General features: G+C 40.1%; 2 protein-coding genes and 1 long non-coding RNA gene across 5 annotated transcripts; 1 reads left to right on the plus strand and 2 right to left on the minus strand.

Annotated features, from left to right (window-relative positions):
- Positions 1–13303: 13303 nt before the first annotated feature.
- calcrla (calcitonin receptor-like a) lies at positions 13304–42779 on the minus strand. The gene is made up of 13 exons (XM_082509264.1): positions 42586–42779; positions 26761–26869; positions 26079–26232; positions 25832–25942; positions 24962–25074; positions 24420–24511; positions 24188–24314; positions 23878–24031; positions 23730–23790; positions 23519–23585; positions 22299–22517; positions 21641–21682; positions 13304–17424 (listed from the first exon to the last, which is right to left on the minus strand). The coding sequence occupies exons 2-13, from the start codon at positions 26833–26835 to the stop codon at positions 17203–17205; spliced, it is 1437 nt and encodes a 478-aa protein (XP_082365390.1). The 5' UTR covers positions 26836–26869; positions 42586–42779; the 3' UTR covers positions 13304–17202.
- Positions 42780–44489: 1710 nt separating this feature from the next.
- Positions 44490–96780, minus strand: tfpia (tissue factor pathway inhibitor a). 3 transcript variants are annotated; one of them, XM_082509390.1, is made up of 7 exons: positions 96615–96780; positions 74831–75034; positions 53666–53842; positions 51151–51204; positions 50185–50244; positions 46898–47065; positions 44490–46501 (listed from the first exon to the last, which is right to left on the minus strand). In XM_082509390.1, the coding sequence occupies exons 1-7, from the start codon at positions 96691–96693 to the stop codon at positions 46413–46415; spliced, it is 831 nt and encodes a 276-aa protein (XP_082365516.1). In that variant the 5' UTR covers positions 96694–96780; the 3' UTR covers positions 44490–46412. The 3 variants fall into 3 exon arrangements, with proteins under 3 accessions (XP_082365516.1, XP_082365515.1, XP_082365517.1); XM_082509389.1 differs by having other exon boundaries at positions 50185–50259; positions 96615–96778; XM_082509391.1 differs by lacking the exon at positions 50185–50244.
- Positions 67975–71516, plus strand: LOC309691607. The gene is made up of 3 exons (XR_014272068.1): positions 67975–68108; positions 70572–70695; positions 71481–71516. It is a non-coding gene; the product is annotated as an uncharacterized lncRNA (long non-coding RNA).
- Positions 96781–144179: the final 47399 nt, after the last annotated feature.

Below are 144179 nucleotides of genomic sequence, written 5' to 3' on the forward strand. Positions count from 1 at the left end.
ATGTCCTGCACCATATCACATACATGCACTCCATGCTCTGATTCTGATTATGTTGCTTGTAGTGGCTAAACGCTCCCTCTTTTGCTTCAACAACATGTTGTAGGAGCAACACAGCATCCTGTTGTTCACCTACTTAGTACTGCTTTGTGACAATAAACCACACCCTCCCACATGCATCTTATCAAACCACTTGCCATCTGCCTCTTTTGACTTTGCCTCTGTCTGTTTACCGGAAGTTATTTGCATACATGCATAAATGCGTATATGTGTGCTATATCTTCTTCATTAGTCTTTTTCTTAGTATGCCAGTAGTTATGCTTAGATCAAAGCTGCTTCATTCTGACTGGGTGTAATTACAGATCAGTAACAAACATCATCTAAGATCCAGAGCTTGAGATTGTGTTGATAACATTTTGAGGAGTAGTAAATTATCCTCTTTTCATACGCTCAGGGGTCGTTGTCCCAGTCCCCTGTGGCAGTCGTGCATGAAAAATGCACGTCCTCCTGTTCAAAAATTCAAAAATCAATCCGGACTTGATTTTTTATTTAGCAGCTACAGCTCTTGGATTACTCAATCAAAAAGCAAAATGAAGTGGTCAGACTCTCTTTCTGCACATAGGCATTTGGTGTGTATGAGCAGTGAGTAGGGGTGGCTGGACTATTCTAGAAACCCATTAAAACCTGTGTGTAAGTACTTGAAATCGTGGGTGGGCAGAATTGTATCTCTCTCGCTCTCTCTCTCTCTCTTTTTTTTTAAAAATGCATCATTTCGAGAGCAAATTATATTTTATCCCTGAGTTGACTGTCACTTGAAGTGTGCTCGCAGGTCATGTTAGTCATTGTTATGATGAGTCATTCATGCAGCAGTGCTGGAACTATCTGGACGAGACGAGAACACTGCGTCAGATACTCAGATACAGAGTTTTTGTCTATGAACGCTACAGTTTTTTTTTCTTTTTTAATGCCATCATTACATCATTACATCCTTACCTAACATTCAGCAGCCCTGAAACAACAAAGTGGACTTTACTTTGGGTTGATTCTATTATAATATACCTTTTAGATGCAGAATTTTCTTTTAGAATGCATCTTTTCTTATCTAGGCAAACATAAAAAGGAAGCAATAACTCGATTTTTAAAACAGAACAGTCTTCTACTAAATAATCAGCTGTAGATGTATTTATTTCTTTCAGTCACAGATCTTGATAAATGTGTTATATAATGAAGCTTCGTCCTGATATAAACTGATGTCCCAGAGAAGAAAGATCACTCGGGGATAAAAGCTATTCTGGCAGTGACTTGTAAGAAAGTAATCTCGAAATAAATAACTCTCCATACAAGCTTATAATGTGTTAGATTTATTTGTGCTATACTTTAAGTTTGTTAAAATATCCCTCGATGACATGTTTTAGGACCTAGAAGGACACTTTTTTAAATAACAGTTTGAGTCTAATATTTTTCCATAAATTCGAGCTTTAAGAAAACTTTCCTTTGTAAATATACATTATTTCTTCAGAGTGCAGCCAATTCTCTGTTAAATCTTACAGACAAAGTGTACTAGCACAAATTCAAATATTTAGCTGAATCCAAGGGCGAGCACACACTGTATTCTTTTTAAAATATAATTTTATATAGCAGGTCAGAAAGTGAAAGCTTTCCAGCAATGACCCATCCTCCCTAATCTGAAGCAGCCGCAGAGACACCTCGTTACCTTTGACATTGGTTATGATTGATTTGTTTTAATTTACCACTTGGTATGGCTCCACTGTTTGTGGTTCGTTTTCAGCAATGCAAGACCTGCATATTGTTGCTTCTTCCTGCTTTTCTTGTCTGTAGTTTAGAGAGCATTACAACACTGTAAATGCATCACAAGGATTATGAGGAACAGTTGAGTGATGTAGAAACAGACCTTTCTTTTCAAGCACAAATATCATTGTGCACAGTGAAGATCAAACATCCACGTAACATCCAAGTCATGGACTCTGAAACAAAAGAGACAAGATTTAATCTGCTTGTTTAAATCAGACTGCAGCAATAAGAGCTCAACATTGCTGAGTGTTCATTTTATTTGACCAGCTGCACACGCGCGCTTCAACCTCGATAATCTGATCAATCAACTGGATTCAGCGCGTACAATTCATTCTTATTCTGTGCTTGTGACTAGTGCAAATGTCCACAAATACGCCTCGTTAACCTCTGTTATTTATGAGGTTTTTGTTCATTTATTTCATTATTGGCAGGCATCTGATGCAAAATCCCGGCAGCAGTTATATAATGGCGTCAACATTAAATAGAATTTCTTTAATTACATCCTGTTATGGGCAAAGGGTACGGGAATGACAAGACATTTGGTAAACAATCCATCCTGTGTTTATAGGAAAGTCTTATCTGTGGATGTGCAGGAGATTAATCAGAAGGAAATCTGGAGCATTTTTTTTAAGCACAAGCAAACAGACAAATCACCAGAACTCGATGCCTTTCCGAGATTATAAGTGTAAATATGACATTCTAATTCTAAAACAATCAAACCATGTTATCAAAATGCTTTTGTCACTATTTCACTTCCATTTTCAGGGAGCAACAATAATTTAACCATAAAACTAATTATTATCCACAAGGCACCAGCTACATTTGGGATTTGTGGATTTTGTATTTCCACCAGTAGTTCTCAGGCACATAACAGTAACATAAAATCACCTCAGCCTCATGTTTACTTAAATAAAAACCTCTCACAACTGTAACGGGCTTTTATCCTGCCTGATAAAATGCCAGCAACAGCTGCCAAGAGAGCTCGATGAAGTCTAATAAGATGTGGTCGCCCTCCCAATGAACCTAGACATGCCTTTATCTGCACCTTGTCAAGTGTGGACAATTGCACCACTGGAGACTCTTGCGCTGCCACTAGAAGTCTAGTAGGAGCTGCAGAGAGGTCTGACACACTTCATTCAAACGAGGGCTTTTTATCTAATTTGGTGATTTTTTAAAAAAAAACAGTCTGTGTTCAGAAGAGTATTTACGCACTATTCCAGAAATAATTCCCGTCTTTATTAATAAGCATTTATATACACCTCACATGCATGACAATTCAGGCGTACCTGCAGCAGAGTGCTGGATTCTTGTAGAAAATACAGAAGAAGAAAAGCAATAACAAGAGGGAAACCAGAGATTTGCCTGCTTGGAGTGGTTACGGCAATGTTAGGAGGAAATGGTGTTAGAAAACAGACTGGGAGTAGACAGAAAGCAAATACATATTACTGGGGAAATTATCCAGCGCCAGGGGAAGCCAGCAATAAGAAGAGAGCACCCGACAGGATAGATAAAATCTCAGTAGGGATATGAGCCTAGCCTTAATGTTTTGGTGTCGTTTGGGGACTGACGAGACCTAATGACACGAAGAACATCATGACTGCATGACAAATTTTAAGATTACAGATTACAACACAATCCTCGAATACTCGCAGCAAAATTGGGAGACCGACAGGAGTATTAAAATGTAGTAGTGTAGATGTATGGGATAAAGAAGTAAACAAATAAATCTAAATTTAAAAAGAAATGCATGTGTGGATGAACCCTGAACAGCTCGCAAAAAGAAAGAATGCATTTTTTTTTAATGATTTTTATTTTATCACTAAGGCAATAATACCTCTGCAAAAGAGCGACACTATGAATGTCTCCATGTGAAATACAGCTTGCCATTCCAACAGCAGTTCATCACCCTAACCTAGTGTATTTAGATGACCTGTCCTTAAACTGGGTCATGCATAACCAACTGCACAGTCTGCTGCTGGGTAAGGTGATCTCTAATGCCATGCCAGTGCTGTTTGGAATTCTTCTTTGCAGTATGCCACCAGTGCTGGTTGTTTTCTTGTGCTCTTGCCGGGAGCCAGATAAAGAACCTCTGCAGGCAGTGAAATCCCCTCTCTAGTTAAATCCACTGTCGGCTCCTGTGAAATTGAAAATCCCCTTGAATTCTCTGTAATCTTTGATTATTTCTGGCACATGTGCAAATTATTATCGGACACTTTGTAGACAGGATATAAAAATCCTGAAGCCTCCGTGCTTTAATTTAACAAAAGAAAATTACACACTAATAAAATGTAGCTTATCACTGAATTTCCTTTCATTTGGATTTTTGTATTACAGAAGAAATTTGAGTAAAATAATCCTGTTACCCCCATATTTATGGTTACAGTAAATTACATTTAGAATAAGGCAATAAGAGAATGTGAGATGCATAAAACAATTTCTCCAGGTCCCATTAGCCAGCCCTTAGAGATCAAGTAAATGCTCAATGCATTCTGCTGCCTCCATGAAGACTGGAGCACAACAACAATCTGATCTTGCATTTATTGATTGTTCATAATTGAACACAACCCGTGTCCCTTACTAAAGTGCACACACAGCAGTTTAGTACCAACGTGTCAAATCACCACAACAACAACAATTTAATTGCTGAATGAGGTCTTGCTAACTCTGACACTGCGCAGTGCTGTTGATGGATACACATTTAGAAGCATTTTGTTCCTGTATTGTTTAAAAATATCTTGATGTATATAAAGTCTAATTAATATTGAATTTTTTAATGATTTATTGTAATTTACTGAAGATTTTTTGTATAGATTTCTACAATTTCATATAAAATAGATCTGAAGTTTTGGGTATGTTTGATTTGATGTAATTTATCCCGTCAACATTTATCATATGTTTCAGTTTTAAATCTGTTATGATTGCCAAAGTCTTACATAGTCTTATATTTGTTTGGTAATTATTAATGAACTCAAAGTATGTATCATCTACAAAAGCAGTAAGCCATGGTTACAGTAATTAATTACAAAAAGGAAATTATATTAAAATATTTTAAACATATATTAAAATGGTTATAATTATAAAAAGGCCATTTTACAACCCATACAGTGCAGAAGACCTGCTTACCATAAGCAAGAAAATGAATTTAGCAGGAAATGAACTTGAGGTTAAGATAAGTGTGATTATGGTTTGGTTTCCTTGGTGTGTTTTCTCCCCACCAAACATCACTCAACATAAGTTTGTTGGAGAAACGTAATTATCTTCATGTCTACAAGATAAGAAAATATATGTCCTAAAAGGCAATGTTTTTTTTCTCCTGCACAATTGTCGGAAGACTTGTGGGCTCTCTGTAGTGACCAGCCTGTACAGACATTTCCTCGTGTGATAGAAGAGCTACCATTCTGCAGTCTGTCTTGTTAGCAGATTTCCCGAACAATTGGCTCCACAAACAAGCCACCTCTTCCCCTTTTCTCAGCTTAATTGAGAGGAACTGTGTAAATTGTTGAACATTCCAGCATGGCTTGGTAAATGACTTTGCCTTGACAAAACTTTGTTTTGTCTTCACACAAGAGCAACAAACTACCTGATTGTTAAATAAATACCATTATCACAGATATTTAATTTTTGTGCATTACCACATTAACGTCTGCTAATTTCTACATTTCAGGTATTTGGCTGGTATTTTTGATGAAAAGACATTTGACACAATATAAAACGGGGGGTGCAGATTTGGCATGATGTGGGGAAGCTGACAACAGGGAAAAAACAAGGTCTGCTGAGCATAGAAGGAGCGCAAAGTTAAAACTAGAAATCATTAATCAGTAAGAGAAGATGGCCTTGACATCGCTAACAGAAAGTTCAACAGAGCAATGCAGAGTGGAGTGAGTTGCAGGACTGGGTAATATATACTGCAGCTTGTCGAGTGTTTTATTGAGATCAAGTGTGCCAGCCAAGGAACTGAAACAGGGAGGTGGAAACAATGGAGAAAGAGGGAGAAAAAAGTCTTTGTGCTTACACATTCCTATAATTTAGAATTGTGCGCTTGCTAAATTGCAGCTTTGTGCAGCACGAGACCATGGTTCACATGTCACTGGTGCTTTTTGCATTTTGGATTTCGCTCTCACTTGCTGGATACCTTTTACTGACTTCATTAGGTTTAGGAAAAGATCTTGGGTTAGGTTAAACCCCTATACTTTAGCTCTCTTCCAAAGCAAATGAAGACTTAGGAGTTCCAACTCATCGGGGCAGAGAGACACCTTCAGTACACCTTGAGCAGCTTTAACAGAATGACACTCTGGAAATGAGAATGAGCTGGTGGGACTATGATAAGTCGGAAGATTTAAAGAAAATCCATCTTATTGATACATCACATTTGAATGCAATAGGCCACCTAACCAACAAGTGTGGCTGTGTTTAACAGTATTTATTCGTATTTAACACAACTTCTAACCTTTAACAATAATTTGCATATCACCAGTTTAAGATCTTGAATTATTTCAGTTTGTAAATGTGAACTTGTTTTTGCATCAAACAAACAAAAGAGATCTGCAGAAGATCTTCCACCGGAGGACCAACTGGAACAAGTCCCAATGGTGTTAGTGTCAGCTGGACTGCTGATCTGTTCTGGGTTCCATGCGACAGATTTAGCAAGGAGTTAAATCCATAAACCTCGGGTGTCAAATCCAAGGGCAGAGGAAGTGTGATCATTACAGTACACTCTGAGTGTATTTTTGTTGCTATGGGCACAAATGCAAAACTGGCATGAACTGCAAATCTGCAAAGCGTGCATTTTTTCAGGACTGAATTGAAGACAGAATTACAGTACTTTTGAGTATGGATGTTTGGTAATATATGCATACAGAACTGCATTCGTTCATGACGAAAATATTCTGTAACACACGCCAACAATGCTCACATAGAAAGACACACGGCTCTAATTTCCCACATGCAAAAACTCTGTCACAGCTTATCCTTCCATTCTCACTTTCTGCAGTGTCCATGCCACTGTTATGATACACCTGTCATTACGCTTCCCATCGTCAGCTGCCAAGCGTCTTTCTGGCTGATGTGCATTAGGACTTCCTGGAAGCTCTACACGCTGGATTTAGACTCACAGACAGAGCATCAGCTAATATGGCTGAAAGCTGCTGACAGAAACTTCTCTTAAACAAAAAGTGTGTACGCTGAGTTGAACACGCTTATCCACAAATAATCGAGATACTTTCTGTTTTTGGGTCAAATTAGCCTCTGACATTTCTATGTAGTTGCAACACAATATTTTGTCTGCAATGGTACAAGTTTGAATAAAACCGCATGCATACAATACAATAATACAGTATGCTCTGCTGGTACTTTATATTAATTTTTTTAGTATATTATTTGTTAAGCTCTAGCTCTGCTGTTTCATCCCATCACTGTACTGTAGTACTATAGTATTTCTTTGTTTGTTTCTTGTGCTTCTGATACTTTAATTTGTGCAAGTTCATTGCCAGTTTTCACCTCAACTTAATTTGAATTTAATATGAATGAAACAGCAACAATTTTTTGAATGTTGAAACCTGAAATAGCTGACTCTAAAGATAAACCAATAGATGTGTGGTGGCACCAACTATTATACAATATAGTTATTTCTCAGTTGATATTTAACTCCTCTCACTCTAACTCACTGACATTAATTATGTCTCTCAAACATTTCCTCCCCTTATACCGTCACAATGTCACGGTGTCCTTGCACACCAAAGTACCCCCTTTGAGTGTTTCCCAAGGAATGTGGAGGCTTGATGAACCCCTCATGTCACATGGCCAGAGAGAGAAGCGACCCCAAGATTCTCAGATATCTGCACCTGTCTATACCGTGAAGCAAAGTAGCCCCAACATGTACGCTGCAGGATATAAAGAGAAGCCTGGGGAGATAATCACAGCACAAGGGAGGAGTGCATGAAGGAAGGGGGTGGGGGGTCAGACAGAGTCAGGCTCAATTTCCTGGTATATTATAGTGCTAAAGTAATAAGTCAGATTTCCCAGATAGTGTCCTATTAAAACCAATTTGACTAGCCACAGGAGGATAAACTCATTTATTAAATACAGTAGGATGAATATTTCCCAACGTGAACTTAAAATGAACCGCAGACTGACTTATCGTTTGAAGCACTAGACAGAATATTTGATCACAATAGCTTTAAGCTAATGTAGCATGCCCATGCCATCATAATAAAATGCTAGAATGCTAAAATGCTGTCAAACACAATACTCACCCTGCCTACCATCTCAGTTTTGCACAAGTGTCTAATAGGAAACAAGTCTACCTGAACCCTGTTTAATGCAAATCTATTCACATTTTAGTCTTCAACAAAGTGACCAATCACCCACACGACTAACATGGCTAAAAGAAATGGTTTAGAATTAATTAGCAAGAATGTAAAGCAGCTAAAATTAGCATGTTGGCATGTTACTGAACTGCTCAATCCAGGAGTCCGAAGTGCAGCTAAGCCTTTAATTGCCTCACTCAGACCATCCTTGAGGCATATTAATTGCTACACTGATGAAATGAAGGTCAAAGATTGACAAACCGAGTAACTGTTTTAAATGCTGCTACTGTACTGATGAACATTTCAGTCTTTATATAGGAAACGGTCTCTTGGGGTTAAAAACTCCATGCATTTATTCCATCATATATCTAAAGGCACGAGTTTCCCATGATTGCTAAAAATATATGGTCACATCATCTGTTTCAATGTGTATTATCTAACCCCATGTCAGACATAAAACGTTCAGATTTGGCTATATGGGATCCCTGTGAAAGCCCCAGAGGGAAGCTGAAGAAAAGGATGTTTAGGCTGTGTCTCTGATCCTCCTTCCCAGGATAAGTGAGTCAAATGACTCCTCCTATAGAGGAATGCATGAATATACGGATGCATGGAAAATTACAAAAGCGATGGATGGATTAAAGGTGAAGCCACAAAACAAAACTAATACAGTTTGTCTTTATTTCTCTTCTTTATTTTTATCTGCATTCCTAAAAGAGTAAATCAAACGAAAGTGTTCTTATTAAAAAATTGTCCTTTCTTTGACATTGATGAATCTCCCTGCATCTCCGTATAAATATTTGAGGAACAATGCAGATCGTGTTGATATATGGTAGGTGTGGGAGTTATCCGTGCTTCTATGACACAGACTCACCCTACACTCAGCCTACATTCTTTAAAATCTCGCCTGTGTGACCTGCAAATATTAAATTGTGAGTTCCCCCTAACGTAAACAAACTTCTTTGGCCTCTTTCCAGTGTCTCTTCTGCTGTGTGTATATACAGCAGCTATCAGTATCAGTCAGGGTAAATGTTTCCATTAAGCCAAAGACCTCCTGTTGTTCCCATTTCCTCTGCTGTCATGAAGGGGTGCATGTTGGGGGGCGATTAGATAGTGACGAGCGCACACATCGGCGCCCCTCCACATCCTTTGCAGTTTTGTCAGTGATGTGCAGTTTCGGGGTGTGGACTGTATTGTTGTGGTGAAATGAATGAAGAGGGTAACTGGTTTTCCTTAATGGGAAGCTCATGTTGTTGCCATTCTTGCTATGCAAAGCCGAAGTACATTTTGGTGTAATGAGGCAACGGCTGTTTCAAAATGAAATTCTCACTCATTTTATGGTTTCAGTTCAGTTTAAACCAAAAGCGTGACAGTGTCATTTTGGTGCAGCGGTGACAGTTATGTATGATGTTGGTGCTGAGTAGGTAGCATATGGTGGATCTTTCAGCTAGCAAAAGCTGTCTTGTGAAAAGAAAGGTTATTGGAGCAGCAACCGGCAAAAGTTGCCAAGAACACCAATAATGTCTAGTTTTTTAATGTAAAGGAGCAGTAAGAGCACATCTAATTTAAAAACAACCCTTTGCTAACAACATCATTTGTTGTTCAGCTATATCCTATTGAGCTTGTTACAGACTGAATCTGGACTATTTACATTCATCCACTGATTTCAGAATTTACTCCATTTAACAGCCATTCATTTCATTCAGTAAACTTAAACTGAAAGCGAGCCTTTATTGTGGCTGATGACAGGTCTCAACACAAAGCAGAAACACCGTGACTAAACTGAACCTAAACTAAACTGGGAAACAGATACTGATAAACTAAGGAGACTCAGAAAACCATGACGATGATTGTACAGACTGGCCGTGAGGACATGGAGGGTAGGAACACAGACGACATGACACAGACCGTATGAAACACAGAGACTAAATACACATGAGGGATGATCAGGGGAAGTGGCCACACATGGGAGCACAGCTGACACACATGAACCTAACGACAGGACGGGAGAAGTGAAACTGAATACACTGACATTGAATACAGACTTTCAAAGTAAAACAGGAAACATGGAGATTAGACATGACATGAACTAAACACAACCACGCAGACATGACGCATGAACCAGGGAGACTTAGTACAGGGGGAGATGACATAAACAACTAAGGAACAAAGGACTAAACAGCAATCTCAAAATAAACTAGATGAGCTAAACTAGGGCACAAATTAATACAAAAGATACATAAAACTCAAACACTGGGTCACTCGACCCAGGACCATGACAGTGCAATAACAAGTTTGTACCTACAAACTTCTTGACATCTGTTACGTGTGCTCAGTGGGAACCTTCTCTCATCTGTGAAGTAAATGAGGTGCCAGCAGTGGACCTGCCAGTTTTAATGTTCTCTGGGAAAAGCAAATCACGCTGCACTGTGCTGAGCTTTGAACACAGGTCCCAAGGAAGGACCTCATGTCACCCTGATGGAGGCTGATTCTGACAGTTTGTTCTGAAACACAAAGGAACAGATGCAAGTCCTGTTTGCCGGGTTGATGCTCATCCATGGCCCTGGTTTATCTCCTCTACTGCATGTATAGATGTATCATTTTAGAGGAACTGGAGTACCAGTGCTATCTCAATGAGCTGCAGGTACCATCTCATGCTAGTATTTGTCTCATACATTAGTAGAAAGTAAAAATAGGAAACAATTAGTCAGGATAAGGAGTGAGCAGGCTACCAACTGCAAAACCATTTCTTTTGATCTTTTCGTTTCCTCTCCAGTGGACAGACATGTTGGTACCTGTTTCTTTTGCACCAAAGGATGTCAAATTGATTCACAATGACTAGTGCTGCCTAACTGGACAGCTTGACATCCCCTGAAGTTTAACAGACTTGTTCCCTAATTTTATTTTTGTTATTTATGCTTTGAGCCATTTATATGAAATATAGCTCATTTGGGCGAAGGTGCAGAAGAAAGTACACAATGTCAAAAAGAAAATAAAAAAAAAACACAACTCCCTGTTGTGCACTGTGTGGAGTGTACAGCTGTACCACAGCTTTTGAGGCTAAGTGCAGGTGACAGGAACCTAAAGCAGTCTCTCCCCCTTTTTTCAGCCAGTAGTGTACATAGTTACTTATTCAGGTCACGTAAGAGGGATACAAGCCAGAAGCAGCAAAGAAAAAGACATGAAATGTCTGCTGACATATAACTACAGGAATTGTGTTTCTTAACAATTCGTCACCACTGAGGGAAAATTATATTTTTAAAACTTTTGCCCAGTTGGCATGTTGTGGCTTTGAGCGAACCTGTCTTGCCACATGCTGAGCCAGATAAGGGTCATAAAAAATTCCATATGTCAGCTTGGGCTGTTGTAAGCAGTGGGGCAGTAAATGTGTGGTGCCGGGAGTCTTAATTGGACAAAGCAGGATGCATACTGTAGAAGGCTGGATTTTCTTTACCTTTATAGTGTTTTACAGTTTTGTACTCATTTGAGTAGACAACTTTGTTTAGCAGAATTTAATGCTTAAAAGTATAGTGTGCTGCTAAAGTGCACACTCTCAGTAGCATCAATATAATCTCTCATAGTCTCATAAATAATATTATACTGCTAAATATTCCATTAAGACCTTGCTTATTTGAAATATTTATGAACATTATACCAAGAACAGCATTAGTAGCATTAGGGTTGTATTCAGTGTTAAGCCCTACATTGTCTCGATTTGCATGAACATTAATTCCAAATTAAAGAGTAAATTCACTGAGACGTGGTTTGTCAATGGAGCTTATACACATAAAAACATGCTAAGGTTATGGATGGCTGATGTTTGTAATACATAATCAAGGTAAATATCTGTTAAAAAACTCATATTTTCATATTTTAAAGTATGTATTGCTCAGTTTTCCTAGTCAGTGTTTAAACAGATCAGAGCAACCCATGCTACTGTCATTATACTGATGGTACCGCAGCTTCCAGCTGGATTGACCATCAGCCAGCAGCCATGGACCAAAATCTGTGAGGAAACCTACGCTTAGTTCAGTCGGTGCCATGAAGAATTAAGACAGTTCTAAATGCATAAGACATGACAGGTTATAGATTTGTGAAAAACGTATCAAACTATCAAAGTGCGGGACCATGAATCATTTTTCACTCTATAAAATTCAACTTGTCTGTGCAATGTTAATAAAAAAAAATATATTATTGCACCTCATGGTCTTTCTGTACTTTGCAACACTTTCAAGTTTTGTGCACTTAGTCACCTGTTAATATGTTGCTCATAAACTAGGTTAAATTAAGTAATTTGTATTAATATGGTGTTAGTCATAATCTCCCATTATCACATGATTTTTTTAATAGACTCTTCAGAAATTACCCAACGCTTAAGGGATTCGGGAACGGAACAACATAAAAAAAAATGAAGCTTGTTTGTTCGCTTTTACGGTTTCAGTGGGGACTCTTTGGCAACATAGCAGATGTTTCTCATTACAACAGCCCCCACTACAGAGTCCCAGACGTGTCAAATCAACTACACAATTCAGTTACACTGTGTTCTTTTGGGATGTTTCACTTCAACACAAAACTCATAAATCAAGTATATAGTAGATGGGACAAGTGAGAATGATATGAAATGTTACACCGAAGTATTAAATTGAATAGATTTGCTTGAATGGCTGTAGAATGATGCAGGCGAGAGTTTGCAACCTGAACAGGACTTTTTATGGACATTGTACTGCAGTTTGATGCAGGTCTTTAGCTTGGGTATCTTTTGCTAATCATACAGTCAAATTAAGGAAACTGGTGGTTAGAGACTGTGGCACAACCATAATTATTGTTACTGTTGCCTTTGAGAGACAGTGACTAGTCTACAACCACTTGCAGTCAGTTGCTATCTTTGAAGCAACCTCAGTGCATAAAGTCAGTCTGCTTAGTTTGTCATATCTGTTGCCATCTCACAGAAATTCACTGTTTACATTCAGAGTCCAGCCAGAACCTCAACGATTTTAAACAGAAGTTCAGAAATTCCTCCACAAATTCTGATGCAGTTGCTGCAGGACAGCAATTTAACTATTGCAAAGACATTGCAATGTATACTAATATAGTATATTGTGTATCTACATACTGTATTAGTATGTAGATACACACAAGATAGCGACATTGTCTATCTTCTATAATTCAGTGAAATAATAAAAAAAGAGACATTGTACGTAAATATATGTGTATATACGTTCTTCACATCCAGAGAATAAAACAAAACCATTTACATTCAAACAGCAGTGTGAAGTCAATGTGTCAAGACTACCAAAGTTAGATACAGTACAGTATAAACAAAACCTACAGACATAGTCCTCAATACTTTTGTCATACTTTACAACATTTTACCAAGTGTCATCAGGGACATCACAAATCCTTTGGAGAGTCATATGAAAACATTTCACACATAAATACACAACTTAAATGATACACAAGATTTACTACATTTACCAAAAGCCTATGGCGTTTCCACAAATCTGAAATTACTTTCATCAATGATTATGAGGCATTACTACACAATAAATGACTATTTATGGATACTTTATAGCTTTCCCATTGTACATGAATCACGTGCTGCAAAGCAATACAGCGTCAACCATACATGCAGATTGTATTGTTTATGTTTAAATGAAGAAACTGTCCTGCAGATATGATATGATAAAACTACAAACTGTATGTTGGATATTAAAGCCTGATCTCACATAGAATCAATACAGAATGAAAACTGAGAACATATGACGCAAACTGATTGGTTTTGCCTCAAACATTAACCACTTACTAATAATGTTTCTTAAAAATATGCCAATTCATTGTTTAGTGTAGAAATAAGTGCTTTAAGTCACAGCTGTATTAAAGACTGACAATGGAAACATACAACAGTTATCATACATAAATGAATAGCCAGCAATGTAAATGTATTGACCTTTTCATTGGTGGTTATTTCAGATATCCATGAGATTTTTCACAAATGAATCTTATGAAAGAGTTACTACCATTAAAAAAAATAAAACACAGACAGTGGTTGAATGCTTTCATGAGTATACTGTACTCATTTATACTGTATATATAAATCATGCATACGCACACTCACACTTGTCCCCTTTGCAGAAATGTTAGATTTATAAAATATTTACATTGACTGATAGTGACGTGTGTTCCCAGCATTATGGAAAATGTGTTAAAATGATTTACAGTGAAGAGAAAAAAGACAAATAAAAAAAAGAAACAAAAGTTCAAAGAAGGTTCTGTGATGTGAATGAGAACACACATTTCTCAGTAAATGCTTTCAAACTGTTTTATCAGTACACATTTTTACAATTTTTAGTGTTTTGTGGTGTAAAATGTGACAAGTTTATCATGTACACTTCTTAATAAGGCTGTGTGCAGACTAGCATTAGCACTGTGCTAAAGCAGAGGGCTCTTTCCAAAAAATAAAATCATATACCTTAACCCTTAATGTCTTCTTTATACCTCACTCTCGGGGAATAAGATACTTTTAGCCTTTAAATAAATTCCAAAAAGAAGAGTAAATTGTGCGTTTTCATCCCTGGTCACAAAATATTGACATTCTATCAGATGTCACTGGTGTCCCATACATAAATAATAGTAGTAAATAGTAAAACTACCAGGCATAGGAAGGGACCATGGTTTGTAAATTCATAACCCTGCATGTATAAAAAATGCTCTAAACCAGTGTGGTTAAATACAACACCAAGAGCTCCTCTACAAGTGTCAATATGTGATGATTTGGGGACAAGAGACCCCTTAAACTAGGTGTGTTGTAGTACCACAAGCTTGTAAGTATTGGAGACTCCAGAGGCTTTGACAAAATATCAGTATTTCATCCCTGGGAATAAGAGTAGGCTAAATTAATGCATGCATTTTTATCCACTAATCACTATAAAGATTTGGTTCACTGAGGTAAGAAGGGTTTTGCCCCAGGTAGGATTCATATCAAAGTAACTGAGAAAGCACCAGTCAGACCTAAAACAAACAGGCAGTGGAAGTTTTGGAGATTTGTATAATTTGCTCATGCATGAAAATAAGGAACGCTATTCCCTGACACTTCACACAGATCTAATGCTTCTCCTCTTTTGCCATTTTTAGTTTCTTCAGTGTAGCAGGACAGGTTAGTGGACAATAATGTTGCTTGCTTCATTTTGCATCACGATTTTGCCTGCTTCTATTGCACTTTCCATTTTTTATGTGCAAACTGATTATAAGATCACTAAACTCAAACGTTCATACTGGCCTTAAGATATTGTTTCGTAGCATGACTATCCTGTAAAAAGACGGGGACAAAATGCAAAAGTAATCCCACCTATATCAGGATTTAGCGGCCTGAAGTTTCTTACAAATCGGTAAGCTTTTTAGTACAGATAGTACACTTGCTAACATTAAGATACAGATTCAGTTTAGGTAGAAAAGAATAATGTGTACTGGCTTCAAAGAAGATGGAAGTGAATCTACCGTAATTTCTAACGGTTGCACTATAAAGAAACAGAAACATGGCTTTGTTCATTACACAAGAGGAATTAAATCTTTCTCCTCTTTCATGCGAACATTAATAATTGTGGTCTTCTTCAATTTGATTTAATTTTCTTCCTACTACGGTACTGGAAAAAGCAGCACGTCATCCAATTAACTTCCTGTATTCTGTCTGAAAACTGAGTACTGTTGACATCTTAATTATTTTTAAATGCTTTATGAGGGGTAAGGATAAAGACAGCAGTAAAAGTAAATGTGATGTGTGCTTAAAGGAGCCAAGTCTTTAAATAAATGCTGCATTTCATTTGCCTTGGAAGTTGCACATCAGAGTGGGGTGTGATGTCACTCCTGAGCCGGGTGCGTCCTAGCGGCGTTCTGCTCCTTCGCAAGGTAGAGCCATTCACGCATGACTAGCAATATAGCGCTTTGCTTATTTTATAAGCTGGAAAACACCACTGCTGCATGTTCACACACAAAACGTGGTCAATGCTCTGAATATGGCGTATTCAGCAATATAAGCTTTACAGATTACATGCACTGCTATACTGGATTGTAAAATCGTTGTTGGTGGGAATTCTCCAACCTTCCGAATTGGAAGTCAGATTTGAGGGGGGTGTTCCAGTTAAAAAACCAAAAACAAACTTTTGGTTGGGAAAATTCCAAGTTCAAATGAAACACACCATTGGCTGTCAACATTCAAATGTGGCTTCTCTTTGATAATATTCTGTAAACATTGCAACCATGTGGCCTAACTGATGCACACGTTAGTAAGGATCACTTGAGCAGGTGCAAACATCTTGACTAGAAATGAAGAGCGTGAGCTAGTGGTGCGAACCAAAATCGCCTGCATGAACTGCACACACAGGAACAAACACTGAAACAAAGAAAAGTTTTCTGTGCTGCTGGCAAGTTATATCAGTATTTAATTTTGAAAATAAAAAAACCAAACATGTAACATATAAACCTTTCATAAATACTGTATGATATTTAATCCATTTTCATTTAATAAACAAGAATATGTTGATAAATTAAGTTTAACATGTGAAAGATACAGATATGTTTAATACTTCAATATGCACATGTTAGACGTCCTATCTGATTCATTATTGATAATGAAAAAAATAAATGAGGCAGGCAAGATTTCTTGGTTTGGCACTAACTGTGTCAAAAGAATTTACAGTGTAACCAAAGGCCTTTTGTGCACAACATGAACCCGGGAGGATAATCAAGCAGTCAGTAATTATTGATTTAAAAATGATTTAGTCAGGCTGAAAGATCTGAAAGCATCGTAGTCCAAGTAAAGCAGTTCAGATGCAAATTGTAGACAAAGCACAGCGCAGGAGTAGCTGTATCAAGCTCACCGTACAGTACAGTTAAAGGACCTGTGTTGGTGTGGATAAGAAGTCATAATTTCCTTCAGATGCATGACAGCCCGGATGGACAATCCTTTTTCCCCCTCACTCGTTTTCCTCTATGTATCTATGGGAAGTGGCCAGTTTTCCTGGATGGCGAGCTCCAAGCATGTGGCAGATTTTAAGGGTGATGGTGGGATGGACAGAGTCTGAGAGCACTGTTTGTGTCAGGCGAAGGGGCTGTCTGACTTGAGTATGGAGGCATCTGAGTCGTGGCAGCCTTTGCCGTTCATGTGTTCCGAGTGACCGTCGATGCTGTAGCAGCCCTGTACCTCAGTGATGGAGGAAGCTGTGTAGGAAGCTGAGCGCAGGGCATCCGAGTGGTTTCCTATGCTGCTGCCAAACTGGATATGATACTGGTTCCAGTGCCGCCTCAGAACAGCTTGGACCTGACCAGAGGGATCATATATCAGATATTAGCTGACAGGAAAGCTTTCAAAGGTGATATAAAGCCTGAGAGTTCAAGTGATAAGCCCAAAGTAATTTTGCATAAGATGGCAGAACAAAATACAAAAATAAATATTTAGATGTTTTTGGGGTTTTTTGCTTCGGTTTTTGGTTTATTTTTTGGCACCAGCTTCTCCATGCACATCTGTGAAAAGTCTAGGGTGACTTTCTGACAATTACACTTTTGTAAAATCTTAGCACAACATTGGTAAACAACAGTTAACAGAATTCTTTTACCCTTCAAGGGCCGGTATCCTGAAACATTTACAGCAGTGTCCCTGCTGCAACACACCTGAATAAAATTTGTAGGTCATTAGCAAGACTTTACTGTTTGCCAAGGTGGCAACCCCCAACCCTACTCAAGTATATTTTAATAAAAGTGTAAGTTTAAAAAAATAATAATTCTAAAACTACTTTTATTGCACAGTGTTCATTCACTCTTAAGCTGCTGTAACACAAATCAGATGGCTGAATTGCCACATCAGCCTATAGTCAAGTTCTATAGAGGTAAGGAACTACTAAATTTTATTCAGGTGTGTTGCAGCACGGACACGTGTAAAGATGTCAGGACACCGGACCTCGAGGACTGGCATTCGACAGCTGTGCTTTAGACAGAGCCAAAGTTAAGGTGAAGTTTTTGTCTTAATGTTTATATAGGCTAAAAGCTTTCTAGCTCCAATTGTGTAAGCATGAAACAACTGATTATCACATAGTCAGTGAAATAGTTTACTCAAAGACAATTAATTGATAAAGCGGTATAAGAAATTCATTGATGAATTTCTTAAATATGAAGATGATGATTGTATATTATCCGAAACTTGAAAAGTTGAAGCAGTGGTAGAAATAAAAATTGGTAAGCATTTTCACATTTTCTGATACTCGGGAAAGAAAATAGGAAAATATTCCCCTGCAAAGGACTGCATTTCTTCTTTTATCTGTGCTGATATGAAACCTTTAAAATGACTCATAGACATGATAACACCACTAAACAATGGACGTTGGATAGACGTTCAGATAATGTCTATATTGGGTCCATTGGTCCATGACCGATTCTGGACATCTATTCTGGATGTCCAAACAAGGTCCACAGTTTTGGCATCTAACCATGACCCAGCCTGGACGTTAATATGATGTTCAACATTTGAACTTTAGACTGGGTAATATTTTTGGAGGTCATGTGGATGTCTATGATAGGTGCAGGAAATTTACATGATTAATAAATTTATTATTTTTTTTATTTACAAATATCAAAATTGTTGTTATCAACATGATACATATAAATATATGGATTACTTGATTACATGATTTATTGTCTCTCTTTTTTTTTGTTTTGCTTGTTATTTTTAAAGTTCCAGTTTTGCTTTAACTGTTTTATTTATTTTAATTAATTAATTATTTTAATTAACTTATTTGTTTGTACTATAAATATTCCATACATGGAAGTCATACGGACATCAACACAAGTATAATGGATGTAGACAAAAGACGTCGCTTGTTGTTACAAAACAACCCCTTCAGCGGACCAAAATTATACGTCCAAAAATGACTTCTAAAAGACGTCACTTTTCGCAGTGGGATATGCCTCTTATCACCTTAATCTATGAGAGAAAGCACATCTGTTTATTTCCCACATTTTAAATGTGATCTTAAAATGACTTCATCCTTTGGGATGTGATAGTCTCAGGAGCATTGTTGGTAAGCAACCAAGAAACAGCAGAGACATGGCTAGCCTAGCTTAAAGCTAGAAGTACCAAGTAACACAAGGGCTTTAGATGCTTTAGTTTTTGCTGGACGAACAACGGCAGGGCATCATGGAAATTTTTTTGCACAACTGTAATAAATTTGAGGGCAATTTGAGAGTCTACCTAACTCTAAAATAGTGTGCTGTTATGCTAACCACAGCATAATATTGATGTCTTCATTTTTTGGATGGTAATTCACTACTTGAGACTATTTGAACAACGTTTCTAGTAGACAATGGCAGATGCAGTAAGCATGTACTGAGGTTGGGGTTTGGCCAAGGCCTTAGGGACTTGGGCGAGGCAGATCTCAGTGCACTAATGAGAGGTGAAAGAATTGAAAAAGAGGGAGGAAGAGAGGGTACGAAAAGGAGAACAAACGGCTTGTGGGTTAGTAGGGCACATATATACACAGAGAACCAGGGGAGGGGTGCTTCTGTTTTCTAGTTCTTCATTAGATTCTTGTGACACAGAGACACTTTATTAGGGACATCAATTCAACTGTTATTTTGTAAAAATGCCTTATTAGTCAAACATATGGCAGCAACAGCATGTAGGCATTCAGACTGACAATCTGCTGAAGGGTCATGGTTGTTGGTGCCAGACGGGCTGCAACCTACACAACCATCTCTAGAGTTTACAGAGAATGGTCCAAAAAGAGAAAATATTGACTGAGCAGGTGTTCTCTTGGAGAAAAGGCCTTGTTGACTTCAGATGTCAGAGGACAATGACCAGACTGCTTTCAGCTGATGGCAACAGTCACTCAAATAGCCATTCATTACAGCTAAGGGATGCAGTACAGTATCTCTAAACGCAAATACTCCGAAACTTGAGGCAGATGGAGTGCAGCAGCACACGACCAGTTTTGGTAGCTAAGAACAGGAAACTGACTATGTTTCACACAGGCTCACAAAAATCAGACAATGGAAGATTGAAAAAGATTGAATAGCATCAATTTCTGCTGCAGCATTCGGATGGTAAGGTCAGAAATTGGTGTAAACAACATGAAAGCATGCAAACAATTCAGGCTGGTGGTGGTGGTCTGAGATATGGAGTGAGATATGCTTTCTTGTCACATTTTGGGCCCCTTGGTGCTAATTTTACAGCCAGACTGTTGTTGCTGATTATCCCCATCCCTCTATTGCCACAGTGTACCGCCTCCTAATGCCTGCTTCTAGCAAAGTAAACATGAGTTCACTGTACTGAAATGGCCTCCACATTGACCAAATCTATGTCTAACAGAGCACCTCTCGGATGTGGCAGGACATGTCACATCATGGATGTGCAGCAACAAGTCTGCAGCAGCTGTGTGATGGTTCCAGCACACTGGTGTATCTATTTCATGAATAGTTGAGGCACTCCTGAAAGCAAAACCTGGAACATGCATGATCCATTTCTTCACATAGCATTGTTTATCTTTCACTGTAAATTCTCTCTGAAGCTCTCTTTGAGAAAAACGTGTTTTGATTAAAGTGTCGTTCTATTGTGCCTTACTGAGTCAGTGTTTCTGAGTACAGAAATAACAATGCCACTTTTTCTTTGAGCGTATAATGAGCACAGGGTTAGGACACACTATGACAGTAAAATCACAAGATAAATATCAAAGGGAAGTTACTTAGTGGATCTTGTAAACCATTCACTTCAAGTCAAGTTCTCTGCAGACCAATTGCCTGCAAAATTGACAGTAATCAGCATGTAGCTCATGGCTGCTTGCTAGCAGCATAATTTTCAGTCTGTGGAGAGCAATGCTGGAGAAGTAGTCCGACTTTTGTCTTTACCTAACAGCTGTAAGCACAAGCTGATTTTATTTTAAAATGTTTATTGAAAAATTGCTTCTCTGCTGTAATTGACCTTCCTTTAATCTACTGTAAGCTCCATTTTTTAGGTATAACCACAGGGAAAGCAAGTAGAAACAATGCATTTGCAAGGATCCAGAATCATAGGTGTTGATTTATTTTTACCATTTATTACTAAATGCCCAAAGATGATGTCAGCTACTTTAGTAATTCGCTGACCTGGACTGAAGTTTCTTGGGTTGTAGAAAATGAAAGGTAACATTCCTAAACTTTTGCATCACCAGCATTTTCTTTTTTTTTGGTCTGACAAAAAAGTAAGACCTTTGAACAAAGGTGTACTTTGGACAGCCCATTCCAAGAGTTTTTAATTTAACATGCTAGATTATTCTCTAGGGTATCTTTGCTGTAATTTCATTCAGTGTAATCAAGCTGGTAGCCTGAAATGTTATGACTACATATTAGTTTCCCCAACATTGGAAGAGTAGCACCAGGGCAATGACCCTGTCAACGCATGACCCTTCTCAACCATGAGGTCAGCACAAGTGTGGGATAGGGTGTGTACACGTGTTGAAATATCTAAAAAAAAAAAAAAAGAATAATAAAAGGGCATAACCCTGTCTTACTTCTCCATTGAAAAAGCAGAAGATGGTGGCCACAAGCAGACCCTGGAATGAAAAAAAAAAACACATTAAAAGAGAGATGACATACAGCTTACTAATTGGTCTCAGGAAAGTCATTTGTAGACAACATCTTAGGGTCTAAAGTGCTGTGAAGCAGGGAAACTTAAGAGGTCAAAGTGAATACATTTTGAAAGCTGATTCAGGCTGTTACTCAAGACATTTTCCCTGCACTGCGCACACTGGGACAGCTCAAGATGATCAGATAACGCTTCATCAACATCCAACGGATTTCAGTCTCTTTCAACTCAAATAATTTGTGCCTTACTTCCTGCTGTTCTTGCCTGGGCTAGACAAACAAAGTCTTTTCTCTGGCTAATGAGAATGTTTGACTCTTGTTAAAAGCTAGAAAACAATGAGGTTAATGTCCATTTAACAAATGATTTTATTAAAATACATGTCTCAAGCACCGAAGGAGACAAAGCAATCAATTTTCATAATAAAATAAATATGCATGATAGAATGACAACAGAACTACACAAACAGAACAGTTAAAGACTGCCGTAGATGCCACAGGCAGTCGGCTTTCTATGCTTTATATGAATGTGTAGAAATGACGAGAATCCCCTCAAACCTTCACACTGATTAATAACCGCTGTCTCACCTGGTAATGCATGAGTATGTGCATGATGTAGTCATATATTTCCGAAGAGACCCGTCCCTCTGGCTTGTAGGGAAGCAGGACGTACTGAATTCCAAGCAGAGGGACCAGGATGAGCGTGGCTCTCACGGCTTTCATGTACAGACTTGATTCTGCTTGATGGGTCACCTTCAGTTTGGTGATGAGAACTCGCACGATGTTGAGTAGAAAGAACAAATTAACCTAAAGGGGGAAGTCATATATAAATCAGCATTACAGTCTAGTATTTTGATAGGATGTGAAAACAAGCAATGCCTCAAGTATAAGAGCATAAAGAGCAGTATGGCAATTTCTTATAAGAGGTGAAAATCTTTATTGGTGACATGCTTGTTAGACACTGTTTACTTGCTGTAGGTTATACTTTTTTGTCCTCCTCTTGAGGAGTTTCCTCAGATTTTTTTAAGGGCACAATGCACATCATGCCGATTCCTCTGAAAATAGTCTGGTACAAGGACTGGACTGAAAATGTTGAAAGACGTTCAGCCCGGAGAACTATTGCTTAAGACCACTTCTAAAATATTACAAGTACTTCTAGTTCATTGGAAGCAAATGATAAAGAAATCAAAACTTTTGCACAGTACTGTATTTGAATTATTAAGAGACTACAAAGCTTCTTTTAGGCATCATTTCTTTAAACACGTCAATCCTAACAAGACAAGTGTTAACAAAAAAATCAAAGAGGAATGTTTGCTTTTTCTAATAAGCCGAGAAAGTCTTCAGTTCCGTTACTGCAGTATTATAAGACACCGAGTCTACTTCTGATACACGGTAAAGTTAGGAAACCTACACATAACATTTTAAAGGATGTTGGAGGCTGAACATTTAGTACAGACTGTCCTAAGGGACCAGCGTTCTCTGAAGCATGCTCCAATGTGCTGATTAGGTGAATTCCTAGAAAACAACATAAGCTTGGGGACCAGTGGGTGGATTCTCAAAGGGGAAGATGCATTGATTTCACAAGACAAACACACTTATGCATGTTCTGAGACTGTCCTGCTCACAGGACCCCCCACAGAGTCCACTCAGAGGAGGACAAAAGCAGCTTATTGTACTCTTTGCGCAACAAACAGTGTGGCAAGAGAAACATGAAACAAATCAGCTGGTTTATTCTAGTAAATAGATATATAGTGAATTACTTGTTGAAACTGATTGGAGTTAGGAAAGAAAAGAAGTAGTATTCTTACCAAAAGAGCAGCACAGATGGGGCCGTGGATGATGTAGAGCAGTGATGTTTTTGAGCTAATCCAGCAGCTGCAGAGGAGAGCAGTACAAAAAAGGTTTACACAACAGTAACGTTGCATCACATAACAGCAAATCTATCACAGCAATCTGTGGGTTTCCTTAAAAAAATATTATACAGGAGAACTTCTTGCACAAGCATTGGCGTTAACTCACTTGTCGTTGTAGTAGTAGCTCCGAGCGACGGCATGTATGGTGGCTGGGATAAGAGGAAAGCCTGCAAAACAAAGTGAGCAAGTTAGGTAAAGAAAGACCCTTCAGTTAGAAAAATGTAGTGATTAGCTGACTGATATCCTCTTCTTACCCCATCCTAGGAGATAGTACCACATCAGATGCTGCTTCTCAGCAAACACTGCCACCACGATGAGAGTGTGCAAATATATCCCCTCACACAGCATCCAGAAGTAATTACAGCCAAACAGGTACAGGTGAATAAACTGGGACACTTTACAGCTTGTCTGAGGAAGGAAAAGACATAATAAATGTGGATTTATAGCAATTGATTTATGTTTAATATTAAACTAGAATGACCGGTGTAATGGTGCACATTAAACTAATAGAGACATTTGTGAGGCTACAGTCAAGTGAATCAATACAAATAATAAGAAACTGACTGGATTCCTCTGCACGAGCTCCTGGTTGTTGGCCACTGCAGTCAGCAAAATGATGGTGATCACAGAGTTCAGAACAAAAGAGAAGAAGAGGTTCTTATGAAGGGTGATCCTTTGACAGCTCAAACTCCTGGAAAAACAGAAAACTGAAGTTATGCCACAACGCTTTTATGTTATGCACAGACTGAGAAGCATCCGTCTATGGAAGTCGCGCATATAAAAGAAGTTGACTCACTTGAAATGGAAAAAAATTGCTAGGGAGATGAGGAGGGAAGTCAGAGACAGCCCATGTCCTATGAGGGCAAGGTAGAAAAGGTTCATTGCAGTCTGAAAAGAAACAACAGATGGAAATTAGGTTATCAGGCTGTAATCTCATTATCTTTCTCCAAATGGCTACTTGACTAAGCATCAACATACATCTCAGCATTTGCACTGAAAGGCTCTTGAAAATGTTCCATTTGTCTTTTAATATTTATAATTTCAAGCTGATGGGTTTTTTTATGAACCAGTTACAGGAAATTATAGTACAGTGCAATTATAATATAGTTTCTCCTTGTGTCCAAAAAAAAAAAAAAAGGGGGGGGGGGGGGGGGGGGGAATTGGGCCAAAGCAGAACAAATTCCAGCCTGTATTTGGTCACCAAGCAGACATGCTGTGGTGTTCAGAGCGTGCAGAGCCCCTCACAACCACATCACATGGCCATCAAAGCCATACTTTTCCTATTGTTGATTATCTAACATTTAAACTCAGTCCTACCTACTGCCATTTTCAACCTACCATTCTGCCTTCTACAGTGTGCTCATTGCAGCGGGTGTAGTTGGTCCATGTCCTGTTGCTCTCCGGATGCAGAAACCATTGACCACTGTCAGTGCAAATCTTTGTGACCATCTCTGCAGAACAAAAAGTGGTAAATAATTTAAATGTATTATTCTGATTTTTCCAGTAGAAGGTAGAGGCAGGTGAAAAAGAAAAACACCATTATGGATGGAGCTAATGAAAACGTCAATTAGAAGAATGAAATCTAATTATAAGCCTGCACATCCTGTTGACGGTTGCGGTTGACTGAATGTGGTTAAGAAGTCCCCGGACGCTTAAATCAAATTTACTGTAATAAACAGTGATGTATTTACACCACTCCATACACGCATAAGTTAATAATCACACACACAAAAACCCTGCCTCATTAACAGAAGGAGCTGAAGTCAGTGATTTAATACACTAAAAATTACAAATCCTGTGTTAATACTGAGAACAGAGCTTTTCTGCTTCATGGCCATTTGCTGTAATTGGTATTTACATTCAGTGTGTGAGCATAGTGTGAGGTATAGTCTTTGCTTTTTTCACTTAGAAAGATTCAAGCTAAAAGGTGAAGCAAATTTATACATGAAGAACAGTCATTAATCATGAAGAGCTCCCCTCAGCCTGCGAAATCTGTTACATAATACCTTTTGTGGTTCTGGAGAGCTTTAACCTTGGTGATATAATAAGTGTTATCTTGGTTTGGGCTTTTGTTTTTTTACTAAAGGCCTTCAAAGTTATGAATGAGGACCTGAAAGCCACAACAAGGAATAATCATCAGAGTAAGTTGTCATCTGTAAATCTGCAGGTGGATGAAGAAAATTGGCTGCTAGAAGCTGCAGATCTCACCTGATGGATCAAAATCCTGGAAGTAGTCCGGGCAGTGCTGCTCGGATGTAACTCCTGCTTTGGTGTCATCCCAGCAAAGCCAGCCATCCCACGTGCGATTGCACACAGGTTCTAAAAACACAGACATCATTTTAAGAGCTTTTTTGCTCTTCACATTTGGAACATTGCAAACTAAGAATTGAAGAATAGATTTATAGAATTTTGAAAGTAGGGTTCTCTTAACCAATTTCAATCAAGACAGCTTTACCTTGTCTGCTGTGGGTATTTTCTTTCATTAACTTTTGATAGCACTCAAACTGGGCTGTGACTATCTTGTTCCTGGTGACCGTAATGTCATTGTAGACACTGGTTGAAGCCTGCTGCTGGGTTTCATTGATCGCCAGACTTGCCTTCACCATAAACTACAAGACAGGTGAGAAAAAATAGAAATCCACTCATTTTTTTAAGCTTTACAAAGTAGAATGAGAGATATGTTATGGTACAGTGCAACAGAAACCAAGTAAAAGAAACAAGTGTATAAATTCTCGCTCAGTGAGAGGGTACAAAAAGTACTGTTGGTTATGTTTAAAATGAGTAAAGATGTCTCTGAGCCATCTTTGGTTATGTACTTGCGAACCCTCTGGTGATGCATTAGTCTAAAACAGTCAACACATACTACCAAATGCAGGAAAAGGGAGTCATACTTAGTGATTCATTAAAGTCAGTTGCGCTGCATGGAAACTATGACATCTATGCCTTAGTATTGGTGCACAGATGTGTCCAAACACCAACCTGAAGCTGCATTTTTTGTCCTTTAAAGGATAACATCAAACATAAACAGCCTAGCAGTACATAACTCTCTGAGGTAGAATTAAAGGTGGTTGCTGTATTTATGAAATTTAGATCAGTAAGAACTAAACTGTGTCTTGTGTGCATTTTGGCTGACCTACCGCTGCTGGATTACACAGCAGTATAAGCGCTACCATCCAAATCTGTCCAAAGCCATCCAACTTCCTGTCAGCCATTTCAGAGCTGGACGATGATTTACAAACTGCAGACCTGCAATGGAAAGCAAATAATTAAACATTAACATTAGATAATCATTAAAATGTAATAAAATGTCCTCATAAAAAAGGCCCTTCTTATATATAAGATGACACTGGAATGACACTGAATAGTCTAAGTGGATAAGAGTGAGTTGACCTTTGCTAAATGTTCATTAAGTTTCTGTTTTTCCAGTTCAGGACATCAGCTGAGTTAGAAAATTTACTGAATCATTAAATACAACAAATTTATTCTGTGACCAAAAGAAACTTTGTAACAAGAACTTGGCCGAATCAGTTTGTTTTAATACCGAGGATTAACTACAGCAAAGCACTGTACAGTATGTTCTCCCAATAAACAGCAATATAACGTGCCCTCACTCTCCATGTTAGGTCAGCTTGGAATTACAGGCTCCTGTGATGTAGCTTTTTGGCATAGTATTCAAGGGAACGCACAGCTGAAAAAATAAGCAGCTGTAATCAACCCAACAAAGCCGTATCAATCAAAGGAAGTGGTAAAAGTCTTGTAAGCACAGTACAGGCTTAAAATCTCCTGTTCCTACTTCCGCGTGTGTTTTGTAAGCCAAACTTCTTTTGGTTTGCAGTCCATCATAAATTCTGACAGCACTTATAAATCTGTTAGTGGGTGCAAGTTGCACCTCATCAAAGCAGAATCCCATAAGGTTGTTTGCAGCAAAGCTGCTGGCCACTGGGATTTCATGACAAGGCTGTGGAATAGCAGATGAGAGAAAATTCAAATAGAAGCATATCCCTCAGGTTCTACAGATTTGCTTTGCAAAACAGTGGGTTTACTAATGCTCGGGTAGCTTTAGATAGTTTAAGCGGCTTATGTTTGACTTGGAGTTAAACGTCTAAAACCTGTGATGCAAATGTACAAATATATCACAGCATGAGGAAGAAATGCTGTACTGGCACCAAGATAACCTGAGATAAGTTGTTACCATTGCTAACAATTCAAATCAATAGGTTCTTGTGGCAGTGAGGCTTTCGGTGGGTAACAAGCTTGAGAATGGGAGACAGAGAGAGAACCTGATCCCCAGGATAATGATATGGCATGCAGGAATAGGTTAGTGAAATTTAATAACATCCTTCATACCCTAAAGGAACTAGGTCACCTGTAGGTCACTTTTATTTGCAACATCTGAAGTCTGATTAAGTTTGCTGAAATGTTATGAAGCTGCAGACCAACCGGTGCTCTTCTCTTTAACCAGCAAACAAATCCACAATATCCCAAGCAGTAAAGCTCAGCTCCAGATAACTGGGACGATGTTGCTATTTGCATCTAGTGATGTAGTTAGAAGACCATCTCAACCATCACTGCATATATTACAGATGAATGTTTTTAACTTTCTGTGATCAATCGCATGCAGAACAGTCAGGCCTATGTTTAAACTTTTATTGTAGCACATGACATAATCATACCCCGCCTACCCCATTCTCCCTCCAAAGTTGCTTGTCTGCACTTTACATTCTCAAAAGTATCAGAAACAGGTGTGCAGGGTCGCTTTATGTGAACCAGAGCAGTGTTTCCCACAGACTCACATTCCGTTTGTGGGACACACCTATAATGAGTTGTAGACTAATTCCATTTATAAGTTTCTCTTTTGGAAACATTTTAATTACCAATTATACACTCAGCAATATAATCAGCTGCCTTTCCTGTGAGCATCGCATCTGGATGAAGAGCTGAAATATTCACTGCTTAGTTACTTGAACCTTACAGTCACAGAAAGAAGAAGAAGAAGAAAAGTGGGGGGAGCAGCACAGACATCAGTCAGTACATTAGAGAGAGATTTGACCCATTTCATTCTCACAGCTCTATCTGCAGCTCAGTCACAGAAGATGCTGATGCAGCGTCTCCTCAAGTCTGCTCACATTTAAAAGGAGGCAGAAGAGGGGTTTACTGAAAGTGTTTAACTCTTTGCAACCAATTTCACTCGAGTGACAGTCCAACCTCCAGCAACCTCTCACCAACCAGTTGTGGAATAGTCACTAGTGGGCAGCAGTTTCCAGGGTCTTTGACGGGTCTTTAGACCTGTGTGAATAAGGCTTTAGCAATTGATTCCACGGCGACTGCCAGCAACAACTTTTGGTCAAGTAATATTTATTTTTCTCTTGTAACTGGTAATTATGGTACCAGGTGGTTGCTAATCAGTCTCTGGGCCTGTGTTACTGAGTCTTTAGAAGAATGCCAAACTAGTTTCAATTCAGTTTTCTTTACATAGCATGAAATCACAACAACAGTGGCTTCAAGGCACTTTGCATTGTAAGGTAAAGACCCTACAATAATACAGAGAAAACCCCAACAATCAGACAACTCCATATGAGTAAGTGCTTTGGCGACAGTGGGAAGGAAAAACTCCATTTTAACAGGAGGAAACCTCTAGCAGAACCAGGCTCAGGGAGGTGACTGAAGCAGAAATACTTAATGCATCATGGGAATTCCCCAGCAGCCTACACCTATTGCAGCGTAACTAAGGGAGGACTCGTGGTCACCTGATCCAGCCTTAACCATATGCTTTACCAAAAAGAAAGTTTTAAGCCTAATCTTAAAAGTAGAGATAGTGTCGGTCTCCTGAATCCAAACTAGAAACTGGTTCCACAGAAGTAGGGCCTGAAAACCGAAGGCTCTGCCTCCCATTCTACTTTTAAATACTCTAGGAACAACAACAAGTAAGCCTGCAGAGCGAGAGCAAAGAGCTGTAATGGGGTGATATGGTTCTAGAAGATCATTAAGATCCATACGATACAATGCCTTATCAATACAATAAAAAAGATACAAATTCTCAGCTGTGATGATGTGTGAATAGAATAGTCCCCCTGGGATCCCCCTGCTTTCATATTGATATTTCACTGGCCAGTACACTACACCCATCAATCAGTATTCCAGAGAGAAAACTGACCCTGTTTATTCTCATAGTGGTTTTCACATTTGCCTAACAAGCAAAAGAGCCTTACTTCAATGCTGGAGGTAGACACAAATCCCTTTGGGGTTGGCTCAGAAAGGGCATCCCAGTGCAAAAACACTGCCAAATCAAACATGCAGGCAAGCCCGCAGTGGCGATACCCTTCTGAATAAGGAGCAGGTGAAAGTAGCTTTTATTCCCACACAGGTCCCCACACTGCTCAGTCACCAAAGGGACTGGCTGGCTCAGTGCTCCTCAAGTCTGCTCAGAGTTAAAACAGCATTAAGCTGAGACAGAGGAGGGACTTACTGAAAGTGGGATTGTAAAACATTATGGTGATGTGCAAATTAGAAACAGCCAGGAAAAGATCAGCTGCTCTGTCACGCTCGCACACAGTCAAACACACAGAAATGCACAAACACACACAGACACACAGCCCTACTCTGTCAAGAACCCCAGCTGTTTCTTGGCAAGTTTTTTTTTAATATAAATACAGTGATACAGAGGATGCATCATTTCAGACAACCTGTGCGTGTGTGTGTGAGTGTGTGTGTGCACGCATGTGTGCGTGCATGTACGTTATTGTTTTAAACTGATAATATTGTACCATTTAACTAACAATACATGTGGTGACTTTCCCGCATGTCACGGTGGAAATTTCACATTTAATATTCACTCTCAAGCCATAACACATAACAAATACCTTTTTATCAAAAGTAGTCTTAAACAAGCTATGACAAGACTTCATAGAAATCTCAGTGATGTCAGAAACTATGCTTACTTGTTGAAATGATTCTGAGAGAGAAAATGTTAATTATGTGTGCTCCAACACAACTAATAAATAAGCAATTGTGAGAAATATGCAACAATGCTACTGAACTTCTGCAGTAAACAGAAAACAGAGCATGATCCACCAGCAGTGCCACATACTGTGTGATCAGAACAGCTGTTCTGTGTAAGCCTACGTGCAGCTCTCACTGTGCTCCCATCACAGCCTGCTTTGTGGACATCATTTCACCTTCAGCTGGTTCAATCCTGTGTGGGGGTTTCTGGAGCAACTTTGGACAGCGGAAATTTTTATTATTGCATTTCCAAATAAAATTAATAAATTCATGACTAGGACAAAAACAAGTGCATTATGCTGCTAACACAACTTTGTGTGTGTTACACAGTGTTCTGTGTAAAATATGTAATACATTATGCACACAGCATGCAATTAATTAGAGTGAACGTGATGTCTTTGATATGCTGTTTAGCAACGGTGGTGATTCTTAAAGCAGAGCCAAAAAAAAGCCAGGAATTGAATGGAATCCATGAAGTGATATTGATAATGGAATTGGAACCACTATTTTCTTATTAATTCCCATCCCTAATTCTGTGCTTATACACACACAGTTTTACACAGACACAAAATAAGCTCTTGGTTAATTAAACAACCCGATCCATTTAACTGTGTACTTAACTACAGAGCCTTGCAGCTAAAACTGTTATTATACTACTAGTATAATAATACCAGTAGTGTCCCTGCTGTTAGCTACAGAGAAAAAAAGGATCCCTCTGATTATCTGCCACGTCTGTCACATAATCCTCTTGATGACTCTCTGTTACATAATCCTTGTGGTTTGTCTGTGTTTACATTCATGTACTTAACTTTTACTATGTCTCTATGTCCTATTAATGCTGCTATTATGGAGGTAATGAGAGCTCAACAGCTGTAGCAGCGGGCTGGCGTTATCGTGACACAGTCCAGGACAGCACTCAGACTTCCCACAAGTCTTTTTAAAGAAAGAATTGTTTTTAGAGTTCTTAAGAAAATGAAAACTTCTCGCTTTTACTTCATCCTAAGACTGAATACTTTTTTTGTTTTCCATATTCGTGTAGATACAAACAAAATGGAAAATTTTGGACATTTGATTTGCAACTATTTCGCAAACTTCATAAACATGTTTCGGCTAATTGCAGCTCAAAACCAGGAGAGCAGCCTCCACAGAGGCACAGCACTTGATTATTGATCTGTTTGGGTCAACTTTATCCAACAGCAGACCAGTGCAAACTGTAGGTGGTCCACTATTATCTGTAGTACCTCAGAGTGTTTCACTGAAGTGGTTAGTCATGTACACTTTACACAAGAGATGACATCACCTACTACATCTGCAAGCAGAAAGTTACCCAGAAAAAACAGCCTATGTATAACATCTGCCGTCTTCTCACCCAGTGCCAGAGCCCAGCCTGCACTTATCAACTCCCACTGTCCCTGCAGAGATGTTATGCTGCACTGTAAACATCCTTTTGTACTCACAGGATGTTTGGCGCCCTGCACACCAAGTTCCATCAAGTTCGGCTCAGTGGCATTCGGAGAACCTTTAGGCTGGTAAAGGCCAGTAACTGCATTACCGTCTCAATCTATAGCATGGATATGGGATTAAACGGAGCGGGAAGCAGGTACTGGGAGCCGATTAAACCTCTGCTTGCAAAAGATGCCGCCAAGATTTATTCCTGTTCTGTCTACGGCAAATTTGATTTAAAAAAAAAGACGCAATTATGAAACAATTCTTCTTCAAACAATATTTGCACTAGTAGCTGACCATATTTTAAACAATAGTAAGTGAATCAGAGAAAAGAATAATCCATCACAAAAATATTATGTAAAGTGATCAGTTTTACTCTCTGCTGAAAGATAAGCAAAGAAGTGCAAAATGAAAAGATAAATGATGATAATGATGCTGTGCTGTTACACTGCAATGTTTGCAAAACACTGTTATCGGCCTTTGAGAGCTTCGCACAAATCTGGTCACTGGGGTATAGAGGTCTTGAGTGTCCTATGCTTGCTCTGTAAACAAGAGATGAGACAAGATAAACAGCAGAGTTGTGCCTTCTGGAACTAATTCCATATCAGTCATGCCATCATTTACCATGTCAGTACACACAGAGTCAGGGAAGATTTGGTGTGTGGACACACGTTTCAAGCACAGATTCAGTAGTCAATAGCCTATAGTACCAAACGGCCTGGTCGTTTGGTACCATGCCACAAGCTCGGGTGTGAAATGTATGGTTTGCAGGGTTTCTATCATCATTTTTTTTAGCGTTTTTATCATTAACTCGGTTTCCCTGGGTCTTTTCCCGTGTGTTTTTTGAATTTGAAATTCAGTGCACGGCTTTTGTTTAAAAACATGAAGGACTCTCTATTTAAGACCTGAAAACAGGTTGTAGCAAGTACAGAAATAAAAATGATTCTTTTGGTGAGAGCAAACCACTCTCTCTCTAGACACTCATTATCATAGTCTGTATTACAGCAGCACATGTCCTTGGTCTGTGCCTTCATAAGCCAGCGTACACATTTGTTGAGAAAATGAGTACTTCAAGTGCAGTACATCATTCCAAACGAACAACTAGCATACAATTACATACAATAAGAATTACTCATTATGACTGACAATTACTTATAACCCTTCTTTTATCATGTTTGTGCACACTTTGCAGCCACAATCTTCATTTCCTCCGACACAAAATGGATTATTTAAACAGAGCCGTTCTGACAAGGAAGACTTAATGTGTTCAAGGAGTAATGGAAGCGTTCCTACCTGCTTGGTTTTACACCGTTTTACTGCATTATCGCAGGCTGATTATTATTTTAGAGGACAGAGGAGGGTCTGTGAAAGAGGAAATGCTAAGAAAGGAAAAATCTGCATGCCTTTAAATGATGCTGACCACGAATATACGGGAAACAAGAGTGACAAACCCAAAAAACACGAGGATGTGAGAACACGGTTCCTCTGAGAGCTTCCCTTCTGATTAACAGGGCCAAATTTAGCTGTTGGATGTTTTCCACAGGATCAGCTGTACGTGTAGCTTTTATCCATGTGAGTGAACATGCCTGAATAGGAGTTCAGCCTTACAGCAACTGATCTTACCAAGCCTGGGACATGAGAGCAGACTTCCCAGTTGCCAGGGGCATCACCAGATGTCTGGAAAAACAACAGCATTCCCACACTAATGTGAAGGAGGAGTCCTCTTTGTTGCATGAAAAGACTGCTGCAAATCTCCTTCCACCCACCCCGACTAAAGCAATGCAATATTCTTTGCATTAACAGGGCAGGAGGGGGGCTGTGTTCTTGTGGTTTTGAAATAGACAGCAACTCAGATACCAAAACATTCATGTCATTTCATTCACACCCTCACAAGCATGCCAGTGTCCTTAAGGCAAGCACGTGGATCTATTTATGACGGCGGTGTTGAAAAGAGTGAATTCTAAAACTCATCTCCACAACTAAGGAAGGACAGGCTTATGGTTGGATGATGCCAGATGTTGTACAGCAATTAGGGAAGTGTGAAGACTCCGAGCCTGCATAGGGAAATGCATGTGCAACTAAACATCTTGGGGAATTATGACTGTTCAAGGAATTTGAAAGTATGTGTCCTTCTGTTATACCACTATCACTTTGGGGGAGACTATGGCATTGTTATGTTTTTGACAGCAACAGCTGAGCCGGGAACTGTAGGAAAGCATTTACGGGAATGTCATATAGCAAATGGTCTGAGGTCAGGGATTAAACCATGAACTTGCTGCTCAGTGCATCTGGGCCCATGTGTTATGCATCCCAACCATTCTGTTATTGCCACATATAGATACACCTAGTACTTCTGCAGTTTTGCAGAGCAGTAGGGCGATCGTGGCTGAAGAGTTGGGAGTTCGCCTTGTAATCGGAAGGTTGCCGGTTCGAGCCCCGGCTTGGACAGTCTTGGTCATTGTGTCCTTGGGCAAGACACTTCACCCGTTGCCTACTGGTGGTGGTCAGAGGGCCCGGTGGCACCAGTGTCCGGCAGCCTTGCCTCTGTCAGTGCGCCCCAGGGTTGCTGTGGCTACAATGTAGCTACCATCACCAGTGTGTGAATGTGTGTGTGAATGGGTGGATGACTGGATATGTAAAGCGCTTTGGGGTCTTTAAGGACTAGTAAAGCGCTTTAATAATACGGGCCATTTTACTCTTGGCTACGTTCAGAGGATTACAGGATTTTTCTGTCAGACTTGGATGTTTGCAGTTTTTCGGATGAGCATAGGTGAATCTTTATGAAGTATTGTTTAGTGTTGGTGTTTCTTTGTCTGCTAGGGGAGGTGAAACTAGTTGAAAATACATTCTTGGCATGTGACATAACCTTTAGTGGTGATGATAAAGTTTATGTTAGAAATATTAATAGTCACACAAAGAATACACACAAACATCACAAAAACGCACTTAAACGAAAAGAAAAGCAAAAGGTTACGTGTGACATTTTTTGTTCTGAATGTCAAGTATGTGTTGGCTTTAAAAGAGTCCTGCAAGCAGAGTTTTGAGGCATAGTTCTAATTATGCCAAGTATTCAGTGCCTGTGTGCAGCAGCTGAGCTTTTCCCCTTTGTTCCTACCCTGTAATCAGCTCCTGTCACCCCAAATTTATTGTTGTAACTATGCTAATAAACTATCAAACTGTATAAATGACTTAAAAAAAACCTTATGAGTGGGCCAATTACATCAGTAAAATGCTGCTTATGTGCCAGTGATTCAGTATGAATTGAATATTTCAAACACAGGTGAAGGTTTTCTGAAAATTGATTCATTGTATTTTCAAACCTTTTAAATCACAAAGTGACTTAACAACTGAGAAAGCAGGAGTCAACACAGAGGATTCAATTCAATTCACAGCAACTGCCACCTCAAGGACATTTTATCATTAGTTACAGACCTAAAATATTAAACCAAAGCATTCAAGAACCAGGTTAATGTCACAGCACACCACTGTGACCCCTGTGTGACCCTCTCAGGTGTTGCCTGGGTTTAATTGCTGATTGGCTACTCCTGATGAAGTGTGGTGTATGGAGGGCTGAGGCTTTATGCTCACTGGGCTGTAAGTGTTTTAGCCAAGCCTATCAAGTAATTTGAAACAAAAAGGAATGTTTCTTAAAACTCTGATATCAGTCTCCACATCATGTTGTGGGTTTTGAGCCGGGTCGCAACTCATGTAGACAGCACAGCAATACTCTGCAGTACTTTCACACAGTAGCCTTCTTTGAACCCTTTAAAAATACAGCTGAGTACTGTACTACAACTACTACTTAGAACTATTAAATGTTTTCTGTGTGGACAACATAAAATACTAGATTTTTTTTTTTTTTTTTAAAACACAGATGAGACATGGCCTAACCCGTTAGTGATCTTTGGAGTTACGCTCTAGGGAGGTTACTGATAGGTGATGAAAGAAAAGGGGGAAAAAAAATGGTGACCGTCTTGCTCTGGAGGACCTTTTGCTAGTGTGGTTTGGATCTGCTTGTCCTTTTGAGGTGAGCATCACTGTGTATCATCTTTAGATGACATATGTGGTCTCATTGAGGATGACGTTTGCCCCATCCATAGAATTAGCAGTATTAATACATCAAATGAAATGTTTCTTTCTGAAAAAAATGATGTCCCATCACTTCAACAGAGTTCCAGAAACCTAAAGACTCAAATCCAAGGACTGCCCAATCTATTCTGGCAACACAGTTTTCTTTATTTGCTCAAATAGCAGTATCTTTTAGCCATGTTACATTGTAGCGGTTTTAACCTGTCCCCTGTCTTCACTAAGCTAATCTAACCATCTACATATATTTCTTACAGTTCTACTAATCCTTCTAATCCAGTTCTGCCTACAAAAACAATCATTTCTTTCCAAAACTCTGAGATTTAAAAAAGAAATGATGAACACGATGCAGCATGCCAACAGACAAGCGTTGAATTGCTGAAGAGATAATACTGGATTTTACTCAAAATGTGAAACTGAATTCGTTTCATTAGTGTGTCCTCATTAATCTTGACAACAACAAAAAATAACAAACACCAAGGCTGTCTTCAGTTACCTTTGCATACTAAAGGTCTTAGCATAGGAAAAGGATCCTGTTCCAGAGCCCACTGGTCTGCGCAAAGGAAAAAATAGTACAAATACCTAGATAAAAATACTCTGGTTAAAAATAAATCAGGCTCCGTCTTGCACTGCATCCATATAGCTGCTCTTGCAGTTGCGATGTAAATGTTTTGAAGTAGCTATACAACCACATGGATAACCTCCTGAGCATGCCCAGTGTGTAACCTGGTGCATACAGCACAGGCTGGTGGGAATGTGTGGTTAATTTCACCCGTTCTCTCCACTGCATAGAGCCACATTTTTACAGGTCACTCGACTTTCTTTGTAAAGTGCTTTAAATGCACTGACAGCTTGACAGATTTATACAATAGCTTAAACTTCCTCAGCAGAATTGTTCCCGCATTTCTGGGTGACATTTCTACATCCTAACAAACTGCTGCTTTTCACCAAATTTATTTCCATAACTGTTTGTTTAGGGGATTCTTGGTCATTAAAATGGCAACCAGCAGAGGATTTTCAGGCCAAACACTGCCTTTAAATCAGTGTTTATGTGTTCTCCCAGTTTCTTTCTTTCTTTCTTCATTTCTGTGGATTTTATCAATGAAGCCTCCACTCACTTATTGGCTGTTTTTCTTTGTACTGTTGAAATATTATAAACCCAGAAAAATGTCCTTTGGGATCTCTCTCCAAGCGAGTCAAGCACCATTCTTTAATCCCCCCTGTGTTCGATTTCATTTACATAGATCCAACCATTTCCAAAGCTTCATATCACACTCTTATTCTCCATTAAGAAAATGAATTCTTGAATTCCAGAGGGAGCACATAACACCCCCCCCCCCACACACACACACACACCACACACACACACTGAATGCAGAAAAGCAGTAAGGTTGTTCTGTGATGCATTATTTAATCTCTGGCTGAAAACCTCTTTTAGCATTTAACAACAGTCAACAGTGAGCACAGGCTGCTCAGGGACCTGTATGAGTGGTTCCCTGTGGGTAGTGCCACGACAAAAATAACACTGGAGCTCAAAATTAACAGCCCAAAGGAAGCCAAGGAATATCCTCTGTATGCTTGCTGTGGGCCCTAGACTTGACCTCTGAAAGTGCTATTCACGTCACTACTAAGCGGTTCAAGTTTCTCTGCGTGCCTTGTGTTTGTGTAACGAAAACATTTTAACAGCTTAGCCCACACATGAGAGCTTCAATAAATATATTTGTTTTTGTGGAGAATATCTGAATAACGGTCATTTACAGTTAGTTTTACATGACATTGTCCCTTATTGCTGTCACAAAGGGTGCAAAGTTATTTTAAATTTATAACGGACCGCTTGTTATCAGTAAAAAAAAAAAACTTTTACCTGTAAAAAGATTGAGAAAATTAAGTGTTAATCGGAGAAAATAAGACAAACTATTCAAACCACAAAAAATTAACAAGTAAAAGAATTATTGCATGCTACAAGAGGTTGAAGGCAGACAGTGTTTGTTTGGTAAGGCTGAGGAGTAACTAGCATGCAAACCTCCCCAGTAGATGTCTGCTTAGTCACTAGAGAGGTCAGCAAGATAAGGATCCAGAGCAAGACAAGATCCTGTCTGTAAGCTGGACAGTAAAGCAGCATTAGCAGGAAATCTAGTGCATTATACGGTCTGTGGCTCTGTCTGGCTTCAACGCTACGCAGAGCATCAGTCTCATGCATGTCTGATGGTTACATGGATACTGTGTCACTAGTAGTATTGGGTGTAACTTTTTACAAAATAAAATGTTAAGAGTTCTCAGATTACCTTTTTGTTCTAATGTTAATGACAAAAATATACAGTTAAAATGTTACAGCACTTCCTTTCATTGCCACAAAAAAGAAAGCTCAGACACATTTGCAATATTTGGGGCAGTTTTACAGTTGTCAGTGCACATGCTAAGGCTTTTATAAGGTATTTTCCTGTCCTGGGGTGTTAATAATTGCATGTGAGCTGCTAAGAGGCTCTATAATACATTTTGAATCCTAGCTCCATAACAAGGAGGAGAGTCATGTCAGTACTACACCTCCAAATCTAGCTTTGAGATTGGCTAGTCAGTATATTTAGACCATAGGCTGCAAAGGTCTTGAGCCAACCATTGCTCCAGATCACTTAAAAAAATACAACAGTCTGACTCTTTGGAAACAAAATATTTAAAAATGAGAGGTGGCTCAAGACTTTTGTAGAGAATTGTCTTGCAGACCATTTTAACATCCGTAATCTTGTAATGTAATGAATTTTAAATATTACCCTTAGTTGCTTCTAGTCATCCTTCCTGCTAATCTTTCCTAGTGGCCACTCATGGTATTGCAATGCACAAATAATCCCTTACAGCAAACAGAGCTTTTTCCCAGTGGCTATAGTTCCCTATATGTTTAACCAAAGCAACGTTATGATATTGACCATTACACAGACTACAGACAATAACATATTGTGTTTTTCAATGGGGAAACAAGCAATTTGAGACTTTTATTAACCTTGAAAACCAATTAACTACAATAAAATGGAGAGATTTTTGGCACAGCTTACGGCAGCCTGGGCTTGAAAGTAATAATAGTCGTATTTTCACGCTAGAGTAAGTTAGCTAATTGGAAATCCAACAGAAATGGCTGCTGCAGACATTTGCTCAGAGCTGCAGAAAACGCAGGGTGGAAGAGGAATGTGAAGCAGTGTTAAGTGGTTGGAAACAAGCTCTCTCAAACAAGAAATCTCTGCACTTAATGTACCAGATTATTTATTAATGATCTTCCATCAAAGCCCCAAGAATTTATTATGAGTTTATATGGCGAAAAAAACAAACAAAATTGCTCTATACTCATCTGCTAGTACTCCAGGTTCACCTTTGGAAGACAAACATGCAGCTCTTCCCAGGGACCATTTCCTCTATTGTGTATGCCAGAAGCCCCCTCCCACACACTAAATCAAGAAGCTTGTATCACTCAGTTTGTTTAGCTCACACAAACATGGAAGACCCTTAGAAACCATGCAGCCTTTTCCTTCTATCCTTCGCAGAGCGCTGCAGTTCAAAATGCCAATCACTACACAGCAACAAAGCCGTCCTGAAGCTGCTCCCGACGACATTAGGCTGCGACACGTCCCATCAGGCACCTCAATTTAAACTGGAGATGAGAAATACATTTACCCATCATAATGTATGAGTGGAAAAATTACCTCAAAAGGTTTCATATCCCTGAAACTGAATCCAGAAGCTGAGGGGAGTGCTGCATATGTACATCACTGTGCTTTTGTGTAATACGATAGCTTCAGTCTTGAGTGAGCAGGGAAGAAAATATATAATATATAAAAGAGGTGGAGACTCAGTTTGAAACATGATAGGAAATCAATTTAAATACATCTGACAGACAGTGAAAGGTGCTGCAAGAAACCTGTGGTCATGAAGGTTTTTATAGAGGTCTGAGAGGTCTGCAGTGTCCCCAACAGGATGAGGAAGTAAACAGAGGAATCGATCAGGAGCTGTGTCCTGGTGATTTATGAGGGGTGACGCTTTACGAGAAACATCATTACGCTTGTGACTGTGAATCGGATGGCCTTTGCACTCACCAGAGAAGGTCACCTGGAGTTTACAGGATAAATTCTTCACAAAAAGCTCCAGTTTCAACACACGTATTATCACTACAAAAAAGCCACACGAGAGCTTCTTCTAAGGCCTGAAGAAATTTATTTTTCACGGTTCTCCATATGAATCGGCTACACTGCAAATGAGCTGCCACTAGCACAGCTTTCTAAATGCCATGGCTGTAGGAGAAGCTCTGCTATATCATGAAGACTGCAAAGGTTTGGGGAGCTTTGCTGCCAAGATCTTTGTCTCACCCACATTTAATAGTTGCTTTCTAGACGTGGGCAGTAAACACTCAGCATGGGTTAAATGTGATGAGCTGCACGACACTCCCATTGCACAATCGGCTCATGAATTTGGTGTAGGCCTGAGCCGCTGGAAGATGTCAGAGCGAAATGGCCTCAAAGACTCATCAGACAGCCCTGCCAACTGGCAGCTTCGATACGTTCACTGTCCAAAGTGTCTTGACGGCCGACATGCATGGGCAGGAAAGCAGATCCACTGTTTTACTAGGCTTACTTTCTGGCATTTCTCAACGTTATTTTACCTTTCCCATACTTAAGAATAAACATGTGCATATAATGTAAACTTGAACATTTAACATTTAACTAGGTGTGACATTCAGGGTGGAGCACTGCAGTAATGGGCTGTTTTTGTTTTTGAGGTGTGCGTGACAAATCTGAACATCTGTGAGATCATCACAGAGACAGCAAAGCAGAAATTAACTAGTGCTGCTATATTTCTGCTTAATATTTCTCTGATTTTTCTTGAAAACTGTTAAATAATGTTAATATACTTTCGTTAAAGTGATTTCTGACATGCAACTAGTAAAAGAAGCTCCTTCAAAGTTGCTGGTTTTGTACAAAATAATCCAAAGTTAAAGCACTTTTTAGTCATTTTTAATTAGAAATGTCTGTTTCTGTTGTTTATGTTAGCCCTTTTATGAAATATTAATCAGTGTTCATCTTGAAATGAGATCTAAAAATGTGTTTATTCCAAGAAGAAGAAGTTAACTTTGGGCCAAACATATGCTTTGAAACGAATTTTTCTGCATCTTAAACTTATCACATTTTAAATGATCTGAAGTGACCAAAGCAACTTACTTAATATTTAACAGAATTCTTTTAGTTTTCCAAACATCCTCTTTCATTGGTCGTGGAGAGTTCAAATACTTAAGGCATGAGTTGAAATTGCACGTTTAAAAGCAGAGCAGCAAATAAAAGCGGCACATAAAATCTTTTGGCTCAACCTTTTGAATGAATTCAACTGCTGATATTTCCCAATCACCATAACAAAAGTGCTAAATTAGGCTAAACAACATTTAATAAACACAAGAAGTCATCTGAGAATACTCCACCTCGACATTGCAAAACCCACGGAGTTCAAACATATCTAGAAACTCATCTGTTAAAAACCCAGTCAGCTTCAGATTGGGAGTTACCTCTGCTCTGTCACCTCCCTTGTAATGACTCGAATGCATCTTTCCTCAGCAGAATATAGTCCGCCAATTGTGGCCATCGTCATCACATCCTCCTCCTACACACCACCATCATCACAACCATCATTCATCATCATCATGATCCCTTTCACTGTCCAGCCCACAAACTTCCAACATGTCCAAATCTGCCCCTTATGTAACCATGCAGATGATTTAGCAACCAGTGGCCGTCGCTTACATCAAAGCCTCGGTGCTGAATGGAGCTGATTCTTTTTCTTATTCAGTTTAATTAATGTAAAAAATCTAAACAAACGCCTGACTGCGTCTCATCCCTTCCTATGAGGTATCAGTCATTAGTAGGTGTATAGATTACATGTAAAATCTAAATTGACCATGCATGCATCTTAAAATGTAACCTCTGAATTCATTTACCAACAGTGTTATCATTTCTGCGCGTGTGAAAAGATCCTAAAACCACCTGAAAACGGGACAGGGGTGAGTGCGAATGTCTCATTAGACGGAACTAATATATAAATTTGATACAAATAATCACGCACAACGCGCTTTGTTGGTCTAACGGTGTCCAAAGCGCACAAACAAAGCCGTTTCTTTATTTTCTTCCTACACCTCGACATTTCTTGCATTCAGCTCCTGACAGAGGGACAATGCGGCTCAAGCGGATGCTCATCGTTCAGAGTGGGCTCAGCCATTCTATAAGTGCATGTTCCCCGGCTCCCTCAGTGCACATACAGTTGAAATGCCCTGGATAAAGCAACAGAATGCCCTGTCAACTCTGCGCTAATTGCATTCGACGTGACTGCGGCTCAAATTGCCTACAAAACATGGAAGAGACACAGCGCGTAGACCGCAATTCACACTTCACTGTAGCACGTCCTACCACAGAGTAAAATCCACCCGGAGCGCAGAGGCAGGAACCGCAATAAACTCTCAGAGCAGTCCCCCAAAGCGTCTTTTCCTCCTCGGCTTCAGCGCAGAGAACTGGACACGGTGGACCTCCGGCGCTCAATGAGCGCAGCTCAGACGGCTGTCAGGTTGACGTTGGAAGGCAACCCACTACTTCCTGTTACATCACACTGTAGGCTCCAGCTGAGGACCTGCGATCTGTGGCGAGCTCGGCACAGTGCAGGATGATGTGCCCCTTTCACTCCTACACGCTAATGCAGGCGTGTATCCACAGTTTGTGTTATCAAAGAGTGTTTTTGCTCACGGGCACTTCACCGGGGAAACTGTTTTGTGCATTTTGAGTGATCTTTTCGTTCCAAGCCTGCAGAAACAATGAAATGGATCATTTTAAACACGGGGACATTTAAAGCATACGTCTAAGCCTCCATTTTTGTTAATTTTCTTCCTTTATGGCTGGGTTAAGACATCGGCTTATATTTTATTTTACTTCTACCCGTGATCTATAATTGTGCATCTAGCCTACCACGCATTCATACATTTCTTATAAATGGATTCTTCGTTATTTGGTGGATGGGTCATTACTGATCACACACAGGTAAAAGCACTTTTTGTAGCTTTTGAATCCCTTTTGCTTCTCTGACCTTCTCTGTTTCAAACCAGCTGCAGTTTCAAACCAAACTGCTGCTATGAAAGTACTGGATGCTTTCTAAAGCCATAAACATATATGCACCGATAAAATGAGTCTACTGCCAGGGGAATGTGTTTTCTTGACAGGCCACATATATACATCGACACTTTCTAGTAAAGTAAGATACAGACAAACATTATTCCACTGTGGGATCTGACATATGATGAGGATTTATTGTATTATAAGCTAGAAATACAGGTAAAAACATAATCTCATTAGCATTTACTTATAGATGTGTTTCTGTAGGAGGCTGCATTTTCTGTAAACTATAAGGAATTGCTCTGTGAGATTATGATTTGAACACGGTGTCAAAGTGGATTTACACACTCAGAATTCAGTTGATATTGAGTGATTTCAGCCACAACGAGGGTTACCGCCAGCTGGTAAAGCACACAAACAGAGGCGTAACAGACTGAAGGAAATATCTGAACCCTTGATCCTGCACTGATGGGATGTTGTGTCTCTGTTATGCTGTTGGACTCACTTAGCTAGCATGATTTGGATCCACTTTTCATTTTAGAGGAAAAAGACTTACAAAGTTCTTGCACCACTCTTATATTTCTATTGTAGATGAGAGCGATATATTCCAGCAGCTTACCAGCTAACTATTAAACGATGATTGTGTATGGGTTCAAGAGTGTTTCTTCACTCAAAACAGGAGAAAGTTCCATCCTATAAAACTAGAACTATATCAGGTGATACGTCTCAGTGGGTTTGTCAGTATAGAGAATGTCTTTCACATGAGATGCATTGATTTGACATTCTGAAATTATTGTCTTGTGCAGCTTTATGAAAGCATTTTCTACAGACTTGAATAAAAATAGCGTAATAAAGTAATCAATAACAAAACAGAGATCAAGTCTTGAAAATTACCCAGATTCCACTGAAAATATGCAGGCTGTGGATTCTGCACTAGCCTACAACAGAGGTAACCTAGAAGGATGCTTAAAAAAATTCACCCCCACCCTGCACAACAATAACGGACTGTTGTGCAGGGTGTAAATTGTCAGCTTTATGTTGTTATAAAGCTGATAGTTCAGTTGACAATTCTTGCAACTCTAAACGATTTCTGTTGTCTTATTTAGAGTTCTGAAGGCCATTTTGCTATTCTTTGTTTTCCAGTGTAAAACTCTGGACTTGTCACTCAAACTAAAAGAGATGGAAAGAGAGTAAATAAACACGAAACACAATAGGATTGTTGAAATGTATTATATAAACTTTCAGTCCCATCCATTACAGCCATGTACAGTAAACAGCACTGTTCGTCTGCTGCTCACAAACGTCTTTCTTTACACAACACTGCCCCCTTCTGGCTTTTCTTACCAACAACATTCCAAAGCTTGAAAACATTGATTTAAAGTCATAAAAAAAATCAACAACAAACAACAATACAGTCATTATCCTGTTCACAATGATTTACAGCTGTGATGGTTTCTTGATTGTGGAGTTGCTTAAAAAAAATTCAATTCTGGACGAAGAATTGTGCACAACTTTAATGCTGCCGTTCACACTGAAGAGAAACTATGCCAATACCACAGTAGAATAGCATCAGCTGCTGTACATACACAGTAAATATGCATTAGATGTATTCCCATTAAGGCTATAGTGAGAAGTTTATATCGAAACGATAATATCTGATCGTAAAAATAGAAAGACATAAAATATGTATACATATAATAACTGCAGTGCAAAGCATTAGTGCCCAGAGCATAAACATCAGCCAAACAAATGTTTTTTGTCAATAAGCCATAGAAACAATGCGAATAACAAGTTTAATTCATTAAAAATCAAATTTATGTAATTAAAAAATCATTTTTACACAAGATCTGTTATCCCAAGCCAAGTGTGCTACAGAAGAATATGAGATGCTGCCTGACGTACAACGACACCAACAGAGAGCACCGTCCTCAGCAGCACGGTGTAGCAATTATTTCAAAGTCTGCTTGTACGATGTTATATTTTTTTCCATAAATTCTGATGTAAATCGAAAACACGACTATCCTGCTGCGATATCAAAGCTCATCTGTCTCTGTATGTCACTCAGGCTGTTGCTAAGGTCATAAATTTTAATGTTTTGTAATGAAAGGCAGAAATATTATTCTTTGATACTATGCTTGCCCTTTTCTGAGCAAGTTATTATTGAAAAGACAAAGACATGATCATCATGTATACGCTATAGCTGTTCAGTATATGTTTCATTCATGTATGGCAGCTCTTTATTAAAGGTCATGGCAGCAGCAGTCTGAGCGGCAAAGGGACGCACACAGACAAGCAAACAGGACAAGGCTCTTTATGATATTTCTCAGTGGCTAACTCTGTTTGTTTTTATGAAGCTTTTTTCTTTTCAAAAAATAAATCCTCTGAAATGTCTGCCCTCATTTGTTTCTTTTCAGGGTCCAATCATTATTCTTCACCTTCATCTAGGACGAAAGGACGTCATCCCTCTTTGGTGTCACTTTTAGCTTCATTTGTCACACTTTTTCCTTCAAAAAGTGACCCCCCCCCCCCCTTATTTCAAAATGTGTTTCATTTCAGTAAGAAAGAGCCAATCTGTGACATTCCTCTTGTTGATATCCTTGCTTCTCCATCTCCAGCTTCTCCTCTAGTTCCATTACAACATATTGTAATCTACTCCTGCTCCTCCCCATGTCCACCAGTGTGGGTTGTCCTTGAGCTTGATCCAAATTCTCTATCAGCGTCATCATCATCTGCTTATTCTCCTCTACCGCCACCAGTATCTAGACCACAGGGGGATCCCGCAGTCTTTTCTTCTAACGATCTCAGTTAATGAACATCATTTAGATGCAGATTCTAAACAATGACTCCAAACTGCACAGTGCAGCACAGCATTACTTTCATGTGTCTGACCAAAAATAAAATTAACAGAGTTTTTAAATGACAAAGCTCAAATTATTCCTGAGATGAATAAACATGTTTCAACAAGTCAAGAAAATCATATTGCTATAAACACAGAGGCAGACCAATGATGTCAAGGGGTTGTGGCAGACTTGGCTGCAGAGCAGAAAAAAAAACATGCATAAAGCTAAAAAAAAAAAAAAAAGCCCAAACAAAACATATATTGGCATAAATACAGCTGACAGCAGAGTAGAATCTCACGCAGAGTCGAGTGTTCTTCTTGAGTAATTAAGAATGTTGTGTAAGTTTTTCCTCCTTACTCGGATCATCATCCTCTTCCCATGACCTGCAACATAAACCACAAAATGTCTTCATATTAGATTTTTAAAATGGAATAATTAAAGACAACAAATGAAAAAGAAATTAACTGAATGAGCATGCCATGGTACGCCAAACTTTGGAACTGATCAGTTCCAGATTGTCCTGTCTTCCTTGGGTCATCCTGGGTCTTAACCTGGTTCTGCTTGAGGTTTCTTCCTGTTAAAGGGGAGGTTTTCCTTCCCACTGTCACCAAGTACTTGCTCATAGGAGGATGTTTGATTGTTGGGGGTTTTCTTTGTATTATTGTAGGTTTATTACCAACATAAGTGCCTTCAGGTGACTGCTGTTGTGATTTGGCAGTATATAAATCAACTAAACTGAACAGAATTGGATTAAAGTGAATCTCTTAAAATAATCCTACCCTTTCTGATGCATTTGTGGAAGCAGTGTCTCCGGGTTATGAAGTTGTTTTCATTCCCTCCACAGCCGCTGTAGGAAAATGACTGGCATCGCTTTTTTTCTGGAATGTATGCATATCTGCTCTCTGAACCACTACATGTCCCCTTGTCCACAGGTCTGAAGCACAGCTCTGAAAGAGTGAAGTCTGTTAATCATAAGAAACAGCAAACAGCCAACTTTATTTCATTTCATCCTTAAAATGTTACATAATTCTTTGATTAAATTAGATCTATGTTAGTTTTATTAGAGAGCTAAGACATAAGCTGAAGATACCACAAGCCTGAAGGTGAGGAAGATGAATGATTCCTGTTTGTGTACTGTTGCATTAGGCTTCATCCACCTGAAACTGATTTTGACCGGCATATTCAGGCTGAGTCTTGGAGTAACAGATTCTGAGAGTGGAAGTTGCTGTGTAAGCCATCCTCTTTGTTTTTTCTGTAGTTTTCTGCTGGGTGAGAGTAGGGCCATATTCCATATTCTGACTGGAGACCCATGAGCAATGACTCTTTTTCACTACTGATGCACACTTATTTTCACTGACAAACAGTGACCTTAACAGTTCAGCATTTATCTCAGTATTTAACTTGCTAGGCTCAGCTAAGGTCACCAAAAATAATGTCACACTGCAGAGAAATCCAGGATCAACAACAAAAAGTGATTTTGTTCAGGGTGAAACTACATCGCAAATGAACAAAGCCCAAAATCTGAAATTAAACCGCAGAAGCACAAGAGAGCACAGGAGGGCTTGCAGGAAACAATGACAAAAGACGATAGGACAATATATACACAGGGGCAGGACTATTTATACACACACAGGTGGGGAACAAGGCATAGGTGACACAGTTAACACAGGTGAGAATCCAGGGTCAGGTAAGACAAAAATTAAAATGATCTCAGCGTACAATATTAATAATAATAATAATAATAACCTTTAAACCTCAAAGACCTATCCTAAACACAGAGATGAGACATGGATATAGGAGAACACTACAGGACAAAGGAATAAACAGAAAGACAAGATAGAGGATAAGAATGGCCTGGAATTGCTTACACCGAGAGAATTAAACACACGAAAAAGCAATAATTCTATACAATAAATAATAATAATCAGAGCTAATACTCAAAAATGACTCATTTGATAAAGAAATCAGCCTAACAATAAGAACTTCTGACACTGGGTCTGAAACCCAAACTCAGATATACTGGCTAGGAATTCAAACCCCTAAATCACCACAAAGCCTCAGTCTTTTAGGCAAACAGTTAATATATAAGAATTATTCCACCACTGTGTTAAACTTCCAAACATAATATAGTATGACAAGTTCTCACACATAAATAGATCATGTTGGTAGAACCAGGTCAGGGCATTGTTCATATTGTCCTTTCTCACATGTAGGACACAAAAGATGCTCCTGGGAGTGTGCAAAACACAGCACAAATGACACCCCCGCACTGCCTATGAATCCGTTATCTGCAACAATATGTCCAGATGGGCACAAACACACATCACACAGACTTTGTATTCTGGAGCTGGCAGATTAAAGCTCATTTAAGCTCCCATCAGACCGACTTTTGAGTTCTCATACACAGCTGTGAGGTGCGCAAAGTGTTGTTTCATGCCAGTCATGCCACTGTTTGCATTGCAAATTCTCTTTGATAAAAATAATTAATTAGATAATTCAGTGAGTTCTACAGCTGCTTTTTATAAACATGCTTTGCTGGAAAAACTGTGGTCTTCTGTTACTTGTCATGTCCCGTGTTACAAAAACAGAGAAACTATAACTAGTCACAGCACATAACTGGGTGCAGGCAACCTGGCAAATATATAAAGGGTTTTCATGATGCTATTGTGTTTTATTTTATTTAGCTAAATTTCAAGTTTATATTCCCTTTTTTATTATTGTTATTGATGAGATGATTTTAATGACTTTCTGGGCGGAGGAGCTGCCCAGAACTGTTTCATGCCTGAAAAAGTCTGAGATCCACAGAGCCAAAGTGTGTGCTTCACTGAGCAGCCACAAGATGTCAGTCTTTGATTTGATTTCTTTGATTTCAACATGGCAACATCTGCTTGGCAGACAGACGTCAACATGCACACCACGTTCTCTCATGCTCATTTCTGGCTTTTGTAACTTTGAGAGTCAAACTCGGTTCATCGTAGTAGTGAACTGTGACATCAAATATCACCAAAACCTATTTTCTAAATCTGTCTTTTAAAGACCTGATTAATGAATTGAAATCAACATTCATACCAACTTTACTTCTCAGAGACACTTTATTACATCAACGAGTTCTTTGGGTTTTTTGTTTTGTTTTTTTTAATCAAAGAATTACCCTCAAAAAGAAAAAGATTGATTCCATGGTGGAACTACAGAGGCTAACTTATCCTGAATCTCTTCTACTCAATATTTTTGACAACAGTGAAATTGAATTCTTAGAATTATAACTCTTTGAATGAGTTGAGGGCGATGGGAGACGAGCCAGGGTCTCCCAGTTCTTTCCTGCAAGCTGTACAAAACAGCCTTGCAACAGGACAGCTGTGATTTATGCTCCCACACTGCGAATACACCGAAAATTAGTGAGTGGGAAAGTAACAAACGAGTTGTGGGAAGAGGACACTGATGCACTCCGTTTCTGCCCTTTGCTTTTCACAACAAAAGCAATTCTGCAAGCTGTCTACCATCTATGCATCACTGCACCTTGACAATTTCTTTTCTTCTTTTTATAACAAAAAAGTTTTTGGCAGCACAAACTGCTCTAGTTAATAAATGGCTTGGAATTGCTTACTTTCAGGTCTGAGCATATTTCAGAATTTAACAATGACTGAGGACAAGATGAGTGATTTAATCATGCCTTGTGACCATTAATCTATCCCACATGTCTAATACTCTGTGTAATAAATGAAAACTACGTGTACTGCTTCTAGCTTTGTGCTTCATTGTCTGACTGTATCTTAGTCGCAGAGCTTTTCACAGTTTTCTCACTGATCAAGTTTACTTCATCAATCAGCTACACAGCCGGCTGATTTTATTGATATCACATTCTTGACTCGTGTTACTTGGCTTTATGAGACTAACATTGAGTGAAATCCTGGCTGTTCTCAGAAATGTAGCCTCTGTGTTTATGGAGTTATGAAGAATAGTAACCTAACAACCAATTTGCATGAATAAAATCAAATTAGCCTTAATTCTAAATGCTACATCCAAGATTTCTCATTGAGTTCTCCTTGAAAATGTGGAATTTTCTTACCGTTTGTCTCTGGATTTGTGTCATTCCCTTGCACCAACGGTGCATTTGCAATTTGTTCCCCTGCAATTTGTTCCCCTGAAATGCAACAATATGGGAAGCCATCAATCAGTCAGTGAATAAATTTGCTTCCTTTGTCAGACTCAGTTGTGATCATTAATGCAAATTTTGCACCTGTGCATAAAACAGAGAATTGCGACAGGAAAGTGATTACATAAAGACTGGAATTAGCTTACTTGCGTCTTTATGAAATTAAAAAATTGGTACTCTAAAGCTTTAATTAACTAATGACATGCATATGTAACTACTTATTACTAAATAGCAATTTGTCCATCTGTGCAGTATTTACTGATTTTTGGACATGTTGTTTCCTTCTGCTTCCAGTCATGCCAACATAGGCTGAATGCCTCCATCAATCGCCCATCTCATTCTGGTTTTTACTGTTTTCTTTTTTTTTTTTTTAATCCCAGTTGCAAGGGGAATGATGCCATCAGTAATAATTATATTTATCAGTTACTTAAGACACAGAATATTACAGAGAAAGGCAATGTTGAGATGGTTTGAATATATGCGCAGGTGGGAGATAGTGGATATACTGAAGTTGCCAGGCAGGAGGAGAAGAGGAAGACCACAAAGAGGATTCAAGGATGTGGTAAAGGAGGACATGCAGAAGGCTGGTGTGGCAGAGGAGGATGCTAGGGATAGGGTGAGATGGAGGAAGATGACCTGATGTGATGACACTAAAAGGGAACAGGTGAAAGAAGAAGAAGATAGGCAGAGTGCAGTGTAATAATAATAATAATAATAATACATTTTATTTAAATAGCGCCTTTCAAAGCACCCAAGGACACTGTACAACAGATAAAAACTGGAAATATACACAATGATAAAAATAGAAGATAAAAGTTAAAACATACAGAAATTTAAGAATAGGCAATTTTAAACAGATGAGTGTACAGTCATCGTTACCAGTCTCGATGATTGGCTGAACATCGTCTTTTCTTGGAGAAGGAGATTCTGGTGCTGTGGTAGGGTTCACCATATTGACACGGACAAAAGAGAAAAGCAACATCTGAGAACATGTGTCTCGACTGCCATCCACAGAACATCAGTCCTGCTGTATTTATCTCGAAAAGTTGATTCTGTTCATCTGGACATGATGTTTCTCCTCCTGAAAACGCTACATCCAGATTAACAGAATCAACCTTTGGGGATTTTTTTTACCTGGATGTTTGAGCATCAAGACCTACTATAGTTGGAACAAATTTAATTACACTGAACAAAAATATAAACGCAACACTTTTGTTTTTGCTCCCATTCCCCATGGGATGGACGTAGAGACCTAAAATTCATTCCAGATACACAATATAACCATCCCTCCCAAACAGTGGTCACAAATCAGTCCAAATGTGTGGTAGTGGGCACATCTGCTATATTGAGATAATCCATCCCACCTCACAGGTGTGCCACATCAGGATGCTGATCTGACATCATGAGTAGTGCACAGGTGTACCTCAGACTGCCCACAACAAAAGGCCACCCGGGAATGTGCAGTTTTGTCTCACAGCAAAATGCCACAGATGCCACAAGCAATGAGGGAGCGTGCAATTGGCATGCTGACAGCAGGAATGTCAACCAGATCTGTCGCCCGTGCATTGAATGTTCATTTCTCAACCATAAGCCGTCTCCACAGGCGTTTCAGAGAACATGGCAGCACATCCAACCGGCCTCACAACCGCAGACCTCGTGTAACCACACCAGCCCAGGACCTCCACATCCAGCAGGTTCACCTCCAAGATCGTCTGAGACCAGCCACCCTGACAGCTGCTGGAACAATTGGTTTGCACAACCAAACAATTTCTGCACAGACTGTCAGAAACCGTCTCAGGGACGCTCAACTGCATGCCCGTCGTCCTCATCGGGGTCTTGACCTGACTCCAGCTCGTCGCCGTAACAGACTTGTGTGGGCAAATGCTCACATTCGATGGCGTCTGGCACGTTGGAGAGGTGTGCGCTTCACGGATGAATCATGGTTCACATTGTTCAGGGCAGATGGCAGCTGAGAATGTCCCAGTTCTTGCATGGCCAGCATACTCACCGGACATGTCACCCATTGAGCATGTTCGGGATGTGCTTGACCGGCGTATACGACAGCGTGTACCAGTTCCCACGAATATCCAACAACCTCGCACAGCCATTGAAGTGGAGTGGACCAACATTCCACAGGCAACAATTGACAATCTGATAGACTCCATGCGACCATGTGTTGCACTGCATGAGGCAAATGGTGGTCACACCAGATACTGACCGGTTCTGGGTCCCCAGACCCCCAATAGTGCAAAAAACTGCACATTCCAGGGTGGCCTTTTGTTGTGGGCAGTCTGAGGTACACCTGTGCACTACTCATGATGTCAGATCAGCATCCTGATGTGGCACACCTGTGAGGTGGGATGGATTATCTCAATATAGCAGATGTGCCCACTACCACACATTTGGACTGATTTGTGACCACTGTTTGGGAGGGATGGCTATATTGTGTATCTGGAATGAATTTTACGTCTCTACGTCCATCCCATGGGAATGGGAGCAAAAACAAAAGTGTTGCGTTTATATTTTTGTTCAGTGTATATCCCCCTGATCAATCATAATTAAAGCACGTTTAATTACATTAGCATCAGCTGGGAAAAGGTGTTGTTTTGCAAACATTTTGTCTATAAATGAAACGAAACATTCGTCTGTGTGGAATTAAAATCGATTCTCTCTACAACATGGTCTTTTGGCAGAACTGGTCACAGCCGAGCGACTTGCTCGTTATTTTCCTAAAATTTCAATATTTAAACGACTTATGCCTAAAGTCTGGTATAATTGAGTATGCTTTGGTCACTTTAAAACCATTTAAATGCTAAATCAAGGTGGAATGTGATTTCACGGTCAGCTAAAAGTCATCACAAAGTTAATTTTCAGAGGTAGAATTATTTTGATTATGTCACCTCACTGAAATGGGTTTTCTGTTGATGCACAGCAACTGGCCATGTTTCCAATAAAAGAAAGCTATTGTGTGTAAAATATACACAAAATCCAAATGATTTACAAGTTATTCAAACCATGTGTTTAATCAAAATCAGTACAAAGACAACATATAACATGCTTAAAATAACGTGCTGATATACAATTTGATGCCAGCGGAACCTTTCAAAAGAAAATGATTGATAAAGTAAGCAAAGAAAATAAAGGATTCTCCACTCTGTGAGGGAGAAAAAATAATGTTTCTTTACATGCAATTTTACAGATTCTAACATTATGAAAAGATTAGAGAACTCTCTGTATACAGAGGATAAAGACCATTAAGCTGTAATGAAAGGCTGTGATCTTTGGGTCCTCATGTAGGACTTCATCAAAAGCAGATATGACTATGGAAGAAATCAGAGAACGCTTCAAAACAACAGTCAGTGAACTGCATTAGTGAATGCAAGTGCATCCCTACCTGGATTTAGACACTTTGCCTGACACTCAGCCATGGTCCTGAAATTGTTGGCATTGCCAAAACATCCTCCATAATAGAACTGCTTGCACTCCTGACTCGAGCTGTCAAAGAAGAAGCGTGACACGAGCCCTCGACAGGGACCGGGAGCCTGGGGTAAATGACATGGGTTCTTCTTATCTAAGAAAGTAAAAGAGGGAAGAGTTACAATAAATTCTCTTGAAACGTGTAATTATTAATTTGCTGCTAAATAGTAATAATAATAGCATATGACTTTAATATGTCGTATGATAGGGTGAGGCAAGGTGTCACAGAGGTTTCACCCAAACCCTCTGGTGTAACGACATACACCTTTTTTCACACCTTGGATCATGTGACAGCACACATGATTAATAGTAGGTCAGCAACCGCCTCTCGACGGACAAACCCCACTAGGGTTTAAATACGTGAGACACCTTTTTTTTTCAAGCTCTTAAAAATGGTTTTGGACATTTCAGTTCATTTTCTGAGTCATGAAAGTCCATAGTTTTGTTCCATATTTGACTCCTATCTGAAATATAAAATGCATGACAATGAAACTTCATTCGTTCATTCTTCATTAAAGAAAGTCCCAAAGAAGAGCCAAACTGTGTTCAGTATTCCACAACATATAGAGCCACCATCACTTTGTTTGGTAGGATCAATGGTACTTCACTTTCTTTCATTTTTATTCAGAACATAAAGCTTCAATGACTCTGAAATTGATTTCCTTAAAAAAAAAAAAAAAAAAAAAAAAAAAAAGCCAACTGAAACTAAAAAGAAACACAATTAACTTTGCTGCTTCAGTTGGGTTTTCATTTGCTATGAATGTAGTTTAACTGAGTGGCAAATTATTTTCAAAAGTATGCAATACCATCCGATAAAGCCAGTGATGGCTTTTTCCTTATATGCGTACGAAGCAATGCCTTGAGCAGAAAGGTTCAGTGCTATCCAATTAAACATGTCTTTATGAGAATTGCCAAACAGAAAAAAGGAGCAGGCACAACACCAAAGACACAGGGAGGGAAGATAAACCTATTCAAAACAGTACATGGTACAAGGTGCAGTAAATTGACTGCATGCCATGAAGCACTTTGCAATCACCAGGCAGTCTGTCCCACTTTTTGCCTCCCCAGTGGTACAGTGACATTTCTTCTCCAGTCAAGTTTCAGATACAATCCAACAGAAGGCAAAGAGTCAACATTTCCAGCAAGAACTTCCTTATGTTCCCTTGTCCCTGGTGACCCACATTCCCTCCTCCTGCCAAGGCTCTGCTTTCTTTTCTATCATATCTTTTCTACTTCTTACTTCAGCTCTACCCTTCTCCACTTTTTGTTGCGTATAATATCACCCTCGAGTGTCGGAGTACTGAGCCCAGGGTCTTACACCTCTGAGCTACAGTTAGATGCTCATCTAAATTCTGAATCTGCTCCGGTGTGTCTTTTTTTACTCACAGTATCTCAGATTTGTTTTATGCTTTATGCCTTTAACTGAAAGCTTATTACTCGGTAATCCAGCTAAGGATGCTTATGCATGCACTCAGCAGTCACCATGTCTTTAATCTGAAATTCCCAACATCTGCAGTATGGACCACTGCAGAGATGGGAGGATGTGGGAACCCTGCTGATTAACTGAATGAGCCGTCACAAAACTTCAAATCATTACAAGCAACAGACTAAAGCTTGATTTCAGTCTGAAATCCAATCATGGCTATACTATGAAATGCACTGCTTGCATTAGACAGGCATTGTCAACTAATACAGGTGCAACTCGACAAGCTGTCAATATACTGATCAGCGTGGCTCTTCACAGAGTAGAACATGTGCCTCTAAGCCCCCTCAGTCATTCAGTTCATGACACACAGTGTGTGTGTGTGATTCACTTATCAAAATACTTCTGCAATTACATCAAATTGTAATGGGATCCTCTAAATGCCTGTCGTGGTGCAAAAGCATAATCATCAAAGTGTAATCATTATCTTTATCCTCACATCTAAAATGACACTTGTGGTGCATTTTATTCAATGAATATTTATTCCAAAGATTGTTAAGGCAGTGAAAGAAATTAAGTAAACATCTTAAGCCTCACATCAGTGGATTGATAAGTGCAAACATCTGCTGTCATCAAACCCACAAATTATTGTTTTACATTCTAGTGGAGATCTCACAGTCTCCAAAAACATACTTAATATGCCAGACTAATTTTCTGAGTAAATTATGCACAAAACAGTCAAATGTGTTCATTACATGGACCGGTGAAGACACTGTTTGAATGGTACTTTAGTCACACACTAGGATGTTCAGATCAGATTTTGTGTTCGTGTTACTTGAATAACAACACGACAACCTGGAGAAGGATTTTAATAGGTTAGAATATGTGAAAAGCAAACTATATTATATTGTTATTAACTTTAAAAAAACCCTGTGCAAAGCTTATCCAAAAGCAGAAATGTAACTGCACTGTCTAAAGAATGGACAAAAAAATGACATGTTTCAGCAAAAGATTGTAAACAAATTTGATCGTGGCACTTTCATTTCAGTTAGTAAACCTCAATTACAAAAACAAGTCGATCCAATCTTTAAGAATTTACATCAAACTGTTTTTCCAGTACGTTTGGTGCAATCTGGGAACCATCAGCCTGCCTGCTTCCTGTGAGTCTAGTAGATAACCAGGCAAGATTTTATCCATGTATGCAGAGACATGTTTGTTTGTTTTAATAATGAAGTTGCAATGATGAACTGCATCAAGGTGGTCTGAGTGGATGGTGGTCACTCAGCTCACAATACCAATCTATGGTTCAGGTTAGGCAACGAAAACACTTTGGAGACTGAAGAAGTCTCTTAGACGAGAAACGTTTTTCCCACGCTACGTCCAGATGAACAGAATCAACTTTGGCTAAGGTTACGAACGGACTGTGGTTTTAAACAAAAGTAAATAACACTTTGTTTCTCAAGTAACGTGAGCATTGTTTGTTTCTCCTCTGGTCTTTCCCTGACCTTAACCAAGCACCCTGATGACCAATCCATAAAGTTATCAGCAGTTATATCGGTGGAAGCACGCCATGTCATCAGCACACTACTGATCCATTAGTATTCAGCTGTATGCTTATAAATGTTTACTTCAAGTGATATTTTAGCTGCGTGGAAACATAATTGCACAGATAAAGTAAAACACACAGTCTGAGCTTAAAAACTTCAGCACTCTTTGAAATAGCTCATCAACAGTTAAATGGACAGACTGAACCATCACTGGTTTCCATCAAGACTGCGACAATTAGCCGCCCAGAGAGTGTGATTTACTGGCTAACAAGCCAAGAAAACACAAAATCAATCACTCTTGTTCGAAGCCAAATGAGAATTCTGCTGGGACTTCTGACCTGTGCGTAAATAAATGCTGCTACCTGTCTAAAGTCACTGTGGTCAAGCATCTGAGGACTAATATGGTTGCCAAGTGATATCTTAAAGCCGCACACTGTCTGTTCGGTTTATCTGTTAAGTCTTTGAATAATCACTCTCCACTGAAGGCTGACTGTGATTAAAAAGCTATCATTGTAACATCTAAATACATTTCATGAGGTGACTTTGACTTAAAAGCTTGGGCAAAGAGTTGTGCCAAAGGGCCAGGCTTGCGTACTCACCAGAGCAAAGCGGCGATGAATAATTCAAATGCACAATTCTCTATTAAAGCCGTGAAGGTGGCAGAGATGATTTGTGTTTTGAGAATTATCGGTCAGCTTTTTATTTTTATTTTTTTTCTCAAATACTGGGTATGAATCATACAGAGCATCCCATCATTCAGCAAAGCACACTTTAATATTTAAGATAGCCGTGAACGATTCTGAGGGCTGAGCTGGATTACGTGTGGAGAAAAAAAGAAAAACATGTATGTTTTCATATTTTGCCTAAATGTTATCTGCAGAACGAGGAGACAGATGAGATTTTGGAACAATGTACAATGACTCTTTTGATGGGACGAGCTGAATATTTAGACTACCTTTCAGATCAGCCCATCGCTTCTTTATCTCTTCGCTTGCTCATTTACTTTCTTTCTGCTTCTTCCTTCATATTTTTTTTGTCAGTACACGTCACCGTATTTTGAAAGGTCTTTATTGTGCTTACACATTCTCAGTGAAGCCTCATGTGGAAAGAAAAGACAGCTGATCTGTAATGGAAGAGTAAATAAAGAAAAATAAACAAACTCAGGGTGGAAAAATAATTGAAGCCTGTGAATTCCAGTTGATAATGACAGACACAGATCTCAACAGCAACTTTTTCATTTAATATATATTGCGATATGCTTCTGATTAAATTGTCATTATGCTATTTTTGTGATTGAAAAGTAATAAATAAATGCAGCTTCCAGCCTATAAGCACTGATAAAGGTCAGCACTTGCAGGCTGAGCTGCGAGGAGAAGAAAATTATATGAGTGTCTGTCTTATCTCAGCAGAAAAAAAGAATGTCAAAAAACTCAATAATTGGAAGGCCCGAATTACTTTCTAAAATTGCACATGCCTGTTAGTTAAGCAAGAATGCAACTAATTATTATTGAAAACATTTTCTTTTCATTAGCAATTCATCTGCCAGTGACTCAGGCCGACCGACTCAGTGAACAGTGGAAAGGCTCATAACAGTTTCCCATAAGACTAAATGGATGGATTTCAGTGGGGAATTTCCCTCACCAACTGTAGGGCTGCTTCAATATATTAATTCACTGGTATAAAGAAATTAAATAAGAAGCTCTAACTAGAAATTGTTTGGCATTTTTGCTTACTGCATATGTTTTATTTTCCTTAACTCCACATTGAAGCTTCTAATTGAAACATACGAAACCCAAATTAGATGGGAACTAATCACAGTCATGCTCATCGTTGTGGTTACTGGTTCATTGGAAACCCTTCAGATTAGGGAAAACAAAAGACTACTTGTAGAGGTACAGAATCAGGGCAGCTGATGTAACTCTAGTACATGAAACTGATATTACATACATCTATTGGGCCACCTAATTGGATGTGCTTTTGCATTTATGCTCCCACAACCTCACCTGTAGTCAGCCTGGAATCCAGAGCCACACCACTGTGCCAGCCTCTCTCTTCACATGTTGCCTCCTGTGAGATTCCTGACACCCCTCCCCCACCCATCACCTTCACTCAATACCAGGTTGAGATGCAAATGAGGAGACTTCACTCAGGCAAGTCTGCTGGACCAGACGGAGTGAGTCCCCTTGTCCTCAAGGCCTGTGCCCCCCAGCTGTGTGGAGTCTTTCATAAACTGTTTATGCTGAGTCTGAGTCTGCAGAGGGTCCCGGTGATGTGGAAGACATCATGCCTCGTCCCTGTACCAAAGACGCCTCGTCCCAGTGGCCCCCAGGATTACAGGCCCGTGGCACTGACCTCCCACATCATGAAGACCCTGGAAAGGCTCATCCTGGACCAGCTGCGACCCATAGTAAGACCACATCTGGATCCCCTTCAGTTCGCTTATCAGCCTCGTCTCGGAACTGAGGACGCCATCATCTACCTGCTCAATCGTGTCTACACCCATCTGGACCAGCCGGCGAGCACTGTGAGGGTCATGTTTTTTGACTTTTCCAGTGCTTTCAACACCATCAGGCCGACCCTCCTGGGTGATAAGTTAGCAGCGATGCAGGTGGATGCTTCTCTGGTGTCCTGGATTGTTGATTACCTGACAGGAAGACCACAATATGTACGTCTCCCACAGTGTGTGTCTGACAAGGTGATTAGCAACACAGGGGCACCACAGGGGACTGTCCTCTCCCCCTTCCTCTTCACCCTCTACACCACAGACTTCAGCCACTGCACAGAGACCTGCCATCTTCAGAAGTTTTCTGATGACTCTGCGGTGGTTGGATGCATCAGCAGGGATGATGAGACAGAGTACCGGGCTGTGGTCGACTCCTTTGTCACGTGGTGTGAGCAGAATCATCTGCAGCTCAACGTGGCAAAGACCAAGGAACTGATCGTGGACTTCAGGAAGACCAGGAAACACTTGACCCCTGTTTCAATCCAGGGGGTCAGTGTTGACATTGTGGAGGACTATAAATACCTTGGAGTACACATTGACAATAAACTGGACTGGGCTAAAAACACCACAGCACTTTACAGGAAGGGCCAGAGTCGTCTATTTTTTGAGGCGACTGAGGTCCTTCAACATCTGCCAGAAAATGCTGAGGATTTTCTATGAGTCTGTGGTGGCCAGTGCGATCCTCTATGCTGTTGCATGCTGGGGGAGCAGGCTGAGGGTCGCAGATGCCAACAGACTTAATAAACTGATCCGTAAGGCCAGCAATGTTGTGGGGATGGAGCTGGACTCCCTCAAGGTGGTGTCGGAGAGGCGGATGCTGTCCAAGATAAAGACAATGTTGGATAACACCTCCCACCCACTCCATGACATGCTGGTCAGTCACAGGAGCACGTTCAGTGAGAGACTGAGATTACCGAAAAGCACCACTGAACGACACAGGAAATCATTCCTGCCTGTGGCCATCTCCCTGTACAACGCATCCACTTAACACACTGTTTGCTGCTACAGCTACACATGTTTCTTTTCCAACTATTTATTTATGAGTGACTTATGTATGTATGTATGTATGTATGTATGTATATATTGTACTATTCTTAGTTAGCGTATTGTCTGTCTTGTCTTAATGTTGGTTTAAAATGGAGCACTGTAACAAAAAATAATTTCCCCCAGGGATCAATAAAGTATTCTGATTCTGATTCTGATCATTATGTCACAGCCCAAATAACACACCTCTGTACCACTGTGTCCAGCAGCAGTGAGAGGGCAAATCTGGAAATTACAACATTGCCTTTGCTAATTTTCATCTAGCATAATAATGTCACAACATATTTGTAAAACATTAATAAAAACAATACATTTCTATGATTTTGAGATTTCATACATAAACACCGCTGGAGTATGAGGAATAAACAAATCAACAAAAATGATGGATTTCGGGGGTAAGATTATTTACTGGTTTACTTAACCACCTCCAAAACATAATTCAGTCCCCAAATAGTCACTGCAAAACAATGTAAAAACAGCTTACCCTTGTATAATGATGTTGTTTAGTACACAGGCCTTTTCCACACCCTTAACAAATTTGACATTTCAAAGACCTCCAGCAATATAATACCGTTTGTGTAGTTACAGGTTTGCTGCTATCTCTTTTTTCACTTTGGTGTATAAAAAGCTGTGCTCACACGCTGAATGTAAGGGGTAAGTACAAATAAGCACATCAGTGACAGAGAAACCCTTGTTTGTCTCCCTGACCTCTGCGGGCTTAGCTATAAAAGGCAAAGCAAACTAAAAGAAGAGTTTTGGACCTGGTGATTTTTTGGGGTAAGCCACAATGTTCCTCACATCGGTTTCTGACCTTTACAAGAAGATTCTCAACAAGCTGTCTATGTCTTTGTCATCTGGTGTAACGAAGTTTAGAAGGGACAGGTGGCATAAATCAAATCAGAGTGTGCAGACTTTTTGCCGTGTGCAGTGTTTGCGAGAAATAAAGAGTTGCTGATTTGACAGGCCTGTTGCACAGAATGAGTCAAAACACAGAGGAAGACATTGGATCTTAAAGATCTGATTCCTGAGATTTAGTGATGACATTTTCAAGGTTTCATTGTGAAAAAGTCTAGCTTTGTATTCCTGTTGGCAAAACCATACAGAGTTGCTGAGTGAAGGATTTAATGTGTTCCATCATACAAACAAACATATCCTGTAAAAGGCCAACTGGATAGTGGAGAGCACACTAACAGGTAGTGCTAATGAAATTTTGATGCTAATTTAGGTTAATTTCAAATTAATTTACAAACCCATCAGACTGAATAACACAAATGTGATATTCGTTTTACTAATGTGGACCTGAAAGCAACTTAATTATGTTATGAATGTCTGTGAAGGTTCTCAGTCATCCAGGTCATCGTAGTCAAAGGAGCTTGCAAAGAAAAGCGTCTGGACTTCTTTAAGTTGCTTGAAGACGTTTCACCTCTCATCCGAGAAGCTTCTTCAGTTCTAAGGTCAAATGGTGGAGAGTCCCAGATATAAACCTAGTGGGAGTGACCCCCCACAGAGGGACAAAAGGACCCCCTGATGATCCTCTAATCGTCTGAGCCAAGGTGGAAAACTGGGCGTGGGTCCCAATCAGCCAGAGTTTCGGGTGTGTTCATTGTGAAACCTGGCCCCACCTTATCATGCGAATTCCTGAGGTCAGATGGCCCAGGATGTGAGTGGGCGTTAAGGCGTCTGGGAAGGGATCTCAAAACTGGATTATAGATGGCAGAGAGTTTGTGTCGTAAACCCCCGCCTCTGTTCAAAGATGGTCGCTCACAGTGGACATAGATGGCTTCTTTCACTCCTCTTTCAAACCATCTGTCCTCTCTGTCCAAAATGTGAACATTGGCATCCTCGAAAGAGTGTCCTTTATCCTTAAGATGCAGATGGACTGCTGAGTCTTGTCCTGTGGAGGTGGCTCTTCTGTGTTGTGCCATGCGCTTGTGAAGTGGCTGTTTGGTCTCTCCAATGTAGAGGTCTGGGCATTCCTCGCTGCACTGTACAGCATACACCACATTGTTAAGTTTGTGTTTTGGCGTTTTGTCTTTCAGGTCTTCAAGCAACTTAAAGAAGTCCAGACGCTTTTCTTTGCAAGCTCCTTTGACTATGTTATGAATGGCTTGAGTTGTTTAAAGCAATCTTACCTATACAGTATGTGAAAGAAATACGTAAGTGAAAAGTATTGAGTTAACATAGTTACCAAGTTAAAGCTCTTGAATGATACACGCACCAGATTCCTTTATATTTGTGTGTGTAAGCATTTAAAGCCTGCTGTGAATCAACACAAATGAAACAGGAACTTGTTGGCTTATTTCCTTTCATTGTAGTTTCGACTTTGAGTTTAAACCAAAGTCATCACCCAGCGCTGGAAAAAAGGATACACTCCTGAAAGTGCGATTCAATTTAGATAAAAGCCACCACTACACGCTTGTCCCTTGCTTGTAGTGCGCTCTAACATGTTTTTATTTGTTCAACCAAAAACCAATAAAGGCCGTCCTGGAAGTGCCCTTTAAATGCCATCATACAGATAAGTTACATTTATAGCTGCATTTAGTGCAGTGATATTTTCTTTATAACCAAAAGGCTGCAAGTTTCAAACTTGTGTGAGACTTTAGACACAGACCAGTTATCCTGTGGCCTCACGCAATAGTGTGGATCAAATGGAGGCATTTCCTGTATGTAACAATGGTTGGAGGATGCAAATCCATTCATGATCCTCTTGTTTGACTGCATTAAGCATCCCATAACATGCTAAAAGTAAAGGTTTCTTACTGTGAGAGAAACATATTCCACGTTGATCAGACATGCTTCAGTATTAAAAGTGTATTATTTATATGCTATACATTCTGCACGCAGCTCCAGAACCGAGACAAAACTGCTCCTCACCCATTCCCAAATTTGCTTTTGTCGACTTCAAGTGTTTTTCACAACACATACTTCAGATTTCACCTGAAGTGCTTCTGGAGTGAGGCGCTGCGGCACAACCTGACTGTGGATAAATTGAACTTCCAATTGTGAACGGGTCTAATTATCGCGGCTTTGATTGCTTTTCAAGTGCGACAGTTTTATGATATATTACCCTCGTCCCACTTAACAAAAGCTAAGTGCAGTGCAATGAGTGGCAGGATGTATTGCTGTGCTGTCAAGGCTGCACTTAGCAGGTGTCACAGTGCTTTCACCGTCACCAATTGATTTGGGAGGATACAGCATGGATCAATGAAGGGGTCCTGTCACTCCTTTTATTTAGTCCATCTTTACTCATAGTTTCTCACACACACACACACACACACACACACACACACACACACACACACACACACACACTGGCCTTTCTACCTTTACTTTTAGTACACTCAGGATTTAGTTCTGAGCTTTTTTTGTATGTGCGTGTGTGTGTGTATATCCGTTAAGCCCAGTCACGCCACACTACAGAAAAACAGCTACCGCATAACGTGTTTGAACTTGCGTCTTGCAGCGTGGAGGTTAAGCGAAGTTTAGCAATAATGAAGATTATAAAATTTTCCATCTCATCAAGAAAAAAGGGAGTTGAAAAAAAGCAACTCATCTCGACTTGTCTGTTTTGCAATCTGACAGTTGGCGCACAATAGCAGGTGTGCTTTATGGCAACACTGATTGCATGCTATCAACAGCCTAATGGGAATTTATAGAAGTATCTGCAATCTTCTCTATATGCAGCAGGCATCTCACACAATGTTTCAGGGAGGAGTGAGAGAGAAATAGCCGCAGCAGTGTTATAAATATCCACAATTTTACATCTGCATTTTGATTTTACCTGGGAACGCTACCATAGAGAAAATCTTCCCTCCTAGTCAGAACCCAGTGGGACAAAAAGTATTTTTAGCTAGATTGTTGATTTCACTCTAATTGAGCCAGAAAAAGTCATCCCAAATCTTTTACGGCAAGACGGAGGTGAATCTGTACCCATCTTAAAATTATTCGAGCAACTCAGACAGATAAACAAGCACTGCCTATGTGCACACTGCTTGCCTTGAGGCGACTTATGTTGTGTTTTGGCGCTATATAAATAAAATTGAATTGAATTGAATTATAAAAGCCATTCCTTCTTGCCCTCTTCCTTCTGTACAATCTTGATTGCTGTATATATGGTTGATGCATGCGTTTCCCAGTAATAGTTTTTATCTAATCTAAATGCAATTTAAAATGACTATATTGCCTCTGACGAACCTATTACCGGCAGTTTGTGGTGCGTGACTGCATGATGTAAGCAGATTCCTGTTTGCTTTCACTTTTAGATGTTGAACACAGCTTTGGCAGTTTGGGGAATTAAACTATTTTTGGGCTTAGAAACCTTAACTATGTACACGAGGCCTGTAAGGCTTTAAAGTGCTCCAGAGATTTCAGAGGTGTGGCTCTGGAATATTATTTCCAGACAGCAGGGATATAAAGAGGATAAAAAAATGGGTGTTTGTCTGTTGAAATGCAAACTTGTGACACCAGCATAGGGGACTAACTAGCTTTGTGTCTACAGGTAACTGGTAATCCCGAGCTCCAGCATAAGACAAACAGCTATCCTGCAGGCTCACAGGCCATTCAAGACTAAAACAACTAAAAGTGGCTTCTTGCAACAGCAGGAAGCCACTATTTTATTCCACAAGATCCTTTTGTGGTCTCATAAGGAAATGTCAGTAAACACTTTTACTTACTATTCAGGAGCACAATTTAAAGGTACTTTACTTGAGTGTTCCCATGTTGCATTCTAGCTTAAGGTTAAATTATACACTGCATTTATTTTTATAGAAATAACTGTTTAGTGTGACAGAGAGTTGTTTTTGAACACTAATATTTTGCACTGAAAGAATCAATATGCAACAACATCAGGAAGAAGGAACACAAGAAGCTGGAGAAATACCAAGGGCTCAGCGAAGAGCTTTAGAAGATGTGGAGGGTGAAGGTAAGAGCGCAGTCCTAGGAACAGCTAAGATATTGCGCAGGACCCTTAAGATCCCAGGCCTCGGGTAGAGGACCCGAGCTTGAAGGATAGACAGATTCTTATATATTCTGTTAGCTTTCCCTCAATACATTTTTTGCATCACATCCTGAATGCAAAAGTGAAATATGGCACATATATTTCAGCATTGATAATAACGAATACTTTAGAGATTTCTGTGGCTGGCACAAGTACCGATACCTTAGCACCCATGGAGCTAAATACCTTGCTAATCCTAGTCATGTTTCTTGCTATAATCCTTGGAAAAACAAGCACAGTTTTTAGTTTCTAAAGCCAAGAACAATGCTGCTCCTTCATTTTCATGTCCTTTACACACAATAGACAGGCTAATGATGCAAATTCATGCTTCAGCATGTGAATAATAGCACATTTGGAGTTATTAAATGCATACTGACTAATATTTTGCAGCTCTCTCAATTTGAAAAAAAAAAAAAATCCTGATTTTCTGTTATTAATGTAATTACCATTTAGTGATAAAAGCTACTTGCAAGGTAGCTTTGTCTCCTGCCTAAAAATTACAACCAATTTCAAATGTCATATCTGACGAGGATATCAGTGTACCATGCTAAAATTTTCTAAGGAGCCGTTTCCTTGTTTGGCTTCAGTCTCTCGCCTGTTTTTAAGATTAGGTTTAAAACCCAACCAGTCGCAGCAGATGGCCCCGCCCCTCCCTGAGTCTGGTTCTGCCGGAGGTTTCTTCCTGTTAAAAGGGAGTTTTTCCTTCCCACTGTCACCAAAGTGCTTGCTCATAGGGGGTCATATGATTGTTGGGTTTTTCTCTGTATCTATGAAGCGCCTTGAGGCGACTTTTGTTGTGATTTGGCGCTATATAAATAAAATTGAATTGAATTGAAAACTGTTCTTTTTGATAAAGCTTATAGTTCGGGCTGGGCCACGTGACTTTGAGCCCTCCTTGATTATGCTACTACAGACTTTGCTTTGCTGGACTTCCCATGACCCACTAAAATCACATCTTTCCACTACCTCTGTGTGTCACAGTGTTTTTATCAATAATGGTTGTCGGTGATTTTCTGATTTATTCGGATAACTAGTTCCTGGATCATGATTACGCTTAGTTATGCCTCATTCCCCACCTGTCTCCACCTTCCTTATCAACCCCAGTGTGTATAAACAGCCATGTCTACAGGTCTTATTTTACTCCTCCTAAATGTTTTTAATGTTTTTTTGTTTGTTTTTTGGACTGAGCCATACTTTGTTTATGCTGGGTATTGTTTGTTATTAAAATTCACCCAAATAGTCTTGTTTTGTTGTGTTTTATTTTTTCTAGTTTGTATGCAGGCTTGTGCAGCATTTGGGTCATCCTCCATACACTTCAGCATTAACAGTATCTTCATATAGTAATTCTGAATGTCATTACATTTTATGTTTTCCCAAGACCTCCCAGCTGGCTTCAGGCCCTTCCTGAGCCTGGCTCTGCTGGAGGTCTCTTCTTGTTAAAAGGAAGTTCTTCCTTCCCACCATCCCCGAGCAGTCACCCATAGTAATTTGACTGTTGGGGATTTCTCTCAAATATCTGTAAGATCTTTACCCTCTAGTAAAAAAGGTGACAGTTGTGAATTTTTTAAGTGACCTTTTCAGGGTCAAGCTGGGTAGTTTTCATTAAAAAAGGTCAAATTATACATAATTATGACCCAGAAACTTCCAAGTTTTCTTTTATACATTAAGCAGATGGCTTCTGCAAAACTGTTCAGAATTAATGTGCTGGCAATGTTCCGTGTTAGCAACATAACAACAGAATGACTTTATAATAGGATTTTATGCCCAAGGAGGCAATAAAGCCTAATGAGGAACAGCAGTCCTTGAAAACAAAAATGATCCTTTGCTAACAACAACAGTGCCACGATCCTCGGTCTGAGCGTGCTCACTATGAAAAATTATCTGTGTGTCATAGGTGTCCTTTTTTTCTGCTCTTGCTCTTGACGAAGGCGGTCGCACTTTTCTCCTCCTCCTCTTCTCCCTTAGCTTCCCTCCTTAGACTCTTGTGTCCTTGTCTAGTCTCGTGTTTTTTATATTACTTTTCCCTGGAACACTCTCTCACAGTCTGTTCTCTAAAACCTAAAAGAGGAATTATGGATTTGATCATCTGGTCCCTAAATGCAACTGACACCCTTTTCTCAATGAGAAGTTTGGGCTTGGGTGAGCCTGAGTGCTGAAGATATCTACCTATTCGGAACCATGGTAACAGGGTTCTCAGGAATTCGCATGATAAGGTGGGGCCAGGTTTCACAATGAACACACCCGAAACTCTGGCTGATTGGGACCCACGCCCAGTTTCACACCTTGGCTCAGGCGATTAGAGGATCATCAGGGGGTCCTTTTGTCCCTCTGTGGGGGGTCACTCCCACTAGGTTTATATCTGGGACTCTCCACCATTTGACCTTAGAACTGAAGAAGCTTCTCGGATGAGAGGTGAAACGTCTTCAAGTAACTTAAGTCCAGACTAGAGCTGGGCGATAGAACGATAACGATATGTATCGCGATATAACTTTTACTCGATAGAAAAATTTAACTATCGCGATAGACCTCGCCGCTCTTGTCCTCTTAAAAAAAAAAAAAAAAAAAAAAAGAACAGCCAATCCAAATTAAGTAGCGCAGAGCCGAACCAATCACAGCCGCAGCGTCACGTCGCGTGACTTGTTACGTACAGCACAAGTGCCAAGCCGCACGTGTGTTTGTTTGGGAAGCAGCCAGCCACTGTACCGCCCGGGTAATGGAGGAAATGAGTGTGCCGACTAGAAAAATCAACCGAGCGTGACCGAAGGTTACCGAAGAGAAAACAGATGATGGTTCCAATGCCGGAGAGATTGTCGAACGGAAGAGCCATAGAAGTTCCGTAGTGTGAAGGTATTTCGGCTATTTCAAGTCTGACAAAAACAGAGTAGCGTGCACTGTAAATTGTGCCAAAAGCAAGTCTGGAAATACAATAAACTGGTGCATGCGCTACGTACACACGTACCCGGGTATTTTTGAAAACGCAGATTTTTCTATGCGTTTGCACCTTTCGTCCACACGTAAACGGCGTTTTTGGTCACTGAAAACGAAGATTTTTGAAAACTCCGTTTTTGCATTTACGTGTGGACCAGAAAAACTGAGAAAACGCAGCATCAAAGGTGTGCGCATTTTTTGACGTCACACTGTGCGCCACGTTATTGTTTCGGTGAAATGAATTTCTACAATACTGTTACTGTTAATTCTACTCTCTGCAGTGTTTAAATGCTTACATATACACACAGTTGCTGTCCGTCCACACATACGACTCGGTTCTGCTTCTATGCCCCAGCTTTGTTTACTTTTTCCCACCGAGGCTTCTAGACTTCTGATTGGCCAACATTTTGGCACGGTTAGGAATCTAGCGCCACCTGCTGCTTTGGCATGTTCATAGCAGCGTTTTCCTTCATTTCTGCCTTTATGTGTGGACGGGATTATTTTTTAAAACGAAAACGGAAAATCTCCGTTTTCAAAAATACCCGTGTACGTGTGGACGTAGCCTCAGTCTCTGACTGACTATTTTTTTTTTTTTTTTTTTTTACTATTTAATTTGTAAAAATGTGTGTACACACACACACACACACACACACACAGGTAGGAAAATATTTAGTATACACATCCAGAAATGCATACACTATTATATATTGTACATATATTTATTAGTTTCAGGTTGGCCATTCTTGTATTTTGCTCGTTTGTGTTGTTGTGTTTGCACATCTCTGTTGCTTGTGGGGCTCGCACACAAGAATTTCACTCGCATGTGCTGTGCCAGTGTGCCTGCACATGTGATGTGACAATAAAAGTGATTTGATTTGATTTGATTTGACTGGAAGCGCTAATTCGTCATTCGGCTTTTGTCAGACTAAAGTAACTGTTAAAACTGTTTGAAAAGCTAAGCTATACAACAAGGAGAGATTGAGAATTTCCTTTTAGTTCTCAGTTTATTTGATATTGACAAAAGTTAGTCAGTTTTGTCTGTTCTTCTGTAAAACAAACTAAGATTTATTTTTAGAATTAATATTTTGTTTCTAAGTGGAATTGACAATTTAGTCTGTTTCGTTTGTTCTATTTTGAAACTTAAACGCTTTAGCGGCTGCCTTTTGTGTAGTTTGCAATATTTGCCTTTATTTATCTGAAAAAGTCTCATGTTCCTTAAGTACATCTACCCTGTTGAACTTATTATGGGAAATAAATATTTAAATAAAAACAAGCTGCTGATTATTTCACATTTTACTTGTGAGCAACGGCACATTTAAATCTTACAAATATAGTTATTTGGCTGATATCGTGATAGATATCGTTATCGCCTGAAATGAAAAAAACATATCGTGATATGAAAAAAATCTTATATCGCCCAGCTCTACTTCTATGGATGGTTTACGGTCCATCACAGATGAGAGGGGTAAATTCTTATAGCTGGATGCTGTACTGAGGGATTCTGTGAGACCTCGTCCACTTCTCTGAGTCATTACAATGAACATCTTCTCCGATGTTTGTGCTCTCCGTGCCTTTTAGAATTAGAAGTAATGAGTTGATATGTCTCCGCCACAGAAAGTAGAGCTGCTGTCAGCTGTCAGGGTTAAAGCCCGTATCAAACTACGCTAACGGTTTCTGCATAAACACAGCTTTTACTTTATCTCCATCACGTGACACAAACCACCAAGGACGAGTGCAGCTGAAGACTTTCCTTCATGCTTAAACTTGTCGAACAGGTGCTCCAATAAAAGGACCCTTGTTGGCTTTACATCAGTTTTGCATCACGATTACAGTAACAAGCGCCGATGCCGTGAACGCCAGGAAAACATCTGAGTTCACCATCTCTGTATCAGCCCCGTCTCGCAGCTGCTCGCTGTGTGTAAGAACAGTTCGAGCTTCATGTTAGACTGGCCTGTAGCATCTTCATGTTTACAGGAAAAAACCCATAAAAACAGAGCTGGCTCATGAAAACAGGAAGAACAAGTATATTTTAGCATTTCTGATGTACTGTATAGGTGCAGTCCTTACTGGGTTAACTGGGACATCGTCACTGACTTGAAAGCCCCAGCAACTCACCAAATAACTGTCCTGACATACTTCTTATTGGCCCCACGAAACCCAGCTTATCTTATGGTTTATTGTTATCATATTGGTGCCGGCTGAAATGGCTTTGGTTGGTCAGAACACTTTTTCTATGAGGATAATGAAGCCAACAGTGTTGTGCCTGAAAGTGCTGATATACCCGCGGGCAGCAGCATGCTCTCAACAGTCAGGCAGACAGAAACAGCCCTCTGATGTCACATGAGTAAAGGAGATGTGCTTCTTGTTTATATGTTTCTGCAGTGAAATGATGGATGGGTGAAAGAACAGGCCGGAGAATGCGACGTTGCAGCCGTGCAGCTGTTCCTGTGTGCCTTCGCACTATTACTGTTTGTGTTCCCAGGATGGATGAACAATGCGCTTCCAGGTCAGTCTCTAACTTGCCCTCTCATTACCGAAGGTCATCCTGTTGGAAACACAGCTCTGACCTGTCATGGCAAAGGTTACTCTCGGAAAATGGGGACTGGGGGAAAAATGGGGGGAGGGTAAAAGTGAAGGCAGGAGAAGGGAAGCGGAGAAAGAATTTGCTCACCTTGACTTCTTGGGAGCGGTTCATCCAAGTTTTATCTGGATTTATTTGGCATTTCTTGAGGCCAACAACAACAATGTGATTTCAATTCTCCCAAAAAGCCCCTTTTAAGATCTTCTTCTGTTACAGCCCCCCCCCGTATCAAGGCTTCTCAGTGCTCGGCATTTGGCACAGGCTGGGGGTGAATGCCTATAGATGGCATTGCTCTTAGATCCCAGCGAGCTCATTAGCTCTGACCCGCTGTTGTGCTCACTCAAACCAGACCGACGACGTGATCGGGGGGAAATTCAAGGGGGGGGGGGGGGGCATTGGAGCCTAAAAACACTTCCTGTAGTTAAACCTGGAAGCAAAACAGAGCAGCTCCACAGATGATGTTGAGAAAACAAGTGATACCAAAGAGTGCTGAGATGCTGTCAGTGCAATGTAATCGAGACTTACGATTATGTACAGGAGACATGAACACGGTGGGGCGGGCTGTTTGCTGGAGGGTTTCAACATCTGGATCTTGTATTACACGCCTCTGCAGTTTTGTTTTTTTGACAGCCTTCCTCTCAGCTAAGCAACGACCCTGCTCCCCGTCCATCCACATGGCTCATCCTCTAATTTTTATCCTTCTCCTTCAGGCCCATGTGAAAAATCCCAATTATCAGAAACATGAGAAGTACAAACGGTTGGACGTGAACTTGGAATATGCTTTAAAAAGAAGGGGAAAAAGCCGCCCTTAACAAGGGCCTTGCCGAAATGTGATTGAATGCGTCAGCAGGTCGTAAAAGGCCCCCTCAAGATCGATGTAATTATGAAAGCTTTATGTGGAGGACTTTCCGGACACGGGAATGACCAGCAACAGGATGAGGAGGAGGGTGCTGCCAGCATTATGTTCCACCAACAGAGCCCCAGTAAGTGAAGAACAAGCAGCTGCCTACCATCAGCAGCTGGAATAGAAGGGGAGGGGGAGGAAAGACGGCATGAAGAAAAGAGGCTTGTAACACCTGCAGCAGGGTGCCACCAAATTTCCCTAGGTTTGTCCGGCCTCTCCGCGATGCACTCTATAAATCCCTGTGATTAGCTACTGTAGCCGGGCTAAGGGCCACTTAAATCAACCCCACAGGGGAAGTTGTAGTGACCTCCCACCTTTGTGATTTAGGCCTAAGTGATTATTAGAAAAACAAAGCCAGCACTGATTCTGTAACCGGAGAGGATGGGAGGAGGAAGGGTGTGATGGAGGTGTATGGGAAGAAGAAGTGCGCGTGATAGTGCGCTACAATAATAAGCAATTATTTGACAGATTCAGGAGAATCGGGAGAAATAACTGCTTGTTATTAAGCTATTAAGCAATGCTGAACCTACAGTCGATTATGCTCCAGCTTTCTGGGAAGGCCAAACAGCAAAACACGACACAGATGTGAATACAGGAGCTAAGCCAGCCAGTTTATGTAGGTAGTGTGGAAAGTGATATAGTTTGTGGAGTCCAAATACTAAATCAGCACATTATCAAGTTTTAAATTGGGTGTAAATCACACTCAACACGTTGGTGTCACAGAATTCCACAACATTAACCTGAAGCGGTTAACAAACGAGAACGTGCTCGACCCAAACGGCATCGAGTCCAGAAATCACAGTTAGGCCACCGAGTGAAGCAGCAAGTCTGCAGAGGTCTGTAAACCTGCTGGGATGGCACAGCTCAGGCAGGATCACTGCTGCTGACAGCTGACAGAGGCCAGACACAAGTGCACCCAAATGGGACAGAGAGTAAACTGCATTTCTGCACAGTAAAAACAAAACAACATGACCAACAGACGCCTGTGAAGAATATTTTGCAATAATTCCTAGATCTGGTGATACCGGTGTAATGTTGGGCAACGATAAGAAAATGAAATATGGCGATAGAATATGGGTAAAATGCGCATGCACAGTGCCTTTGTTTTTGTGCGCACATGGCATTTTTCGGAGAACGAGAAGAGCGAAAGCAGATCGTTGAATGAAACAGATGAACCTGAACTGGTTTGTAAAAATGCTGCAGCTTCACTGGTGTGGAACTGGTTTAGCTTTCGTCCGTCAGATACACAACAAAGCACTATTTTTGGTAGCGCATGCTAGCGGGCCGTCGTTATTACCGTGTTGTTTGGAAAATACGGCGCACTTAAAATCAATCCTTTGATTTTCCTGAAAGTCGACAGTGCCCCTTATAATCCCGTGCGCCTTATGTATGAACTCTGGTTGTGTTTACTGACCTCGAAACAATTTTATGTGCACGGCGCTCGAAAATCTGTCAAATGTTTCAGTACGACTTTGCTAAGCTACGAAGCCGCACCGCTTGATGGATTGTCAGAGCATTACGGCTATTGTAGGCGGAGCCTCGCGGAGTGATACGTACTGTGCTTCAACATAATGTTACCGTATTGTGTGTGTATGACCTCTTTTTAAGTTTTGTGGATGTTATACATGGTTATGCTGAGGACATGTCGGCCAGTTTCCACTGGAAATGCCTTTTGGTTAAACTGTCAGCGAGGAATTTGCATTTGCACTGTTACATTTTATATAACTTTAATGCAAAAAACAGCTGCTTGTTTAAGTGAAAATACATTGTTGGGTTTTTTTCCACGAATAAAGTTGAGGAGTTGTAAAGTATTTTGTCTCGTGTCAATTATATCGTCAGTTATATCGTTATCGCAAATTTTCGAATGTATATCGTGATAAATATTTTTGGTCATATCGCCCTGCTCTAGTCCAGACGCTTTTCTTTGCAAGCTCCTTTGACTACGATGACCTGGATGACTGAGAACCTTCACAGACATAACAGGGTTCTTGCTGATCGGAGCTGGCTTGGCCCTGACTTATCGAAGAATTAAGGAAGCGGAACTGGCTGTTCAAACCCCCACAAGGCTGCCCGCTGGGATTGAAACGATGGGACGAGGTATGAGTTTCTCAAAATGGGCTCATTGAGCGCAGCACAGAGAAGATCTTGGAGAACGCACGGCTGCCATGAATACTCAGAATAAGACCTCTGAGTGCAAACTGTATCACATCTTGGAGCAGCTCACTGTGGTCGTGAGTTCTCAGAATCGGCTCTTTGAGCACAAGAATGACAACATCACGGAGCGCAAGTTTGATAACATCATGGAGAAGCTCACGGCTCTCCAACGGGAGATTGAGAGACCAGTGTTGGACTGTTAGAACAGCTTTGAAATTTATATGAGCTGTTCGCACTAAAGTAAAAAGCACCATCACTTCATGCGGATACCCTTTCGGTGCCAGCTGCGGTCGCAAGGCTGGAGCCGAACAAAAACTCCCTGATAACGATGGGCTAGTCTGTTCCTTCCAATTCCATGCAAGGCCACCTAGGTTGGCTGGAAGACTGTTTACTTAGCCTAGCAGGGCAAAGGACATTGTCTCAGCTGAACTCTGGACACGCACACACATACATATACACTGATATGCACACACGCATCACCCCTCCCTTTCCGAACGCCTTCGATGCTTGTTCCCTCCTGGGAACACGGCGGGTCTGAGCCCGTGCTGGAATGGTAGCGCTGGGCAGGATGGCTGCTGTGTTTGCTTCAGATTACTCCTCACCCCCCACCCAACCCTGTGGCTTGTCACGTGTTCCATAATGTTGTGCTTTGGACATTTATGTGCTTTTTTGTGCAGAGGAGTTTTTTTTGTTTCCTGTTCTCATGCTGTCCTCCCAGGAGCCCAGCATGAGTAGAGGTCTCTTTTTTCCTCTTGTACTTTCCCATTGTAGTGTATATTTCAGTGTTTTTCTGTAACGCTACCAATCTCCGACCTGTATCCCCATGTGATGTCTGTGTTGTGTGTGTAAGGCCGGGGGAGGGGTGGGGGTCCCATTTCACTGCAGGGCAACCTGCACGTGGTGAATAAAGCCTTGATTGATTGATGTGTTCACTGCTCAAGTGAGTTTTCAAAAAAACGTCAAAAAAAAAATCATTTAGTCAGCCAAAAAAGTTAGACTCACCCGAGACGAGGCATGTTTCCTCGCATTCTTCCAAAGTCTCAAAATTGTTCTGGTTTCCCCCACAGCCTCCATATTCGAAGAGTTCACAGCGTCCGGAGTCGACATTGAAGAAGTATCTGTCCTTTATGGCCCTGCACGGCCCCGGCTCGTCCTTCAGGGCACATAACTCACTGAAGATGACGGGTTCAGCTGGCACTCCATGTGCTGTGGTGGGACAAGAACACAACTTTTAGTGCTCAGCTTCTTTTGGCATCCAGTAAAATGGATTTTTTTTTTTTGTGAGGAAAGAAATTAGGTCACAGCATCAAACTCTAACCTCAGGCTTTGAGATAAGGTAAAGTTGCATGGCAGTATAATTTTTAAAAGACTTTCGTGTAAACGGCTGACAGTCAGCTTTCAGCCGTTTACACTTTAGACACAAGAACAGCACGCCGTGTGACCTGACAAAATAATTAGAAATATGCAAATATTTAGTCAGAAAAGCTACTCACATATTTTATTTTTATGCAATAACTTAAAAGAAAACTTCTACTTTTGGCATACTTCTTTTTTGGACTTGCACTGAAAATAAGGAAGCACCAGCAACCAGCAAAACTCCCCTGCGACATAAAAGCAGATCAGATCCAGGTAGGTGGCAGCTGGAAGGAAAAGATTGAGTGAAGGCAGCACAAATTTCCCAGCATGCTGCACACAGCGATGGCTTGGACTGCAGCACATCAAATTATTTATTGCACAAACTGCGAGACCGGATCATTAGAGTGTTAAATAACCGGGCCTGTTGAGGTGAACTTTCTTGATCACTAGGCGGTTGAGGTCACAACTTTTAAGATCAGTGGACAATGGAGCTTTGCACAGACAGCGTTCTCTAATGTCATTAATATTTATAAAAGCTGGCTTTGTCAGATCCATGAAAAAAAAAGGTGACACGAAACCCTCTGAGCTCTACTAACCACCGTTGCGAATGTTAAATCACTGTCTCTGTGTGCTGCTGGGAAATAGCTTTCTATGTCCTCATCCCTGCTGTTTTTAGGTCAGGTCTCTGTTATGCTCGCCTGCAGCAGTGCAGTTACTTCAAAACCCACTGAGATCTCTTTGGTTTGTTGGATATCTGTCCAAAAGGGGTTTACAGAGCTTGAACCACAGCATTTAAAAATGTCTTTATGGATTCTGCGCATGCTAATGTAATAAATAAATCGATGTGTTGCAATCTCTCACTCAGTGTTTCCTACCTTCCCTGCTTTTTTCACGTACGAGCACAGAGAGGAGTGACTTTTGAAACCTGGGAGTGTGAATCAATACTCGCGCAATCCTGCACAATGAAAAAAATATAATAACACAAATGCACACGGACACAAAAATTGATTGCTTTTGCTATGGATCCCCATTAAGTGGTGGTGCTCAACTGTCTTCAACCAAGATGGCGCCGCGTATGGTCGCCCTGGTGCTTCAGTGCGTTACTTTTGTTTTGTTTTTGTACGCTGTGTTCACTGCATCATTCCATGATTGGCACTGACCACCACCTGCACTCATGTATATATCTTTCAACGTAGCACTCTTAATTCTTATTCTCATGTATATATCTCATGTATAGCTCATGCACATATCTTTCTACGTAGCACTTTTAATTCTTATCCCTACTTTTATTTTTTCATGTCTATTTAAGTGCTATTTATGACACTATGTTTGCACTGAAGCACCGCAGCAATTTCCTAATGTTGTAAACCTGCTCAACATTTGGCAATAAACCCCTTTCTGATTCTGATTCTGATTCTTAAAGAATGCATGACAATTTCCACCTATGCTGCCTATTCTGCAGAGAAGGTCTGAGGTAAATATAGCCACGTTTGTCACTCTTTGTTATTTTCACTGTCACTCTCAGGACTTGTCCTAGATCTGATTAGCAAGTCACATTGTGAGGCAAAAATTCCAAGAATACTGGTTAAGTTCTGAGCTCTCTAGAGACATTTTCACACATGCAATGCAACCCAAAACTATTTCCTGCTGGAGCTGCATGTGAGCACTCAAAATTTCCAGTGCCTATGCCATTTTCACTTCTGCCTCTGCTTCTGGGGTAAAGTCCCAGTCTTCCTCCATTTACTCAGATGCTTAAGGCAACCACTGTATTAATGGCTTACTTAAAATAAGACAAAAGGAAATCCTAAGTAAAGTGAAGACAAGTGTTAAAACAACCAAAAATGCACAAGACAGATCAATTTGTTTTACAGCTTATCAAACTGAGGGCCATCTCCTGCGGGCTGCAGGCAAAGAGGCATGGTAGAAGCAGGATAGATCACCGGTCCATCACAGGAAGAACACAGTCAGACAACTACAAATTCACCAGATAACTTAACAAGCAAATGGGGGGGGGGGGGGGGGGGGGGGGTGTGGAATCAGAGTGGAATTATAGAAAGGCCTCTCCTGGCTGGAGGGCTTAAACCAGGAACCTTCTTCCAGTAAAGTGACACTGTTAACTCCTGCATTACCGTACCAGCATACACAAGGAACAGAACTGAATTAACAAGATTTCAAGGCTATATAATGTATCTAGTAATATATATATTGATGTTTTAAAAATCACCCACTTTAGAGTTTTGCAGCTGGGATGAAAAAACAAGGTTTGTTTTCTGAAAGCTACAGAGTTTCATCAAAACAGGTCCTCTAATGGGACCTACCCTAACCCCTCTCCTATCAGCACAGCAGTCAACAAACAGTCACTCTGCCAGGAAAGGTAATGAGGGCAGCAGCTCATCCTTTCAGCCTGTCCTCCTCCTTTACCTGTCCAATTCTAGCTTGCAACCAGCCATTGGGGATACCAATCAGATATTCCCAATCTCCTTCTTTCCAGCCGACCTGTGTTACTACTAATGCATGTGGTGAGGCCAGCAGAGTTTCCCTGAAGAGTCTTGTGGTATTTTTGTTCATGCTCCTCTTGCCGAGGCTGATAAGCAGTAGCAGACAGGGAGGAATTTCACATTGACATAGGTGAAGTGAGTCTGTCTGGTACCCCACACAGCCTATGTGGACGCACCTTAGTGCTGAAACACACTGAACAAACTTTAAAGAGAAAGATGGCAAGTCACAATTGTTTGCTCTCTTCTTTGAGATCGAATGCCTCGGGCTACCATGGTTACAGCACAAAAAATTCTTTAAAAATAAAAAGTGCAGACATGGTGCAGACTGGGCTTTGTGTTACACAGTGTCTTGCAAATAGGAATGGTCAATAAGCCAGAATTTGACTTTCCAAGGAGACGGAAAGGAAACAGGTTCCTCCTATTGATTTCTGCTCCTCCTATTGATTTCTGCTCCTCCTGTCTAAGCCAGACCAAAGCAATAAGGACTCTTTTCTTCTATCACTCATGTTCATTATTCAGACAGAAACATTGGGAGGCAGTGTAAAAGAAACACAACTGAAGACATTTTCTCTGCAGGGAAACCAAAAAATTCCAGCCACTTCCATGTGGTGACTCAAAACTTCCTTTAAAGAATTTGTTTGGATTCAGGAGACAGACACCTTCTGTTTTTAATTTCAGGCTTAAAGCTTTCCTTTTTGATAAAGCAAATAGTTACGGCTTCAGGTGACCCTGAACCTTCAAGTAATTACACTGTCCTAGGCTGCTGGGGACTTCCCATGATGAGTGTTTCTTCCTCACGTGCCTCATTTCCCTTTCTATGTGTTCATACACCATTTTCTATTTATTCATCAGTAATTATTTATCTCTGGCTCTCTTCCACAGCATGTCTTTTTTCTATCTCCCTCCCCTCACCCTAAACTGATCGCAGCAGATGGCCACCCCTCCCTGAGCCTTTCTTCCCACTGTTGACAAGTGCTTGCTCAGAGTGGGTCATCTGATTGTTGGGGTTTTCTCTCTATTATTGCAGCATCTTTACCTTATACCTTGAGGTGACTGTTATAAATAAATCTAATAATTAAACCTTACATGAGATGCCAGCCAACAGCGGTTCCTTTGATTTGAAGCCTGACCCCTGCCCAATCCTGCATTTTCATTTAATGTTTTGGTTTTGGTTTTTTTTTGGTTTTTTTGGTTTTTTTTTTAATTGGAAAAAATGACCAGACCTGCAACGATCAGATTTTTTTCTTGATAGGTTCAGAATAAAGTTAGAATAAAGATCATTTCCAAAGCATTCCTTTTATGGATGCAGATAATGAGTCATGTCAGGTATTCCCAGTAGCTTTTCCTCTGAACAATGGTAGGCTAGCATAAATGAAATTTGCCACTGCCTCCAGTATTTTACAATTAAGAAGTCCTCCTTTATTTTTTTATGCACCCTTTTAATGGAAAACCCATCAGTGCAATCAAGTACAATCAGGAGCGCCGCAAAGAAGAAAAGGCTGAAATTAATTACATAGATGGCATTAAAGAAAGAAATGCTGAGAGTTTTTGAGTGGTTGGCGTGACATGAGCAATCTTCTAGTCACCCTCATTCCAGCTCAGGTTTTCTTGAGCAACATCATAGAACTGCAGCTAAATGCCAAAGAGATTCAACATTAAATAATTCTGAATGAACAGCAATAATATTGTTTTTATTTTTGTCAATCCCAAGCTGTTTTTCTTGGTGGAAAATTATATATTATGATCAAAAAATTTATAAATGTATGTAAAAAGCTATAAGCTGTATTTTACATGATGCAATTTGCAAACTAAAATTAAATCTTTAAAGTATGCCGGGGTAAAATTCAATAAAAAAAAAACACACACTTTCACACACACACACACACACACACACACACACACACACACCCCTGAGCAATCTACAAATCCATCCAAAGCTCTGGATCTGTCATCAGGAATCCTCTACAGAGTTGAACAGAGGGTAAGTAAATATTGTTCACAAAAGGCATCAGAAAAATCCTTGGACCTATTAGCATGCTTCTTGAAATATGAAATATGGAGCGTAATGAATCAGGAAGCAGATTTCAGGCACGTCAGATTTCTATTGATGGCTACTCTTCTGAATACTGCTGACAAGTTCAGCTTGGCCAAGATTTGTACGTACACATATGGACGGATAAAGATCTGAGTTGCTCAACATGTGCGCTGTGCTGAGCACCTCTGTAATTCCCTGGGCAGGTTGAGTCTGATTGAAACTCAGTCCCAGCTTGTTCAGTGTAACAGAAGATTATCCCGTGTCTTCATTTCTAGGGCCCTTTGCAAAGAGGATTGAATTACCACAAAGCAGCAAACAAAAACAGGCAACCCATGAAAGAGTCGAAGAGAAAATACGAAAGAGCACGCACCATCATCAGGATGACAGTTAAACATGATGTGCTAAAAGACAAGCTTGGGAAAGTGAGACAAATAAAGATGGAAAACAAAGATAAAGAGCAGAGTAATGCCACAGTTTTGACAGCTCCCAGTGCATTTGTCATCTATAGCATCAACTGTATGAATGTTCGCTGCAGGAAGGGAAATAGTCTGGTTTTAACATTTCCCCATGCGTTGAGATTTGAAAAGAAACTGCAGAAAGAGAACATTTACTCACTAAGCTGAATAAATGACCACAGTATCAATACAATAAGAAATGCCTCCAGTGCACTGAAAACAACACTTATCAGGCACATATACTAAACAACACAATGTCTGATTTTATTAGTGCCAAGCTAAGTAGCACTGACATCATGGCGCGTGCTGATAAAGAGTCCGCCTTCTACTGGCTGAAGAGGCTTTCATATTCCTATGTAGCCAACATCGTGCTCAGTCTATATGTTTTAAGTTCTTTATCTTATTTCACGCACGAGTGCAAGACGTCTGCACTAATCCACGCTCAGCTATTTGACAACTGTGTGCACACAGTTCAGGTATTCATAGAGTACTCCATGTGTTTACTTACTTATGCACTCAAAACAGTACGTCAAACTGTGGAAGTAATGATTTAGGAAACATCCCTGACAGTCTTCATAGAAAGCCTGACAAACTACAGATTCACTCATGTCTCTGTTCACTGCCCGAGGACCCAATCTGCAATCAGTGACATGATCCACGAGTTTAAAGGAGGTTTTTTTTTTTAATGTCCATTCCTTTAAGGCTTGATGAGATAAAATAATCATTACTTAGTTGGTGAGTTTATTTAAGACAGGAAAAAAATGGTGAACATTGCTTGAAAAAGCTGCTTATGGAAAATTCATTTCTTTACTAACTCGTCTCAGTAAATATTTAACAAGTGCAAATTCCAATAAATAAAACTGATATTGGATTGCAACACTTGGGTCAATATGCTTAAACATTTATGAAGAAATCAAAAGGATGCATCAGCGTGCCAGTGTAGATAGGCCCGAGACTTAAGAAATGCTGTGTGTTTATCAGAGCCCTGCCCTGAGGCCAGTGGACAAAGGGCTGAGGGCGAGTCAGTGAGTCACAGTGTGTCCCAAGATTTTACAGCTGACCTCAGAGCAAATAAGGCCACCTTCACTGCGTATGCGTTTCTGCCTCTGTGTGTGCGCACGTACATACACACTTCCAAACATGCATTTGTTTTGTAACTTGGTTTCAGGAGAGTTTCGTTCTCTTTTTAGAGCACAGAAGGATACATCTCTGCTCCCTGAATGCTTTGGCATTAACACACGAGGTCTTTAACAGTCTTTGTCAGCTCTGGCAAAAAGGGACAAATCAGGGAAGGACATCTAGTTGACACACACCCGCATTGCTTTTTTTGCAGACTCAAACTGGTGGATTTGGTGGTTCTGCAGATGATGTCATTTTGAATTACACTCTCACAAACAGGTTTGAACCATTGTTTTCGGTTAATCTATTAACAGAGCAGAGCTCACTTTAGCAAGTGTACACAATTAATGCTTAGTGTGGTTGAGGCTACAAACGGCAGGATACTGGGTGGGTCAGCAAAAAAAAAAAAAAAAAAAAAAAAAAGAGGGTTGCACAGGAAAAATCATCCTGCACATCATTCCACATTCAGCTCATTAAAGCAACAGACCTGGGTCTTTGCCACAGAAAGATGACCTGATTCCTGCATCAATCGTGGAAGCAGGAGGAAGTTCCTCCAATGGCTCTTCATGCTGAGAGATCAAAGATGGCCTCAAGCACCTTTTAAAGTATTTTCGCCAGCAGATCAAAGGAATCCCCCTGAAACACTGACACGTTCATGCCTCCAGGGCAAATGTGTTGCCATTTCTACAAACAATAAAAGCTTTGAAAGTTCAGGTTGTGTGGTCGGGAAACAAACCGGGGGCTACCCTGAAGCCAGAGTGAGTAGTGAACCAGTTCATGTTTGGGCAGCCATGGGTTGGGTCCCTGTATCGCTCAGTTCACAGAGAATAGACAAAACCCTGCCACAACTGGTGGCTTGACTGCTGCTGGAGATACCCAAGTTAAAACTTACAAAACCGCCAAACTTACACCAAAGTTATCATGCAGAGCTCTGTTTATCTCGGTGTATAGTATGTTTTATCTGGTGTTGCTAAAAAAGATTGCAACAGAGCTTTGCTTTAGGCTGCAAGAAAACCTGCTTAATTATCCAAAAGGCTTGTGGGATCCATGCATTTTTAATCAGAACCTCTGTAATGGCGTGGCAGGTGGGGAGGGAGGAGAGATGAAATGAGCAAGATAATTGTTGCTCCACAACTCGATAGCTTTTGTGGACTCATTTGTCCATGCCAAGCCAGATTTAACACTTATCTCCACTTACCTTGTTTTTTTGTTGTTTTTTTTAACCCAGGGCCACTTTTTCTTTGTTAGCTTGTTCTTCTCTTTCTCTGAGAGCCTGGTGAGATAAACCCAAAAACTTTGTCTGCCTTTTCTTTATGATTTTAACTCTTTTTCATATATCTTGCAAACCTGAAGAGACTTTTTCTCCTATTTCAGTTCAGTGGTGGAAATCACTCCACGTTGCAAAGGCATTATCTATTCCTGGCAATATCTAAGTTGAGCCTCTACCTGTTTCCCACTTGGTCTTGATAATAAAACAATAGTGGGAACCACAAATCCCTCTCGCTTCAGTGATTCTTCCAATTCCGTGCTGTGACATTTGCAAAGCCAAAACACTGCCGACCCCAAAAAAATCCCACTCAGTGCCAATTAGAGTCTGGTTCAGCCGGTCCTCAGCCAATCAACCGGACAAACCAGGTTTCCTGGATGCCACTTTAATAGGATGTGTATGATTAGCTGAACCGCAGGTTAGTGACAGTTATCTGCACACCTGTGTGTGCCACTGCAAGAAATTAAGTTTACATCGGTACGAGCAAAATTATAGTCTGGTCCCTTTAATTCGAGAGAAGACTGTGACTTCTCAGTCCAGAAGGAGCATATGGCAGACAATGATGCAGGCATAAGTTCGACATAAGTTGCAAAAGCCGCTGGGGGAGAAAATACAACAGCACCATCTGCCATAGTGAGGAAGTCCCAGCTACAAAAAGACTCACAATTATTCATCACGTCACTGGCAATGACAACCAAATCATTCTCAGAAATGGCAGCGTTGAGACCAGTAATGGAAAACTTTCATTACAAGGCACGCTGCTATAACACATTCGGATTGGATTAAAACTTGTAACTGCTGTCTTTAACCAATTAGAACTATATATCTGAATAAATCAGTTCATTTATTTATTTCAGGGTAACACAAAAAAAAAAAAAAAAAAAAAAAAACACACCTGATTATCTCAGAGTGCGTACAATGAAAGCCAGGCATATTTTACAGGGTAGTGTCAGTGCATCAAGAGCCCCCAAATGCAGATGTCTTTGCTAATATCAAAGCTGAACCAGAGGCAACATCAGATGACTCTAACATAGGTTAAAGAGAAAAAGAGGTACAGAGGCTTCGCTACAGGATTTGTTGGTTCATAGCTATAAGCCCTGATCACGCTCACATCCATCATTCAAGAAGGTAAAAATTTCATAAATGTCATATTTGGTACAAGTGAAATATTTACATTTTTTAATATGAGGATTTATTGTTCTAAAGAAAGATAAAAACAGCTCATAATTTAGACAGGACAACCCATAGCTGCTGAAGGTATAAATGACTGAAGAAAAACAATGCTGGCCTGCACATCACAATCATGACGCAGGTTCACAGTTTGCTATACTGGCTGTTTTAAGTAACTTAGCTAAAAGTTTTTGTTTTGTTTTTTTCCAGATGCATCAATATTCCAGGTACAATGAAGCACTGAAAAGAACCTGAAGGATTCTAAGGACTACGGTCATTAATGTTTTTGGCTTTGATGTGGTTGTGATGGTGCAGCTGAATCAATGGGTCAGAGAGAAAGTGGCTCATTCCCCATCTGTGCAAATGCCATCCTCAACCGATTGTACAGTAGATACACTCATTAGATTAGGAGATCAATACAGCAGCCTTTTTCTACAGTGCAGGTTATAATTCAGACAAACAGATGAGAGAAAAGGAAGTCCTTCTTCTATTGCCGATTGGAGAGCCAAAGTGAGACTAAAAGTTAAGTTTGAAAGCATGCTCTCATATGAAGGATTATGCCTGCTGCTCCTGCACTGACACCTGAGGGTAACGCAGCCGAATGGCACTGAAAGTTCACTTTTGTTTTATTTCCACTTTGTTCACATCAGCAGCAACCATTTCAATCCACGGTTTCATGGTCACCGCCATTATGTTATCAACTGAAAAGATTAGCAAGATGGATGGCAGCATGGGCAGACCAGTTTTATAGAAAATAAAATATAACCAGTACAAAGAGACATTTTAAGCTTGAAAAATGAGATCATTTACTAATTTATTTTTTAATCTCTTCACAGCCAGCTGGTCTCCATTGACCTGTATGTTTAGGTTCACATCTATCCAAACTGTCCCCTTTGTGAAACACTATTATTCCATTACATCAGCGGTCCCCAACCTTTTTTGCGCCACGGACCGGTTTATTCCCGACAAGATTTTCACGGACCGGCCTTTAAGGTGTTGCGGAAAAATCCAACAAAATAAAACTAGTACCGGTACTGAAAAAAAAGAAGATTTATTCATAACACACGGGAAAAGACCCAGGAAAACAGAGTTAACGATAAAAACGATAACAAAATAACACTGAAAACCAATAAAAACCCTGAAAACCACACATTTCACACCTGAGCCTCAACTCTCGCGGCCCGGTACCAAACGACTCATTGACCGGTACCGGTCCGAGGCCCGGGGGTTGGGGACTGCTGCATTACATGATTTGGGTTTGGTTAAGTCTCTCTAACAGTAATCAAAATTAACACATGCTTGGTTAGCAGGTGGCTGAAATGCAACCTGAACCCAACTTTGCACCTAAGTGGTTTGGTCATGACCTGGAGGTTAACAAATGACATGATGTCTTTTTAAAGCTCCACAGAAAAAACTGTGACAGAATTTCTTTTTTTATTCAAATATGTTGAATACAGCGAACTGAGTGCATAAGGTTAGGATAACTGGTTATTCTATAATTACAATGAGTGTGAATGTGAGCAATGGTTGCATGTCTCCGTGTTCACCCTGTGACAGGCTGATGACCTGTCCAGGGTGTAACTAGCCTCTCACCCTGTGACAGTTAGGCTCCAATGAATCAGCTTTATGACTTTCAAGGGCAACACAATACAAACATTACAGCGAATTCAATTTAACTTCAGTTTCTATGTGAACACACCTTGAGATTATACAGCATTGCAAGCTACTTAGCACGGTACTGTTTTGCATGGAAGTCTGTTTACGCCACTAAGGAAAAAAACAAAAAAACAAAAAAACAAAAAAAAAAAAAAACACCACAATCCATAACTCATTATCTTTCTCGAAATTTCGACCTATTAACTCAAAATTTTGAGAAAAGTAACTCGAAATTTCAAGTTAGCTCTGCTAATCAGTAATCTACGATAATGACGTCATTTTCTTGTTACCCGGAAGGATATGGCGCAGAGGAATGCGCACTCAAAACCGGGTTGGCAACAATTTGGCACTTTTGAAAGTACATTTGCTGATAGTAACGCCACGATAGTAACGATTCAGCTAATAACACAAGGATTTCGTCATTTGTGAAGCCATGCTGAAAATACTCAGCAATTTGTGCATTCATGACTGGCTGTAATACTGGTTAGCTGTAGCAATTGTAGCGGAGGGTAACTTCTACTTCTGGGTAACAAGGAAATGATGTCATTCACATAGATAACTGATTGGCAGCACTAACTCGAAATTTCGAGTTATGGATAATTGTTTTTTTTTCTTTTGGTGGTGGAAATGGACTTTCATAGTTGTCACCATAGTTAACGTATAAAGTATTTTTTTTCCTATTCAAGTATTATTATCTCTAAACATCATTACAGCTGCAAGAATTCACCATAAATATGATGCAAGACATGAAAAAGTCCACCAAAGACACAAATTGAATGAAAATGTAGCTCACTGAACATTTTCTGGTGCTGTTTTGCCTCGAACCCCTGCGCAGTGCCAGTGATGCTAGTCGCTTTTACATGTTTAATCTGTGGCTATGATGCTTTGTCAGCTGTGACTGTTCAATGATTTCTAAACCTAGTGGAGTTTTCATCAGTTGAAATGACTATTTATGTATTTGCATCATTGTTAAACCACAATAATTCAGTTTTGTTTGCAAATAATTTACTCACAAAATCAACTAGAAAATCAAAACTCAAAACAATGGTGAGACTGCAGGTGGAAAAATAAATAAATAATGCAATCGTGGGAACAACCAAGACGACAATGAAATGTTTCAGTCCGGAGCGCCCAGCAGGCTGACCCGGTCATGGCTTTGCCATGACTAAAACCGAATAACAAAACCACAAACAAGAGAAATAAACAATGTTTTGTTCCTCAAAATTGAGCAGTACCAATCTGTTCACATTACAGTGCATGGAAAAGAAAGAAGCTGTAGGGAATAAGTCAGAGGTGTTACAAATACAAAGGAAAAACTGATTGTGTCTGACTTTGCACTATGCGTAAAATGGAAAACTCATTTTTTAGAGAAATGGCAGACAGAAAGACACAGTGGGAGGCTTAAGAAACAGTGTGTTCAGATACAACTTGATAATTTATTATTTGTTATATTTCAATATGCTCAGAAGCCCAGAAATACCAATATCCTGCTGTTCATCTGAGCACATATTCACAAATCTCAGTGTGGAGTTATAAATACCACATTTCTCATAATAAAACATTGCCTTTTATTGCATGTTTTTAACTCTCCCAGTTCATACATTCAACAATGTTTGAAATATCAACGAGTAGCAGTATCGAGATTTGTTACAGTTTGCTTGTGTTTTTGTGTAAAGATTTTGCACTTGATTTGAAAGTACCACTGGGGCAAAGCCAAGATCGCAGGTGGCATTTAAAGACGGTGTACTCGTGCAGAGTGTGCTGTGTTTTCATTTTTGTGATGGACTTGCATTTGACGGACTTGCTCTGAACCTGACACTGCTCTGCGTGTTGATATGTGTGCAATATTTAAGTTAAAGGTTGCACGGCTGAAGGTAAACAAAAACAGACCCAACTGCAGCCCGGAGCCCGGACAGCTGACGCCTTCGTTTGCCTTAAACGTTGGTATAAGCTCAACCTCACTCTGTTGTTTTTCACATTTCATTCGGGTCTTTCATTTGAGTTGTTTCAGTAGATCAGATCAGTCTGAGCAGCATGGGACTGCGAAAGAGGCGTAAGCTCAATTTCAGTGACTATCAACCTCAAGCAGTCAAAAACAAGAAACCCATCATCCACATGTGCCTTGTCTGAACTGGTACAAACCAGAAGAAGTGATTGGCCTTTCATCAGACATTCTGCTTGACTGCTCCTCCAACAGGTTCAGACTTGGTTCACCTCTGTCTTTTATTCCCCAAACCTTTTGTCCACTCTGCTGATATTTGCTGCTATGCTAGAGCACAGTTAAGTCAGCACACCTTCTTAAGAAAAGAGATTCTTCTTCTTTTTTCTTTTTTCCCCCAGCAACATAAATCCAACATACACAAATACAGCATTTATATATAAAACGAAATAATGCAAGCGATCATGGCTCAAGAGTTAAGAGTTCGCCTTGTAATCGGAAGGTTGCCGGTTCGAGCCCCGGCTTGGACAGTCTCAGTCGTTGTGTCCTTGGGCAAGACACTTCACCCATTGCCTACTGATGGTGGTCAGAGGGCCCGGTGGCGCCAGTGTCCGGCAGCCTCGCCTCTGTCAGTGCGCCCCAGGGTGGCTGTGGCTACAATGTGGCTTGCCCTCACCTGTGTGTGAATGGGTGGATGACTGGATATGTAAAGCGCTTTGGGGTCCTTAGGGACTAGTAAAGCGCTATATAAATACAGGCCATTTACCATAATGCAATAGCACAAGTTATTTACCACCATTCCCATATCTCAAGCCATATTTCCACTTCCATTATCTCCCACAAGTTCAGCATCCTGTGAGATGCATAACTTCCGAAACACTCCCCCTTAAACAAACCTTACATTTATTGTCAGTTCCACCAACAGGAAATGCTACCATAGCCTTATCCACTTGCAGACAGCCAGTTGAGCTCGGCTACAAAAACTTTCCAGAGTCAAGGAAAAAGGATAGCACTATCTTTTTCAGGAAACAAATGTGAGTCATTCACGAAGGCATAAGGCTACAGACCTAATTAGTTCCCATGTCGGTGTCATTCACCCCCTGTGCAAAATGGCAATTATGACTCAACATTTGCGAGATTAAAGCTTCCTGCAAGCTACAGCAACGTTAATAATGTTGCTACTGCTTGCAGGAAGCTCCGTCAGCCGCAGACTCCTTCAAGATAGAGCGCACTGTGCAGGGACAGATAAAGGGACGAAAAGCTTTGAACAAAAGGCCAGCTTTGTTTGGTTTTGTACCTGGAATGACACAACACCATCAACAACACAAAAGGCAGAAATTAAACATGTCTTGTTAAAAAAAAAAAAAGGCACAAATGGGCCTCTTTTAACAACCTACGTAACTACAGATGGTCTTTATTCATCAGAGTGACACCAGTGGAATTCGGAGCTGTGATGTTACGTCACGTCATTATAGGAGCATCAGCCAGGAGGACAAAACAAAGCTTTTTCTCCAACGTGTTCCAGTTATTTTTATCAGGTTTGCCAGATGGTTGTTAAATCCAGGCCAGTAACAACTTGCTACTCTGTCTGTTCACAAATAATAGCAGACAGTCAGTTTTGATCATTTCGACTGAAATGATTTGTTTTGATTCAAATTCACGTCATCAACCTACTGAGTACAGCGACCCTAAGTAAGGTTAGCTAATTAGGACGCTCTTTTTTTTTAATTATTATTAATATATTATTAAAATATTAATATCCTTTTTTTGTCTTTCACATCCCAAAACTACAAAATTATTAGTATAACCAAGTCCATGTTCCAGATAAATATCTGTACTTTTGCACACATTTTTCCCTTCATGTCTCTGTGCCAGTCACTGAAAATTATGAATAGCAACAGGTCTTTTTTTAAGGAATCTGACCCAGGTTGAGAATATTATCCCAGTCTTCAGAGTCAATTTAAGACCTAAATTTTTGCTTGTTGTTTACCATAAAGACATTACGAATTCCTTTTTTCAGGTAGTGAATATTCAGTAATGGAAAAAAGACTTTCTGACTTTGAGTCTCTTTACAAACCTTTTCTGGGTGGCCCTAAAATTACTTAACAACACAGTTTTAAATAAAAAGTACATCCATGTGTTCACTGACGCCTATAATGGGAAGCTAGTACACTGAAAGTAATGTTTCTATCCCTTGGTGAGCCACTTTTTCCTCCTATTGAGCAATTGGTACATGCATTTCCAGATGTTCTGGCTATGCCTCTGTAGCTGTGAAAGAACACACTAGCGAAATATTGTCAGGTGAGTTGAGAAATGATTATAGAGACAGCATCTTCCCTCTAAATACAGAGCCAAGGTAGTGTAGTTTGCCAGCTTCTACAGGTGACAGTGCACAGGACTCACCGATTAACCTGCGCTGGATGCTCCTTAGAGTACATTTATCATCTCCCCCCAGCTCTGTCAAACTGGAGTGGACAGGTATTTTCTCTCAAAGGACACGTATATTCACCAAACGCACTGCAGTCAGCTTTTTATCTGAAAATAGGGTAATAGCGGCACAAAGATCTGATGCCCAGAACAACTTTGCACTGGAATGTTTCTGGGTTTCCAAGTATCTGTATTTTGCACATCATAAATCAAAAGTGGAAATGTTGTGTTACTGTTACTTACTCTTAGTGTACGGAAAATTTATTGGAGTTCGGTGTTTAAATAAAGCTACTTCAAGAGAACCATCAAAACCACTTTTTATCAAATTAAATATTCTCAAATTTAAAGATTTGGTTGACCTCAGAACTGCGCGAACAATGTACAAGGCTGCGAATACATCTTTGCCCCACAACATCCAGAACTTGTTCCAAATAAGACCAAATACTCATACCTGAGAGGAATCCTTATGTTCAGCAAGCCAGTAGTAAGTACAAATGTAAAATATCATAGCATTACAGTCAGAGGAGTTAGTGTGTGGAACACCTGCACAGATGAAATCAAGACAAGTACATCAATACAAAAATTCAAACGATTGTTCAAAAATAATAAATTGCATGGATATATGAAATCTTCCTCAGTGACTGAGTTGTCTCATTGTGTCCTCATTTTTTATAGATCAAGGCCTAAGTAACCCAACCTTAAGTGTTCATTAAGGTGTTTGTCACATAGATATAAAATAAGCTCAGAGATTAAGCGGGTGTTATATAGGCTCTCGACTAGCGTTCCTGCTGCTCTGATGTAGGCTGAGGTGTTTTATATTCTGCAGCAGATGAATCAGCAAGGACCTTTGAACTCTGAAATTTCTGACTTTCTAAAGTTCATGAGGTCAAATAAAATAAGAAGCTGTTCCCAGCCAATTAAATTATGTAACTGTGTATCACAATGAGTTTATGGTTCCCGCTCAAGCAGGTGTGTAGGCTACAATTACACATGCTATATTTCTTAGCGATATGCACTGTATATTCACAGAAAAAGATGAGGCACACATTTTAATTAGTCAACCAGCAAAGCTAGAGGCATTACCTCAAGCAGAATTTTAACACTCTGTCTAACTTAAAGTGATACTGTGGTGGGCGAAAGCTGAAAATGTAGGCCACTTAAAACAATCGTATTTAATTAAATATGCTTCCACTTCAGAACATTGTCACATATTTATGTTTTTGGTGTCGCACAGGGCAGCAACGCTCAGAAAGCTGAAGTAACAAAACCGGAAAGACACTCAAGGGCTGCGAATAATGGGCTCGAAATTATCTTGTTACAGCACAACTTCCAGTTATTATGACTCACACAGCTTATTCCACTAATGACCATTATTATTTAAACCACACGCCCTACAGAAAGCACCACAAAAGCAAATTTATTTAAATATTTTACCACAATAACAGATGTGCTGGAACAATTTAATGTGTTATGGAAATATGGCAGACAACATGCCTCAACCCTGTCTTCAAGAAATTCAAGTTGTAGCTGATTTAAATCTTTTGGCTCATTTTCAAGCCTTGTAGCAGGTCTTTTAGAACCCAGCCACAGGGGGTCACACACCAATGCACTACTGCTGGTCTCAAGATGGGATAAATGGAGAGGCTCCCATCAGAAAGGACATTTGGTGTAAAATTGTTGTGCATAACTTTTGCATAAAATTGATGATCTGGATGAATGCATCCTCCTGATGTTGACCATCAGTTTGATGGTTAAAGTTGTTGGGCAAAGCCAGAGGAAGTAGAAAGAGGAAGGCATGTTTAGAGGCAGCAAGAATGAGGGAAAAGTAAGACAATGGAAGTGAGAGCGGGGACTTTAAATCTAGGGGCTAAGAATACTAAAGGAGAGATTAACTCTTCCCAACTCTTCTTGCTCATAGGGGGCTGTCTGATTGTATGATTGTTACTCTGTGTATTGTAGGGCTACTATTACCTTATAGTAAAAACCACCTTGAGGCGATTGTTGTTTGTATTTGACGCTATATCAATCAAACTGACTTGAACTGAACAGATGTAGTGAAGGAGGACATGTAACGGGTTGGTGTGACAGAGGAGGATGCTCGGGATAAGCTGAGATGGAGGCAAATGACCCGCCGCCGTGATGCCTAACAGGAGCAACTGAAAGAAGTCTCAGGTTGCAGTCATATCTCAAAGCATGTTCAAGAGAAAGTTTCAGGTCTTTAGACTAGTTCAACTCCATCCAAAGGTCTTTTACATGACGTTCAAATTGTGTTATAGAAAGTAAATCCATGTCAGGTCAGGACAGAGTACAATCGTGAATGTTTTTCAGTTTAAGAGCCTAATACTCCCTCTCAATGATGAAAAGGCTTTAAAACAGCAGTACTGGGTGTCTTTTGTAGTGTTGTGTAGGTATCACTAAAGTTACGAACTCAACAAAACGTAGATACAGTCAATGCACTAGATACCTGAAAATTTTCCTCAGAGACTGGATTAAGAGACTTTGAGCCCATCGCTGACCTCTTTATCATCTGACCAGCCAGGCAGAGGATGCAGTCCAAAAATCCCTGCAGGCAGTGTGATCGACCCAGAAAGAGAGGGATAAGAATTAAGCTAAGTCAGCTTGGACCTAAAGCTGTTCCTCTGCCCAGCCTACAGGAAACATCACAGGAAAATAAAATGGATGAAATAAGACCCAGACACAGGAAATCAGAGTCTGTTGTGCCCACATCTTTACGGAGACTTGGCTCTATTATAGAATGTGCCTTTAGGTTATCAGTAAGCCTGGAAAAGTGCTATATAAATGTCCTTCCATAAAGTTTTTACAGTGCATCCTCAGAGTGCTAAGCTTTCCAAATCTGAACTTTTAAGCTCTATCTTTTTTTTTTCTGTTGGTGATGCAGTTCCATGTTTTTAGGAGGCAATTTAGATGTTCTTAAAGTCCCATTTATGTTATTAAATATTCATGCCTTGCAGCAATTTCCAAGTTAACAAAAGTTTGCAATGCCTTTCTTCACTACCTGCAGGTCTACAAGAAATGTTCCCTTTAGGATTTTCACTTTTTGGCTTCAGTTACATCTGTAAAAACATCTAAAACCTGTGTGAATAATTTGTGCATTAAAAACATTTTTCAGACTCACCTTTCTTAATGCAGCCACACATACCAACCACATAATTTCACTGGACGAATTTGCGGCATTTTAGAATTTTTAGAAACACGGTTGATTTTTTTGGATCTGCACAAAAAGATCTAACCAATCAGACCACTACATTTGGCATCAAGCACATTCGTAACTCAAATCGCACACCAGTACTAAATATACAGTGATTTGGAAATAGTAAAACAATAATGTTTTACCTCAAACACAAAGCTAGACCATGCTCCGGGTCAACTGGCTCTCTGAAATCATTTTTCTACCTCCTAAGATCTGCTCCCAAATCTGCCAACAAGACCTCAAATTGCTTGACTGACATTCTGAAAACGTATAAAAGTGGTCGTGATACAGCTTCAACATGGATCAAACCATGAAATTCTTCCTGCTGCTGCTTTCTCATGAGAACTGAATGTACCCAGAATCTCACGTTCTTACAGGACCAGCTAATCATGTCTTGATGCCAACTTCACTTTTTTCTTTTCACAGTGTGTTTTTTGAGGCCAAATTTCCTGCAAAAATACAACACATACAGTGTGCACATATAGTACACGGCAAGTTCGGATGCAGAAAATTTGTAAGTTTGTTTACTTTTTCCATTACGCATTTGGTATGTGGGGACATTGAAGACCACAAGGGTCAGTTATGAAGAAGAAATAACGAAGTCTGCATGGCAAAGTGAAATTACATAAAAGTTAGGCATAAAAAAACAGAACAAAAAATTCTCTCTCGAAAGTATAAAGTTTGAAAAACTAGGAGTTGGTACATCCACAAATGGAGAACAGAGGCAAAACAATGAATTACGTCACTGAGAGAGATTTCGTGCCTCTTGCATTTTAATGCTTATATGACCCTGAGGAAAGGCTGCTGGTTATGTTGCAGTGGAGCCACTTTTTGGTGAGCTTCATGTCGAGACAAAACTAACATTCCTTATTAAAGAAACTGCCAGCATGAAACATTAGTCTGTAGCTAATAATAGTCAGTGCAGAGAAGACTTTCCAGTTATAGGTGAAATGATCTTGTGGTAAAATGTTTTTAGTGACATTATAAGGCTCGTAGTTTTCTCAAGTCTGCTCCTTACTGCAGACGCTAATTAAGATGGCACATGCTACAGTGTTTTCTTTCTATGGCCTGAGGCTCTCTAATAAAAGGGCCACTTCAAACAGCTAGCGAGCTTCTAATTAAATTCCTCCACAAATTAATGAGACAGTGTTTACGCCTTCATGAGACGATTAGTGATACGACCAGAACTGTGCTCCAATGATACCGATGTTTAGTCCCAAACTGGCTCAGTGAATCCCTTATTGCATTACCTCTCAAGAGCACCTAAATGATATGCAAATAGTAAAAGCTAACGTTCTTCTGTGAGCAAAACATTGAAGGCCACTATAGGGCAATAGACACAAATTGTCTCTCTGTATTTACTGAAGATTTTCTTTCTCATACTACTGGGTGGCTAAAAAATAAAAATGCCCCTGGTCGTGTTTGCTATAACAATATCTGTATGGCTTTAAGAAAACATTTAGTATTTTTAAAGTTTTTGCCTTAAGGTTAAAAAGACCTGTATGTTTACAATGTTAATCATCAATAAATAGAAAATGATGGTTTAGGGAAAATAATGTCTCTTAGATGCTTAAAAAAAAAAAAGTCATGGGTACTGATATAGGACGCTTGGATAAGCAGGTGACCTATATGCTGAAAGCTACTGGAGTGACTGGTTTGAGCCAACCCAAGACCATTTCCTTTGTGGCAATGCCAAACACTCTCTCCCCGTTTTTCTGAAAACTTTCTTTACTATCCAGTCCAGTAAACGCTAAAATGTCAAAAGTATATCTGAAAAATAAGAGGTCTTGCTTCCACAATATTCTTCTGTACAAGTGAAATTAGTTTCTCAATTACCATTGGAGGGAAATGTATTCTCTCGCAGCTTATATTGGAAAGATTATGTTTTGGGTCACTCGGGAACATATCAGTGGTGTTTTGCTCTGATTATATCATTGCAGAGGTTATGATTCTGGTGTTTTGTCAACTCTGGAGTTTTAAAACGTGTCTAAATCTGCCCCTCTGCAATGTAATTTAAAGTTGTTTTCCATTTATATGCAGATGATACATGACTGTATTTCTCATTCAAACCCACAGGGAGTGGCAACCGAGTTCCACTCTATATCCCACAGACCTAAAAAATTGAAGGCTGACAAAATAAATTACTGGGCTTTAACACATTTCCAACTAAATAAAGTCCAGTCAGTCAAAATTTTCTCCTTCCTCAGTTTGTTTTGTAATTATTTGTAGTCGAGCTACAGACCCACTACATATTCATCAGCCTCAATAACAAAGTATTTTTCACAGATTACAGCACATCTCATGAATACAGTCTTGAGAGTGTACAGGGCTTTTTATAATACCAACATTGAGTGTAAGTTAATAAACTATATTGCAGGAATAGGACTTAGTTTCTGGTTACGGAATAGAACAATGCATTCTTCCATGTATGTGCATTTTAAGTGGCAACTTTCTAGTCCTTTGAATCACCTCTGGACAAAGGACTAGAAAGTTGCCACCCATTAAGAGCAGTTTTTAAGTTTGTTGTTATTCAATCTTTACAAAGAAAAATTTTATCGTAGTCTATTTGCAATTAAGGTCTATCAACTTTGCTGGCAGTCCCTCATCTTCAAACTGTTCCATGGGTTTCACTAAAATGTAAATCTTACAAGAAGCCAGGAAAATGCTTGGATATTAAATGTACACGTGTATTTATCAGGGGAAATATCAAGTTTGTCAACATAACAAAGTGTTTGGCTTACAAATTCTAACTATAGCTTTAAAATGTCCCTTCCATGCTTGGAAATGATGCAAAAAGGAGCTGTGTGTCTTTGAGAGATAGGAAGAAAGCAGACACTGACATTAAAGATATACAGTGAATGTTACAGTTCACCCAAACCGGTATTTGCTTTCAGGAAAGGAGAAGTGAAAGCAGAATATTAGGCTACATTTTCTTCACCACTTTGGACCAGACCTGCCACAACTCAGACCTTTCACAGCTTGTTGGGTATCTGACATCCAATCTCATCGGTCTCATTACAGCTCGCAAGGCTGTTGTTGCGACGTGACAGAACGAGAGGAGGTGCCAAGCGGTTCAGGTGTGGGTCGTGGCCAGTATGAGAACTGCATTTGTTCTGGACTTTGGCCTCTCCAGACGCCACATCTCGACTTTAAAAGGTCACACACAGCAAAACAAACGTTGTTGCCAGGACCTCAGTAAAGACATTGATTAAAGTATGGGGTCACGTCTCAACATTTTCTGGATTTTTACACGTAATACTTCTTAAGCAAAAAAGTAAATAAAAAAAAATGACAATAGTTTCTATTGAGTACATTTGAACATTTACGCGTAATTTCTAAAATGTTTTTTGTTGCAATCTTTACGAATATATGAATATAGGACAGGACTGTACTGCTGTACACAATAACACGTATTAATGCCTAACACATCCATGCAGTATTTCAACAGGAATAAAACTTAAGTGATAAATATAAGAAAGTGAATATGTATAAACCCTGAGCGTAGTCGTATTTTACGCACGAGGTTCGCGAGGAGAACTTTCTCCTAAAGCACGGTCGTATAGCAACAAAAACAAGTTGCGAACTAACTAAAGCCAGTTTAAAAAAGAACCCGCATGCATATACACATACAAACTTTGTCTTATTCGTCTTACCTTTTCTGCAAGACCCAAAACGGACCAGGCAGGAGAGCAAAACTGCGCACAAAATCCACCACTTGTTGGAGAGAGGCATGCTGCTGAACGGGGGGCAGGTCCGCGCGGAATGTAAAGTTCAGGGGGAAACTTCAACAAGTTGAAGTGCTGTAGCGCGCGCTCACGATTGTGCACGTGTATGGGAGGGTGAGTACTTCCGTTTGATAACACTGAGACCGTAGACACTGCCTACGTCACTGAAACTCCCAATAATTTCCTGGGATATATCGATAGAAGGGAATAAACTCTGACTCATAACACTTACAAAGAATTGAAATGGATTGTATGAAGATGGGAATATTTGATTATGTCTCTTATCATGTTTTTCAAGTAAATAATGTTACATAAATGTAATCATAACAAGAGTAATAAGAGGGTTGGCCAGAAACTTTACAGCGGGAGAAAATCCATCTCACACACACGCTCGGGAATCATGAACTTGCATCAAGCCGGTTGCATCTTTGCAGCTCCTCAAGGGCTGCAAAGATGCGACACATATTCATCTCCCTGTGATGAGAAATTTTCATCTGAAGTGCATTACAGAGCCTCAGCTGTCTGCTTCATGCAGAAAATGTGTACCTGAGCCTTTGAAAAGATTCTGAAACACTTCTTTTTCCAGCGCCTCCAGGCCTCTTCTGGTGACACAAGCTGTAATTGAGCTTTGAGTTGGCTCATATAGCCTGAAATTACAGTCTGCAAGCCTCTTTTCCCCACAAATGTTCATAACTTGGATGGATTCATTACACTGCATTAAATACCCCAGTGGATTTATGTACAAAGCACACTTTGTTAAATGCAGGTGGCTGCACTGCTGCCAAGGCTGAGGATTTGAGTCACAGTTGGGGGGTCAACAACAATAAAAAATCAGTGCTTTGACTGTCACATAGAACACTTTGGTGGAGATGTTCTTTATCTGTCAGAGATTAAAGGTGTTTGCCCCGTGCTGTGAACACTTAAGATGCTATGTTGTTTTAGGATCCATCCATTCTCTTCAGCTTATCCTTATCAGGGTTGCAGGGGGGCTGGAGCGTATCCCAGCTACTATAGGGAGACAGTACAGCACTGTACTGTACAACTAACGCAGAGAGACAGGCAACCATTCACACTTATGCCCAATTTAAAATCACCAGTTAACACGTTGACATGTGTCTAGCATGTCTTTGGACTGTGGGAGGAAGCCGGAGTCCTCAGAGAGAACCCACACAAACACAGGGAGAACACACAAACCCCACACAGAAAGGCTCGGGCCAAAAGGAGAGTCGAACTCTGCTGCACACCACATCTCATCTGCTGTAAACTGGAAACATTTCTTTTAAGCTATGGAATATTCTTTTCAGGTTTAAAAATATTTTTTCTGCAGACATTAGTTTGTTTAATGTCTTTTGTTAAAATATTCCCTTTACTCTTCCATCCTTTCACAGGGCATAGCTCAGAGTAGCACAGGAACAGAAATAGCCAAAAACAAGAATTTTTTATTTTTTTTAACTAATTCTCAAGTAAAGTGAATAATGTTGTGTTTTTATGTCTTGGTGTTTTCTGGAATGCTATTATGTTTTTCCTTTTTGTTGTTATAGTTTACACCCTCAGGGCCATTATAGATAAGCACAAGGTGTTCTTTGGTATTGGTGCCTTAATGCACCACTCATGGCGATACTGGTTACAGAGAAATGGTCTTCTCTAAAGAGGTGATAAAATCCATATTAGGGTTGACAGAGAGGTGACAGCAGAGTGTATTTGTCAGCCAGGAGATTACACTTTGTGTCCTGTTTATGAGTTTTATGTTTGCTTTTTTATTTTGCTTTGTTGTGACTTTTTGATTCACTGATTCCCCCCCCCCCCTCCCCCCTCCCCTTACTCTTGCTTTTCGTTGGATGTTTAGGCACCAGTTGTTTTTCAGGTGAGGTTTACACTGTAAAACTATTTAGATTAGGTTCAGGAAATGATTGTGATTCAGGTTCAAACATGCCATGAAACATGAACACTGACAAAACATACTCTGTTATTTTAAATGTGGTGGCAACTGGTGTGATTTTGATCAGAACAGAAGTCTGACCAATGAGTTTGAATCGCTGAAAGAACAAATGTAGAGCTCAGGTGATTCAGCATGACTCTTTCTCGGGCTTTTCTTTCAGGAAACTGTTAACAAGGAAATGGTTTGTGAAAATACTGAAGCCTGAGAAACTGGTGTTAATGACTAATCTGTGCATAGGAGACATTTACTTGAATGCTACAACCATAAACACTTCATACTACCCAAAGGCTTGACTAGAGAGTTGGGCTTTTAGACAAATATGTGTTGTAAATTTTGCAGTTGATCAACTGAATTACATTAGTGTTTAGAAAGCAGGAAGCAAAAAGTAAATTGTCATTGTTCCATAACTGACTGATCCACTAAAACTTTATGAGCTCTCTCCAGTCGCCAAGACAAACTTTTTTTTCCGAACAAGACTTTGACAGCGGGTCATAGTTCAAGTCCTCAGAACAGCTGGAAAAATCTTTGCAGGGAAAGTTAATATTTGTTTCTTCTCCCCAAAGGTTCTCTGAGGTGCCATCAAGCCAGCCTCCTAAACCCCAGTTGCTCCCATGGAGCTCGTAAACAGCCGGCAGCAGGATCGTGGTCAGACTTGGTCAGCTCCCTGGAGGGACTGCGTGGAAGTTTATGTGTGTGATGCAAAATGGGAAAAGTGGAAGATTTTTTTTATTTCACAATAAAATGATGAAAATAAAACAAACCAAGATAGTTGAGGGTGAAACCCCTATGGAGATGCTATTAACTGTATGACTATGTGACATTAACACACCCTTAGTAAACTGTGACTATTTCCTTTTTCATAGACCAATGTCATTGTGTTTTCACATAGATTCAAAACATATTGTGCATGTGGTTCAAGTGAATGCATTTTCATTAATATCGATTGAAAGATTGATGTGTTGCATTAAATGAATCATTCATGTGCTCTTTTATTTTTCCTTAGCAACTAGGAGTGTGTTTGCATCCTCCCCATTTTGTTTGTTTTTAGAACCCCACCCTCATTCTTATGGTTTATTCCCTGAGGCTTCTACTATGAAGAGAGCTCAGCATGCTCCGGGTATCTTTCCATTTTCTGGACTCAGGATAAGTGTCACTTGAAGGTGGTTGTCAACTCTGTAAGTTAACACACATGAATGGGGAGGTGCCAGCAGTGTCTGACCAGTCACAATTATAGGCAACTGTATCGGCGACGGCACAAAGGAAGATAAAACTATTTCATGGGGGGCGGGGGTGAAGAGGTTAAGCACATAATGCAGACTGAAAGCACCACAGCAGCTGCAGTCAAGGTAGCTACAAGAGTGTGTGTGTTTGTGTGTGTGTAAGAGGAAAAGCACTGCAGTTTAGTATAAAAAGTGCTGTATGAATGTGTGTTTGCTTTAAGCTCTTAAGACTGAAAAAGAGCTAGTGTCATAAGAAAGTTTGTCCTATTTCAGAACCTGATCTATCATCACCCATTACTCTATCACCCATTATTAAAATTAATTTTTAAATGTACATAAGACAGTTTTATTTTTGCTTCCTTCAGCTGGAGCCTCTGTGGCGCTCTGTGGTTTGAGAGCAAAGAATAAATATATCAATAAATGCAGGCTTACAACAGGCCATGCGCAAATTAGCCTAGCCACAAATAGCCTACAAGTAGGTGCCCTGTTTTGTATTAATGCTTATAGCTCAATGAAAATGCTGTAGAACAGTTTTCAGCAAACAGGACAATAAAAAAAAATTATGCTCATTGAGGAAACACAGAGACTTTAGACAATATTTCAAAAACAGACACTGAGGGATCATCCAGGCGTGGTGATACTATTTTCATGGTTAGTGAGTTGATGGTGATTTCATACCTGCTGATCTCTAATCTGGAATATAACCTGTTCAAAAAAGAGGTTAGTTTTGCAGCATGTTACCATGGCAATGTAACCTTATAAGTAGTGCACCACCTTCTTTATACAAAAGCCAAGGTTAATCCTAAAGTTACCTGGATAAGTCGATATTCAGATTACAGACCTCAGGTCTATCCAACCTTGATTATATCAGCAATAGTTGTTTCACAGAAGAATATCCACAAACCAACTATACACAACAACCAGCAACAATAGCAGACAGATCAAGTGAGGAACTAGCTAGTGAACCAAATGTAGAGCCCAATGTTCATCTGCTGGTCTGCACAACAGTAAAAAAAAATGTAAATACTGATTATTTATTTATTTATTTTGGCACAGCACGTGAACCAACCACACTAAAAGAGTGTGTATAATATATTTCAGTTGCGTATATGCAACAGGAATGTTGCAATCACACCAGATCTTTATGTCATACTTGGCTGGTTTACAAGACATACCAGCATGTGCCTGTGAAAGCTGCCAGCTGTTCATTCACACAGAAATCGGTGCCAGTGAGATAGTATCAGTAAACTGGGCTTCAAACGTTGTGCGTAAGCGGCCTCCCTGTCTGCTCCAGTTGTACATTGGGATACACTGAATAGATCTGTTAGTTAGGATATATGAAATAAATCCCAACTTTAAAGTTAAAAAATTAATAAATTAATTAATAAATAAATAATAATTATATATATATATATATATATATATATATATATATATATATATATATATATATATATATATATAAAACACCCAGCACGCCCCTGCGGGCGGTTTATCCTTCAAGCTCGGGTCCTCTACCAGAGGCCTGGGAGCTTGAGGGTCCTGCGCAGTATCTTAGCTGTTCCCAGGACTGCGCTCTTCTGGACAGAGATCTCCGATGTTGTTCCTGGGATCTGCTGGAGCCACTCGCCTAGCTTGGGAGTCACCGCACCTAGTGCTCCGATTACCACGGGGACCACCGTTACCTTCACCCTCCACATCCTCTCAAGCTCTTCTCTGAGCCCTTGGTATTTCTCCAGCTTCTCGTGTTCCTTCTTCCTGATATTGCTGTCATTCGGAACCGCTACATCGATCACTACGGCCATCTTCTTCTGTTTGTCTACCACCACTATGTCCGGTTGGTTAGCCACCACCATTTTGTCCGTCTGTATCTGGAAGTCCCACAGGATCTTAGCTCGGTCATTCTCCACCACCCTTGGGGGCATCTCCCATTTTGACCTCGGGACTTCCAGGTTATACTCGGCACAGATGTTCCTGTACACTATGCCGGCCACTTGGTTATGGCGTTCCATGTATGCCTGCTAGCATCTTGCACCCTGCTGTTATGTGCTGGATTGTCTCTGGGGCATCTTTACACAGCCTGCACCTGGGGTCTTGCCTGGTGTGATAGACCCCAGCCTCTATGGATCTTGTACTCAGAGCTTGTTCTTGTGCTGCCATGATTAGTGCCTCTGTGCTGTCTTTCAGTCCAGCTTTGTCCAGCCACTGGTAGGATTTCTGGATATCAGCCACCTCCTCTATCTGCCGGTGGTACATACCGTGCAGGGGCCTGTCCTTCCATGATGGTTCCTCGTCTCCCTCCTCTTTCTTGGGTTTCTGCTGCCTGAGGTATTCACTGAGCACTCGGTCAGTTGGGGCCATCTTCCTAATGTATTCTTGGATGTTCGTTGTCTCATCCTGGACTGTGGTGCTGACACTCACCAGTCCCCGGCCCCCTTCCTTCCGCTTAGCGTACAGCCTCAGGGTGCTGGATTTGGGGTGAAACCCTCCATGCATGGTAAGGAGCTTTCTTGTCTTTATGTCAGTGGCTTCTATCTCCTCCTTTGGCCAGCCTATTACCCCAGCAGGGTACCTGATCACGGGCAGGGCGTACGTGTTGATGGCCCGGATCTTGTTCTTACCATTCAGCTGACTCCTCAGGACTTGCCTGACCCTCTGCAGGTACTTGGTGGTTGCAGCTTTTCTAGCGGCCTCTTCATGGTTCCCATTCGCCTGTGGGATCCCCAAGTACTTGTAACTGTCCTCTATGTCTGCAATGTTGCCTTCTGGTAGTTCAATCCCCTCAGTTCTGACTACCTTCCCTCTCTTTGTTACCATCCAACTACACTTCTCCAGTCCGAACGACATTCCAATGTCATTGCTGTATAGCCTGGTAGTGTGGATCAGTGAATCGATGTCTCGTTCACTCTTGGCATACAGCTTGATGTCATCCATGTACAGGAGGTGGCTGACAACTGCTCCGTTCTGTAGTCGGTATCCGTAGCCAGTCTTGTTAATGATCTCACTGAGGGGGTTCAGGCCTATGCAGAACAGCAGTGGGGACAGAGCATCTCCTTGGTAGATCCCGCACTTGATGGTGACTTGTGCTATGGGCTTGGAGTTGGCCTCTAGTGTTGTACGCCACATCCCCATTGAGTTCCTGATGAAGGCTCTTAGGGTCCCATTGATCTTGTACAATTCTAGGTATTCCAGTATCCAGCTGTGGGGCATTGAGTCATAGGCCTTCTTGTAATCAATCCAGGCAGTGCACAGGTTGGTCAGTCTGGTCTTGCAGTCTCGGCTGATTGTTCTGTCTACCAGTAGCTGGTGTTTTGCGCCTCTGGTATTCTTGCCAATTCCTTTCTGTGTCCCGCTCATGTATTGACCCATGTGCCTGTTTATCTTAGCCGATATGATGCCTGACAGGAGCTTCCATGTAGTACTGAGGCAGGTTATTGGTCGGTAGTTGGAGGGGACCGGTCCCTTCTTGGGGTCCTTGGGGATCAGGACCGTCCGGCCTTCAGTTAGCCATTCCGGGTGTCTCTCGTTAACTAGCAGCTGGTTCATTTGTGCTGCCAGACGCTCGTGGAGTGCAGTCAGCTTCTTCAGCCAGTAGGCGTGAACCATGTCGGGCCCTGGTGCTGTCCAACTCTTCATACTGGAGACCCTTTCTTGGATATCTGCCACTGTGATGGTTACTGGACCCTGTTCAGGGAGGTCGCTGTGGTCAGCCCTCAGATCCTCTAGCCACTGAGCATTGCCATTATGGGTTGCATCCTTCTCCCATATGCTCTTCCAGTATTGCTCCGTCTCCAGCCTTGGTGGTGCTGTTCTCTTATTGTTCCCTTGCCACTGAGAGTACACCTTTGCTGGTTCTGTGGAGAACAGCTGGTTTATTCTCCTGCCTTCTATCTCTCTGGTGTACCTCCTCAAGCGGCTGGCCAAGGCTGTGAGTCTTTGCTTGGCAGTTTCCAAGGCCTCAGGTATGGACAGCTTGCTGTATTTCTTAGGCACCTTATTTGTCGCACCTTTCTGCAACTCCGTTAGTTGGCTAACCTCCCTCCGTGCTACTTTGATCTTGCCCTCTAGCCTCCTTCTCCATGGAGGGTACTGCCCCTTGTCGCTGTTCAACTTGTAGCCAAGCATCTCACTGATCACTGTTGCCGTATTGTAGATCAGCTTGTTAGTGTCGGTAATCGTGGTTGTAGGTATTGTCCGTAGTGCTGCATTAACATCATCTAGCAGACCTTCTGAGGGAACTTCACGTATATATATATATATATATATATATATATATATATATATATATATATATGTATATATATGTATATATATATATATATATATATATATATATATATATATATATATATATATATATATATATATATATATATCGATAGATAGATACAAATCATAAGGCCCAACACAAGTTCATTACCATGGCTGCACCAAGAGCCACTGAAGGTAGGAAAAAAGGGGCGGGGCATGAAGGGCTATAAAATGTTTAAGAAAAACTCATCCAAGGATGTTGCGGGTCTCGAGTCATTCCTGGCAAATTTGTCATCTTTCTTATAAATTTGCCACTCTATTGTAAAAAAATGGACACATGAATGACTACATGGATGCGTACCTTGTTGCAAATCTACCAAAAACAAAACATTTCTAACTTCTCTGATTCAAACTTTTTATACCCAGTTTTAAGGTGGCACACTGAACTTCTCTGAGAAATAAATCAGGCATAACATTCAAAAACTAAAACTTCTTTTTTTTGTTCAGGAAAAAAAATCCAGCTTTTTAATGAAACAGAATTAGAAAATTAACGATAACAGCAATAATAATAGTAAGCCTCGCCTCTGTCAGTGCGCCCCAGGGCGGCTGTGGCTACAATGTGGCTTGGCATCACCAGTGTGTGAATGTGTGTGTGAATGGGTGGATGACTGAATGTGTAAAGCGCTTTGGGGTCCATTTTAGCATTAAAATTTCATTTTGATTAAAGAGCTTAGACATACCGGTGGATTAACCATTACAGAAACATGAACAAATCATTTTGGTAATGCTGTGGCATAAATTTACTCTGCAAATATATTCCTATTTGCATATTAACGTAGTTAAACTGCTAATCTGACATTTTATGGGTGGTTAAATTATAAAACTTCAAGCTACTTTGACCATAAAAAATCTTTAATGTTTTGCAATTGATTCTCTTTTGTAATTGAAACATCTTTGACCAACTCCACCCCTTGTTTTCTTTCGTCCTAATTGTTGTGAAGGCATGTCCATGCAGTGTGCTAATCAGACAGCTATCACCACCATCACTTGACCTTTATTAACAAATGTTCAGAGAAGTTGTTGCACGCTGTTTTAGAAGTTGCCTGGCTGAGTAATCCCATATGGAGCAATGTACCCGCCTCTACTCTTGTTTCAGATCGGTTGATGGAAATTGATTACAAAACCAAAGCTAAAGCTGCATTTTCCCATGAAAAGTGGGGTTTCAATTTCAGTTTAGTTTGTTGAGCTCGGCTGTGACTGTTTTGTTAAAATATTTCATGTTTCTTACATAGTCATTTTTACATTTTTTAATTTTTCTCTGTGGATTTAGCTAATCGATCTCACTTTTCCCAGTGGACAGAGTTGCTGACGTCCAGTTTCTTCCAGTCAGAAAGACCGGGAAACTATATTTACACTTCTGTGCTTTCAAAATAGTTTCCCCAGTGATGAATGACTCGCATGGTTCCATGTCTGTTGAATGATATTCCAGCCACAATGCCACATCATTTCCTTAAACTTTTTTTTTATCATTTCTGTGTTTTCATTTCTGCAATCAACATGTGCCAGTGCAGTATTTTGCACATATATAAGTTTTAAAACATATTATAATGTCAGTACTATTATTAAAGCCTCGTATTTCAGAAGAACTACATATATTCAATGTTTTGTTACAGTTTAGCCGTATCTCCTAACCTACAGTAGACAATTCTTTACTGTCAGAAATACGATACATTTGTTGACTTACTTTGGAGACCACACAAACAAACAGTCGGATTTATTGTAGTGAAGATGCAATAAAGAGACGCCCATTCAGTCTTGATGATGATGGGAAAATAAAAGGCGAGTTATCTTAAGCCATTGGCAGATACACTCTTGTTTTTAGAAAATGAGCCCTGAAGGCAGAAAAACCCGAGTGAACAGTCCACAGTCTTGGTACGTAGCCAGTGTGGTGGTTGCTTTGTGCATTTGTTCACATGTGTGGGATGTCAGTGGACAAGAATGTGCCTGTCTCTGAGACTAATCATGCAGAGCCATTACTCACTCTGTTCGGGGAAGCAATGTCTCTGTAGTCCCCCACGTTCTGTGTGGAAAGTTTAAGAATGAAAGAAAGTAAAAGTCACATGGTCAAATCTGGAGGAAAGCTCTGATGGAATTTTCTTTATGCTAATTTTCCCACGATATCATGACCTCAATATTTCTCACTTGGAACAATGTGTCAAAGAAGAACTCTGACATTAGCAGATGAAAGGATGAAAGGCTGACATTGTGCTTTGTTCTCAAGGACTGTCTGGATATCTGTCTGAAGATGAATATAATTTCAGGATTTCACATTTTTTATACTTTGTTTAGAGTATATTTACAAAAGGAATTAAGTGATGAAGTAACATTTTACAAAAATTAAATGTACAGTTGTTTATTTTGCTGTATCTGTCTGCATAATAAGAATAAACTTTATTCACCAAGTATATGAATACAGAAATGACCCTCAATGTACTTAACAGAATAGACAGATACTATAAACAATAACAGCATGTATAGCATGTTTCCAGATTGTTTAATAGTGTAGACAACAAGATGCTGGAATAATTATGGAATAAATAAGGGATGGATAACAATGTTAAAGTATTTATATGAGAACTTAACAAACATAAATCTTTAATGTGGCTCATGTAAAAGTACGGAAAGTAACAAAGTCGAAAACACGAAGTAAAAGTGGATACAAAAAGAAGAAAATAAAAGGAGCAAAATTAGACAACTCAACAGGAAAAAAGGAAACACAGGACCTGAAATAAAACAAATCCTCAAAGAAATCAGGAAATAACTAAAGGAGACATGAATACAGAGCATACATAACAAGTACAAGACAAGAAAATAAAAGGAGACCAAGATGCAAATACCGGAGAGGCAGGTCCTGCTAAATACTAAAAATAGTCATGAACCAGAACACAAATACTAAAACTCATAACTAGAAACTATAAAGTAAAACAGCAGGAGGCACAGCAGGGAAAAGGGTAACACCACCTGGGTCTGGGTGCAGTTCCCCCTCCAGGGGCAAGGGTACCTAGACCCGGTTTGTAGAGTGCGCTTGGGGAGTGTGATCGTGTGTACAGCGTCTCTTTATGTCTGTCTCCACGTTGGTTGAGTGTGGAGTAAGTGCATATGAGAGCATGAGGGTGGGAATGGATGTTTGTATCTGTGTGTGCCTGTATGTCTGTGTCTATATGTCAGGTTGGGTATCAGACGCCACCTCTCTGGGGACATCTCAGGCCCTCCAAGGTTTGGAGGTCTATCTCCCCCCTCTCGGCCTGGGGCTCAGTCACTCAGGCACAGCTGGCTGCCGGCAGAACTCACGGGCGCGTCACTGAAACTCCCCCTGGCTGCTCCGCGGCTGCTGAGTGAACCCTCATCTGGGACTCTCCTCAGCTCTTTCTGGGACAGTGGCGCGGCTGCCCCTCTGTTGGTCTTCCTTGGTCTCTTGTGTTCTGGGGGCCTCTGGATGTCTGGAGTTTTGATCTCCTCCATACCTGCTTCATGCCCTGGAGGACGGGGCTGTGGCCCCCCCACACCCTCTAGCAGATCATTACATGAAAAAAAAAAAAAACAAGCGCGTCCATGCTCACAGGTGTACACATGGGTGATCACACCCACAAACTACACCCTTTTTGGCTCCTACCTCAAAGCACACTGTGTTCTGTTGATCTCATGCGCTGCACAATAATGTTTAATATTTAGTATTTACTGTCATATTCCCATATATCATTGTGATGTTGTTTATTCTATTACTCTTGTTCTCTTCTGCTTGTTTTCTTTTTTCTTTCTCAGCAGGTGATCCAGGTGATTGATATATGCATTTTTTTTCTTTTCTTTTTTTTTTTTTCTCTGCCCGTTCTGTTGGTTTTTGTCTTTTGCCCTTCTCCCCCGTCCCTCTTCTCAGCTGTTTCTCTTTCCCTCTTTCTTTCTCCCCTTCTTTCCTCCAGTCAAGTCTGTCCCGTATTCAGCAAGTGAAAATAAAAGAAACAATAAAAGGTGAATCAAATGGACCATTATGGCAAGGCTGGGATGGTCAATTTGGTAAAGTAAATCCGTTGGGCATCTTTCTTTGCCTTTAGACAATAATTCTGATGGCAAAAGAGCCAAACGGGACAGGCAAAAAAAAAAAAAAAAAAAAAAAGGAGGCACAGTATAACCAGAGCTTTGACTACAGTAACAGAAAAGTCAAATCAGGAATCCAAACATTACAATGAACACAAAAACCGAAACTTTACACAGAGGAGTGACAGGAAAACCCAAATAGTAACTCCTATATTAACTAAGGATTCAAAACAGGAAACAAGGTTTTAAACCACGGCCATGACACTGCTGGCTTTCTTTGCTAGACCGCCCGACCGCCTGCGTATGACCTCAACTTTAAGACTTGGATTTTGAACTCTTACTCACCCTCTTTTGTCCTGCTTTTGGTTCCTCTTCCCACTGGATTGCTGAAGTTAGCTAAAAGATGATTCATGGTATAAAACACAAGACACAGCTTTACAGCAACCAGTGCAGCTGTCATAATTTTTTACTCATACGGTTTTGTCATCCTTTAGAATACAACTTCCCAGACAGGAGGTTGAAAATCAAGGTCCATATGATATATCTGAGGGGCTGCTCGTAAAAAAACATTTTGCAGACTTAATGAGGAGTGAGTAGAATTAAAGTACCCAGAAGTGACAGATTTTGTATAAAGTTAAATCTTTTATTTAAATTATTCATGTCTACATTAAGTTCTTAAATCTGCCTCAACTAGGATTTTTTTATACTGATACACATACCATTCCATCCCAGTTCCTTGTGTAGCTATGTTTGATATTTCAGGTACAATGTACAGTGGTTGAGTCTAACATCATTAGCCATTTCCAGTCCAAACTCTTCTTCGATTCCCAAACTCAAACAAACACTGTGGTATCACTGAGAGTTAAAATCTCCAATAAAATAATCAGAGTGGCCGCTCTCCCAGGTATTACAATCCTGCTTAACATCCAGGCATCCATGAAAAAGACAGACAAAGATGTAGCAGGAAGTTAGCGTTCTAGTTTCTGTCTAAAGATGATACACCATGTTCTGACTCAGGGATTTCTTAGGAACCAGGACGTACGGTTCTGCTATCTGCTTTTTGGACATAAATGAAGAGAGAAAACTAAATAGCAGCGATGTTTGTAGGGTCACTGAAGTTGGGCTAGCTAGCATATAATGGCGTGCTAACTGGTGGCTACCAATGATTAGGATAATGTATAAACAGATGAGGGAAGATGGAGGATAAACATAATTGTTTCCCCTCAATAAAAATGTGAGGACAGGGATTAAAGCAATCATTGGCAGGAAAAAGATACTGCAAATGGACCAAACTTCAGTGAGAAAACCCCTGAGATGATTCATTTATTACACGAGGTTAGTCATTAATACGCTGCCCTCTGGCTTCGATGACTCGCTATAAAAAAAGTCCTGAACAGTGCACCCGCTGAATTTGTTTGTATAGTTAGTCCCGGAGTGATTCTTTTCTGAAGCATTCAAATATATGGCGTCTGGAAAAAGGTGAGCCCATGAACTATAGTTAAATTGTAAGCTTTTAAAAACTTGCTGCACATGACTAGTGCTAATAAAAGTATTATAAAACTACAATAAAACACAATAGGAGCCGTAGGTTGGTTGATGTCATCAGTTCTGCCTGATTTCTCTCCTATGGTCAGCAGGAGGTTATTCCTGTAATCCAAAATGGAAAGAAAAGAATAAAAATCAATTTAAAAAAAATGTCTCCACTGCTTTCTCGTAGAGTTCATGGCCACTACTTTCAAGTCTTATTTATTATGAAGACTTCCATTTAGTATAGCCAAAAAGCATATTCTTTAATGCCTCGACTGAAAAGTCATTATGGCAATGACCTCAGCTTGAGGTTTCACAGCAGGAAACTAGAAACAACATAGATAAATGGATAATGTCACGGGTGGATATGTGTATTTTTTAATATATTTTATTATGTATTGCCGAAATACTGAAGCACCTTCCCCTGAAGACACTTTGTATGCTTCTAAACATTAAGCGTGTGCTTTTGGGTTAGAGGATGTGATACATATAGTTAACCAACATGTTTGCTCAGCATCTGTGGGTGTTCAGTGGGCTGAAGTCTGAGTTTTTAAAACCATCATTCCTTTTCATTTTCTTGCTGCCATTCTCTGCAGAGGACTTGGATAAAGGCTTACTCAAAACCACTTCATTCTGTCAGATCCAGTTTGGATCAAAGTTCAGCTCAGGTGGGATTTTTTCTGCTGGATTCAAACGTCACGAGTTCTCGAGTTTGTGACCTAAAAAATGTAACTTAGGTAATGACAGTTCAGGATGGGTGATTTAGCAAATAATAAAGCTTTGATCTGGTCAAATATTCATTAAAGTGTTATTATATTTGCTTCAATACCACACTATGCCCACAAAGTTCAGCTAAAAGCAGCCAACAATTTACATCGTATCCACGCTGAGTTAACTCTGAGATCAATAATTAATTTTATGAGTCAGTAGAAGTCATCATTTGACAAAGGAAGGCCCTGTTGGCGGTGAATAAGAGAGGACAGAACTGCTGTAAGCACAGACTTAGATGGACTGAAATATGTGGTCACTCATCGAAGTACAGAGTATGAGTCAAAGCTACAGAACCTGCTGGCTTTGATGTGAAGCCCCCTCCACAGGATACTGTAACCACCTGGTGCACTTCATTCTTTCTCAGTATAGGGGCCAAAGAAAAAGAAGGTCTCTTTGTTGTAAAAGGGCTTTAGGATTCCATCCATCCATTCACTTCCGCTTCTCCTTTTCAGGGTCACGGGGGGCGCTGGAGCCTATCCCAGCTGTCATAGGGCGAGAGGCGGGGTACACCCTGGACAGGTCACCAGTCTGTCGCAAGGCGGCTTTAGGATTATTAAAAAAAAATAAAAATCACCCCCAGCAGCATGAGAAAATATCTGACCCACCTACTGATATGTGTGAAACTATGAAATGGTTGTCAGCACTGATACAGGGGGGTATGAAATAGCTTCCTTACCTGGGGCTGAAATACAAGCTTCTGTTTATTGTATGTCAAAAGGAAATAACACATCATAGTATTGTATATTACTGTTTATAGCCTAGTATATCTGTTCCCTGAGTACCATCTAAACCCAGGTCACACCTCAAGTCTCAGCTAAAAATGTGGGGTACTTTAATTGCACCTCCAGGAGTTGATGAGTCATTTTGCAACAAGTGAGAGACATTTGAAAAAACAAACGCAGGAAAAACTGTTGCTTCATTTTTTTTTGACATAGATATCAAGTTAGGGCAGTAATGGATTAAAGCGTATTAATGGATAAATGCATTTTAATTAGATTTTCTTTCCTGTCTATAAATATAATTGAAGTTATACAAGTGTAACAAGAACAATTCACTAAGCATACCATCCCCACTGCCACCACAAAACCCAGTCTCATTGTTGCGAAAGAGCGTTATTGAAATGCTTGTTGCAAAGGCTTATTGGACTTGAAGGCAAAAACAAATAGTCAGCATGGAGACTCTTTTGGATGTAGTTTCGCTATTATATTCTTACTGCTGAGTGACAGTTTTACTCCAAATTATAACTCATTTTATACTACACAGCTAAATTGATTGATTGATCATACTTTATTCATCCCGAGGGAAATTGGGTTAAGGCTGCCAGCCGTGCCAGCGCCATTATATGTTTCAAAACTAAAAGGTTTAATATATGTGGTACGATCACAACAGACATATTTGAGAGATCAGTTTATGCGATTCAGGTTGGCTGAGGTGCTGCTCGTATGGGTCAAGAAACACTGTGTGTCTTAAAGTTTTGCAGATCTGAACGTAGGACTAAATAAAAAAGATCACATATCTCAGGGTACACAAATTGAGGGCACACAAAAAAAAGATCAGGTCCGAGGCAAGGGAAGTAAAAGTAATTACAAATTGTTGCATACATCACTGTCAGAATAAAACAGGAAGCAAGTTAACACGGAAACAACACAGAAATGGAGAATTGACAGTAAAACACAATGGAACACTATGGAAGTTAAACTGAAACAAAGAATGAACCAGATGCAAATAAATAAATAAAGGATACAAAAACTCAAAACATTTGATTAAAGAACATTGTATCGAGTGACATTCACTCGTCACTCAATGGGGCCTTAATCATGTATCCACACATGGTTTTTCTATTGTCCCAAACATCGGACAAGATAGTTTGATAGGTCTGCCTGTTCTCCAAACTACACCCTTCATTTAAAAGTGAAGAGAAGACTTTTGGAAGTATTGTTATGTTAAGCTATTTTAGTAGTTTTTGCAGCACAGGGTCCTCTGCATGCCTTACAGAATTATTCTGTTCAACACTTTAACTTGAGCTGATGTTAAAGAAGAAGACTTGAAATCCAAGTGAACCAAACCAAGTAAATCTATTCAAGTGAGCCTCACACTTAACTGTACCTGAGCACTGCGCATGTTCACTAAAATGTACAGGTCAGAATCTTTCTGTCAGATTTTGTAAAAGGTGATGAAAGTAGTAAATGTTCAAATTCAGTGTGTGATGAAACACATTTTTTTTTTTGTGTAATCATCAGAATCAGTAGTTTTCAATCTCAAGTATCCCCTTAGTCATGTATATGTTAAACACTTGTATTGCAGTGAAGGTGATGTGAAGCGGTCAACTTTCACTCGTATTTCCTGCCAAACAAAAGACACAAAACAATGTTGGAAATGGAAGCTCAAAACTGCATGTGCCACACACACAGGTTACAGTTAAAACACACAAATACACATGATTATCTATTTTTAATTAATCGTTTTCCATTAGTTGAACTTTTCCAATTTCCTTGTGCTGTGTGGCGACTGCGGAAGTTACCCTGAAAACATCACTGCTCTAATTGTAGTTCCTACAAATGATATCTTTTGTTGTATCTGAAAGGAGTTCAAAGAAGGACTCTTTCTTTCTTTTTTTTTTTTTTTTTTTTTTGGCCTGTCCCGTTTGGCTCTTTTGCCATCAGAATTGTTGTCTAAAGGCAAAGAAAGATGCCCAACGGATTTACTTTACCAAACTGACCATCCCAGCCTTGCCGTAATGGTCCATTTGATTCACCTTTTATTGTTTATTTTATTTTCACTTACTGAATACGGGACAGACTTGACTGGGGGAAAGAAAGGGAGAAAGAAAGAGGGAAAGAGAAACAGCTGAGAAGAGGGACGGGGGAGAAGGGCAAAAGACAAAAACCAACAGAACGGGCAGAGAAAAAAAAATGCATATATCAATCACCTGGATCACCTGCTGAGAAAGAAAAAAGAAAGCAAGCAGAAGAGAACAAGAGTAATAGAATAAACAACATCACAATGATATATGGGAATATGACAGTAAATACTAAATGTTAAACATTATTGTGCAGCACATAAGATCAACAGAACACAGTGTGCTTTGAGGTAGGAGCCAAAAAGGGTGTAGTTTGTGGGTGTGATCACCCGTGTGTACACCTGTGAGCATGGACGCGCTTGTTTTTTGTTTTTTTTTTTTTGTTTTTTTTAACTCTTTATTTTGTACTTTTTCCTTTGTATTACATACGGACAAGACAATAATAATAATAACACAACAACAAACACACAAAAAAAAAAAAAAAAAAAAAAAAAAAAACCACGAGAGGTCCCGCCCTATAAGGCTGACTGAGACTTATAAATTATCCATTTTGTCCACTGTTTTCGGTGTTTGTCAGATTTCAGTCTCAGAGTGTAAGTCATTTTTTCCATTGTATATATGTCCTCGATTACGTCCATCCAGTCTTCCAGTTTTAAAGGATCGCTTTTCAGCCAATTCTTTGTTATCACCTTTTTGCTTGACAACAACATAATCTTAAACAAATACCAGTCCTCCTTTTTTACATTTTCCCATATTCCAAAATACATTACTCGTGCCTCACACAGTACTTCATACCCCAGCACCTTCGTCATTGTTGCCGCGATTCTTTCCCAATATGATTTAATATATTTACACTTCCAAAACACATGTGAGTGATTGGCGTTCCAGTCTCCACATAATCTCCAGCATTGTTGGGGTGTTTTCAACTGCTTGCTTTTGATATACGGAGTAATAAAAAACCTAATCACATTTTTCCAGCCATATTCTCTCCATCGTCTAGAGCTAGTGGAGTTATGCTGTGTGAGACATAAGGATCGCCAATCATCCTCTGACAACTCAATTTGTAGTTCCGATTCCCACTTTTGTTTAATATATAATGTTTCATTCCTATTCGAATTTTGTAGGCCATCATATAATTTCGACAGAATTCCTGATGGAAGATTTTTATATGCACCTGTTATTGTTCCTATTATACGATTTCTTTCTCTCGAGAGCTTCTTTCTAATTTCTGTATTGTAAAAGTGTCTTAATTGAAAGTACCTAAATAAATCTGATTTATCCAATCCGAATTGTTTCTGTAGATTCTCAAAAGATTTAAATGTTGTCCCATCTATTAATGTACACATTGCTGTAATTCCTTTATTGACCCATCTTAAAAATGTACTATCCCATTGTCCACTTTGGAATTTTCGAGAGTATGCAGGCCAAATCAGCAATTTACAATCTTCTGTAATTCTATATTTCTTCATTATTGTCCACCAGAGTTTAATAGTAAATTCAGTGATGAGATTTTTGTTCGTGGGCTGGGTAGTTTCTTCTCCCAATCTTGCTTGTGGATGACATGATAGGCAATAATTTAACTCTATATGCTTCCATTTTGAAGTATATTCTGATGAACACCAGTAAACAGTATATCTCAGCTGGGCTGCATAGAAATATTCCTTGAAATTCGGGAGGGCAAGTCCTCCTTTTTCTTTTCCTGATTGGAGTATTTTAAATCTTATTCTTGGCTTTGTCCCTTTCCAAATAAATCTACTAACTAATTTATCCCATTTACCAAACTGTGCATCTGTTATTTGGACTGGTAATGAGGTGAATAGATACAATAACCGGGGAAGCACATTCATTTTTATTACCTCTATTCTTGAGCTAAGGTCCTTGACAAGCGGAGCCCATTTAATCAGATCTTTTTGGATTGTGTTACTAAACTTCACATAGTTTGCCTCGTATAAAGTACTTGTATCACTAGTTAAATAGACACCTAAGTATTTGATCTTATTTGAATCCCATTTTAGTTTAAGTTCATTTTGTAATAATTCTTTGGGGAAATAATTCAGACAGAGTACTTGAGTCTTTACGATGTTTAGTTTATATCCTGCGTTTTTACCAAAATATTTTAATGCTTTAAACAGCCAAGGAAAGGTCGTATCAGGATCCTGTAGATATATAATTATATCATCTGCAAAAAGACCTATTCGTTGTTCAAGTTTGGAAACAAAAACCCCTTTTAAGTCTGTACTTTGCCGTATATACTGAGCCAAAGGCTCAATATACAAAGCAAAAAGAGCTGGACTCAAGCAGCAACCTTGCCTAGTTCCTCTAAAGAGCTCAAAGCTGTCTGTCAAGTCCCCATTTATTTTAACTCTAGCCATTGGCCTATGATACAGGGATTGTATACACTTGATGAAGATACTGTCAAAGCCCATTCTCTTCAAAACAGCAAAAAGAAATATCCAAGAGACTCTGTCAAAAGCCTTTTCAGCATCTAAACTCACTAAGGCTGTTGGGATTTTTTCTCTATTAACTTCATTAATTATATGCAATGTGCGTCGTATATTGTCTTGTGTCTGTCGCCCCTTAATGAACCCTGTCTGGTCTTCATCCACCAGGTCAGGAAGGAACAGCTCTAGGCGTCTTGTGATTATAGATGTAAATAGTTTATAATCAACATTTAAGATGGAGATTGGGCGATAAGAATCACAGTTTTCCTTGTTTTTACCTTCTTTCGGTAAGACTGAGATGATGGCCTCTTTCCAGGAAGGTGGAATTTTAGCGTGTTTTATTGTCCAATTAAAAGAATCTATCAAAATAGGGGCCAAAACCTCTTTGAAAGTCTTATACCACTCATTGGGGTACCCATCACTCCCTGGACTTTTATTCGTCTTCAATCTCCTTATTGCCTTATCCAGTTCTTCCTTTGTAATTGGTTTGGTTAATAGTTCATTTTGAGTTGTCCCTATTGAAGGGAGGTCTAACTGATCCAAAAACTCTACAATTTCTGGTCCATTTTTCTGATCCGGTTGACTATACAATGTTTTATAATATTCTTGAAAAGTGTTTTTTATCTGTGTTGGTTCATATAGTAGTTCCTTGGTATTTGGATCTCTAATCTTGTTGACTGCATTAGTTATTTGCATTAATTTTAACCGTTTAGCCAATACTTTAGTTGCTTTGGAGCCAGACTCATAGAATGTTTGTTTTGTGAATCTCAGTTTCTTTTCTATTTCCTCCATAGTCAAATCACTTAGTTGTTTTCTTACGTTTTTGATTTTTTCGGCCAAATCAGGACTCAAATCTGTATGCTTTTTTTTTTCCAAATCCCTTAATTGTTGTTCTAATTTGGACTGTGTAAGCTTCTTCATTTTTTTGAGGTAGCTGGTCCTTGATATCAAATACCCCCGAGTTACTACTTTCACAGTATCCCAAATTATTGTTGGGTCTATCTGATCATCCTTATTGTGGGCAATACAGGTTTGTATTTCTTTTTTGATCTCTTTTACCTCAGATTCATTATTGAGAATACCAATGTTCAATTTCCATAATAATTTCTTTTTCTGATTATGTAGGTGAATGGTCAAATGAATGGCGTTGTGATCCGACAAGTCGGCTATACCGATATTGCATTCTGTGACTCTATGTTTATCACTTCTATTTATCAAAAAAAAATCTATCCTAGAGTGAACCTTATGGACTGCTGAGAAATGGGTATAATCCTTCTCCAGAGGGTGTAATTCTCTCCATACATCACAGAGATCCACTTCCTTTATTAATGAGTTAAGAGATTTAGATTTATTATCTTTGCGTCTTTTTTTGCTTGTAGTATCTTTAGTATGATTTAATATACAGTTCCAGTCGCCCCCACATATCAAGGTCCCTTCACTAAAGCTTATAATTTTTTCAGATAGTTTTTGATAGAATTTTGAGTTGTCCTCTGGAGGGGCATACACATTTATCAGGGACACCACTTCATTATTAATCCTCCCTTTGACAGCAACATATCTACCCTCCTTGTCACAGATTTCCTCTAACTTTTCGAAATTTACCGTGTTAGCTAATAAAATTATAACTCCTCTTCGTCTGCTATTCTTACATGAGCTATAAAAAGAATTTACATAGCCAAGCTTTTTAAATTTTTCATGTTCTTCTTTTGACATATGAGTTTCTTGAATGAATATAATCTGTGCCTTGTGTCGTTTCAATTTAGATAGCAATCTACTCCTTTTAACTGGATTCCCCAGACCATTGATGTTGATTGAAATAATTTTTATTTTACCTACACCACTCATAATTCGTACAGTGTGCAATGATCATCCCCTCTAGTTTAAGAAAATAAAATAAAACAATATTACTAGACATTAAACAAAAATTAAACACAAACTTGCGACTCCCAATTAGTAGGAAGAAACTGTCTCCCACCATGACCCCGTTGGTAGATCTAGGGTAAAAAACCTCCGTAAAGGAGGGCCCTATGAAATATTTGAGAACTGAAGAAGTAGTTCCCAAATTATAGTCCAACGTATTTACCTCCATCCGGTGTTGCTCCTCCAGAACTTTGAATTTAAGAGGCCTATAATTTTCTGATCAGTAACAGGGGGAAGATATCCCCCGAACTAATCAGCATTTCTCTGAAATTCCTCCAATTTTTTTTTAACTCTCTGCCTCGGGGAAGAAATTTGCTCTCGATGGGAGATTGAGGCCCGTTTCCACTCTCGACACCTTCTGCTTAGCGCATCGTCCTCCTCAGATGCCGCCGGGATCTGGACATCGTATCCCCTCCTCTGCATCTCCATAGCCGCCTCTCGTACGTTACCGTAGTTTCTGACTCCGTCCTGCCAGTGGATCCGAATGCTCGTGTAGGGAGTTTGGAAGCGCACTCCCGCTTCCTTTAGTATCCGCTTAACTTCTCTGTATTGTTTGCGCTTTTGAACAATATCTGATGCATAGCCATGATCAAAGTAGATCGTCTTGCCATTCACCTGGATTTGCTTCTTTTTCCAAACTTCTCGAAGTATGAGTTCTTTCGTTGTGAATTCCTGGAAATTAATAAGAATCGGACGTGGGAATTCTCCAGGGCGCGGTTTCTGTACAGAGATACGATGGGCCCGCTGGATCTTAAGTTCTAGCCCGGCCGGTATAGGTATCTCGTGCTGTAGCAGCTCCGAGACAAAGTCTTGGACAGATCTCCCCTCGGAGCCTTCCTCCACTCCAACCAGGCGTATATTATTTCTGCGGGATCTTGACTCCAGGTCCACCAGCTTGTTCTGAATAAATTTCTGTGTTTTCAAGCTTTGGAGGAGCGCTTCAATTAACTCCATTGTCACATCTTCTATATTTCCCACTCGATCCTCGGCTTCCCCCACTCTCTTCGACAGAGTTTTTATGTCCTCCTTTATCTTGTCGAGCTTACCGCCCAATTCCCGCTGTAGCGTGTTAATGCCTTCTCTCAGCCTTTCATTATCTTGTTTCATTTCTGATTTCAATGATTCGATGGCTTTTAGTAATTCGCCAGCCGAATCTCTAATTATGCCATCGGGGCTCGTGCAGTCTTGTCCTGTTGCGTTATTGGTATTTATTTTTGCGGCTTTATCATGTCCCCTTGGCATTTTGGCCTCCTTTTGCCTTATTCCTCACCAATTATATTCGTTTTGCTCAATTGAATTGTCTGTTGACGAGTTTTCGGTGTTTTAAATTCCTGATAGGGAGCTACCACCAAACGCGTCCACTCAATCCGCCATGACACCCGGAAGTCCCCCAAAAATGTTCGTTTTTTGTTTTTTTTAAAGGTTCCTTCATGTAATAATCTGCTAGAGGGTGTGGGGGGGCCACAGCCCCGTCCTCCAGGGCGTGAAGCAGGTGTGGAGGAGATCAAAACTCCAGACATCCAGAGGCCCCCAGAACACAAGAGACCAAGGAAGACCAACAGAGGGGCAGCTGCGCCACTGTCCCGGAAAGAGCTGAGGAGAGTCCCAGATGAGGGCTCACTCAGCAGCCGTGGAGCAGAAGCCAGGGGGAGTTGCAGTGACGCGCCCGTGAGCTCCGCCGGCAGCCAGCTGCGCCTGAGTGACCGAGCCCCAGGCCGAGAGGCTGAGGGCACCCCACCTCCGAAGTGGCCCGAGCGAGCCCCAGGCTCCAGGCCCCGATAAGCGGCCGCCAAGGAGTGAGCCGGTGTGTACCTGGACGCCCATCCCCGGACACAAAGAACCACCAACGCACCGATGTCTGAGGGGGTCCGCCACTGGCAGGGGAAGTGGTGGTAGGGGGAGATAGGCCTCCAAACCTTGGAGGGCCTGAGATGTCCCCAGAGAGGTGGCGCCTGACACCCAACCTGACATATAGACACAGACATACAGGCACACACAGATACAAACATCCATTCCCACCCTCATGCTCTCATATGCACTTACTCCACACTCAACCAACGTGGAGACAGACATAAAGAGACGTTGTACACACGATCACACTCCCCAAGCGTACTCTACAAACCGGGTCTAGGTGCCCCCGCCCCTGGAGGGGGGAACTGCACCCAGACCCAGGTGGTGTTTCCCTTTTCCCTGCGGTGGGGGGAGGCAGACCGCCCCGACTCCGCAGCAGCAGGAAGGCTCCACACTCCAGACCGCAGTCGGACGGCCAACTCCTCCTCCTAGTCCTAGCCCCCCTGCTCCAGCAGGTCGCAGAGAACGGGGGTGAGAGAAGACTCCGAACCTCCCTCCACCCGCTCATTGTAATGTTGATGCATGTGTGTTCTAAGGTGCATTTAAAACCCAGGAGGGCTTGGAGCTACCTGCCAGAGAGCAGCAGGTAAGCGCATGGTCCCTCCTGCTAGCCCTCAATGTCTATGTGTATTTAAAATTGAGAGGTGGGCAACGATGCCAGGGGTGGGGTGTACACCCTGATGGTACTTTGGACTCCGTGTATCGTGCCCACCCCCAAGATCCTATATGTATGTGTAATGAGAGTGTGAGTAATGTGAATGTCTAAGTTGTGGGATAAAATTGAGGCAGAGGCAGCCAGAAGGGGACAGGGGGGGGGGGGGGGGGTAGCCTCCTCTGCACCCTGGTGACATACCCCTACTCCAAGGCCCTGCATGTGTGGGTGGTTGTGGTGGAGCGGGAAGAGGGAGGCAGCTGGAGATGGGGAGGGAAGGAAGGGAGGGGCAGGTGACCCCTCCCTGGGGCCAGCTCCCCCGCTGACCCCAGTAGGCACCCCCATACTCCGCGACCCGCCAGGGAAAGGGGGCCCAGGCCCATCCAGACCGGGCCCAGTGCAGCAGCGCCGCCCGGCCCCACAGAGCCCGGGACAGTCCACCCAACCCCACCACAGAGAAAACTGCACCCACCCCACCATCCACTCATCTTCCAGACTACATAAGACAATAAACACCCAGGCTGAGATCTTCCTCCACCTCTCCTGTATCTCCCCCTCCTGCAGAGGCAGCTCCTGAGGAGAGGAAAGCTCCTGCAAGATGTGACAATCTCCCCCACCAGTTGAAGAGCCCCCCAGGTGGCTCGACGCACCGGCGGCACCCTGCTCCAGGGCTGGGCCCCCATGCACCCACCCGCCCACAACCCCGGCAACACACCAACCAGGACCCAAGCCCCCGAGGCCCGGTCCGGGTCCCAGCCCAGAGACGGAGCGCCCCCAGAACCTCACGCCCATCCCGGACCCACCCAGGGCCAGCCAGGCTACCAGGTCAGTAACCCACGTCCGTCAGCACAGACCCTCCCCTAGCCCCGCTGCACGCAGCCGCGAGGAAACAGTCACCGGAGAGCCAACAGAGCCCCTAACCGGACATGACCGCTACCCCGGGTTGAGCCCCCCAAGGAAGATGCCTCCGGGGAACCCCCTGACGCCCTAAGCCTGTCCCTACCCCCACACCAATCACAACAGTGAAGGCGGGACCAAACTATGACCCCCCCACCCCCACTAGGTGATGGAGCTGATCAAAGGAGCCCAGAGCAATTGATCTGATGTGGTGGCAGAGGCTGTATCAAGACTAATGTAATCTAATAGATAATTTCTATATTGGTTAGAATTAAGATTATTTTTATTTTTCCAGTTCATGAGGACTGTTTTCTTGGCTATGCATAGGGCAGTGAAAACCATATGGGCGATATTCTTTTCTGAAGTGACATTATCTAAGCTGCCCAACAAACACACTAAGGGGGAAGTTGGAATGTTACATTTCAGACACTTTGATAAGTCTTCACATATCTCGCGCCAAAACTTCTGAACTGGTGGACAGAACCAAAGAGCGTGGATATAATTGTCCGGTGAATTGGTTTGGCAGTGTGAGCAGTTGTTGGTAGACGTAAAGCCCATCTTGAACATCCGATGACCTGTATAGTGCACTCTATGTAATATTTTGTATTGAATTAATTGAAGACTGGGATTTCTAATTAGATGAAAGGTTTTTAAGCAAATCTGAGACCAGAAGTTTAGGTCTAAGTTAACTGATAAATCCGCTTCCCATTTTGCAATAGGAAGTGATATTGATTCATCTGTTTTAGAAAGCATTCTGTATATTTTGGATAGTAATTTGGGGGGTTTAAGAGTAAGAAATTGAACCACACTTGGTGGTGTTTGTAGTTCAACTTGACCCGGTTTAAATTTCTTTTTTACTATGGATTTAATTTGCTGATATTCTAAAAATCTTTTCTTGTTGATCCCATATTGTGTAACTAGTCCGTCAAATGAAATAAATTCTGTTCCTTCTAGTATATGTTCTAAATATTTGATTCCTTTATCACTCCAATCTGAAAAGTTTATCATATTATTGTTTTGTAATATGTCAGGGTTGTTCCAGATAGGTGTACGTTTGCATGGGATTAATGAAGACGCCGTCAATTTTAGAAACTCCCACCATGCTGTCAGAGAAGAGCTGATGTTGATGCTTTTAAAGCATTCATGTCGTTGGATGTTTGAGCTGATAAATGGTAGGTCTGAGATCTCTAGATTATTGCAGAGTGCTTGTTCTACATCTAGCCAAGGTTCATCTAAGAGGGTGTGTTTTAGCCATCCTGAGATAAACTGAAGCCTGTTGGCTAAGAAGTAGTGCTGAAAGTTAGGCAGTTCTAGTCCTCCTTTATCCTTGGTCTTTTGTAGTGTTTTTAAGCTTATACGTGGGGGTTTATTTTTCCAAAGGAATTTGGACATACATGAATCTAGAGATCTGAACCAATCTTGTGGCGGTTTAGTTGGGATCATTGAGAATAAATAATTTATTTTTGGTAAGACCATCATTTTTATAGCGGCAACCCTTCCCATGAGTGATATGGGTAGACATTTCCATCTAGCCAGATCATCTTCTACCTTCTTTAAAAGTGGGATATGGTTTAATTTAGTTAGATCTGCAAGCTTGGGAGAAACATTAATACCTAAATATTTTATATTTCCCGATTGCAGTGGTGTAGAAGAGGAATTATGGAAGGAGCAATTAATCGGTAGGACTGTAGATTTTGACCAGTTAATTGAGTAATCTGATATTCTTGCAAAAGAGTTTATCAATTCAATCACCCCAGAGATATTGGTTTGTGAATTTTGGAGAAAGAGTAACACATCATCCGCATAAAGGCTGATTTTATGTTCCACGTTTTTGCATTTTATGCCCTTAATTACTGAATTCTGTCTAATTGCTGCTGCTAGTGGTTCAATAAAAATTGCAAACAGTGAAGGGGAGAGTGGGCATCCCTGCCTGGTGCCCCTCAAGAGACAGAAGCTGGAGGATGTCTGGTCATTTGTTCTAACACAAGCTGTTGGGGAATTATATAATATTTTTAACCAGTTTATGAAAGAGGATCCAAAACCAAATTTGTGTAAAGTTGCAAATAGAAATTTCCAGTTAACTCTGTCAAATGCTTTTTCTGCGTCTAAAGAGAATATTGTAGTTTCTAGGTTTTTACTGTATGAGTAGTCTATCAAATTAAGTAATCTACGTGTATTTGTTGATGAGTGCCTACCTTTTATGAAACCAGTTTGGTCAGGATGAATTAAGAGGGGGGTTATTTTCTCCAGTCTCTTTGAGAGAGCTTTGCAGATTATTTTAAGGTCTACATTTATAAGGGATATTGGACGATAGCTTGAGGGATATACAGGGTCTTTGCCTGGTTTTAGCAGGAGATTAATGTTTGCAGAATTCATATTTGATGGAAGTCTGCCCTTTTCTTTAATTTCCAACAACGTTCTGTAGAAAACTGGTGCTAGAATCGACCAGAATTCTTTGTAGAATTCTGCAGGAAAGCCATCTGGACCTGGAGCCTTATTATTGTGCATACTTATCAGGGCTTCCTGGAGTTCACCTGGTGTCAGTGGTGAATCCAGTGCCATTGCTTGAGTGTCCAATAATTTTGGAAGAGTTATGTTGTCCAAAAACTGATCAATTTCTTTTTTAGATGGGTTTATTTGTGGTGAATACAACGTTTTATAGAAATCCCTGAAAATGTTGTTTATTTGTATCGGATCATATATTGTGTTCCCAGATGAATCTTGAACAGCACATATAGTTGTTTTTTCTTTATTTATTTTTAGCTGGTTTGCTAGAAATTGACCGGATTTATTACCATGTTCATAATTTTGTAGGCGTAGTCTTTGTACTAAGAATTTTGTTTTTTTATCAATTATCTCATTTAATTCTAGTTTTGTTTTGCATATTTTGTTCAATGTTTCCTGATCTTGGTGGGACGCGTAGGCTTCTTCTAGTGATTTGATGTTTTTTTCTAATTCCTGAATATTTTTGTTTTCTTTTTTCTTTTTATGTGATGAGAAAGAAATTATTTTACCTCTCATCACAGCTTTCCCTGCTTCCCATAGAACAGAAGCTGATGTTTCGGGAGTGTCATTATAGTTCAAATATGAAGTCCACTCTTTTTTAAAATATTTAATAAAGTCTTCATCTTTAAGTAGTGATATATTAAATCTCCAGTTTTTTCTTGGCGTAGTATTATTCTTGTGCATTAGTGTTAAAGATACAGGACCATGATCGCTGACAGCTATAGGGTGAATCTCAGTGTCTGAAATGTCGTTCAGCAGTGAGCTGCTGACCAAAAAATAATCCAGACGAGAGTAGGAGTGATGGACATGTGAGAAAAAAGTATATTCCTTACTGGTGGGGTGAAGGGAGCGCCATGCATCGCAAAGACCAAAGTCGCTCATATACTGTTTGATTACATTTGTGGACTGCCAATTACGCTGAGTTCCCGCTGTATTGAGCCTATCCATGTCTTCATTTAGTCCAAGGTTGAGGTCACCGCCAAGAACAAGTGTGCCAGAAGGACTCTTTCACTTCGTGAAGAAAAATATATTTCTCTCAGCATGAACATTTTAGATTGCACACTCATATTAAAGCAAGAGCCCACGGGAACTTGATTAAAATGGATTTACGTACTAGGCTAATGTCAAACAAAGGACCCTACGGGGATTTCAAGCTCATGCAATTACTTCATAAAGAAATAGGTCTACAAAGGCTTTGGTGCACAATTAAGGTCCTTGTTCTGTCCCAAGTTATGAGTATCTGATTGTGGTTACAGGGCAAAAGAAAAAGCAGCAGACTGAATATGAGACATGACAGAAGCATTCATAAAGTCAGTAATTTTAATGCTTATTCTGGCTTTTCAGATGATGCAGCAGGCTCACTTTGAAGAAACTCTAATATCCAAAGCACAGCTTCCAAGCTAGATGCAGAAAATTTCCCACGCACGCATCAATGTTTCTGTTTTACTTGCAGGCATCTGTTCCTGAGAAGAATTCTCTTTTTGTTTTTTTTACCTGGGAGACTGAGGAACTTTCATGTGTGTACCCGCTCAAGATCAATCATACTTGCACAAAATGAACTTAAACTGCAGGTTTTTCTCACACTCTGCTCACCCAGAACTGATAATTAAGCACATTTTACCCCCCAAAAGATACACTTAATTCCATATTTGATACAATCATTACAGGCCTGCAGCCCAAAGCGCACTACAAGCTCAGTGACTAATAATAATGCCTGTCTGTTTAAAACTGAAGAGAACATTTTTATGTCTGCTCTCTGGAAACATGGGAAACATTTTCTATGAACACCTGTTTCCACTTGAGAGGTTTCTTAATTTTTTAATAATTCATAATTTTTTATTCTGCAAGGCTAAAACGATAACATTTTTGAAGGACACTCTCAGTGCTGAGAGTATTGAGCGTGTCACGGTAACAGGTTATGTTCTTTTTCCATATTTCTCAAGGAATAAACATAAATTTGAGAAAATTTCATCAAATATTCAATTAACAGCATTGCTGTACATGTAATAACATAATTTTCAGTAAAAGAAGAACAGAAAGAAAAGCTAAATGGAAAAGAAAAAAGAACAACAGCAAATTGGACAGCATATATAATTAAAAGTGACAAAGAGTCACCTTAAAGCTGTAATGATCACAGACTGGAACTGAAGAGATACACGAGAAGTTTCTGGATTTCCACATTTGTGTTTTGTGTAGAACTGTATAAGACCAAATAATAATATGCAGAAACATGGGTATGTGTAATGTATATGGGTTTGGCGTAGCTGTTTGTAGTTATGTATATTCCTGTCTCAGAGTGACACTGAAAAACTAGTTCATGCATTTATTACTTGGCTGGACTTCATTATTATCAGGATGTCCTAAAAACTCCCCGAAAAGCCTTCAGTTGATCCAAAATACTGCAGCAAGAGTCCTGACAGGGACTAGATTCTGGGCTGAATCCAGAATTGAATTTAAAATCCTGCTCCTCACATACAAGGTCTTGAATAATCAGGACCCATCTTATCTTAATGACCTTATAGTACCATATCGACCCATTAGAGCACTTTGCTCTCAGACTTCGGCCTTACTTGTGGTTCGTATTAGTTCCCTTGGTTCCCTTTTTAGAATGGGAGGCAGAGCCTTCGGTGTTCAGGCCTCTGTTCTGTGGAACCAGCTCCCAGTTTGGATTCAGGACACAGACACTACCCCTACTTTTTAAATAATTGTGAACCAATCCTGAATGTTGCTTCAATTAAGGTTTGCAGGCATTTATTTATATGTGCAGTTCTCCTGAGGTCCTACCACAGCATTTCAGTCAGGGTGAGGTCCAGACTTTGAGAGGGTCATTGCAACAAATTGATTCCTGCTTTGTAGGTAACCACACTTGAATGCAATGTTTCTGTTTTGTAGACGTGCTCACACTAAACAATGAACATTGAGTAAATAACAACACTTGGCTTCTACTTCCTGTCGAAGTGGGGTGTAGTTACAGTATCTTTCCACGGGACTGCATAGAGTCTAGTCACTCGGTGCATGGCGGTGGGGGTACAACAAGCATGTAGATGAGACAGAGCCAACACAGACACAGAGAAATACTGAGAGCACACACACACACACACACACACACACACACACACACACACACACACACACACACAATAATGAACTTAAAATAAGAACTGGCACTCAATAAAAAACAGAATTCGAAATCTCAGACACTACATCAGTACAGTAATGCAAACTGACACCAAAACTCAAACTAATGAGTTAAAACTACAACTCAAAAAAATACAAGAAAGAAAACTTTGCATTACTAGATAAATATAATTAATATGTCATATAGAAATAATATGAATATTATTCATAGATGTAAATATTAATTCAAAACAAAGCCTCAAATAAAACACACTGGCCTTTGACCGTGACAGTATTTTATATCAGCCTCATATCTTTATGGGAGACGTTTGCTGTTGATAACAACTGCCAAGCTTTGATTACACACAGAGTGTGTCACTGTGTGACACACCATGCAAAGATATTTTTTTCATTATAATGCTTCCTACAGTACTTAAGACATCAAGAATCATGAAATAACTCATGTAGAATAATGCACAGTAAGCAAAAGTTGTGTTTTTAACATTTCCAGTTTCTAAAAGTTACTGTTTACAGGAATGCCTCTTTCAGTAATGCATTGAATGGATTAAATTAAGTGCATAATGGCAAAACCCACTAAACCTCCCAGTTAAGCAAAGACTAGCTGAGGTAGGTCCATCACTACTGTAAAACATGAAGGCCAATCCCTCCAAAAAGTTTCAAGAACTTTGATCATTTCTTTAAAACTGGACTTGAAGAAACTTTCAAACATTATGATGAAACTGGCTCTAATGAGGACTGCCCCAGGAAAGTAAGAGCAAGAGTTCCCTCTGCTGCAGAAGAAAAGTTCAACAGAGTCACCAGCACCAGTGATTGGCAGCACCTGAGATTAGAGCCGTGTGAAGGCGAGCTGGCTCTCTGTTTTCTGTTATAGGTGCTGTGCCCGACACATGCTGTGCTGATCCCGTTCTTTTGGCTCGCTGGGCCAGCTTCCAGTTTGCTGTGAGGTAATGCCTTGATTGGTGTCTGTTTTTTTGTTTTGTTTTGTTTTTTTACCTGAGAGGATGAGCGTGAAACCCAGGCTTTCTCAGTTTGTTTCTCTCTCTCCCTGCAACTCTGGCACAGTGCATCCTCTTTTTTTCATTATGTCTTTTCCTTCCTCTTTGAACCTCATACATTTTGCATACATATGGCTCTGAACAGACAATGTGAGATTTACTCACTAAATTAAAGAGCTGATTTAGTGTGCAGGTACACTCCGCCTGTTTGTGCTCAGTGGGAAAAAAACATGTTTTTCAAAAAGACAGCGACTGGAAACATTCCTCCAGGCTCTGAAAAGTGTTTTTGACCAAGACACAGAGAGATGGAATGCTGCATCAGATCAGCTTGCCTCAACCAAGCTGACGTGGTTTGAGATGATTATGGTCAGAGAGTGAAGAGAAACACCTAAGTGCTCATCACAGTGCTTAAATGTGCTGAGGAAACAGATAGGTGCATCCAAACGTTTATGGGAGTCACAAAACCTTAAGTACTCCTTCAGAATTCTTTAGTTTGTTGCACTAGTTTTGCTTCCCTTTCAGCCACTACCTACTGTTTCCTAGAGGTTTGCAGATCGATCCAAATATCAAACAATATTAATGCTGGTATTAGTATCAGAACTATAGACAGGCACATCTACATCTCAGGACTCAAAAAACCCAGATTCAAAATAAACGAAAAGTTCTAAAGAGTGTTTTTTTGTGTTGACTAATTATTTTGGAGAGTAAGAATTCAGCTCATAAGTAATGACACACTGCTTTCCCCTCCATAAGGTGCCTTTATAGGTTTCAGTATTTATACTGTTATCAGCAAAACTTCCCCTGTACATGCTTGGTATCAGATCGATGCCAAATAAATAATTATAGCACAGCACTACTTTTTCCTTCCTCACTTGTTTTATATATTTGATATCTTCAGTGTAAAAGGTTAATATTATGCATATTATATTAAGAATTTGACACAAATGAAGTGCAGTTCTTTTTGGAAAATAGTTTAAAAGGACCCAAACCTGAGCATAAACAGTTTGGGGAACTTCACTTATCCTGGTAAGTACAGTTTGTTTGTACAGTTCCTTGTTTTCACTAATCTCATATAACTTTATGTTCACAGATAATTGGGTAATATTGTCTCCCTTATGTCTGTGAAGGTTCTCAGTCATCCAGGTCAACGTAGTCTAAGGAGCTTGGAAAGAAAAGCGTCTGGACTTCTTTAAGTTGCTTGAAGACATTTCACTTCTCATCTAAGAAGCTTCTTCAGGACAATGGACAATGGACCCCCTGATGATCCTCTACCTAATCATATGAGCCAAGGTGTAAAAACAGGTGTAGGTCACAATCAGCCAAGGTTTCGGGTGAGCTCATTGTGAAACCTGGCCCCACCCTATCATGTGGTTTCCTGAGGTCAGATAGCCCAGGGTGTGAGTGGGTGTTAAGGTGTCTGGGAAGGATCTCGAAACTGGATTATAGATGGCAGACAGTTGGTGTCGTAAACCACCGCCTCTGTTCACAGTGGGCATAAATGGCTTCTTTTACTGCTCTTTCAAACTGTCTGTCTTCTCTGTCCAAAATGTGAACATTGGCATCCTTGAAAGAGTGACCTTTGACCTTTAGATGCAGATGGACCGCTGAGTCTTTTCCCGTGGAGGTGGCTCTTCTATGTTGTGCCGTGTGTTTATGAAGTGGCTTTTTGGTCTCTCTGATGTAGAGGTCTGGGCATTCCTCGCTACACTGTACAGATTACACTACATTGTCTCCCTTAAATGCTTTTGAAAAAATCCTGTCTGTGTCCGGTAATTCTCTGATCACAGCTCATAAACTGAAATATTAGAAATGCATTCACCAGTGTCTCTTTGGAAGAAAAAGTTGTTTTCTGTACAAATCAAATGTGGGGAAAGGAAAAGAAAAAACTTGAAAGATTCTGATGGCTAAACAAACCATTTACGAACCTGCTAAAAAGATCCTAAAACATTCTTGCACATTCCTTCAATAAAGGATTCAAACCTGAAGCCAGGCAGCTCACGCAGAAATGCCAAGAGGGAACATTAACCAGTCTGCCTTTGAGCCGGGGAGGACGTGCCGATAAGGCTGTGCTGAAATAATTACATTACAGGCTGAAATTAGGAGCCATTCCCTCGACAAATTTTGCCAAATGGCAGCGATTTCCCTCTACCAGCTATTCTGCTCCACTGCACAAATAATAGGCTTCCTTTGAGGTGATGCAATCACATCAGGCAATGCAAATCCACCTCACTAAGCCCGTTTTAATCATCTCCATCTTGGCCCTCTAAGCTCTGTCTACACGGACAAAGTAAGAGGAGGAAGTGGCATGCAACCTATCTGCTAAAGTGAGATTTGCAGCTTAAATTAAAAGTTCAGTGTCGATATGTTTGCTGTATCTATCAGTGACAGCGCAGATTTGTGCCACTGATGGCTGCACATGCTGCACCTCAAATTATGGAAGACTGTGCATCACACCTTGCCAATTAGAGTCTGTAAGCCATAAATAGTGTTGCCATAACAGACTCTGAGCTCTTGAAACCCAGAGGTGTTTTGAAAGTCAGTAATGGGGACATTCCAGTCTGACAAAACTCTAAAATAGCTGAAGAAACCAGTGAGCCAAACAAACAGCACCTCACAGAGGGACAAACAAGTTCCCACTGTCTTCCTCTGCTTCTGGACAAAATTCAATAGACAACATCTTAAAATCTTTTTATTTTTTAAAAAAAGCAAAAAATGGACGAGAAATACTGGACATGTGGAAGCACATTTTATTTTATTTGAAAACACACTTATGGCACAAAGAGCTTTCCAGCCATACCTGCAGTTAGCTGTAATGCCACAGCAAGGGAATAACTCAGTGTTCGCTGGAAACACATTTATCACTCATGTGTAATAATTATATTGCCTTGAATAACTTAGAATTACAGCAACTCAGGGATGAATGTTTAGCAATAAGTACAGTTTTTACTAAGTTAACATTAAACAGAAGCATAGTTAGAAATGTCACTGTCAACACTGAATATAAGAGATGAGTTTGTTTTTTTTTATAATAGAGGTGCTGCTGTGCAGCCTCTCACAGCACAGAGACAACAGAGGCTTTATTTAACCCACATAAAGTTCTTATTTCAGAGGCTGTTCTGTTCCATCCTTCAGAAAGCTGTGCAGCTTCATGTAGCAGCAACCTCTGGGGTCTAAAAATGAAGCCAGCACATATGTGTAAAAAAAAAAAGAGTTCTTCTGTGGCCTGTTGAGCATCGCTGCAAACGCAAGTCAGTCCCCATGGACTCCAGTGTAAAAACTCCAAAACAAACAGCACCAAAAGCATGTTTACAGCCTGGTGTGATGGGATAGTTTCTCCCTTCATAACAACTGTAGGGGGTGACTTTAAATTTTTTATTCTTTCAAATGTTTGGATACTGGGAAAGCTTAAAGTTAGGGCCTTGGCTGCTTTCATCGGCACAGGGACTTGTAGATTAACTCCAGTGAAAGTGTTAACTATGTCTAATCAGCAGGTATCTGTGCTTTTGCATTCGACAAAATGCTTCAAAATGCAAAACCACTGGACAAAATCACAGTGGCTAAATCCATGTTTTATATACAGACTGAGAGCTAGATTTGGCATTCCTCTAAAGTAAGCATGGCATATATTTTTAGCTCTGGTTTGGGATTGCCTCGAAATGCCCTGTGGTGCATCTGCTGGAACTTTCATACATTGCAAGCTCTGCATCAGAGCTGGAATGTAACCATACCTGGTGCAAGTCAGGGTTTTTCTGGGCATGCATACTTCTGTGAAAAGATACAGTCTACACTGCTTATATCTTTCAACTAAGACCTTCTTTAAAAGTGCAATTTGTAAAATGGTTACTGCAAAATCTTGTAAAACTCAAAGAGAATTTGACGTAGTAACAGCTATAATGTATTTTATAAGCTAACCAGTCAGCACTGGTCACGTTCAAATAATTCCTGTATTAACATGAGATAGACACTGAGTCTGTGTGTCAGAAGGAAGTGCTGCTCAGAGATTTTGTTTCTATTTTATGTATGTTATGATTCGGATTTCTGTTTAATCCTGTTCTGCTCTCCCAGCAGATCATTATGCTAAGTTGGTGCTTTATTAAAGGGTGACTGTAAATGAGGCATGCAATTTGGGTGCTTAGGTAAAAGTGCTATATGCTAACCAGTCAATTTCTTTGCTGTGATCTAGACTAATCCATATGTGCCACATAAGTAAAGGGCAGCTGAGGTACTTTGGATCCAAAATGACTGTTGTGAGGGGAAAAAACAGCTAGCCTTCTAGATTAAGCTTTAAAATCATGTTGCATTTCAAAGCTAAATTTAATGTCCACTGTGTGCAATAAACAAGTGTAAAAAGTAAAGTGTCAGATTATGCACCATGTAAAGATGTTATGGCTTTTAATGACACATGATGGTGACTTGGTGTTATTAATGTATCTTCAAAGTAAAATGTACCCATCGTCTGTCTGCTGTTTGCTGCTGTGTGGACAGAATGAGAGCTTTCTCACTAAAAGCAGCAGCCTGCTTCAGGTGCCTGTTAAAATGAGTTAATGGTAACACTGAGAACTGATGAGTTAAAGAGATTAAATGATGGACTTAAAGGTGAGTGCTTTTCAAAACATGAAATAGAGTTTTGGCACGCTGACTTTTTCTGAGTATCAGCAACCTGTCAAGTTGCACTTTTTGATAAATACCTTTCTCTTGTATTGCTTTGGAAAGAAGTACTGCATGTTAAGAGAATCAATCAAACATTTTTCTACCTCCAGTTTCACACATGACCTTACTCAGGGGGAAAAAAACCCTCTTATATTGCATGGAGAGTGCTCAGACTTGTCATATATCAATAACGCCTTTCTCAAGAGGCCGCCAGTGGTCAAGAAGAAACACGACTCGCTTCAGTCCTGGGGAATTGGACGCCTGCGAGGACTATCTTTTATTAAATCAAACAAGACATTCAATAGCTTGTTCTGACATCGCTACACTAAGTAATCTCATGATAAGCTAGAAATAATAACTGCTGCTCCCTGCTGCCTGAATCAGGGTACAGTTAATACCAGCGGGACACAGAAAACAAATCACACACACAAAATGTGGAGAGGAAATGTTCTCCAGGGATGACAGAATTTACGGAAATTGCAAAAACTGACACCATGTTGGAACAAGAAGACAACACAACAAGAAAACTTGAGCAAGAACTTTTTACTTAACATTATTAGCTATCACTTACAGCTGCAAAATACTCGTCATGTTCATGTAGTCACAATAAATGATGTATATCTGCCTGGGGCTAAATCCTCTTTTCATTTTAATATTTTCCTTCTTTTTGCTCTCAGAGCTTCCTGGTGGGACCTGTGCATGCATGCTATCAATACTCTGCTGCGTCTCTCATTTGCTACCTGTCACAGGCTTCAGCAACATGACGAATGAAGTAAATAAATAAATCTCTCTCATCCCCTTTTAAACTCTTTCTGCCCTTCCCCTCCTCCATGTCCTTTCAACTTGATGAAACGCTGCTCAGCCGCTGTGAGATCTATTTTGAGGTTACATTTCCTTGATACAGCTGCCAAGCTTCATCAAGACGCATTAGCAAGGAAACGAAGTGCTAGAGAGGAAGAGACAAAATTCCAGAATAATCAATGTAGGACATGCAATGCAACTCGCTTTTAGAATAGAATAGAATTAGAATAGAATTCAACTTTATTGTCATTGCACATGCACAGGTACAGGGCAACGAAATGCAGTTTGCATCCATCCAGAAGTGCTTAGTGATATAGATATATTACAATATATATTAGCAATAATATAGATATGTAAGTATATTACAGAAATGGGTCTATTATGTTATAATGTACACGGTATGAAGTATGTTGTGAATATTCTATAACTATAAGTATGTACAGGCTGTAGTGAGTACAAGCTATGTACAGGATATGGACAGGATATAAATATGAAAAACTATACAGAATATGAAATAAATAACTTTACAGGAATCTGAGATATACAGCTATACAGAAATGGGAACTATGCAAGTTGTAAACAGTTGTAGGGTTAAAAATTATCGTATGTACAGAATGATTGTTTACACAGGGCTATACAGTAGTGCAGTTAAGGTAAGTGAGGGTGTGGATAATTTCTACAGAGGCTATATAAAGTGCTAGTGGTTGTGAGTGGTGGTTCACTCCATGTTATTATTGTGTGTTTGAGGGTACAGTTGTCCATTGTGGGTGTGTGTATCTTCAGTCCATGAGTTAACGTGGGTCAGATGTCAGGAGGCAGAGTTCAGGAGTCTGACAGCTGTGGGGAAGAAGCTGTTCCGGTACCTGGTGGTCTTAGTCCGGAGGCTCCTGTAGCGCCTCCCAGAGGGCAGGAGGGTGAAGAGTCCATGTGATGGGTGACTGGGGTCTTTGATGATTTTCCCAGCCCTTTTCAGACACCGCTTCCTGTAGATGTCTTTTATGGCAGGAAGTGGTGCTCCGGCGATGCGCTCGGCAGTTTTCACGACCCTCTGCAACGCCTTCCGGTCCGAGGCAGAGCAGTTCCCGTACCAGACTGTTATACAGTTGGTCAGGATGCTCTCGATGGTGCAACGATAGAAGTTCACCAGGATGTCTGAGGACAGGTGGTTCTTCCTCAGAGTCCTCAAGAAGAAGAGGCGCTGGTGAGCCTTCTTGACCAGCTTGGAGCAGTTGGTCGTCCAGGTGAGATCCTCGGAGATGTGGACTCCCAGGAACTTGAAGCTGCTCACACGCTCCACAGCCGTCCCCTTAATGTGGATGGGTGGATGTGGGTCAGCATTCCTCCTGTAGTCCACGATGAGCTCCTTGGTCTTCTCGGTGTTAAGCAGCAGGTTGTTTGTGTCGCACCACTCAGCCAGACGATCCACCTCCTCCCTGTAGGCGGCCTCATCGTTGTCACTGATGAGGCCAATCACCGTGGTGTCATCTGCAAACTTAATGATGGTGTTGGAACCATCAGCAGGTCTGCAGTTGTGGGTGAAGAGGGAGTAGAGGAAAGGGCTCATAGGACAAACTGTGGTTAAACATTAATACGGCAGCCATAACAAACCCAATCCAGGCTGAGCCAGCCATGGAGGAAGCATCCTTATCACACTGTATGCGATTTAGTGATTCATTCAAAGCTTTGATTTAATGTTAATGCAACTCAAATCTGAACCCCCACTCAAATTATGCAATGCACATTCTGGCTCTGATTGGGACAATGAAACCAGTGTTACTAAGCAGTCTTTTAATTGTTCACATCATGTTATTGAACTAACTACGGAGAACATGACCTCGCACAATGGCAGAGGAATGCACAGAAAAGCAATAATAATATCTTTATTATTGCTTTTCTGTGCATTCCTCTGCCATTCTGACATCTATTAACTTGCTTCCTCTAATGCGGAGGGCTCAAACTCGTGGCCCGGGGACCACTTGTGGCCCACGTCACCCCTGCTTGTGGCCAGTATAGTGATGTGAAGAAATATAATGCAATTTGGCCTTTGAAGTTACTTTTTTTGTTAGAGAGGATTTGTTTGTTGTTGAGTGCACTGTTGAAATAAATTCTTTAAAAAGCAAAAAACGATGTAATATTAAGAAAAGATGAGCAGAGAGTATAAACATGTTGAGGGACTGGCTGTGTTAGCTCAGTGAGAGATTCAAAAACTAATGTGTTCGCTTATATCTGCATTTTTATTTTGTTAAATACAAACAAAGTTATAGCAGAAGTGCTGCCACGTGTCTGGCCAGAATGAGAGTACCAGTGTGTTTATTTGGTAGTTCAATAAAAGGCTTCAGTTAGTTAAAAGTGAGAAAAAAAATGTATGTTTACATTTGCAGTTTTGTCTTGTTATACAATATTTAAAATAAAAAAAAATAAAAAAAAAACTAACAAAACACTACATTTTCAGAAATATTTGTGAGTGTTTTCTTGTTTTTTTGGTTGGTTTTTTTTTTTTTATACTACTTGAACACTTAAGTGGCCCTCCAATGAGATGACAGTGGCAGCAGTGGCTCACAGCTCTAATGTCACCAAAAACAGCACTAATAATTTGCGGCATGTACACCAGGCCTCTGAAGGTGTCCTGTGGTGTTAGGCTTCTGTGGTTAGGGTTTGTCCCAGTCCTATATTTTTATGTACTCTATGTCATACTCTGGTGTGACTGACAGTATAGTTAGTTTCCTGCAAAATATCAGCAAACATAAGTCAGTCACAAAGCTGACACAGAGAGAAAAACCCACTCACATCCACACCTTCAGATAATTTAGCCAGTAATTTCACCTAATCACCACATGGTGTGGTAAACAGAACAACAGGACATCCACACTGGTAAACACACAAAAGAGGACAACAGCTGATGAAGAAGGCATTTGGTGTTATGTAGCCTTTGCTACTACCTACAGTATCTCTGTCAAAGAATCTGGCTTATGAAATAAAAACATGCTAGAAGCAATCGCGCTTCTTAGTTTTCTGTTGAAACTAAACATGTGTTTATACAGTATATGTGTTCATTGTCCCTGGAATAATCTGGACATCTCTATGGAACGTGATGAATGGCTGAGTGCTAATGGCTCTAAATTGTTCTTCTGAGAACTCTTGATTCCAGTGAAGTTACTACATGTATCCTACTACATGCATTTTTTGTACTTTTAACGGCATATTTATATTTTCATACATTTTGTTTATATAGAACATTTAAAACTGAAGATTCTTGTTACAGAAAAATAAAAGACTTACTTGAAATCCATCCCATACACAGTCACACTGTTTACATGATTTAAAGACAGTCAGAGTTTATGCATTTCAGAGGTCACCTGGGAGATCTTTCTAATCTTGGTGCAATAAGCTCTCACCGTGGGATGATCCATAAGCAGGAGCAAGACCATTTAAGGTTTTATCTAAAGGTTTTGAAAAGCTGTTTATATTAATTATTGTGGGTTTTTTTTTTTTAATAAACTTAAGACTATGTGCAGTGCAGATTGTCACGACCAATATGGAATTATGTCTTCATTTTAAATTGGATGGTAGATTTAGCACAAAAAGTTTGGGTATATTGCTACAGGCAGGGGATATTAGCATTCCCAGCATGATTAGCATATTTGATGGAGAGGTCCAATTAAGGTGCAAATAAGGAATATCTTCAAAGTGACCACTTTGGCTGATTTATGAAGGTAGACAGCATGCGTGTGCCCTGGAGAAGAACAATGTATTTTTACACTAAGGACAAAATCACAGAGTGACTTTGAAAACTGCTGCAGAATTCTGTGGAAACAATAGCCGGTAGAAAATAATGAGATCATGATAAAAACACTTTTTGTTTTGTTTTTTTAAATTGCAAAATTATAACACCCAAACAAGCTGTTAAACCTTTTTAATTAAAAAGAAAAATTAAATAAATCCCTTAAAATTCCCAATGCTAATCGTTGTTATTATATTAAAAAGAAGGCCAAGTGTGATTATGAATAGTAAATAAATGCTCTGGACAAATATCCACTTGTATTTGTACCCAAATTTACATTTATAACAATTCCTTAATATTGCAAATATTTGGGGATGGTAGTCTTATAAACTGTTTAATAACTGAAAATGAAAAAAAAAATATCTCCAAACCATCACTAGATAAGATACAAAATAAAGCAAAATATCCAGCTTACTTTTTTGAGTTTGGCTTTTGGCTTCACCTTCTATGCACTATGGATGGGACTGAACCCTCTCTTTGTATTTGCATTCAGAGTTCTAAGCAAATCAGAGTCAAAATGAAAGAGGCACATTTCCATTTCAGATAGGTTTGTTCTTTATAAGGAGTATGACGTGACGAGCACACCAGGACCGTCAAGTAAGAACATCAAAGAGCTGTTGAAAATGGGAAGTTGATTGGATAGTTTTTTTGTTCTTGCTAATTAGCTGCCTGGGCTTTGCTATATTATCACACTTATTCACATTTCATGGCATCGTGAGAATGTGATGCAAAGCACCATTTCATTTCTTTTTACACTTTTTTTTTCAGTCAGCTTTTGCAAACATGTTTAACTGAAAGCAATTTCTCATTTGCAACAGAATTCTTTTCATCTTTCTAATACGGTGGTATCTCCAGGGACAGAACACTTAATGTTTCATACTTTTCCTTCATCGCGTGCATGTGTTTGTCTGTTTCCCACAAAGACTGAAATACACACAGAGAGACAGAACTGGGATCAGTGCCTGCTGGTCGGTGGCCGTGCACAACTTGGAAGAGAGTTGATATGCTGCTCATGGGGCCAGTTGTTGGCATCCAGTATGAGATGCAGACGGCCTGCAGTTTGCTGGCTAACACCCACTTCACACTCTCCCAGTGGCACTAAGGATTAACCCAAGCCCTTTGGCTTTCCTTCAGCCAAGCTGCTATCCAGTGGGAAAACAAAACCAGGTCGACACCAGGTTGAAGGAAAAAATATTTTTACATTCAGGGTACATTCAAAAAACCCTTTTGACTTCTTTGTTTTATTTTCTTGACCATGACTCACTTTGTGCCTTTAATAATGTGGAGTTTTCTCTTAAAATGAATATTTCTGTCATTGTTGATGTGTGCAGGAACAGCCTGACATGCAGCTTCTTTTTAGCTGATACTTTTTGTCTGATATGTTGAATAGGGATTTTCCTCCCCCAGTAAACAAGCTATTAGTAAAAGCTTTTATCAAGGCTTAAAGTTCAAAAACATCTAAAGAACTGGCAAATAAGAGCAATGAGGTCCATGAAACATATAGTGTGCTCTGGCCTTGTTACTTTAAGATTATCTGACCATGACACCCTGGAAGCCAGATGGAAATTTTGTAATGTGTGTAACATTGTAAAGTTGTGTATTTTACACTAAACCGTAACTTGGTTGTGGTTTAGCACAAGAAAAGCTACTGTTTTACAAAGTTAAAAATTACTGTGACCTTGTGCAATGAACCTGTAATCGTTTTGCCTCTGAAATGGTAGCTTACAGGTAGAGCTGTGCAATATGACGAGATATATCGGAGCACAATGTTAAAAAATCTGTCATTAATTTTATGCTGTTGCTAAACACACTTTTTACTGCAGTATTTTTTCATGGCTCTAGATAACAGTTTGCAGTAGTCACCACAGAAGGACCATCTCGTTTAGCAACAAGGAGCTTGTTGCTAAATGAGGGGCTACTTTACATCTGTAGCATGGACATGGAAACTGTTCTGTGCAAACAACACATATAAAACGATACAGACTTGTTTATATTATGAATGTTGGGCCAAAGTAATGAAAGAAATCTGCAAGTTAGAAACAGATATGTGAATGAGCCAAACAATACATCCCTGTATGAGCTTAACGGGCACTTCATTAGAAACCGGACACACTGCAGTCGATGTTTTCAGACAGGCTATTTTCCTGACAACTATACAGGAGCAGTAATGACAGCCTCAGGGAAGCTGTTGAGTCATGGGGACTGGATGAAGCCATCTAGAACATGTCACTATGGATAACACCATGTAACAGCCAGGTTTACTTCTTTTTCAGTTATTTAATTTAAATATATAAATTAACCACAATTTTATTTATTGTGATAACTGATAATAATTGTCAGCGTCATGTTGCAGCCTACATACACAGAAATTCACTGGCATTTGGTAACATTATAGAGAGATAAGCAGAGATGATGCCACCTCCACTATTTAACAAGACAAATTGAAGTTAGCCTGCTGGTAGCCTCTTGCTGCATAATGTTTCCTCTTCATCTTTATTCATCCTTTACTATTTACTGGCTGAATAATTGTAAAATGTTATTGCTTCTACAGTTATCATCTAAATATTTACCATTAGCTTACAATGTGCTGCAGGGGTTTGTCAGAGCCATTTCTTTAGCAAAAGAAGCAATGAAACACTGTGAAAGTATCTTGGTGCACATAAAACTGTATTACTGGAAATTATACATAAATTATCCAAAGAAAACGTACCCTTTCTGCTGCAGATGTTTAAGGCAGAGCTCACTTTAAATACTTTATACACTGTTTAAACTACAGATATGTATTGTATTCTATAAAATATGTTTTGCAGTGATTGTCCTGTGAGGAACACAAATTTTTAAATAAATAACTCGGGTTCATCCTGTTGCTGAACTGCACATCCAGATGTCTGTGGCCCCCTAACGCTTGCTTGAATGAGTTTAGAACACTTTTGTGTGTAAAGTAAAATATTTACCAGCCTACTCAGAAAGGTGGACCACAGTGTTGTGGGGCCATCCAGACTCTACCTTGCCTCTCTGTGGGATAGGCTCCAGTTGCCCTGTGAACCTAAGCTGGGTAAGCAGCTAAGGAAATAGACATATGAATGTGAGCTGCTGTCAGAGGCATGCATGACTCACATTATATAGAGTGCATTTAGTTTGCTGACACTATTCTGTGAGGTTATGTTAGAGAAAATGCTATGAGTGCACAGCATTCAAACATTTGTAATATCGAAAAGGAAAAAGCAGCATTATTTGGCTAGTTCTTGTGTAATTTATAGCATATTTTAGCATATATATTTCCATGCCTTGTTTCTATCCACCAGCTTAAAAGGGAGATTTGCAGTGGTTTATCTTCTAATGAATTTGCATTACTAATTAAATAGTTTACATTTAAGTTTTATGTAGATGGTAAACGGAAAGGCCATGTGATGTGGCTTCATTTAAGCTGGGCAAAGCTCACATAAAGGCAAACTGTACTTTATTAATATTGTAAAAAAGTAAAAATTATTCCAAAATGACAGACATGTCAGAGGGAATCGAGTTTGTCTCAGTATATTTACATCTTCCCACAGTAATGAATTATTCATCTGAGTTAATAGTATTAAAATGACAACTAATAATAAAAACCTCATTCATCATTTGGATTACACTGAGGCAATAATTTTAATTTAATGACACTGTGCCAACTAATATACCCACAATGGTGCGTCAACACATTATTAGCTATCCGACAGTGATAGCTCTCGAGCAGGCAGATCCCTCTCTGCTTCTCATTGCCAAAGGAGAGGAAAATTTCAACTTCAATGAGCTGACGAGTTCATGTATCAGTGACGCCACGAGGCAGGATGCTGATGTGTCGTCCTGTAACTCAATTAAGGCAGGATTGGCCGCAAACTGGAGCTGCGGAATCAATTTCTGCCTCGGCCCGGTTTTAATCGGCAGCAGTGGATTCTGCAGTGTCAGTGGGTAGGCGTCGTTACTCACAACACCTGAGGGAAGTGACAGTGAAGGTAATGAGATTCTCAGTGCTCTGTCTCACATACACACCAGCAGCGCTAAATAGCATGAAGTGAGCAGGGGATTATGTTTATAAATGTTCTTCGCATGGCAGCCTGTGGATGATAGGCCCTTTAAAAAGGGGTCGATCTGTCTTACAGCAATTTTTTTTCTTGGTATTTGATTAACATGATTAAAAACATGCCCTATAAAGAGTGCTTTGTAAGAGTTTTGGTACTAAATGAAATAGAAAAATTTATTCAGAGAGTACTACTGTCTTTTGTGCATGAATGTAACAAGACTGCATACTTTTCCCTCCCCCCCGATTTTCTCTCCTGGGAGCAGGCTGACAGACTGTTCTTGTTGAAAAGGTCATTGCTAGAGCGCTTATGGGTTTAACCTTCATAAGAAGCTCTAGAAGTTTGCCACATACAGGTCCTGTCAACTCTAATTCCAAAAGGAAAAAAATATATAAGAAAAATAACTCATTTACACACTCCACTGATTTTTACTTGATTTATAGTGGGTTTAAGTTGTGATTATTAAAGAATATAGATATACTAGAGAAGTAGGCAACCTCTACCTGTCAATAGAAGCAACACAGTGCAACCATGCATGGAACCCTATGTCTATCCTATGGTGTCAAATGCAGCTTTCTTTTCAAAGATATCAGGAAAAACAGTTTTCCCTCACATCAGATTTTAATGCACTCTGTGCGTCATTTTTGCGTTCGATACTATAAAAAGGCATTTGAAACCAAAGGACATCCAAGTCTTTCTGGCTTCCAAACCTTTCGCCCATCCATCAATCCATCCATCCAGGAACCTGGGAGGATAAAAAGTTTCCCAACTGCTAAAGGGTGAGAGGTAGGGTACACATTGGATTGGTCACCAGTCTCTAGAAGGTATTGTTAGCCCTGCAAAACTTAAGTAAACAAAAATAATGGCAGCCACTGGTGCTACCTCTCAGCTGTCTAGTAAATACACACCAAACTTTGAAAATCCTGACTGACTTCTTTCTGGATTTATCACTAGATTTTTAAGGTCGCTAAGGTTAAGATCACTGACACCACAGGCAACAGTGTGAAGATGATACCCCATCAGCCTTTTATGGCTGAGAGGTAAAAACTAAACACTGAGTGAAATCAAAGTGAAAAGCACAACTCTGTCTCTATGCTTCCACCACCACCTCTCCACCCTCCCAGTCACTCTTTGAAACCGGCCCGTTTGCTGCTGGCGCTCAGTAACGTGAATTTCGGTGAGTCAAGTCACAAACTTCAAAGGACACCATGTGCGCACATGACAGCGGTGTTTGACACCCTGTGGAGAGAAGCGGCTGATCCATCACACATAATGAAGGCATGTCATGTATATGTTCCCACTAAAATTGAGTTACTACTGAAGACAGATTACGGCTATGAAAGTGTGTTTACACAGATCCTTTTTGGGGAGCTTTTGGGAGCATCCAGTGCCCAGTTTGCCAAAAAGAAGAAACCTATTCAGCCTTAATGTAACTTGCTATAGCATCTCCACAAATGTGTGAAAGATCTAATTATATAGTTAGGCCCATATCTAATTTTGGTTTTGTACATAACCACAACAAATTTTAAATGAAACAACTCAGATGCAGTTGAAGTGCAGACTTTCAGCTTTAACTTAATGGGTTGAACAAACACATTGCATAAAAATCTGAGGAAATAAAGAATATTTAAACATAATGCCTTAATTTTAGGTACTCAAAAGTAATTGTGCAAATTAAATACCTGAAAATAAAATGTTCATTTTTAAAACTTGGCTGAACCCTTTGCTGCCAGTGATATCCTGAAGTCTTGAACTCATCAGATGCTGGGTTTCCTCCTTTTTAATGCTCTGCCAGCCATTTTATTGCAGTCACTTTCAGTTCTGTTTGTTTGTGGGCCTTTCTGCTCGAAGTTTAGTATTGAACAAGTGAAATGCATGCTCAGTTGGGTTAAGATCAGGTGACTCGCTTGGGCATTCAAAGATATTCCTTTTCTTTGCTTCACCTGTATTATGAAACACTCTCAATCATTTTGACTGCATTTAGCTGGATTTGAGCAGCCAGTAAGTCTCTGAGCACCTCAGAATTCATTCAGCTGCTTCTGTCCTGTGTCACATCATCAGTAAACACTAAACACACTGTCTCAGTGCCACTGGCAGCCATGCACGCCCAAGCCATCACACTGCCTCCGCCATGTTTTACAGATGATGTGGTATGCTTTGGATCAGAAGCTGTTCCACACCTTCTCTTTTCTTGCTGTGATGGATGCATGCAACCACACAACTGAGATACTTAGGTAATATTCATGTGGTCTTTTGTATTATGTTTACGTTATGCTCTAAAGCTTCTGTGATCATAAGTTAACTAATTTGATATTTTGAGTTACCTGTAATGCATGACAGCACTAGCTATAGCCCTAGTGATGGCCCGCTTGAAGCTGACGCTCCGGAGCGTGTGTCGAAAAAAACAACACACTGGTTCAGAAGCACTGTGTCGAGGCTTGCTTCGTTTGGCAAAAGTCACGTGACCAGTGACGTCCGAAGCTTCATTACGCACGTAACTGCTTCGGTACCTGATTCAAACGGATATAAGGAAGTGAATCATCCACGGGATTCGTGGAGTGTGTTGATGGTGACAGAGAGCGAAGAGGTGATCATTCCACTGACAGATATGGAGCCAGCGAGGAAGAGAGGACGTTCTGGCGTGTGGGAATATTTTGAGTTGATTTTGCTCAATTCATTTTATCTGCCGAAGTGAAAAACTTGAAATGTCCAAAATCATGTTTTCATAATGTAAATATCATTACAGCATATGACTTTAGGAACACTTCCATGTGAATTAAAGCTAATGAAGACTACAAAAATGTATTTGACACTATACGTACATGACATTGCTACACAGTTTAGAAAATCATTTTGTTTATTGTTTTTAGGTGATAGTCTGCAGGACCCAGGAATACCTGCATATCTACCAACTTGCAGTGTAGTTCCTGCACTCCACAGCCTCTTCTGTTCCATGCAAGTGGATTTTCTCCAGGGCAGGAGAAACTATTTCTAAGAAAAGAAACAGACTCAGCCAGCGCACAGTAACACTAATCCTCTTTTTAAATGTAAATAACAAAAGGGCTACCTGACATAGAGCATGTTTTTACTTTGCAAGTTCTTGATTAGGGGTGGGTTTTGATTATCGCCTTTCTGATTACAATCCATGCTAAATTGAATAAAGTGATATTGATTCATTAAAATCTCGTGTCGATTTGTAAATTA

This window comes from Aulonocara stuartgranti, assembly GCF_965226115.1.
Source record: "Aulonocara stuartgranti genome assembly, chromosome: 16".
NCBI classification, from domain to species: Eukaryota; Metazoa; Chordata; class Actinopteri; order Cichliformes; family Cichlidae; genus Aulonocara; species Aulonocara stuartgranti.

Bases quoted from the DNA above. Each gene is read 5' to 3' on its own strand.
- tfpia (XM_082509389.1), bottom strand. From the start codon at position 96,693: ATGCCTCTCTCCAACAAGTGGTGGATTTTGTGCGCAGTTTTGCTCTCC. The intron at 53,843-74,830 runs GTGAGTCTAACT...TTACTTTCTTAG, and splicing joins GGAAACATGCCTCGTCTCGG to ATAAGAAGAACCCATGTCAT. The intron at 47,066-50,184 runs GTAAGAAAATTC...TCACTCTTTCAG, and splicing joins CACAAATCCAGAGACAAACG to AGCTGTGCTTCAGACCTGTG.
- calcrla (XM_082509264.1), bottom strand. From the start codon at position 26,835: ATGGCTGACAGGAAGTTGGATGGCTTTGGACAGATTTGGATGGTAGCG. The intron at 24,315-24,419 runs GTGAGTCAACTT...CTGTTTTTCCAG, and splicing joins GCAATTTTTTTCCATTTCAA to GAGTTTGAGCTGTCAAAGGA. The intron at 17,425-21,640 runs GTAAGACAGGGT...CCCTCTGGTCAG, and splicing joins TCTGCTTTTTCAATGGAGAA to GTCCAAGCTGTTCTGAGGCG.